The sequence below is a fragment of the Clytia hemisphaerica genome, unplaced genomic scaffold (genome assembly GCF_902728285.1).
Source record: "Clytia hemisphaerica strain Z4C2 unplaced genomic scaffold, Clytia hemisphaerica genome assembly, whole genome shotgun sequence".
Classification (NCBI taxonomy): domain Eukaryota; kingdom Metazoa; phylum Cnidaria; class Hydrozoa; order Leptothecata; family Clytiidae; genus Clytia; species Clytia hemisphaerica.
The window spans coordinates 3,634,351-3,777,294 of NW_027103286.1; the positions used below are offsets into that span (position 1 = coordinate 3,634,351).

General features: G+C 35.4%; 11 protein-coding genes across 14 annotated transcripts; 6 read left to right on the plus strand and 5 right to left on the minus strand.

The window, feature by feature from the left end:
• The first annotated feature begins 2,845 nt into the window (after window positions 1-2,845).
• On the plus strand, window positions 2,846-20,804 carry LOC136807780 (uncharacterized). Of its 4 annotated transcripts, XM_067064407.1 has the most exons (25): window positions 2,865-3,038; window positions 4,043-4,147; window positions 4,783-4,848; window positions 5,211-5,301; window positions 5,473-5,523; window positions 5,711-5,767; window positions 5,877-5,954; window positions 7,344-7,425; window positions 7,603-7,678; window positions 8,003-8,149; window positions 8,463-8,587; window positions 8,925-8,978; window positions 9,658-9,888; window positions 10,322-10,399; window positions 12,394-12,503; window positions 12,890-12,935; window positions 13,097-13,181; window positions 13,532-13,626; window positions 13,752-13,859; window positions 14,187-14,339; window positions 15,094-15,219; window positions 15,587-15,776; window positions 18,438-18,509; window positions 19,414-19,516; window positions 20,142-20,804. In XM_067064407.1, exons 1-25 carry the CDS (start codon window positions 2,996-2,998, stop codon window positions 20,164-20,166), a joined length of 2,397 nt encoding a protein of 798 aa, XP_066920508.1. In that variant the 5' UTR covers window positions 2,865-2,995; the 3' UTR covers window positions 20,167-20,804. The 4 variants fall into 4 exon arrangements, with proteins under 4 accessions (XP_066920515.1, XP_066920508.1, XP_066920522.1 ...); XM_067064414.1 differs by lacking the exons at window positions 4,043-4,147; window positions 4,783-4,848 and having other exon boundaries at window positions 2,846-3,038; XM_067064421.1 differs by lacking the exons at window positions 2,865-3,038; window positions 4,043-4,147; window positions 4,783-4,848 and adding an exon at window positions 5,081-5,129 and having other exon boundaries at window positions 20,142-20,250.
• Window positions 20,805-24,252: 3,448 nt separating this feature from the next.
• On the plus strand, window positions 24,253-27,734 carry LOC136807813 (uncharacterized). The gene is made up of 4 exons (XM_067064438.1): window positions 24,253-24,583; window positions 25,483-26,487; window positions 26,702-26,821; window positions 27,068-27,734. The coding sequence occupies exons 1-4, from the start codon at window positions 24,445-24,447 to the stop codon at window positions 27,442-27,444; spliced, it is 1,641 nt and encodes a 546-aa protein (XP_066920539.1). The 5' UTR covers window positions 24,253-24,444; the 3' UTR covers window positions 27,445-27,734.
• A 1,201-nt stretch (window positions 27,735-28,935) lies between these two features.
• Window positions 28,936-90,532, minus strand: LOC136807823 (exportin-7-like). Its single transcript, XM_067064448.1, has 34 exons — window positions 90,333-90,532; window positions 72,666-72,812; window positions 72,195-72,288; window positions 71,820-71,890; window positions 71,048-71,212; window positions 70,743-70,778; window positions 65,838-65,906; window positions 65,610-65,648; window positions 65,026-65,152; window positions 64,500-64,573; window positions 64,068-64,187; window positions 63,655-63,801; window positions 63,169-63,288; window positions 62,597-62,649; window positions 57,214-57,271; window positions 56,794-56,923; window positions 56,341-56,446; window positions 55,823-55,958; window positions 54,964-55,037; window positions 54,616-54,696; window positions 53,266-53,329; window positions 52,701-52,854; window positions 52,415-52,485; window positions 51,762-51,850; window positions 47,789-47,979; window positions 38,837-38,891; window positions 38,269-38,428; window positions 37,691-37,780; window positions 34,728-34,776; window positions 33,787-33,947; window positions 32,765-32,815; window positions 32,557-32,604; window positions 30,816-30,946; window positions 28,936-29,401 (listed from the first exon to the last, which is right to left on the minus strand). The coding sequence occupies exons 1-34, from the start codon at window positions 90,342-90,344 to the stop codon at window positions 29,296-29,298; spliced, it is 3,279 nt and encodes a 1,092-aa protein (XP_066920549.1). The 5' UTR covers window positions 90,345-90,532; the 3' UTR covers window positions 28,936-29,295.
• Window positions 35,446-37,095, minus strand: LOC136807843 (ficolin-2-like). Its single transcript, XM_067064467.1, has 2 exons — window positions 36,349-37,095; window positions 35,446-36,113 (listed from the first exon to the last, which is right to left on the minus strand). Exons 1-2 carry the CDS (start codon window positions 37,010-37,012, stop codon window positions 35,581-35,583), a joined length of 1,197 nt encoding a protein of 398 aa, XP_066920568.1. The 5' UTR covers window positions 37,013-37,095; the 3' UTR covers window positions 35,446-35,580.
• On the plus strand, window positions 44,518-45,639 carry LOC136807863 (angiopoietin-4-like). Its single transcript, XM_067064484.1, has one exon. It carries the CDS (start codon window positions 44,593-44,595, stop codon window positions 45,565-45,567), a length of 975 nt encoding a protein of 324 aa, XP_066920585.1. The 5' UTR covers window positions 44,518-44,592; the 3' UTR covers window positions 45,568-45,639.
• LOC136807873 (uncharacterized) lies at window positions 48,872-51,762 on the plus strand. The gene is made up of 4 exons (XM_067064493.1): window positions 48,872-49,864; window positions 50,117-50,396; window positions 50,660-50,850; window positions 51,178-51,762. The coding sequence occupies exons 1-4, from the start codon at window positions 48,959-48,961 to the stop codon at window positions 51,280-51,282; spliced, it is 1,482 nt and encodes a 493-aa protein (XP_066920594.1). The 5' UTR covers window positions 48,872-48,958; the 3' UTR covers window positions 51,283-51,762.
• LOC136807833 (L-gulono-1,4-lactone dehydrogenase-like) lies at window positions 59,483-62,019 on the plus strand. The gene is made up of 3 exons (XM_067064457.1): window positions 59,483-59,817; window positions 60,188-60,407; window positions 60,612-62,019. The coding sequence occupies exons 1-3, from the start codon at window positions 59,574-59,576 to the stop codon at window positions 61,915-61,917; spliced, it is 1,770 nt and encodes a 589-aa protein (XP_066920558.1). The 5' UTR covers window positions 59,483-59,573; the 3' UTR covers window positions 61,918-62,019.
• LOC136807853 (ficolin-1-like) lies at window positions 68,130-69,737 on the minus strand. Its single transcript, XM_067064475.1, has 2 exons — window positions 69,191-69,737; window positions 68,130-68,801 (listed from the first exon to the last, which is right to left on the minus strand). The coding sequence occupies exons 1-2, from the start codon at window positions 69,675-69,677 to the stop codon at window positions 68,212-68,214; spliced, it is 1,077 nt and encodes a 358-aa protein (XP_066920576.1). The 5' UTR covers window positions 69,678-69,737; the 3' UTR covers window positions 68,130-68,211.
• A 7,275-nt stretch (window positions 90,533-97,807) lies between the features above and the next one.
• LOC136807881 (ATPase family AAA domain-containing protein 5-like) lies at window positions 97,808-117,171 on the minus strand. The gene is made up of 15 exons (XM_067064502.1): window positions 117,082-117,171; window positions 116,327-116,627; window positions 115,923-116,078; window positions 115,556-115,620; window positions 115,153-115,294; window positions 112,044-114,689; window positions 111,114-111,297; window positions 110,109-110,280; window positions 109,418-109,633; window positions 108,809-108,905; window positions 107,572-108,251; window positions 106,888-106,954; window positions 105,603-105,876; window positions 104,404-104,568; window positions 97,808-98,279 (listed from the first exon to the last, which is right to left on the minus strand). The coding sequence occupies exons 1-15, from the start codon at window positions 117,106-117,108 to the stop codon at window positions 98,183-98,185; spliced, it is 5,289 nt and encodes a 1,762-aa protein (XP_066920603.1). The 5' UTR covers window positions 117,109-117,171; the 3' UTR covers window positions 97,808-98,182.
• Window positions 99,526-104,043, plus strand: LOC136807891 (TNF receptor-associated factor 6-like). Its single transcript, XM_067064512.1, has 5 exons — window positions 99,526-99,842; window positions 100,391-100,557; window positions 100,840-100,941; window positions 102,506-102,574; window positions 103,050-104,043. Exons 1-5 carry the CDS (start codon window positions 99,617-99,619, stop codon window positions 103,959-103,961), a joined length of 1,476 nt encoding a protein of 491 aa, XP_066920613.1. The 5' UTR covers window positions 99,526-99,616; the 3' UTR covers window positions 103,962-104,043.
• A 12,737-nt stretch (window positions 117,172-129,908) lies between the features above and the next one.
• On the minus strand, window positions 129,909-142,685 carry LOC136807902 (GTP-binding protein 1-like). Its single transcript, XM_067064524.1, has 11 exons — window positions 142,596-142,685; window positions 137,540-137,754; window positions 136,176-136,284; window positions 135,327-135,507; window positions 134,663-134,871; window positions 134,184-134,360; window positions 133,029-133,230; window positions 132,229-132,373; window positions 131,517-131,699; window positions 131,064-131,199; window positions 129,909-130,810 (listed from the first exon to the last, which is right to left on the minus strand). Exons 2-11 carry the CDS (start codon window positions 137,642-137,644, stop codon window positions 130,470-130,472), a joined length of 1,788 nt encoding a protein of 595 aa, XP_066920625.1. The 5' UTR covers window positions 137,645-137,754; window positions 142,596-142,685; the 3' UTR covers window positions 129,909-130,469.
• Between the last annotated feature and the right edge of the window lie 259 nt (window positions 142,686-142,944).

Genomic DNA, 142,944 nt, shown 5'->3' on the forward strand with positions numbered 1-142,944 from the left:
GTTATTTTTGATAATGAAATGATTTTTTTTCAAGAAATACAAATAAATAGCCGGTCTATTAAACATGTGGTAACCATGATACAATTCGACCGCGTGGTGTCATGATGCAATTTGCAATTTTTGAGGGGGTCCATATTGGGGTCCATAATGGGGTCCATAATGGGGTCCATATTGGGGTCCATATTGGGGGGACCAAGTTATGTCTTCTCCCCTACAAAAATTCCATGTCGTCCATTGGGGGATAACGAATAAAAACTGGAATGGCCCATTCTTTGAAAAGGTGGTTTTTTTGTGGTTTGAAAATGGAATAACTTTGGAACTACTTATAACCAATTTTAACAAATGACCCCTCATTTTTGCGAAGCGAATTTATGAGCGAAGCAGTTTTGCTATATTGTGCACGTACCTTTAACTTCTATCCCAAGCGAAAATTTTCTATAAAATTTGGTATATAAATCACATCTTCAAACCGATGATTTTATCAAAATGACCTTGAATGGTTTGGCTTGAAGCCACGAAAACTTTCTCGGTTTGGTAGCTAGGACTGCGAAAAATGCTGTTTTAAAATGGTGTACCCTAGCAGTGTACACCAACAAAATTACCGGAAGCCGAAACACGGACTTAGAATCTGAAGTTGATCAAATTGCCACGCGGGCGGCACGCATCTAATCAATCTAAGCAGTGGTTCTTCGGTTTTAAATGTTTTTTTGCTGTTAAATGGAAACAAATCAGTTTGAACGTTGACAGAAAGGATCTTCATCATCCCTTGACTTTAAACAGCAAGTATCAAGTATCAAATAAGGTCAATTAATGAGAGGTTTTTGCAAGTCGCGTGGGCGGGCGGGAGGAGTGCTATTTTAATGAACGAAACTTACCTTGCAAAACCAAGGGGATATTCTATGATGAAAAGAAGTACGGAGGTAATCAAATTTGTCAATTTGTCAAGAAATAAATCAAAACTGCCCAAGAACCAACAAGCCATCTTTGTACATTTTTGTTTTTGTTTTATTTTTATGTTTTGATGATTTCGACACACGATTCGTGATTCGAATAAAAATGTTCGATCGTTCGACTAATATCGTTCGATTTTATTAAGGCACCATTTACACTAGAATAACTAGAAGGAAAAAAAAGAGCGATGCGCGGCGGGCGGCAGCGGGTGGTGTTGTGCCTGCGTGGATTATGTGGTGTGTTTGGGGCATTAAGGCTCTTATCTTACGACCCTGTCTCCATAGCGGCTTTATTAGAGGGATTTTTAGAGTGTCTCTTATTTACGATGGCCCCTAAGGCTCACCACGCACTTCCAGTTATTATAAAATTTGTGAACTAGAACTGTCTAGGGTCATGGCCCAGAAGGCTCACAAGACAGCACTGTGCACTTCCGAGTTTTTTTGTGACAACACTACGCACTTCTAAAAATATTTTAGAGACGCAAAAGTCCCCTCGAAAGATAGCCGTTCTGGTCAGCAAAATTAATAAATGAGTTAATGATAATAGCAAAGAGGCTCGGAAATCCCGAGTTATTTTTCTCGAGTTAGAAAAACCGAGTTACGAAAAAACCGAGTTATGACGTCATTTTTCGGAAATTTTGACGTCATTTTGTACCTTCTATATGACGTCATTCTCAATTTTGTAGGGCGTTTTATTCCCGTGACTCAATCTCGTTCCCTGCGCATTATCAGCTTTTTGATGCTTACTGATAGCGCTAGATAATACCCTGGCATTGGCTGGTTTTCGAACGCGTAAGATTACGTAATTCAAAAACAAAACGTCAGATTTCATTCGTTCCTGGGTTTGAAACCATTGCATTGCAGTGTAACTTTGTAACGTCAGATTTTTTTATGACGTATTGTTTTGAGAAGTTCCCCCTCTGAGAGGGGGAACTCGCATCAGCCAACACCAGGGTATTCTCTGGCGTCAATCAGTAACGTAAATAAAGCCTGGGATACACGGGGACGAGGTTGCCCGTGACTTTAAAATCCTGAGTTATCTCTGATGGTATCTTAATTCATTTAAATTTTCGAATCATTTCTCGTTTTTTAACTCGGTTTCGTTTCTTTTAAATTTTCGAGTTATTTTCCTTCCTGTAGATTCTCAGATTCTCGAGTTATTTTGGCGTTCACAGCAGAAGACTGAAAACACACCCACTCCAATGGCGGAAAATGCTAGCAACGTGGAGGCAAAAAAACAGAGTTGATATTTGTTCACTTTTTAGCTTCCCCGATTTTTGCCGCTGGGGGGGGGGGGGGTTTGCTGACTAGCACTTAACTCAGAAATTTTAACCTGTAACTCTTGATATGAACAACTCGGAAATGTTAACTCATTTTGCGTAACTCGACATTCATTTTAAAGACCGAAAAAAAATTCATCGCGCGGGCCGCTCGCTTGGAAATTTTCCGCCCTGAAAAAAATCGTACTTATTTTGCTAGCAACTTGCGAACTGAGGTGGAGTCTGGATCGCTTCGCAACCCTTATACAATACGGCTAGTTCTCACAAAGGTAACGACTTTCAAATAAAATTAGTTTGGTTTTCAAAATTTGAGGGGAAAATTTGGCCTGACCACCCTACCCTTGTTGGAAATCCCATGTCGTCCGCCCGCCTGTTTGAAAACCAACAAGTTAAAAATATCTATTCTCACTTGTATGAGCAAAAAGGAATCGTGGTAAATATTTGCAGCAGAAAAACTGGAAAAAAGAGAAATACTTAAAACATAAACATAACAAACCTGAACCATTTAAAAAAAGCATGATTTCAAATTTCCTTACACAGCTCTATCTACCATTTTTAGATAATTTGGCGCTGGTGTCTAAATTACATGATTTGAAACCACATATTCGTGTAGCAATGACATGGAAACATCGTCTCCATAGCAGTGATGACAATTTCACTTGGTGATGCTCCAAGCATTTCCAGGTTGCCAAGGAGCAGGAACTAAATTTGGAATTTCCAGGAATTTTAACAAAGAAAACGAAAGTGCAAGCACGTGGTTTTGTGATGTCGGTTGAAAGTGCTCAAGTCATCAAAGCCAACAGCCTTGGTATTTTTTATACCTGTCTTTACCAAATTTCTGCTATTTTACCAAAATTTTTCATATTTGGTTTTAGAAAGAACACACAAAACTCACTTACATAGCTTTAGTAATAGATATGAATAAAGCTAAAAAATCTAGAGGAGGGGATAATATTGGGCTATTCCATTTTGAAAGCATACAGGGTATTGACAAACTTTTCCAGGGGGTTCTGATCCTTGATTTTCCAAAGATTGTTGTTAATTTTTCAGATTTTCCAAGGGGTTTTAAAGGTTTCCAGGGGGCTCATCCCTTCTAAACTGACATCAATAGTCATTTTCCAGGCTCTTTTTCACAAAATTTTACTTTCCAGCTACTAATTTCGAGGGGATATTTTGTCATCCAAGATTTCCAGGGGGGGTTAGTGAAAAAAGTTCGTCAATACCCCTGTATGTACAATTTATTTTTGGAATAGTGAATAGTCCAATCGCCAATGTTGAATAATTTTTAAAAACTCCAATGTTGCAAGTAACAGAACACTCTGATGTATGCACCTTAAGTGGATTAATTTTTTGCGTGGGCTTTTTTTTAAGAATCAAGAATCTAAAAATTTTGCAAGGACAAAATTTGGCAACTCTGCCCAAAAATTTATCCACATGAATTTAATCTACTTTAAGGTACAATGTGTTTACTACCATAAGTAGGTCTAATGTGACATACCTCTTCTAATTTCAACACCCTTCTAGAGATAGGAATAGGAAGGTTGGAATCGCTGATTGATTGAAAGTAATTTTCTTTGCTTACCCATCAGAGAGGAAAAAATCTTTTGTCTATCAGTGATTTCGACTTTCCTATTTTTCATATCTCCAAAGCAGGATGCCGTAATTAGAAGAAGGATGTCGACATTAGACCAACTTAAGGTAAACATTTTTGTGTCATTGTTTTGATGCTGGAGTTTCTCATTATTCAACATGATGACATCAGGATAAGAAAAGATCTTATTTGATTTTTATTACGTTATTTCACACTTTTAGCAAATGATTATCTGATCAAGTTGAAAGAAATTGAGCATGATGTCAATTCAAACACGACTAGTGATATATTGCTAAAAAAAACAAAACTTGCATTTCAAACGTTTGGTAAAGTATTGTATTGTGGCCCTACCACTTGCGTTCATGTCATCGTTCTTTCAAAGATTATGTATTTTGATAACTATAGGCTCTGAAAGAAGGTCTTTCCAAGCTAAATGCTTGTACAGACTTTTACACTTATGCATATAAATCCGTTTTTGAGATCTAAGAAACAAAATTACAAAGGGACTTTCTTTGTCGAAACAATGGCTTAGAAGTGGGGGTTTCACCTTTTTTTGGAGCAGAGTGGGGGAATTAGATATAAATTTCAGCAGAATTTTGAAAATTGTGTCCTCTTTCAGAGATGGAAAATTGGGCAATCGTGTAGATTAATGGGATTTAGCCAAAAATGTTGCGGAATTTCGAAATTGACAAAAAAATATTCAAAATTTGTTGTGGAAATCCTTGAATTTCAAAGAAGTTTTGGTGGTAGATTTTTGGTTCTTTTTCTGGATAGTTTTATGGAAATAAGGGGAAACATTGGCAAAATTGCATAATTGGCACCCCGTGACCCCCCCTAAGAAACAAAGTCTAAATATTAGCCCTCCCTATATTCCAATTTCCTTTTGTCAAGTAATGAAATTTGTTATGAATATGGAAGGATTGATTTATTTAATTATTATGAATTAAAATTTTATCTCTAGAAAAGTACATTCCTTGTTTTGGTGTTTGCAAGGGTGTTTTGCAGATGGTCAAAAATGATCTTTATGGTTTGTAAACAGCTTATTTATATTTTTCATGAAAAAAATCTGGAATGACTGAAAGATTTCCAAAAGAAAAATAATTTTACAATCTGTTAAAAATTATTTGGCCTTGAACTCGACCTAACTTTTATTCCTACCTTTGATTGTAACCTTAAAACTTTTTTTTACCCTTATGCCAATAATTTTTGTGTATTTTTTCACACTAAGGCTTTCACACTAGATTTCATCAAAAACACTCAAAAAGTATTATAAAATGTGGGAAAGAAAGGAACACGCTATTTTCAGAGGTGAACGAAAATAAAATGTGCAAAAAAATTAACAGAATTATGGTTTCTATCTTTTACATACAATCTCATTTATATTTTCAGATGGCATATACAGCAAGCAGAAAACTGCTAACGGAGAAAGCATTGAGGATGTCCCCTATTTCATTTTGAATCAATTTGTCAAGGACGCTAGGTATGTGAATACATAGAATTGGGTAAACGAATTTATACAGCCAGTGAAGTGCCTTATTTTATTTTGGCTAATCCATCCCATCCACTAAAACTTTGTCACTCCATAACTAAACTCGCCTGTGAAATGAATTTTTCCTGAACATAATTAATATAGCTTTAAATCAATCCATAGGAAAACAGAGCACGATGAATTTGTACAAAATCTACATGAAAGAGATCAAAGGTACTTTAATTATTTTCAGATTTGATACTATTAATAGTAAGATCGAGTTGGTCTGCCTGTTTGTTATAGAAAACTCACACAAAAAACTCACACACACACACACAAAACTCACACGAATTATTTTATTTTCAGGTCATTTTCATGCTATAAAATAATATGAATATAATGTGTTTTTCACTTGTCACAGTATAGAATGTATGGGGAAGGAGCTGAGCAAAAATTTAAAAGAAATTGAAAATCTGAGGTAGGTACTTGGAATTTTTTTTGAATGAATTAAACGTTTTATTATCAATGTTTTCAGTGTTTGTACCAGTTAAAAACTGTTAATTACAGCTAAGCAAACTTTTTATTAGGTTCGATATAAATCGCTTTCAAGTAAAGATGGAGGAACAAAACAAAACTATGAAAAACTTGACAGAAGAAAACGCAAGGTAGAATGACTATAATGCTTTTTGTCAATGCCATTAACCCTAAAAGGCACTTAACCTGATAATTTTCTGTTCAGTCTTAACCCTAGATTTTGAGGCTGGCTCTTTTAATATAAAGATTGTCTCATCTACATGATTAGAGGGTTCATCTCAACTTCTTAGCAAACAGAAAAATTGTCATACCTGCAAAGATATTTAGGACAGGCCAAGGTAAAACTCATCTGAAGGAATCTTTGTGCTAACTGTAATTCTCTCATAAAAAATTGTAATAAAGTCTGTCCAGATATAATTGGCAGTGGAAACAAAAATGCTTGTAACTTTTGATAGTCAAATATAATTATGGAAATTTTTTTTGTTTGTTTTAGAGAATCAAAAGCGCTATATTTGAATGTATTTTTGGTTGAAAAATTTGCGATTTTTAGCGGTTAAATTTGCGATTGTAAAAATTGAGCTTTTTTTCTACTTATGCTATAACGTTCATTTTTACACCAGTGGTAGTTCAACCTTAGGTTAAGAAGTTTGTTAAATTTCAAGGCGAACAGAAAAGTCCTGCGGAAGATATGGGACCCGAAATACCCCTTGGTAGCACTTTTCTGTGAAATATCAAATCTCCAACTTATTACTAAAAACGGGGGTTATGTTATCTTTTTTGAACAGTGCAATTAAAAGTTGGAAAGTGTTTTAAGTGTTGGTGCATTGGTATTATTGGTATCATTGATTATTTCGAAGCGAAGTGAAATCACAGTATAATTGTTTTTATTGAAAAGATAAGCATGAACTTATATTGCCTTTGTTATTTTTAAGTCATTAAAAGAACTTTGCTAATTCACAAAACACTAAACACTGTTTGGCTATGAGGTCATTAAAGAGATCGTAAAATGTGTTATGATCGAAAAACTGTTTTATCATATCACTACCCCCGTTTTTAGTAATAAGTTGGAGATTTGATATTTCCCAGAAAAGTGCTACCAAGGGGTATTTCGGGTCCCATATCTTCCGAAGGACTTTTCTGTTCGCCTTGAAATTTAACAAACTTCTTAACCTAAGGTTGAACTACCACTGGTGTAAAAATGAACGTTATAGTATAAGTAGAAAAAAAGCTCAATTTTTACAATCGCAAATTTAACCGCTAAAAATCGCGAATTTTTCAACCAAAAATACATTCAAATATAGCGCTTTTAATTCTCTAAAACAAGCAAAAAAAATTTCCATAATTATATTTGACTATCAAAAGTTACAGGCATTCTTGTTTCCACTGCCAATTATATCTGGACAGACTTTAATTGTGTTTCTAAAAATACAAAGTCAATCGTTTCGAGAAAGAAAGGCCAAATTAGCCTAGGGAAAAAAAGAAGATACAATACAATATTGTCTATATACCAACCATATCAGATTGATGAGAATGTTAAAAGAGTCATCAAATCAATTGAAGTCAGAAGAAGAGAAGAACAAAGAACTTTCAAGAAACTATAATGTAAATACGATAATTGTTTATTGTCATTGGTGTTTCCTTTCAAATATAGTTTATTTTCAAAGTATTCTTGACAGTGGCAGAGAAATTTCTAATGGAAAATTTATTAAAAACTTTCCCTGATCTTCAAATTCTAATATGACTACAAAATGACATTCATACCTAATTCTTTTATGATAGGCTGAATTGAAAGACGTTCATGAAAAAATGATCAATTTTGAAAAATATAAAAACGAATATGACCACTTAGACGTTGGTAAGTTTGACAACCTTATAATTTTCATCCAGATGATTAACTCTGTTGTGAATAATTTGATTTCTTTCTTAAACATTTTTTTCATTTTTACATAGAATTTTTCTGACTTTTTTCATTATCCTTCAAATAAGAGAGTATTGGGTCAAAGAACAATGTTCCAGTTAGCGTAGCAAAGAGGGGCGCAAAATTTTTGTAGGAGGGCAGATTTCTATGACACTGTAATTATCTATTCATGGTATTAACTGATGTTCTTTATGTAGATGGTAATTGTTGCTTTTTGCACATCTTTTACTGTCGCACTGATCGATCATTCTTTATCTTTAGACTTTCAAAATTTTCACATATCACCATCAACACGAAAGATTTCACATGTACCGAAAAACGTCAAAGTAGCTGAACGTAAAGACCAACTGAATTCCATCCATACACTTGAAAAACATCTCAATGAACTTCAAAACCGTTTCATAACTGGTTAGAATCAATTCCTTTCAGCTCTAATAATATATTGTGTCAAACTTTTAATGCTTCGAATACTTTGTCGAGCCCTTCAAGATAGATAAACGACAATTTCCATGGATTGAAATTAAAGTATTTTCGTAAACTGATTTCGTATTATAAATATATAATTACAGCATCATAAAAATCTGCTCTCCTACACAAATTTTGCGCCCCTCCTGTCTACGCTACTGTTCATGTAGTATAAGTTTGTATCTCTGAATCTTCTAATCTCAAGTCTTATCCTTCTTTTCTAAGATTGATGATTGGTTCTGATGTTCCATTTTAGAGTATGATCAACATCTAGCAAGTCGACGTCGTAATTTCCTTCACAGTGAGAAAAGGAAGTCCATCATCCCTCAAAATGATGCTCATGAAAAAGATGACCAGGAAGATGAAGAAGAAGTGAAAGGGGTAATTCTCGCTCATTTCTATACCCTTTATTAAGTACTCATATCAATAATTTATACAATAGAGTCTTAATGACAAAAATTTGTCCGAGTTAAGGAAATTTCGAGAAATGGAGTAAGGAACTATATAACTTATTCGAGTCAAGGAGATTTTCGAGCTACAGAGGTTCGAGTTAACTGAATTCACTTTATATTCATTGTGCAATGATATCATTTGCTATTGCTCAACACACGTTCCTGTAAATTGGCAAATCAAATTATTTCACACGTACTAGCCTTCATTGGTGAAATTTGTTTTCAACGAAAATTGTTTCTTTATTCATTCCGTTTTTATTCTACAGATGAAAGTGACCACGAAGAATTTCTTGGAATCCGTAAAAAATATCCAAAGAGAGGTTAGTTCCCACTAACAGTCAAGCATTTCATCCAATATTTGATCCAATATGTTGGATGAAATATTGGACCTGTTTTACCTAGCCTTTACACTGGTTAAGATTCGATGGGTTTGTATAGCAGTGGCAATTTTAATATTAACTTCAAGAAGCAAATAAATCAAAAACGAATTTTTATGGGAAGAGGGGGGATTATAATTGTCCTTGGACAACCTCCTTCGAGGGGTAATTGTTCTAAGAATCCATATGGCAGCCGTTTGATCATTTATTCACGGTAAGTGAATCCAGTAACACCTTCTAATCCAGGAAAAGGATGGGATATTAAACACAATATACGACTTTGACCATTATATCGTAAACCCCCTTCTCACAGACCTGGTAGGATTTTTTTCAGCCAGTGGGGGTAAAAATAACAGACTGGAACTCAGTGGGAATTGATATTCCATATTTTTTATGGATGGGAATTTAAATTCTTTTGTTTTCAAGTCAGAAAATCCAGTGGGGATGGGGAAAATAGCATAATAAATATTTTACAGTGAGGATTGGTCTATTTGATTACTTTCAATGGAGACAAAAATTGGAGTATAATTTTCCACCGGGGACGATATTTTGGCCAATTTTCCCAGTGAGAAGGGGTTACAGTGGGTCTTTAAGAAGGGGGTGTTTTCGTTTCTTTTGATAGATTGGGCTGCTCAAAGAGCAAGAGCAAGTCATTACAAAAGAGGTCTCGATAATTGAAGAGGATGAGGGAAAGGGCAAGGAACGTACCGCAAATAAATACAACAAAAGAAAACCATCTTTCAAAAAGAAAGAATCTGAAATGACTGGTGATTTAATGAAACTGATGGAGAAAGGAAATACAGAGAATCCATTCGTGCCAAATCAACAAGTTCTTAACAAGTTTTCTTTTATGGTAAGAAATTCATTTCATAACTAAGGCATTGCCATATACCCTATACACGCAGGGGAATATAATGGCTATAGCCTTCAGTTTTTAAATTCATTATTAAGGAACACATTTGCATGCCTTGAGAACCTTTTTATTTAAACCTTTATCAAGCTATGATATTCAGAATTATGTTGAAGTTGCATTGGCTACTAGTGATGATGTCATTAACAAATTTTAAAAAGTCTTTACTCTTTATAGAAAACTGAATACTGCCATCTTGGTCAAAGTGCACGTCCAACGAAAATATTTAGTCCATGCCGTAAACTCAATTGACGGCAGCATCAAGTCAAACTTTGGCCGTCAGTTTAGGATATTTTATGCTATGAGACTGAAGTAGTTAACGTAATTGTCCTGTTGTCTTGGCAGTAATATTCTTTTATTTCATCTTTCGTTTCAGTTAATGCAATCAACAAACAATGGCCAGTATTACACAGAGGTCCCAGGTTGTGATTTTTGTCAAAGCTGTCGCGAAAAGGTAAAACTAATTCTGACCATTCTTTTGACCAGCATTTTTTTAGGATAATTTCTGATTTTAAACGCCCTGTGAGATATTACTCCTGGTTGGCTTAGATAAATCCAAGATGATTAACGGATATGGGAGTCACAGACTCTTCGTCCCCGGTAGGAAAATACCCTGGAATTTTAGCCCCAATGGGAAATTGACCTATATTTCATCCCCACTGGACTTTTTAAACCTTTGAACAGTATAATTTCTATCCCCACTGGGATTTCAAATGAATCTTTATCCCCACCGAGGAAAAAAGTTCCACCGGGCTGTGAGACAGGGTTTATCTGAACGTAAGAACGAGAATTAGAATTCGATTATTTCAACGACGCTTATTTATGAAACAATGATTTAGTTGTTTTATATCAGGGGGGATCGGGTTTAATAATCCGAAATGATAAGCCGTCGTCGAACATAGAGGTCGTCGTCGCCGGGCATAGAGGCCGTGGTCGGACATCGAGGTTGTTGTAGAACATGGAAGTCGTAGCCGGACATAGAGGTCGTCGTTGCACATAGAAGCCGTGGCTGGAGGTAGAGGTCGTCGTCAAACATAGAGGTCGTGGCCCAATTTTATTTTGGTCTTTATTTTGTAAGTTCTGGTCTGGAAATTTGACAACACAGTCTTCAAAATACACCTTCATCGTATTTGAGTATAGCTAAGTCACGTCGTCACCGGACATAGAGGTCGTCGTCGAACATAGAAGCCGTAGCTGCCGGACATAGAAGTCGCCGTCGAACAACGGGGTAGTTGGTTAACTTTTCAAAAATATTTTTCTAGTAGCCGCAAGTTTTTTTCAAGATCAATCCGCTGTTTTTCCTGGGCTTACCAATAAGTTGATTTACAAAATTTTAGTTCAGCCACCTATTTCGTATTTGTTGAAATTCAGCACCCTGCAAATTCATTCTATTTGTCAAATTAAATTAAAGCAAAATATACCGAAAAACGGTTCTAGGTGGTATTTAGTACTAAACGGACCAGTTTGTAAAATTTCCGAAACTACTGTATCTTTTAATAAGTTTTAATTTTAATAAGTCAAAAGTAATTTTCAGTCCTGAGACGTAAAATCTAAGGCTAAGCAAATTAAGACCAGTTTGTAAAATACACGTGATATGACAGTTGACAGAAAACGACTTTCGCCCACAGAATATTTTTTGATTTAGGTTCACAAATATCTGTGAACTCCGAATAGCTAGATCGGCAGGTTTAACAAAGTAAAGCTAGTTTTTGTGGTTTTGGCGTTAAAACATTTTTTTCGAACGGTGAAGAGGGAGGACCACAAACTCTAGAGTTTGTGGTACTTTTGGGTGTTTTGGAGGTTTCTTCATCAAGTACACTAAGAGGAAATTCCCAGGAAATTTCAGCAGAAAAAGCATTTGTATATTTACAAAGGATTGTAAAGCAACAAGGCTTATTATTATATTTGTCCGGCCAAGACCTCTATGTTATCGATGACGACCTCTATGTCCGGCAGCTACGGCTTCTATGTTCGATGACGACCTCTATGTCCGGTGACGACGTGACTTAGCTATACTTAAATACGACGAAGGTGTATTTTGAAGACTGTGTTTTGAAGACTGTGTTGTCAAATTTCCAGACCAGAACTTACAAAATAAAGACCAAAATAAAATTGGGCCAAGAATTCTATGTGCGACGACGACCTCTATGTTCGACGACGACCTCTACCTCCAGCCACGGCTTCCATGTTCTACAACAACCTCGATGTCTGACCACGGCCTCTATGCCCGGCAACGACGACCTCTATGTTCGACGACGGCTTATCATTTCGGATTATTGAACCCGATCCCTCCTGATAGTTTTAATCTTTTCAATTGGAATTCTGTTTTTGAGTTTTTATTTTTATTATCGGCTATTAAACTCTTTGGGTATTCATTTTCCACGCTGTGTCAAGCTCCTATTTCAACGAATCAAATTGTCTCATCAGCTGTTTTTTATTTTATTTTAGACGTTCATCTGCTTACATAAATTGAATTGTCCAGAGCATATTCTAAATTTTACCACGCCCTGCACAGATTTGAAATTTATACGCCTAAAAGTTCCAGCACCTGCAAACAAGTAAGCGCTCTCTTTTTTTGATTTGACCTCATATTCTTTCAATATCACGTATCTGACGCCGTCGCCGTATATACAGTTGACGCTCTCTAAGTCGCCGTCAGCGATAAACTCTCATAAACGACATTCTAATATTCGATACGCTCTTATTCGATGAATATCCAATTCCCCTTCAAAATCGAATTAGAGAGCGTCAACTGTACAAAGAAGGATTTTATGCAAGTTAAGACACACGAAGTCGAAGTCAAAGCGGGGCTTCACTCTGGATAAAGAGTAAATCTAATCTTGAATTCGATGGAAATTCTCTTATTGTTAAAGAATAAAGGAATACTTTATGTCATTATATCTGTTCCCCTAGAATGAATAATTGGATACGATATTGTTTTTAGGTCAAAAGCAAAAGATGCCAAAAGAAAAATTACTTTTAGCAGCAAGGTAAATAATGGTTTATTTCTTTTATTGATCGAAACTTATATTATCAAGAGATATTTGAAAAATCGGAAGGATATGAATTTTTTCCTCAAGGAAGAACTGGTCAAAAAATGCTCCCTCGATAATCCTCAACTACGAAGTAAAAAGATGTTTCTTTTCAATAGGAGTTGTATTTCCATAAGAAAGTGTGGCCATGGTATCATGAACATTTCCCTGAAGATCCACCTTTAACACGATTACTTCAAAAAGGTTTGCTATTCGTTTCTTTGTTCGTCGAGGAAGCTGTAATATTCGAAGCTTGTTGTCTGTAGCCACTTTCAAACCTTTTTATGATATGATATTAAATAAACTAAGATATCGCAAAAATGGATACTAATGTGTCTCAAAGAAAAACTTGAAGCAGACAAACACTAAACCACTTGAACAATAGATTCTTTTTATAAACATTGCTTCGTCGTCAAATTTGTTGTTTTTTTAGCAAAGACTGCCTGTCCGATCGAATTAACTATTGAAAAATTGTACGTTAAATGCTAAGCAATCAAGAAAAAAGAGCAATTTTCGGAGGCTCTCTTCACTAAATTCAAATTCTTTTCTTGCAGGAGATTTGTTGGATTTGATTCATGAATTTTTCGCCTACATGTTGTGGATGGACAACGGAGGGGACGAAGACAACAACACTCCCCGTGCTTTCTTGGTAGATATGTTTTTTTTTGAAGATTAAGATGGTAGACATTTTTATAAAAAATTTTCCTGTAGAAAAGTGAGTATTGAGTAAAAGTCAATTCCCTGTATGATTGCTGAATCCATCGTTCGTTACAGGATTCTTTGAAGTCATTCATTGAATCACGTTACCATGACAATCAAGTTGTTGGTGTTGTTTTACATGAAATCCTCAGCCATACAGAAAAATTTCAAAAGGAAAATCAGGTATGTTCGAATCTTTTTATGTTACATTACCATGCTTCGCTTTGTTGACTCTTTTTTAAAGTCTCCTTTTGTTGAGAACCCTCGTTTTTCCTTTCTAATCTCCAATCAACACAGATATCTTACATAAAACACTAGACAGCTATTCTATCTTTACCAAGCCAAGACAGCTGAAGCAAAATAAAGCGCCATCTTTGCTAAAGTAGGTCACAGTAGAAATCTTGGTTTTCCCTGTTGAAATTTTTTGACACTACGATGACTTCAAAGTTTTAAGGATCGCGCAAGCTAATTTGCCCCGATGACCCTGACCCTAATTTGATACTTTTCAAGGAAATCAAACTGTTCGGCAAAATATGCAATGGATCAATGGACGCTGCATCATTCCGATATGTTTTGAATTATGCTGACATCATCAATAATAGACGGTGGAGGAGAGCTGAAGAAGTCGAAGTACTTTTTAAGACTCTTTACCATTTTGCGACAGTGAGTAATTTTTTGTTGATTCTGAATAATGGACAGTGTATTTTGTTTACGGAAATTAGCCTATTGATTTGGTTCAGAGATGAAAATAAACTTCTAGCAAATTCAAATTTACTTTATGATGCTTAAACGGTTAATTTCTATAAAATTTCGCCCTCGGTCAAAGTCAAATCAGACCAATTCCTGCAAGCTTGACTGTGGTTCTTTTTTGAGATTTTCAGGCTTAAATATGCGTTCAACACACTTAGTTTCTTTACTTAAAACATAAAATGGGTTTAAAATCTGTTAAAATCAGTCTAAAAACTGTCAATTTCTGAAATCTAAGGCTCAGATTGTTCTTAATTTTTTCTAAGGTTTTGGCCAATTTTAAGCCTCGTGTTCTTATGAAATTGTTCTTTAAAAAAACGTTTATGGCTTTGCTAGCAGGAATAAAATATTACGATTTACACGCTTTTCTCTTTATAAGAATATATTTTATAAGAATATTCATGATGAAATTGGACAAAAAAAAGATTATTCTAAGAATATCACCATCGTTTGGAAACTGAACCTTTTCTTTCAAAAAGCCATTTTTTTGCTTGAGGTATGTATTGCATGCTCATCAGTTGGGGTCCTTAACCTACCGTAAGAATATTTTAGGATGATTTTCTCCAAAAAAGTTAAGAATATCCATAATGAAAGGAAAAACACCATTCTCAAAAGTTTACTTACCCACGACTTACTGACTTACTTACCTTCTTTATCTCTCTGTCTGTAGGATGAAGAAGTTGATGTCATGAAAATTGGTTATATCTCTTTCAGTGAAAATAAAATCAACCCTACCTTACTTCAATCTTATGTTTTGTACATGCTTTTGCACGAGAAAGAACCAAGAATGATAGAGGTATATTTCTTCATACACTTACTTCTTTCTAATCAACGGACCTTTTAAAACAGGATTTCGGAATCTCTCTTTTTGACGAGGTGGAAGGCGGGGGGAAGCGAACAGTTAGTTTCAGACGTAAATGACTATGTTTTTATGGAATAAATTTCATGTGGCTTAATTTTTGCGATATATTCGTGTTTCGATATATTTTTTTTTAAGCGCCTAAAAAAAGAAATAAATCTATTGAAAAAGAGACTGCAATTCGCGAAATTTACACGAAATTGATGTGAACATCTTTCCCAAACGTATGTATTTCCCTAACGATCAAATTGGCATATGTTCCTTTAGGCTTGATGCTGAACTACTGTTACATTTTCGTTTACAGCTATCTGCAAGTCTGAGGTCTCACCCAGTCAGACGTCCTGGTTACTTCACCGATATTGAATTTGCTGAGGCAATCGAGACATTGATTACACCGTTATATTCTGACCACTTGAGACGAAGATTATTTGAATCAGCTATGTTATCGTCAAATAAACCGAAAAGTGGTTTGATCAAAGTCGACACTGCGGCTCGTATCTTTTCATATATTCTCGTGAATTTTTTGATGATGTCGTTGGGGAATGGTGACAAGGGATTTCTAGGATACGTTTCTCAGTTTCTCATACTTTCATTTTTTGAAGGGCAAGTAAAATGTTTCCACTAGGGGATTTTAAAAACACACCAAGTCTTCATCGGAGTGCTGGAGGGTTTTTAACTAGATTGGATTAAAATTCATGGTTCAAACTTTCGCCGGATGGCGGATTTATCCTTCTCTAAGGACTACTTGCCTAAAGGGGCCCGACAACCTTGAAACTTTGCAATTCATAGAAACATACTTTCCGGAAAATCCTGACCAAACTTTATGAGAATCGACCGAAGTTTAGTCAGATCTTCCTGAATGTCAAAACTTCTCTCACTAGGGTGGAATTCATATACTTGTCAATGCCTGCGTACCACTGCCAGTATCATTGTTGGTATTTCACCCTTTCTGTGCCGGTGTCAGCATACATGTCGACATGGAGTATGAAGTAGGGGTTGGCCCTTCTCTAAACGCAATTTTGATTTTGAAACCATATTTTTTGGTAAAAGTTCCAGAATTTGTGTAAGATTTTGGCCAAAAGAGTCAAAAAATTTCATAAAATTTTCGATCGGCTTTTAATCATGCTATGAATGAGATTCAAATTTGTTTAAAGTTGGATTAGCAATGCGTTCACTCCCACTTGTCACTGAGATAGGGATGTATTTTGGCCCAGGAATGGATTATGTACACAACTGGCGAGAAAAAAATGAGAGCGATCTGGAGTGAGACAAAACATTTTTCACACCTCTCGAAATTGAATTATCCACCCGTACAAGAAAAAAGTACAGTACAGAAAATGTAATTACTTCAAAAGGAAGCCGATTCATACTCCCTTTTAATAGTTTTCCTATGTGCCTCCAATCACCGCCTAATTAACAGTAATTGATCCCAAATAGACGTTTTTCAAACATTTAAATGACATCAGAGAGTTTTAATGTGAGAATTTCTATAATATAGCTTTGCATGTGCTCCGAACTCTGAAGTGAATCCTATTAAATCATCGCGATATCTGAACAAATGAATTTTCCCTTAATTTTGTTATCTTGACAGGGTGCAGTTTTAAATTTCCACTCCTTTCAAGAATTTCCTTATGGATTTGATTCGTTAAAAAGCTTGAAACTCACATTATTTTTGCTACAGTGACTTCACCTAAATCTTATTTGACTCGAATTTTGAGAGAGTCAAATTTAAATACTATTATCCAGAACGAAATTATATCCAGACAGTGGGTATGTTTGCAAAGTATTAGCCTGCTCCCAACCAAAAAGATCCTTTTGGGCAAGGAAATGTCTTAATTTTCTTACAAAGATTGATGCATATAAAAAAATGAGCGGGAAGAATTTTATTAAATATTGCAAAAACGCAATTTACCGTCCCTTGAAACATTATCCCCTTATTTCATCATAATGATATTACGCCATTCCTTTCAAATCAAATTCCCACGTCAAAATTTGAAGAGATCCACAAGTTAATAGTGTTAGAAAGTTTACAACATCTTAAGATGATTTTATAATTTGATCAGTCTTATTTTATATATTTTTTTCAAACTGCAACAATCTTCCCATAAAGGGTTTTCTGCACTGTATCCCAAATTTCAAGCTGTTCTTGCTCTATAAAAAACTGTGCATTTTGTATGGAGTTTTTTGAATTTGAATAAGTGAAACTGTTATGATTAACACCGTTTAGTTAATCTCTCAAAATGAGGGTGAATCTTCATTGAAAATCTTAGTCGGGGATTGTCTATACCCACAGTAGTTGATCAATTCTTTTAAATGAAAACTGTAAGATGATCAAGTCAAGCTAGGGTCTTTCAATTCCTTTATTTCAACTGGAGTTAATCCCTGTTAAACAGGTTGTGCCTCATCTCACACTAAATATTTCCAGGTCTTTAAAGTTGCATCATAACATCCCTACAAGCCTTCTTCAATCTCGTGTTCTTTGTCACACTGTATAATATAATGTTTTTGTAAAGCTTAGATTAATTTCGTTAATTAGTTTGTGAGTTGCTGTTTCGACTACCCACAATTTTAGGTGATGAGCTGAGAGAATTGAAAAAAGCGCTTTCCAACGAACCCAAACATTTTGCTTTAGACAACAGTGCCGTAGGAAGCATTTTCATATTGGGGGGCTGAAGTGACACCGCGAGGACCAAGCATGGTTTGGCCCGAGGGGGAAAATTTTGAAAATTTGAGCTCTAGATTGCTTGAAAATGCACTCAAAACATGCACTTAAAATACAATTACTAGTATGACAAATTAAAAAAGAAAAACTTTGCATTTTGCAAAATAACCATTTTTGAAAAAATTATTGGGGGAGGCATAGCATCCCCTTGCCCCCCCCCCAGTTGCTACGGCACTGGACAAAACTAAGAAAATCTCTTATGAAGTGATGCTTTAGTCTTGAAACCTCGAATTAGCACGGTGAGAGAGTTAAATCAAGGAGACAATTTTTGTAAATAAGTTATATATTGTTTCTGTTTGCTGCATAAATCCGCAAACAAACTCATTGATCGGCCAATGTAATAGAGGCTCTCACTTAGCGCTTTGGATTTTTTACCTTTTTCTTCTAGGATGTAACGAGCAATTTTTTCCTTGACAAAAATTACAAAATATAGAAATATGTGCGTATCTTGTCATGGCAAGTTCAAATTTCCAAAGAAAGATTTCTCAACATAAGGATACACTAGGTAAGAACCCCATCCTGCACACAAACGCCCAAACAACATGTCCATCGAACATTCAACTAAGTTGTAAACGTTGAAACTTCACGTTTTTTATAAGTACAAACTACATAAGAACATAATTCGATGGTCAAAATATTTTAAATATTTTCACAAAATGCTGAAAATAAGAACATGTTAAGAACATTTCTAGGCTTAAAACTCAAAAAGTTAAAAACATCCAAAGGTTTCAAAAAATTTGGATATTCTTATAAAAAACGTGTAAACTCTAAGCAGATCATCCATTCTGTGCACACCATACTCTGCTCTTAAAGGGATGTGGCAGCGATGACACGGGGATCGGCAAATTTTGCAGTTGTTTTAACACGTTTTCTTATAAGAACAAACTATATAAGAACATAAGGCTTCGGTGGCCCACATTTTTAGGTCTTGTGGGCTCTAAAACACCTGTTTTCTTACAAAAATGGACAAAAATACTTAAAGAATGCTGAAAACAAGAACATGTTAAGAACATCTGAAAGCTTAAAAAAAACAAATTTATCGTTCAGTTTTACATTTCCTAGGGGCACAACTGTGCTTGTGTGTTATTTTCACCAACCGCTGACCGCTCACACATTCAGCATAGTGATCAAACATATCACGCATCACGAAATGAAAATAAATTAAATTCTAATTTTAGAAATTTTATACTATGAAACGCTGTAAAATATACGACCTTAGCAGCTCCGTGCAGGGTGAATGTCCAAATGTTTTTCAATTTTGATTAACCTTTCCATTAATTTAAACAGGAAATTTTATTCCGAAATTGAATTTTCATGACCAGCGGTTTTGAGTCTCCAGCTCATTATTAAATTTTTATTCATGCACGACCTAGCCTCTTTTTTGAGACAATTTCCTTTTTTAATTACAGGGGATTCACTCCAAGTTTTCTCAGCTAAAATGAGCAAGGATGGAGAGAAAGAGCTGCTTCCAAGCACCTCGTCGCTGGGCTCTTTTAGCATCGAACTCCAGAGGTAATAATTGCACGCTTTAAATAAGAATACACTTAAAAGAATCTCCATGATGAATATTAGAATATTAACATCATAAAATTTTGCTGCTGAAGCTAAGAATGCCATTTTTAGAGCATTTTCAATTATAAGTCGCCAATTACCCCCAAGGCTCACTCCTTTCACAAAAATGCCATATGATTGAGGCGTATGTACTAAAATGTTATAATCTAGTCTGAATTAGGATCCTAACCTAAGAATGCTGTAAGAATATTTCAGGATGATTTTCCCAAAGAAGTTAAGAATATCCATGATGAAATGGATTTACACCACTCTTATAAAAAAAGAAGCGTGTATTCCATATTTTAACTTGGAATTATAGATTTAGGTGAATTTATTTACATATTGATTTAAAGAAGGATGATCAAAAGTAAAGCAAAAATTCATTACATAACATATTTTTTGGTACCCTATGTATTTCAGCCATTCCTCAAATTGCTCTTTTGGACACTTTTGAGCATTTATCAGCCTTTTTATTCTTATAAAATTGTCTCTCAAGAAAGATTGTATTTCGACAAAAACGTTCATCCATGTGCAGCTGTTTATTTATTTGAAATTTACGAAACGAAATTTCTATTTATTTTTTTAGAAGGAGATCATCATGCAAGCTATAAAAAAGTGCGAATGGTATCCATCAAGATTGTCGTATGACCCTAATTATGAGTTTGGGTGTGGCATTTATTATTTTTGAGTCAATTTGATTGGCTGTTTTTATTAGCATAAATTATGAAGAATAGGACCACCCACTCCATTCAAGGAATAAATAATACTGACGTACATTCATTTGGTTTGTTTACATAATAATTATTACGTGAAAAAATATGTGCTATTGTTTAAACCTATTCACCATGGTTGTTGATTGTCTCAAGCTATTGAGAAAGTTGATCTTGTATTTTCTCGTTTGTTAAATTTATAATGAAACATAGTCTGTATACATTTTAAGCTTTAAATAGGTATGGTTTTTTCTGTAGCGTGGGAAAATTTAATTTTAGAGTTTTTTTCTCTGACTTGGGATATTTTTCTACTTTTTTATATTTATTTTTTTTATATTTGAATGACTTTTTAATTTTCATGTAATTTATATAATTCTCATCAATACGCTGAACAATATAAAGCCACAAACTTAAAGTGACATAATATAAACTGTCAATTATCTTGAATTTAATCAAAATCATGACAGAATTTATTAAATTATAATTTTTATCATGTGATTTTTTTAAACATTCGTTGAAACAAAAATATTGCCAACAAACATTGTCGAAACAAAATTACATCTTTGTCTTAAACAACTTTTTCACACCCAACAAACTTTTTTCACAGTTGTTGATAAACATTTTGAGCATACTGGTATTTGGCGCAAATATTTCTCACATTTTTCTCACGCGCATCGAATACCTGCTCTTAAAAGAAAAGGCGAGAATGAAATTGTATCAAAAAGGTTTTTTATTTGCTTGGGAAATACTACAATAATTGACTTCTAACACCCTTGTCCCCAGTCTTTTCAAGTTCCTTATTGCCATATATTGTTCTTCTAGACTGGGCACTAAGTTCCTCATAAGTGGATCATTTCTTTCTTTTTCCACGTGGGAAATAATGAGCTTTCATTTTGACATTTGTGTGGAGAATTCAAAATTGCTTTTTTCACGCACATGTCACATTCTTGACCCAATTTGGAACTTTGTTTAAATCTCATTTGAAATTCGATATTGATTGAAGAATAATCCACCGCCGCAAGGAAATTCCGACTGCAAAAATATCAGTAATATGTTCGCCATTGATACAATTTATTAACAATAAAACTTCTCAATTTTCGGTAATAAATGTTTACCTCAATCAATAGTGCTAATAATTCTCGAATATTTCGATACTCGGCTATTTGTTGGTTTGGATGTGTTTACTCTAATGAAAATTTATTTAATTTTGATCATCCTTCTTTTAATCAACTTATATCAAATTCACCTAAAATTTCCCGATTGCCTGCTCATATGTCTCTGAAGATGCTTTTTCAAATGAGGGGTAGAATAATTTTTTTGCGGTTTTTATTTCTGACTTTGGGCATACAAATCATCTCTTTCGTCCTTTTCAATTCAGAAAATTGCACAGAAACCTTCAGCACAAAACATCAAAAACAATAAACTTATATAGCATTGGATGCACTGGGGACAAATCTCAAGGATACAGTAGCGTGATTATATACAGAAAACATAACTTGCTGAACCACCAATTGATTTTGATGGAGCACTTTCTCTAGATGATTTCATAATAATCGAATCTATCATTTACTTTCCCTTTCCTTTGCCAATTATGTGACTTTGATGGTCCTATTGAGATTATTTTTAGCTAGGGCACCTTGTAGGATGTAGGGTGGTTTTATTTACTGAGAAATCAAATAAAATACTTCTAACGTCATATCCCTTTAATATTTTCAAAATTCTCCCAAACAAATTTGAAAATTGTGTAACCATTATTTTGCGATGGGTTGTGTGAATTGATCATCCCTCGTGATCAAAGAACCTTTTATATTGACTTTAAAAATAGGTTGATTTTCAGGGAGTTTCTAAACATCGACCAGAAATGGCGACCACGACCAGCGACCACGACCGGCGACCAGATAAATTTGGGTTATCGAGTTTATCTGCTCTCTCCACCGTAGAGAACATCCAAATCGAGTCCTGATGTGGCTTTCAAATGAACCACTGAGCACGTGGCTGAGAATTACTCTAGCTTAGAATACTAAAAGTGACCTTTGACACTACCAGTCATTTTCTAGACAAAGTGACACTTTTTGACAAAAATATCGACAGGGCAATTAAGTGTGATGCCTGTAAACTTTATTACACCAAATATTTTAATTATGCTGAATGAGATGTCTTTAGTATGAATAGATAGAAATTGTCAGTAGGCAAAAGCTGGGAAGGGCAGTTTTAGAGATATCAATCTCATCAATTATTCTATTGTCCTTACATTGTCAAAATGACTTATTTTGAAAAAATAATGATCTGATGATCAAATATAAAGCTTCCTAAATGAATTTCAGCAAAAAATTTGCCACTGATTAATTTGATGCTGAAAATACAAAAGGATAGAAATTGACAACCCATTCAAGCTCCAAGAGCGTTAAAATGGCTGTTCTACACGTTTTGCACGTGGCTTTATAATTACTGTAGAAGAGACAGGGGTGAGTTTTTACTCTTCAATTCGATAAATAAATGATCATAGGAGAAAGACTCTAAGGTGGAGAAAGAGGAAAAACTCGATAACCCAAATTTATCTGGTCGCCGGTCGTGGTCGCTGGTCGTGGTCGCCATTTCTGGTCGATGTTTAGAAACTCCCTGATTTTCATGAAATTTTCAGTAATTATTTTTTATGTAAATAATTTTCATAATAGAGGGATTAATCTTTCTGGTAAATACCCACAATAATAAAAAGGTCATTTTTTGCAGCTAATTTCTGATGATAATAGTTTAGGGAAATTCTACTTTGACAATTCAGTTGTACTTAGAAAATGCAGATATAAAGTTTAGCTGTGGTCATCAAATGACTTTCGACCTTTTATCTTTTTATCTTGAGTTTGAGACAGCTATATAATCTGAAAAATCTGATCACAGCTATTGAGTACAATTCTGTATGAATTAAAAAATATAATGTAGAAATGAGCGCGAATTTTTTTCCTTTGTCCTTTGTTACGAGCTTCATCATGCTCAACTAAGGTTAATTAAAAATTTTGAAGGTCTCTGCAGAAAAACTGGCCGGATTAAAAATCTTCTTTTCTTTGTACAAAATTTTATCGTTTTCGCCAAAGTTTTTTTTCGCAACTGTTTTCAAAGAAATTTAGCGCGCTTTTTTTTGCGATGCCCTGTTTTTCACGTTTTTCAATAGAATTTTTAGCATGTAGGTAACATCAATCTTTGATCTGAATGCGCAACCAACCGCGAACAATTTTTTTTCACGAACAAACTTGAATTTATTTGTGTTTTATGTTTTCAAACAATTTTTGAAACAGTTATAAAAAAATATTTAGCGAAGTCTTTTTTTCTATAAACCTAGACACATTCCTCTAAACTACTTTGATTGAGTTTTGATACAAGAATTCCGGACTGTACAAATTCCAAAATAGCTTAATTAAGGATGAACAAAAATTGAATTGGATACAATTTCTGTCAAATTAAAGTCAACCTCAGCTGTACAGCCAAATCCACGCGCGCGCACGCTTCACAATTTTTCCCACATGAAAACAATTTTTTTAATGAAATCAATCTAAATTGTTATTTACTTTGATTAAAAGGATAATAATCCCAATTCACACCTGAAAAAATTAAATGGTTTTTTGACGGTTCATTTACAACATCCATGCAATATTTTTATAACAGCCTGAAATTTGCTTGCGAAAATTTGCCTCATCCAGCTGCCTCAGGTTATTGATCGTATGCGCATGGCCGAGTTATTTCTAGCGCCTTCACAAAAATTGAAAACAACAAACGGACGTCATTTGAATGTAAAGAAAACATGCAAGTGGAGTTCAGGTTTAAGAGAAAGAAACCATTGTTAGGTTGGTTTAAAACAATTGTTTTAAAGAAAAGTTTAAAAAAGGAGATTGGTGTCTAATCTATTGTTTACTTTTTTTTTGTCTTTTGTTCTGTGAGAAGAATAGTGGAGAGTTAGTTGTATTTATTATAAAATACGCATGTTCGGCCAAATGTACTTCACTCATATGCTTCATTACAGAGAGCACACTTTAGTTGTAGAAGATTTTTATGCTGAAGCAAAGCAAGCAAACGGCTTCTAATAAAGTTAATTCAGCATTTTTTCGTTTGTGCAAAACGAGTTGCTCACGTGGTTTCTTGACAGAAGACTTTTTTTATACTTAAATTTAATTTGATCAATTGGCCGTCATGCCTAAAGCATTTTTAGTAAAGAAGGATAAAGCTCTTGATGATGGAGGGCTCGGTGGAGATTTAGGCGGAGCCACAGATGTGGGTGTGGCACCAAACAATGTTCAAGTTTCACAGAATCCACTAAACCCAAATGGAGGTATGAACAGTTAATTTGTTTTTTAAAGCAGTCATTTTAGGGTTAAACTTTACAAGAGTATTCTATTTATACTGACATGGATTCTTTGGACACAAGAGGGAGAAAATTTTCGCAATCGAAACAAGAAAACTTTTTTGCCATTTCACAATATTTTTCCCTCAAGCTTTTCTTTGCAAAATTTTGTTGAGGCTTTTAATTTGTCGTTCTATTATTGTGAAGTTTGGTAAAGTACACATCGCTTTTGAGACTTTGCTTTGTTCAAAAATGTTTTTTTGCCTTTTCCGTTCAGAAGATTTTTTGCCCCTTATAAAACTTTTTCCGGAAAGAAAGTTCAAATCTTTCTTCTGTTCTAAAAGTTTGAAAGATTCTATAAAGGAATTCCTTGATTTGATCTTTCGCATAGGTTTTGAAATGCATAATTTATTACGATAATTCCCACGGTCACGTGGTCATATTTCTGAGGAATTAGCATGAAGCTATTGAACTGTGTGTCAATTTCTTTTCAATTTTTTGACCTGAAAATCGTCTCTTTTACCAAACCCTGCCTTTATGGAATATTTTTCTTTACCAAGGAGTTTGAATTTAATTGTTTTCAAATTGTTTGAAGTTTTTGTTCAAAAAATAAAGCATTTTAGGAAAGAATAACACTCAGACTGCTACATGTTTCCCAAATTTTAACCTAAACATTCTTATAAAGTGTGGGAAGTGTCTTGCAGTTTTTTATAAGAATTTTTGATGCCTTATCATATTTACATTGAGGATTTTCGGCTTGTAAAAATATTCTATGATTGTCCCTAAACTTGTGGGCTTCTGGGTCTTTCCTTCTTTAGAATGTTTAAAAAAAATCATTAAAATTCATGAAATTTTCTAATTTTCGCAATATTTTTTCATTTTTTCAGATCCAACAGGACTTCAAGATCAACAAGTACCAAACAATGGTAACTTCTTCTACCCTCCCACCTACGGTTTTTACCCTCAAGAATACTACTCTTCATACCTTCCCACCCTATGGACACGTCACTACCAACAAGACTTCAACAACACCAACCCAACAAACAACTGGTCCAATTTTCAACCAACCAATGATGATACACAGAAAAACAACTTTATGCAAAACCTCAACCTGCCAAACCAGATGAATCTTCAACCGCAACAAATGAACGCCAACAACTTTGGTAACTTTGGCAACCCTGTCAACAATATGAGCAACCAAGCCAACAATGCTGCCAACCTTTCCAATTTCTTCTCAAACTCGTCCACACAAGCAGATCAATTCCAACAACAATACGCACAATTTCTTCCACAACAAGCACAACAATTACAACAACAGCAACAAGTCATGAGCCAATTCGGTCTTGGAAACCCTCTCGCTGGACCCACCGGCCAATTCGACGTCGGCGATCCAAACGATAAAGTCAAACGTGATCTTTACAATGAATTCTTCGATCTCGATAACAACGCACGGAAAGAAACACAAATGCTTCTACCAAACGCTGTTGCAGCCGCTCTCGAAAACCAAGTTCAACAGCGGCCCCGTCGGCGTCGTCGACAAGATGGAGGGTCCGAGACCGACAGCATTTCATCCAACGATTCGAACCGTTCCGACCACAGTTCAGCAGCTGTCGTGGACAGTATCATTAACAGTGGGCTTGAAGCAATGCAACGTCCTGACAAAGGAGGTATGCAAGGAATGCCACGATTCACCGGAGACCTCTTATCACCGAAACTGGAAGATGGCGAAAAAATCTTCAAATGTGAATACTGCGACAAAAAGTTCACCAGAAGTTGGAACTATCAGCGCCACGTTCTCATCCACTCAGGAAGAAAACCTCATAAATGTGATGTCTGTCACAAAGCATTCGTTCTTGCAGCACACCTCAAAATACACATGCGAATTCATACAGGTATAAGAAGCCTTTCTTATAAATCTTTCTTCATTCAAAAATCGTTTCATGTCTTCATGTTCGAAAACCTGAAAGAATCTGTAATACTGAACCTCTAAGCATCCTTTTGAACACAGACAGCTTCAAATTAAAATCAATCACAATCAAGTTTAAACTAATCTTCGAGATTTTTTTTACAAATTCTGATCTTCGCATTTACCTTCTTTACCTTCAGGTGAAAAACCATACGTTTGTTCCGAATGTAAACGGGGCTTTGCACAACTCACAAATCTTCAACGCCACATCTTGACACACACTGGACAAAAACCACACAGATGCAAGCATTGCAATAAAGGTATGTCTACACTATACTACATTTCATTCACTCTACCATTTATTCAGCAAAGAGTTCTAACTGCGAATACTTTGATATTCTAATTTAAAAACGGTAAACATTTGAGTTTGATATTTATGAATTTCTCTGAGGAGATTTTTTCTAAGTCATACATACAGGAATTACCAAAGTTAAATTCTTAGCTGAGCTTTTGTAAACCAATTCCATTACTTCAATATAACCCTTTCCTTTGTTTCTCTCCTTCAGGATTTGTTTCATCCAGCGATCTCCGACGTCACATCCGTATTCACACTGGCGAAAAACCATATAAATGCCACGCATGCTCTAAAGCCTTCACCACAAGTGGAAATTTACAATCACACATCCTCACTCACACTGGTGTAAAACCATACTCTTGTTCAATCTGCAAATGGAAATTCATTTCATCATCCAATTTGAGGACTCATTTACGAACACATCACTGCAACGATCAAGACCAATCAAACGAGCAAATGGTCCCTGACGCCCCGGACGTCCACCAACATCAAGTTCATCATAACCTTGTGGGCGCCGCTACAAGCCAGGGCGTTCAACACCACGGCGATAACGTCTTTATACCTGTTCAACAGCAAGCTCATATGTAAATTATGCTGACAAAGCAATTTCTTGAACACTTTTTGCTGATCTTCAACAAATTTTGATCAACTTATCATGCTGATGTCAGCAGTTAATCCAAAACGTTTTGTCATATTGACATCCTCTTTTGTTCTTTGTGTGTTTTAGGTAGAATTTTTTATTTGAAAAAAATGTAAATTTTTTAAGAGATGTAATTAAAAGCGTCATGTATATGTATATAGCATCATTTTTTGATAAAAACGATTTTTAGGATAATTTTTTAAAAGATTTATGTCACTGTTGGGTGACAAAGCCCAAATTCTTTCAAAGTTTTGTTATAGTTGGTATACCTGTGTGTCACAGAAACGGTTGGACTCCCTACCTACTTAAAATTTGGCTAAAGTTTCGTCCCCGGTTGGAAAATTGAATTTGTTTTCATTCCCATTTGAAATTCACTAAAAACATTGCACTCCAAAACCATCCCCGCTGGATTAAGCTGGGAACAAAATAATTTCAATCCTCACTGGAATTTCCACCGGGACTGTGAGACGGGTGTAAATATCTCATATTATATCTTATTTCGAATCAATTTACATACTGACGAAGAATTCATCACTGTGACCTGATAGGATTGGTCCCTCCTTGGGATTTCGAAGTCAACTCTTACTTTCATAAGAAGCAGTAAATCTTTGATAAGGTTCGGCTGTTCTTATTTATTGGCACTTTGAGCCTCAAAATGAATGCGCAATTTTGTCCTCACCTATTTATCACGATGAGGCATTATGTTTTTTATAAACCACTCCAATTTCCGGGCCAGGACTGGGGTTGATTAGCATTCTGACTCATCTCCTGAAAAATTTGCCTTGACCACCCCTGATATTATACCATATTATGCTTATTGGGCCAAGGGCTATAGGTAAGATAGTAAGATTTCTAAAAAGCTTTTGCTCTTTTGTTTTACGAGATGGTAAATACAGCTTTATTGAGCCCTTGAGCCTTAGCAACCTGGTTGCTTATAAAAATACATCTAATAGTTAACCCTACCCACCTCTACCCTAAACAATTAAAAAATACCCCTCTAACACCCCCTTCTCACAGCCGGTGGGATTTTTTCAGCCAATGGGGGTAAAAGTAACGGACCAAAACTCGATGGGGATTCATATTCAAATGTCTTTTATTGCTGGGAATTCGAATTCCATTGTTTGTTTTTTTTTAAGCCAGAAAACTAGTCAAAAAAAGGGGATAGAAAAAATAACACAATATTTTGCAGTGAGGGTTTATTTGTCTGATTATTTCAGCGGGGACAAAAATAAGAGTATAATTTTCCACTGGGGATGAAATTTCTGCCAATTTTTTCATTAGAGGGAGGGGGTCTGCGAGAAAGGGGTGTCTGTCCTCTTCTTTGCCAGGTCAATATTTTAAGCTTAAACTTCTGCCCCCTCAACAAGAGAGTCACACCTTACAACAAAAAATTACAATGGGGATTAAAATTTCTGTTAAGGATATTGAAGCAATATGAATTGTATTTAAAAATTCTATTCTAAGGTTTTCTTTCACGCAGTCACACAGACTGGACAATGTATGATACACCAATATCTCTCTCAAAAAAAAACGTTCATACAAAAAATAAAAAAACAAGACATGTCAAGCACTCGAGCCCAGACTTCTGTGGACTTGTGTGACTATTTTTCTCATGGTAAAGCTTATAAAAATATAAAGTTCGTTTCATTTTTGTCGTTATCTATCGATCGTTTGCAGTAAAGTGAATTTTCTAGCGAATCAGAGAAACAATACGTCATAACGAACTTTTCACTTCGTATCACCGTGGTAATTGAAATCAACAATTTCTCCTCACCAACCTCCATTGAGTTTGCTTTTGGTTACACAGTGAAGCCCATCATCTCCAATACTGGTATACTATGTCCAGATAACACGCCTAACATGGCTTTCACGTTACTTCTGAAGGAAGATAGATTCTGTGTAAACCTGCACGAGAATATAAAGAATGAGAAATTTAGTCTTCAATATAAGTTACATTGTAATTCCTAATAGCATACCGCAGTGGTTCTAAAAATAGACATCAAAATTACTGTGTTGTCCGAGTTTTAATCCCATCATTCTTTGCATTAATTGCTTTTGTAAGTCAATTACACTTATCGACAATACAAACTTGCACGCTTTACGAATCAAGATGAAAAGTATTGTGGGATTGAATTTCGGTTAAATGTTAAAAGTAATAATTATGTTTAATAAATTGGCGTTTGCATAGCGGTACGCTATTTACATATCCTAATATTTATCTCATCAAACAACAAACTATACACTAGATGGTCAGAACACATAGACACAGGTTTTGCTGCCGGTGAATACTATAGGGCAACAGCTCGGTAGTATAGTGCTAGGGTGGCTGGCTCAAACACTGATAAAATTATTTCATCCGAACATTATCCGCTAATTATTATTTGTCATCCAGACGAAATATGAACATAATGAGCTTAGGCTGCATGCATCCCCTCTGATATGTTTGATATAGGGGATGCGTATCGAGTATAAAATTCCCGTCCTAAAGTTACCCTAGTCTGGAGATCCATACTCTCTAACCAAAACTTACACAGCCAAAGCATATCCCATCAGAAGCTACTCAGTGAGAGTATGGTATTTGTGACCCAGTTTGAATTTGTTACATTTGGTTTGAATTACAGTTGACGCTCTTTAATTCGACGTTCTACTATTCGATAGGCTCCCTTATCCGATGAAATTTTAAATCCCCGTCAACAAGAAACTCTCATAAACGACGCTCTATTATCCGATAAGCTCCCTTATTCGATGCAAATCCAATTCTCCTTGAAGATCGAATTAGAGAGCGTCAACTGTATGTGCCAAAAAAGCCGTTGATAAGGTAGCCAATCAGATTCGCGCATTTCCAATCAAAACAATAATATCATGTGATTTCAACTATTTTTTAACAGCCAATATAATTCTTCGCATGGATCCTGTATCTTCATTAATACTCGGCCTACTACTGTCTTTCCTCTGTTTTTTCCGTTAAGTCCGGTATACACGTTGAATTTTTTTACCCCCGGCTTTGTGTCTTTGAGTTTTAGAAACTTGTTAATGTTGATTAGTAGGTTTGATAGAAGAGATCTTTTGATTTCAATAAATTTGAAGTTCATTTTATTTTGTACATTTGAAAAGTGCAGTAGCACGAAACTCGGAGTAGTGTACTTTTTATTTTGTGATAAAAGCTATCTTTTAATATTTTAAATTTGAATTAAAAAATTGATTGGGTGGAGGTTAATAAAATCAATGGACACGATTAACATGACTGATTGTAATTAGGCTTTCAAGACAATAATGAAAGTTGTCCCATGTATTGCTGAAAAGAAATGGAGTTATATACCTGTCACGATTTTTAGCTGAGAGAGAACGTTCAACGCCGTCCATCAGATCCCTAAAATAGGTCGCCATCTTTTGTTGTTTTTCTGCGTTCTCTTGAACCTGTGTAATCCTTTCCTCTAATACTGTGAAAACCTGAAAACGAGATACGAGGAAATTTTCACAAATCTTATGAGAAGCATTTTGAGGAAATTTTCATATATTTCACACTTGTCATAGGGTCAGAAAAGGATTGTAATTATTGCGAGAGCCTCTATCACAGCAGCTGAGTACCTAATGAACCCTAATGAACAGGTAAAAACACAAATTAATTTAACGTCAGACATTTTTGCGGCCAGAAAATTTTGCGATTCTGGCCATCTTACTAGAATCTAATTTCGCGAACATGACTTATATTTCGTGAATCAGCAATATTGAAAATTCGCGAGATTTCTGGCGAGAAAAAATTAAAGGACATTAAAGGAGCTATATCTTAGTCTCCAAACCACGTATGAAATAATGTTTAGGATCAAAATAGCTTGAAATCGAAATGACATTTCGGTGGTTATTAAAGTCACTTCTGTTTCGTCACTTGCCAGCCTTTTAATATATGACTCGTTAAGTTAGCGAAGAAGAAGCATTTCTGATACCATGACTTTTTCCATCGCCCTACACCAAAAAGTATTTGACTACAAGTGAGAAATGAATTAGTTACAAACCAAATCAAAATACAATTTGACAATACAAAAGTCATAATTATCTATATGTCTAGAGCCATTCAAGGTGCAAGCCAGCGAATAAAGATAAACTCGTTCGTTTTCCAATCATGTTTGAAGAGTAGCCAGAGGGTAAATACGCCATTTTGTAAACGGACCATCCAAGGTTGTCGTTGCAGGTTGATGGACTTGCGGTCAAGAAATAATCATAGTCACTTGTTACCAATATTTGTCCAGTGATTGTAAAGTATCTGAGGTCTAGATGACCAAAGTAGTAAACCAAGCAGGAGAAAGGCTCGTTGATGTTGTGCACATTTTGACAGCATGAATCCAAAGTAACGTTTCCGCAAAATTCAAAGAAGACAGGAACTTTACTTAAGCTTGCTTCCCCATACACCACACCAAAGCCTTGCTTTCGTGCTCTACCATCTTCAGTTACACATTCCTTATCTCCAAGGTTTTGCCACAAGTTCGAGTTTTTCATCAGACTGTGTGGAATGTGAAGACAACCCATGTTATCATTCGGCATCACTCTCTGAGCGACATTTCCATTCATACAGAACTCAAATTCTAATGAACTTCCATTCTTGCTCAATTTGTAAATTTCTCCGCTGTTCGAGCAGGCCGTTGCATCGCACGATGAGAAAATCGCTAAGGAACACGCGAAGAAAAGCAACAAGAACATCGCTTCCAATCCCATCGCTAGAAAAACCTTTTTTCTTCAGAAAACTAGAAAAATCCTTTATATATATCTCAAAATATATTGGACAGAATTAGTAACACACGACATCTCCCATGAACATATTAAGTACAAACACGGTGTGAATATCTATTCTATCACCAGCTAATCGATATAAATTACCATGGGTGGAAAAGATGGCTTTCTTTCTCAAAAGAAAAAAAGGGTGTTAAAAAAAAAACCCTGCAATTGAATCAATACCACCATCTAAGATGCAGTTCACGAAAAAAGAAATGACTATACGCCCACAATAATTTGTAAAAAAAGTTTTGCTTAAAATGCATTATTAAACCCGGCATGAAATTACTCACTTTTTCGTTGAGGAGAATTAGCCCAAGCAACGGCCTTGACATCGACCACTGAAATAAAAAGGGGAAAATTACTCAGCTCTCCAAAAGTTATTTTGTGCGCTTTGAGATGAAGAGTAACAAAATCCCTCTCAAAGCGATTCAAGGTAAGAAAGTCAGAAAGCTACCCTTTTCAGGTATTAGGGATTAGGGTGTCAGATGAACAACTTACCATATTACGACATTCTTCAAACATCACAATATTGACAACGGTTGCCAGCATCTACAAACGGAAAACAATTCAGAAATCTTTTAACCCTTCGAGCATCTTCCTATTTTTTTACTAGGGGAAGCATTTTGGGGAGGGGGCTCGAACCCAGAATGTAAACTTTACCAAAATCATGTATTTGACTGATTGATTCGTTCGATTTGACTGAAATCTTTTCCTGAAGGCTGACTTTTCAAATAAAAGAGACTAGTAACAGAAAAAATTCGTTCCCAATAGTATTTGGTACTTGTAGACCGGTCTGTAAAATTAACGTTGACCACATGTCGGAAGTCAGGAACTACTGGAGCTTTTGACTTGGAATTTTCAAAAGTGATAGATATTGATCATTTAAGACGGTCTGCAAAATTTCAATTTAGTCACATGATTGGTTGGTATTTTACAAACGGTCCGTATTTTACCCGAAATGCTCACTTTCAGCATAGCCTCTCGTCCGATTTAGCTGCAAGCTTATATTATCAATACCTAAAACTTGTCAAAATCTCAAGTCAATAGCATTTTCCAATTACTAGAGTACCTAAGAGCTGATTTAGGCAAAAAGAGTAATTTTCGGCCGGTCTGTAAAATACCCGATACCAACAGATGAAGAAAAAATGATACTATGCCCAAATAATACAAAGTTAGAGAGGGGTCCTTTTTTCGGTATTTTCAAAGAATGATGACATCATCAGTTGACGAAGGTAAAGCATTACATCATAGTCCCATAGAAGAAACCATGTCCAATAATTGTAGGGATAACATAGTCTCTGAGGACGTACGGGGGTCGCCAGCACCGAAATATTGACGCATTTTTCTTGAACCACCAGAAGACTCGACAGAAAAAATCGCAAAAATTCTTATTTTGTCACCATATGGTACTTTTCACACCGACTGTCGTTTTTTTCTCCTAATCTGACCGAGATTTACGCACTTCACCTTCACAGAATGTATCAAATATAAGTAAGTTGTAGGTACGTAGCTCTACATACCTGTTGGAATATTTCTGAGCGCAATTCTAATATTTTGAGAGCAGGATGTTCAGCTAATTCATTCATTGGGTTGCCGCTTTTAGTGGCTTTCTGCCAGTTGGTGAAAAGAAAGGTAACGATGTGATCCAGAGCAGCACAACATCCTGTCGATATACTCAGATCTGAAACAAGATTCGAAAACGGTTATACAGCGGAGTCTCTTTAACTCGAACCTCTATTCATGATATCCACCATTGCAATGTCTTCCACGGACCCAACAGCTGATTGGTCGAAAGTGACATATTGACGGGTTTTACGTCACTTACAACCAATCACTTATTGGGTCAGTGATGTAATGTCAGAAGACATTGCAGTGCTGCATATCATGAATAACTCGATTGTCTCCTTAACTTTTTTTTTAATTATTATTATATATATTTTATTATTCTTTCAGTTAACAATGCCTTGCAATCCTTACTTCATAACTCGAATTTTCCTTTACTCGAACAAATTTGCGTTCCCCGTGCGTGTTCGAGTTATGGAGGCTTTACTGTACAAAGTATTCGGTAGAGTTTCCACTCAAAAGCCCACGGGGAACGCAAATTTGTTCAAGTTAAGGAAATTTCAAGCTATGGAGACTAGTTTATAAGCTGTTGTCAACTGAAAGGACCAGAAAACTTGTTCGAGCTGAAGAGACATTCGATTTATGGAGATTCCACTGTATTTATTTCTTATTTGAATCAGTCACAGTCAAGATTCAAGCTAGAATGTAATCAAGCAAACAGTAAATAGAAAAATCATGTATTCACTTTCTGGCTTAAATTCTTAAAAAGATTTTAAAGCTCCAAAAGATCTCTTACTTAAATGAAAATTTTAGAAATTTTTGATTTCGACTTGAAGTTGTTATCGAATTTCATTGGCGTTTAAAAGAGAATGAGGGGGAATTTCGGAGTTTATCTTACCGATTGCAACCAGACCTTCAGATAAAGTTGAGATAATGTGAAGAAACATCTAAAAGAAGATTGAAACGTGTTTCTATAAGAAAGTTATTAAACACATAAATATCTACCCGAAGGGGGTAAATTCGCAACTTTATGCTTTCAAGCAACAGTAGATCAAAAATATGAAATTTAGTCTTAGAGAGCTTTTACGTGTTTTCGAGATGAACAGTAAACGCTATTTCTCATCTATCAAAATGGTTCTAAACGTTTTGGTGAAATTCCTTTGTTGGTATTTGATCAAAAACATCATTCCCCACGCTAAGTAAGAACATCCTATATCCTTTGATATATTTAAATATTAGCATCATTTGGACTTATCGACCGCCGGAGGCGGTTTCTTTCATAGTGGTACGCTAATCTCGTTTTGCCTTGGCTCATTACTTTGTCTACCATTTACTTTCGGTTTTTTTAACTAGATTACCCAGGCGTTTCTCTTTTTTTTTCCTGAATGTCTTTTATTCGTAATTGAATAATCGAGACGTGAAAAATGACTATATTGTAATCTGTTTTCAATGAATAATCTAAAATGTACTGGAGATGACATGTAGGCGTTAACAATGTGCGCGCGCTCGCCGTGCGTGATGCGTGAAGGAAGGCGGTCGTTTCAGTGTGGTTTAGATCCACACTGTGATCTAGTAGTAATAACCAGTTGGGGAAAGAATCGATAACACTACATTGGTTGATATCATGATATCTAAATTCGTTCAAAAATATGATAAGATAAGAATTATAGCATACATAACGTGTTTTAGAAAAAGCACACATCTTATATTCTTTTCATAATAACAATACGAATTAATACTGATTAATATCGTCACTTTCGACGGACTTTCATTTCGGAGGATTGCAACCAAAAAGGATGCCAACTGAATGAATACAACACATCCGATGCTTGTTTGTAGTCGTCGTAAGCTCCATTGGGGTTAATCCAAGCACAACCGCCAAACCAAAACGCACCTCGCCTATCACGAGCACAATTACCCCCTGACCAATCATCATTATCAAAATCTGGAGTGGTGAATTTTCTCTTATTGTGATGAGCCAAGGATGGCTCTGTTCCACCAATATTCCCTGAATAACCTTTGATATGAAGCTGATAAGCATTCGATTCGCTATCAACATGAAAACTTGAATATTTTGCATAATTTTTATAGCTTCTGTCCTTTATTCCCAATTCGAAACGCATTTCAGAGCCGGTCAAAACAGCTTGTGTGGTGAGGAGATGGAGGTAGTCGTTTCCAAGCCAATGTTCATGTTGGAGTTGGCCAAAACCTTCTTTGTATGGTTTCCAGTTGCGATAGAAGTTGGTTGTACCATCAACACGTCTCTGGAACAATGTCCAGCCACCTAAAGTAAATATAAAAAAAACATGAGAAGCTTATACAACAAAATTATTTAATACAGCCTCGATTGACCATGGCTTAAGCAATCATAAAACGTTCGCAGTGTAAACTTCACGGGACACGAAAAGAATGGTAAAAATTCTCCTGAAGAATGTTTGCTAAAGGGACTGATTTTTGTTGTTTTGTGAACCTACCGAAGATTTTTGAAACTTTTTGAGATCAACCACACTTCAACTCACCTCCATCAGTAATTTGGTCACAATATACAGAGACAACCAAACCACGCGTATTCATATTGATTCGGTACAGCCCATTGGTGCGTTCACCTTGCACATGATGCTCCTTACAATCTCTCTTTACCGGCTTCGATCGACAATCACAAAAATACTTGTCCGCAATGTTGAAATCTTCAATGCAATAGCACGACCCACAAGCGTTTGGCTTTGAATTACAAAATCTGTTAAGTGTTTGCTCTTTGGTCTTTAACTTTAGTACCTCTTGACTTGTCTTGGTCAACTTCTGATTCATGGCTTGATTTGTTCTGGCAAAATGTTGTGTTAATTTTTGTTCCAGCACTTGGCTTGATTGTATAAGCTTACTACTCAGCTCGTTGTTCCCTCGAGTTAAATTTTGGTTGACGCCCTTTTCCAATTTGGTCAATTTTAGGTCAGTTTGTATTGCCATCTGATTAAGGAGTTTGTTACCATCGGTTAAGTTCTGGTTGGTTTCTTGTTTCAGTTTCGTCAGTCTCTGATTCGTGAGCACAAGTTTCTGGTTAGTTTCTGCTTGCAGCTTGACCAGCACTTTCATTTGAAGTTTTAAAATCTTGATGTCGTGAGCCGGATCGTTAGATGCCAGCAATGACGGTAAAAACATCGACAAAAAGATCAACAAAAACGTCATAGTCTTTGTTTAAGTTGTGTCGAAGAAAGAATGGTTAACAAAACTTTTCTATCTCCGTTTATACCAAGGTTCCACTTTCTACTAAAAACAGATTCACGCATGCGCCTAATAAACGCCATTGTTTGAAATAACGGACCTATCAGTGTTGACTTTTATGACTGATCACAAATCTAGAACTTTTAAAATCGCAAACACAAAAAAAGGGATTGCACAAAAACATAACAATACTTATCGAAAGCAAAGCTTTAAACAGGTGAAAAAACTTTCTCAAAGGATCATTTTCCTTCCTACGCACGCCTACTTCGAATAACCTTAAGTGTCCAACGTTTGCTATAGTTTTGAAAAACAATATTTTTCTTCCATCAATTGCGATTCTTCTGCAGTAAGAATCTTCAGAATCAGAATCAGTCTTTTTTTCTTTTTTGCGCGTGCACTGTTGCTATCAATTGTCCAAAAATGAGTCGATAGAAAACATTACTTTCTTTTGGCGGAAAATTAGTAGAATTAAAAGTACAATCTTTGTTCAGAATATTAATACTGAGCAAGTAATTCCAACAAGTTTTAGAATGACATTTTGTCCCCTTGAAAAATAAACATTTTCCTTAGACCCCCTGGAAAAGTTCGTTCAACCCTCTTGTATGGAGATAAAATGGAATGGCCCAATATATAAATCAATACCTGGGGATCCAGTTTACAGACTTGATCGATATGATGCTCAACTACGACTTCTATTAGTGTGTAATAACTTTTCCCCAGTTTTGGATATTCCTAAGAGAGAGGATAAAAATGTAACATAATATTAACTCCAGTTAGGGTTAGAAAAATTATCTTCTATAATCTATGATCGACACGATAGACCTTTTGAGGTTAATGCAATGACAATTGAGTTTAAAACCCAGAGAAGAATCTTTAACCTTTCTCAAGCAAGAAAAAGTGATTGAGATTTGGGCGACTTTTAGGATAACGGATTGAATCTAGCACTTTCTTTGTTTTCGCGTCGCGTCATATTTTTCAAAATCTGGCGATAGATTTTTCTTCCAATCTGGCGCTTGTGTGAAACCACGCGGGTAACGCGTTTTGGATGAGAAATAACTGGCTTTATTTCCCACGGAAGAGTTTCAACTCAGCCCCTTTGTGACTATGTTACATCGTACCGACATTAAAAAAACTCAGACCACCTCAAGAGCTTTGATGGTGTAATGACAGTTTATTCACCAGCCGTTTCATGATTTGAAAATCAGTCAACACCACCTTACCATAATATCTTTCTGTTCGATAGATCCTAACAATTTGATGAACATACCAAGGGCGTTTTCCAAGGCGTCATCTCCATACAACCGAAGAACGCCAAAGTTGACGTAACCACCCGCCAATGCAGCTCTCAACATTGAGAAGCATAACAGGATGGGTTTAATTCTAGAAGAGTTTGTTAAGGAACAGAATAATGACTTTCTTTACTATTCGTTCAGTTTAGGGCGTATTACAAAATACATGCATTATAGAAAATTTATCTTTCGAAGCTTAGCTAGTTTTTTTTAAATGCTTTAATTTGAGAATCCATTTAAAAATACTACACTAAAACGGAGCTAATTGAATTAAGCATTTTGAATTGTCATAAAAGATTAAATGACGATAAAAGCTTTGGTTAAATGTTTTTTTAGAAGGGGAAATTTTGTCAATAAACATAATATAGGATATCGACAAAAAGTGATCAATCGTGTAACAGAACAAACTTATTGCAAAGAGAACATAGAAAAGATAATACAAAGTTTTCCACGGCTTAATACAGAGACCACACGAAACATTGATTGTAGAAAAGGATACTTGACATCATATAATTGATCTGTTGGAACGTTCGTTAGCGTCACCAAGTAACTACCTATAGAACAAAGAAAAAATACTGTTCGAAATGATGGTCGCTTTTCAGCAAAACCTTCCTCCCTTTCAGTTATCTCTAGGTGGCAGATGGTACTCTAGTCCTATACAAAACAAAATATATCTGTCGGAATATGACGGAAACAACGTTTTTTGGGTGGATCCCTGGCCTGCATCTCCCCCCCCTAATTTAGAGAAATTAATTATGTGCAGGCAAATAAAGAAGTTTTGATTTAATTGATTTGATTTAAAATCACCATTCGGTCAAAACGAAAAATCGAGTGTATTATGCCGTGAAAAAGAAGCGTTTTCTAGAGGTGCAGTTACTCTAGTAACTAGTAATTAGTGTACTATCATGAATTTGAACTAAATATTTGAATAGTGTCTTGATCGGCTGGCTCGTTCTATGTGAAAAAGAAAATCAAAAGTAATAAACATCTTATCTTTTATATTATCTTGAATTTTATTTAAAAATGTCATCTCTTAGTACATTGACCAGTTAAGAACAAAACTTAGGCAAAATAGGCAAAGTAGCCCAGATTATGTAGGCAAATTAGCCGATAATGGAGAAAATTTGATTTTTGAGCGTAATATTGTCACATTCTATAACACCCCAGATTTATTCTAAATGATTCCAATCAGTAGGGAGGGGACTTAGAAAAAAACAATTAGTGACATATGTACAAAAGCTGCCAAATTATATAAAAAGAAGAAAAAAATCTAAAATTTTGACCGGGGACCCTTTCCAGGGCCCCCCCCCTCGGGCCCCATTTCTGCGGGGTACCCAGCGCAACCCCGGACCAATAATAGCCTAACACCAACTTTCTCAAAACATAGTCATGTGGCATATCAAATTATCAGAAATTTTATGCTGATTCCAAAAAACATTAGTAGTAGGGGTCAGAAATAAAGCTAAAAAAAGTTATGACCATATCAGATTTTGAGTAAATTGCATAATTCGCAAGAAATTTGAATAGAATCTTGATTATGACTAACTATCATGTAGTTAGTAGTTAAACTTCTGGTTTATTGAATGTAACTGTTTTCATGATATGAAGACATTTTCAGGTTTATTTAAGTTTTCTTTGGAGAGAAGGATTATGAATGTAGACAATGATGGTGAAGCTGAGGTACTTCAAACAAGAGCAAAAGATATTTTATCAAGCCAGAAATTGCCAAGTAAAAAATCAAAACAAACACAGAGGAATAAAAAGTTTTCAATTGCAAAGAGCATCACAAACTGCCACATGAGTGGACAGATAAATGTAAAGATTGTAATACCTGTTAATTTTGAGATGTTGGAATGTATCGAACACCGGAGCACGATATCAAAACATTATTAAATAATTATGAATTATTGAAAAAAAGAAGCACTTCAAAAAACAGATGATTTTAAGCAAATAGGTTAAAGAATTGTTTGACACTATTGGAAAGATTTCTCTTTGATTATTGAATAGTCCATTGCTAGGGCAAATTCTCTCCTAGGACTGACAGTGATATCCAATTCAATTCTTTGCAATTTTCGTTTAGGTATACAAATACAAGTTGAGTTCAATCCATAGACCATGATGGCACCTTTACAACTTTGTAACTTTAAAGGTGCCATAAATCATGGTCTATGGATTAAACTCGTATAACTAAACAAAAATTACAAAAAATTGAATTGGAATTCACTGTCAGTTCGGAGAGAATTTGCCCTAGCAATTGACAATTCAATAACCAAAAAGAAATCTTACCAATAATGTCAAACAATTCTTTAAGCTGTATTTCTCAAACTTCGGCCAGTAATCATCTGGTTTCTTCGAAGTGCTTCTTTTTTTTCAATGATTCATAACTATTTATATATTATTTTAATTATTTATAAAATTGTAATAAACATCTTTTGATATCGTGCTCCACTGTTCGATAGTTCTTTGGATAAACATTGCAAAAAATCCGCTGCAATACAACACCCTTTGCAACAGTTTTTTCAAAATTCTTATCCTTTCCTGTATTGACCATCTTAGTGGTGAATAGATATTCCAACGCTTTCTTGGCATTTGATAGAACATCCAAAGGTTATCTTTACATTCATTCTGTCCACTCATGTGGCAGTTTGTGATGCTCTTTACAATTGAAAAACTTTTTATTCCTTGATCTTTTACTTTGCAATTTCTGGCTTGATAAAATATATTTTGCTCTTGTTCAAAGTACCTCAGCTTCACCATCTTTGTCTACATTCATATACCTTCTCTCTAAAGAAAACTTAAATAAACCTGGAAATGTCTTCATATCATGAAAACAGTTACATTCAATAAACCAGAATTTTGTCAAAGTTTAACTACTAACTACATGAAATGTTAGTCATAATCAAGATTCTATTCGAATTTCTTCCAAATTATGCAATTTACTCAAAATCTGGTCCAAGATATGGTCATAACTTTTTTTAGATTTATTTCTGACCCCTACTACTAATGTTTTTGGAATCAGCATAGAATTTCTGATAATTTGATATGCCACATGACTATGTTTTAAGAAAGTTGGTGTTAGGCTATTTTTGGTCCGGGGTCGCGCTGAGTACCCCGCAGAAATGGGGCCCGGGGGGACCCTGAAAAGGGTCCCCGGTCAAAATTTTTGATTTCTTTCTTCTTTTTATACAATTTGGCAGCTTTTGTACATATGCCACTAAATTCTTTTTAATTTTCTTTTTTTAAGTCCCCTCCCTACAATCAGTGTTTATGACAAATATTAACCTTTGATTTCGCTCTAGAATGGGAGATATTTTCTAACTGCGCATGCAGTGCAAGCGGGGCGCGCCTCCTTTGTCCAAACGCGAGAAATAGTATAATAGACTTTCCACATCAAATTTGTGAGTGGCCAATCAGACGCGATTGGAAAATTATTATTATCGGTTATTTCGACCATTATTGATTATTTTGCCTATCAATTTTCTGGGAGCTGAAAAGGTAAGATTTTCAACCGGAGAATATTCTAGAAATATGCAAAATTTGCTTCTGATGAAAATACGAGTATTGATACTTCACTCAAAATTTTTTCCATTGCTGGCTATATAATCTGGCTAATTTGTTTATTTAGGGCTTAATAGACGATTTTCCGAGATGGTGGGCCAACTTGAAGTTGTTCCTGACTGCTGACACTCTTAAATAGAGTGAAATTGGTCATGAATTAACACCGTTTTCAGTCTATATATATAACGTATTTGTCCATTTAACGCCGGGCATTTTGAAGCTAGCCCTAGTTCCAACACAGGCCCAAAATAACACACACAAGGAGCAAAATAAAAAGGGTGAATAAGGTATTTGGTTGAGGATACTGATACATCAGGTACGGCAAATAATAATCTCTATTTTGAAAGAGACAGGTTATCCACAGCAGTTGCCTACAGTAATCAATAGTCAGTTAAATTTGGGTGTTTTAAGATTGATTTTCTAGGCCTAAGTCGAATCGAATTCACCATTTACTATAAAACATTAAGTATCATGGCAACATTTAGCTAACAACCTAAGAACAAATTAAGAACTATGAGCAACGGCTTAGAAATAGCTTACTGTAACCCCTATAAGCTGGTGTGGTTAAAGGTGATGTAATCAGGTTGAAAAATTAATAAAAGAAATGACTTAAACTTAATTTTTTGGGTAAATAATTTCAAAATACATTCAAATTGAAATCGTTTATTCAAAAGAGCATCGAACTTCCATGCCTTCCAACCACGAGTTCATGAATTATTTGATGAACATAATGACACTCATTCAAATTAGAGTAGCATGAGAAAAAATCTCAATGAGGAACGAATAGCAACAATGAAAATTGATGATTCTGAAAAAGAAGAAAACTGTGAAATTAGTTAAGGTGGTCGTTAACACTTCTGAGATAGGATCATCTTTTTTGGGTCGATTTTTCAATTTTTGGTTTAAATTAAAGTTTGAACCTTACTAAACAATATCCCGAAGTTTTATTTGATATAAAGAAGAGGAAAGTGGAAAAATTTAGATCTTTAGACACCAACCTGAGCAGATCTTGCGGTCCGCCCTAAACGCCCACCCCACCGCCCGTCACGAAAACTGAAATATTTGCTCTTCTGGTCCTTGGAGCGACTCTAAATTTTTACCGTCGCTACACGTAGAGCCACAAAGAACATTTCCGGAAAATTTTACACCGGTACTGTGAATAGTTCCGGATTTATGACAACCAAAACAAACCCGCCATCTTAAATCTTGTCAAATTTCAAGTGTGGTTTTTTGGTAAAGGGAATAACTGTTTCATGGCTTATTTTCTTGTAGTAAGTGATGGTTTAATGCTTCCATTTTATATAAAGAGCTTCTCAAAACTCCAAGGAACATTTTTACTTGATAATCTTTCTAATTTCCTCCCCATTGGGATCAAATTTCAGCGCCACAAATGTGTGACAGGTACGTGAAACGTTTCTTCTGTTTTCTCTCTCTTTTTAAGTTATTTAATTGGTAATTTACTTTTAAAAACGTCCATAATATATTCTTGAAACTATCCATACACCTTTAGTTGGGTTTTGATAGTGATATAGTTGATTTTGGTGCATTTCGGGGTTTTCGCAAAAGTGAAAGTGAAAGTGCTCTTTACTAGACTTGAGCGCAGCTTGTATTTCAAGTAACGGGGATGGAAATTTGCTTTTCTACAATAAAATGTGTTACTTTAACCAATGAAAAGGTTAGGGAATACTTTTCAATCACTTTTCACCAACTTTTAGCTTTTTCGCAGGCAAAAGTAAGGTTTACGCAACTTTTTTGCATGTTTGCGGTAAATCTCAGGGTTCCAGGCGAAGCCATGAATTTGCTGACACATGCAAAAAAAATGGCTTTACCTTCTTTCTTATATTGAAAATTGTATTAGTGCATCAAGTTCAACTGAAATATGTCAAAAATCCCATATTAAAAGCTTTTTTTTCCTCTTTTTACAGCAATAAATAGTTTTAAGGCCAGTTTACGCAAAACAGCAAAACCGGGGGTTTTTGATCTCTTGGCGGAAATATCTCAGGATTGGATGGTCTGATTGAGGTGATCTGAGTGAAACAGTTTAAAAAAAAATGTTTTGTTGATTTTATAATTATAAAAAAAACAGTTTTTTGGGTTTTTACCCCCTGATTTTATTTTTTTCAATTTTTTTTTTCACTCAGATCACAGAAGGTCACTAGGGTAACATAACTGCCAAGTATCAAAAGCTAACTCCTTCTGGTTGCTGAGATTTTTCGGCCAAGAGATTTTCGAATCTATTTTCATGACCCCCGTCTTTGAAATCTTTAATCATTTTTTCTATTTTCAGAACAACATAATAATGAAGTACCATCATACAAAGTTTCAACAATATATCATTTATACATTTTGACATATTTCAATTTGAATATTTTTTGACATTTTCAAAAAAGTTTGTTAACGACCACCTAAGGCAAATTTTATGACACCTGATATATAAGAAGTTGAATTTTTGAATTGGTAAAGAGTCTAGAAAACCAATCAACATCATGGGAAAAATGGGAAATCAGTGCAGTAGAGAACACAATCAGTGTCGACATTGATTAATAATTGACACAAATGGACTGGAACGAGTGAGGTGAATGACTGAAAACTAACATATATTGACATCGAAGTTCAGGTGGTCAAAGAAAGATAACAAAGTTTGTTTCGCTGATATTATCATCAAAAAATATTTTTAAAAACTGTCGTAAAGAAAAAATGTCGAAGTATTTTACTGCTTTATTTCACCTGCAACTCGTGCTGACGATTAGTGGCTACATAGCAAGGGAAGAGAAACAATTCAATTTAGTGTCAGTAGGCAAAGAGTATGAAGGATTAGATGCATTTAATGAATTTACTGCCCCAGACAAGCGTATGTGTATCAGTAGATGTGTTTACTCAAAGAAATGTCTTTCGTACGATGTAAACAAAGTGTCAGATAGAGTTATCGAGTGTCGTATGTTTAACATTACAATTGATTATTTCCTTTACCTTGGTAATCAATTATCTGACAGACCGGGTGTGGAAATACAATCAAAGATTTTCACCAAAACAAGTTGTTTGGCGTGGTATAAATCAGGCGCCCGTACAGACGGTGTATACAAGGTTCTTATTAATGGAAAATACGTCAAGCCAGTTTATTGCCTTATGCAAGAAGAGGGCGGAGGGTGGATGGCGTTTCAAAGGCGCTTCAATGGTTCGGTCATATTTAGCAACCGTCCATGGTCAGAATACAGAGACGGTTTCGGACCGATTTCAGGCGAACATTGGTTAGGGAACGAAGCAGTCCACCAAATGATCTCGTCGCAGCCTCAAGATATGATGTTCATCGGAGAAACTTTTAACGGTGTTTTCATCAAAAAAAGGTTTGCCAATTTTGTCGTCAATTCAGAAGCAGATGATTATTTCATGACATTTTCACACACATATCCTGGCTATCACTCATCTGGTGTAATGAGCGGAAATTACAAATTTACAACGGTCGATCGAGATAATGATAATCGAGGTGACAAAAATTGCGCCCAGATTCAAGGGGGTGGAGGTTGGTGGTACAATGCTTGTACCAACAATAACATCAATGGGCACTATTTGCTGCCAGGGGATTCAATACCTCCCCATAGGGGTGTCTACTGCAACGCTGTGAGTCAGAGTTTGAAATCAAGTATGTTACTAATCCGACCCATGCAGCAATGAATGAACAATACGGCATTAATTGAAGAAACTTTTTGAAATTGTATTTAATTAACTTGACAAGGTCTGTCGAAGATCGAGATGTCACAACTGTGATTCTAATATTAAACATGCTTTAACCATAGTCCTTATAAAAGACCATGGTCTGGAAGCTTATTGTTTTAACTTTTTGTTAGCTTTTCCCTTTGTTATTATCAAAAGATGAAAATCGATTTGCTCAGTTTTTGATCACGTTACCAAGTACTCCCCTTGGGACTCCCCTTGGGATTGGTTTAAGATTTAATCACATGATCAAAAGGTGAGCAAAACAAACTAATTTCTCAACGCAAGTTGAAGTAAGAAACAATGAAAATAAGCAAAAAAAAAGGACTATGCTTGAACAGAAAGAAATTTCAACTTTCCTACCAAGACCATGTACGCCATCTGAAGTTTGCCATTCATTTTTTTTTTTAATAACATGCATAATTATATGGTTGATTACATTTAGCTTAGATTTGTAAAGGACGAGCGGGGCGATAAACCCGTAATAGCCCCGTTTTTTTGTAATCGCCCTGATGTAAACAAAAATTTCTATTGGTTGAAAGAAAAGTATCGTACGATATTTTGATTAATTAACAAAATATCGTACGAAATTTTTAAGCCAATCAAAATAAGAGTGTCAGTGGAATGTTTTTTTATAGTTTCGACTGTTTTTATAAGTTTCGAAAAGAATAGCGATCGAGTGTTCTCCAATTCTTTTTTTGACCATATAATTAACGCGGAATAACATGGTATTCTCGGATGATTTTGGATTAATAACCCCTCGTTTCATTGAAAACACTTCAAAATAGCCCTCACTACGTTCGGGCTATTTTGAAATGTTTTCAATGAACCTCGGGGTTATTAATCCCAAATCACCCGCTAAACCATGTTATTACTAGTACTAACAACACTCTCTATTTATTTTAAATTCTTTTTCATTAAAAAATTGTATATTCAGTCTTAAAAAAATATATATTACTAACCTACTACTAATATAAGGCATTTATTCATTTATTTTTATTGAACGATTTTTTTTCGTTTTTAGGGTCCAAATTCACTTCTAACAGTTCACCTAAGCAATGAGCGACGCGTGAGTTAGGTGACAGATTTGATTTGAATTTGTCACTTCGGAATGACCGTAAGAAGGAAATGCAGTTAGTTTTTGAGTTGTCTTAATCCTAACTGACATTCTAACGTGCACAACGGGCTCAACTTCGGCAACTTCAATCTATTCGAATGTCCGATTGTAAAAAAGATATTTGTAATGTCAGAGGATCGAATGTGTGCTAAATTTCAGTCGAATCCCACCAATTTTCAAGTTTACAGGGCACCCCAAAAATTTGAGTCTCCTTTTAATAAAAAAACTCCTCCCCAGGTCCCCAAAATCAAACTTTTTGTAAAATATAAAAAGAAAACCCCCAAATATTCGCTAAGTGAACAAAATGTGCCGAACTTCAGGCATATACGAGAAAACCTTTTTGAAGTCTCCTGGTTGGATGAGGGTAAATTAGTAAGTGTAAATGTCAAAACTTTGAGTTGTTACTGCCCTTGTGCAATTGATTCATTCAATCAATCCAATCCAATCAATTCGCACCCAGCCTGCACTAAACCTAATCATCTCCAGTTAAATCCGACGGGTGTATTTAAAAGGCATTCCAGCTGCAAATGTCAAAGATCCATCGTATGGGGGGGGGGTTGCTGACCTTGATAAGCCAAAACATAGAATGAAAAGTAGTGGATGGAAAATGAACAATAGTCAACCTTGTCAAATAAATTTCAAAACTACTATTTGTGAATTTGCAACCCCATCAGTTATTTTCAGAGCTTGAAGAAGGAATCCTGACCATCGAGGACGATCGGCACGTCCCTGTTTCCTTTTTTTGCCTGAGTGACCTCCTGTGTAAGGTTGTAAGTAGCATGTGGGTAGCATTATCATGTACAATTGGCTTGCCCACCCCTTTGCTGGATAGATAGATATAATCGATATTTTACGTGGATAGCTTAGTAATCTAGGACTTTTAGACAATCTTTCGATTATTTTCCCGGGGTCCACGGCAAGCTGGCGCGGCTATCTAAGAACTGAACAGAACATTGGATAGAGCGGGGATTCGAACCACGAACCCCTGGTTTAGGACGCTGACGCCTTTGACCACTTGGCCATCGCTCCTTGAGCAGCTCAAATTGAAACGAATAATATTCTTACCAAATGTGACGAGAGTTTTGCTGATCAACCGGAATAGTAAAACTCCGTTCGGTACCATTACATCAAAGTTTAGCCTCTGCGAACGATTCTGAGTCAGCTCACGGGCCAGTTGTAAAACGGTTTGAGTGACTTGATAATTGCGACATGATATTTCTAACAGCCGCGGCATCAAGTGTGTATATTTGGGTTCTCTGTGAATATTTTGAAAACGGTTAAGGAACGTAGAAACATGGAACGTAGAAAAATGTAACATGACTGTAAAAAATTCACAAAACATGCGATACTTTTATGGACCTACCTGGTTATGCATTTAACACATATGTAATTGATATCTAAGTGAGAGTGACCGTTAAAACAATCATTCAGAACACAAACAATGACGATTCATTAAAATTTGTCGTTTCTCCATCATTGGTTGGGGTGGTATTAAGGTTTAGAAGGAAGAGAATATCCATCTCATCTAAAGTTTGAGTAATTTGGTTAGGAACATTGATCTAAGCTTATAAATAATGATTCTTATGGATAAAGATTTGTTTTTTGAATCGAAAATCTTATTTGTGAAAATCTGCTTTAGTCCTCTCTTACCAATGATGGTACCTTACTTTCATGCAAAAAATCGGAAAAAATTTTAATGATTCAAGTCCAAAAAATCTTATTTTAGCCGTTTTTTGACGGACATTTGGCCAAAAATAGTTTTTTTCGAAAATCGGGCTCCATCACATTCGAGGGTTAGTTATGCATCTTTGAGCAAAAAGTCGGAAAAATCGAATGAGCCAATCTCTGTACGGGAATTTTTTATCAAACAGAAAATGCGCACAGAGTGTACTACGAAGCGATAAACGTGAGATACACTCTGGTACAGAGTAGGTACAACTCGGTGGTTTTGATTTAATTGAAAAGAATTCAATGACGATTTCCAATTAGAAGCACGTTATTGTTCTAATTGACTACACCATGTGTTCATTAATTAGTATGCTATTGAAATCCCAATTAAAAACTGACAAACCTCGCTAATAACTGATATATAAACGAGGTAGATGTATCGTTTGTTATAATGTATAAAAGTTGCGAAGCGATTGAGGCAGGTCACTAAATTCGCAAGTTGCATGTCAAAAATGTCTTCGAGGCAGTTATCGCTTAAACATTACAACATGCTTCAAATGCAAACCAATGAAAATATCTCATTGGTATATGAGTAAGGGTGAGTTGACTAGTCTGGAGCGCTGTAATTGGTGTCCCTTTGGATCAATCCTCGCACCTGATAGAATGGCTTGTGAGAAGTGCCCAAAAGGGACTTTCCAAAACACTACCATAAAATGTGAAAAGTGTCGACGTGGTTACTATGCCGATAAAGAAGGCTCAACCAATTGCCAACCGTGTGTTTACGGCACAACAGACGGAATATCGTGTAATATATGCCCAATAGGAACTTTCTGGGTGAACGCAGGAGATGTCTGGCTTAATGAAACGTTTTGCCGAAATTGTCCCGTCGGTACATATAACTATGAGGAGGGGTCAACGAGTTGCGTCAAATGTTACGGAATCGAGTCGACAGACAAAAAGTCATGCACTTTGTGTCCGAAAGGTACTTTCAGTATCAATGGGACTAAGTGTGTGAATTGTCCTAAAGGGAGATATAACACTGAGGAAGGATCACCATCTTGCTACGGATGTCCTTACGATCAGATAGCCAATGAGACTGGAAGTACTTTCTGCATACAATGTCAAAAGGGGACTGCTAGTGTCAACGGTACTGAATGTGTACCCTGCCCCCCGGGAAGGTTTGAGATATTTAACAGTTGCAGTCGTTGCCCGTACAATACCATCTCTAATACAAGTGGAAGCACATCGTGTCGACCATGCCAGCAGAAAGGATGGGTTACAAACCCGGACCAGACAAAATGTATCAGAAACCAGTTTGTGTACAAGTACATGTACGCGAACAATGAATCTGTAGTGTATGATTTTTCTGACATTTCGAGATCAAGAGGGAGTATAAACATGCTTCACGGTAGGGGTCTTACCCTTTCGTTTTGCCATGCAAAGTATTATCGCAGATGCGACGAAGGAAAAGACGTGAGTAAAACTATTGGCTTCCATTTGATAAGGGTTGTCACTGAAAAGGCGTGTTTGAAAAACGAACAGTGAAGTACTTCACCAAAAGCTAAATTGGAAAATAATCTAAAAGCTGCCATTTCATGTGTCATTATGAGTTATTAGTAAACCAACCATTTGAAACTTTGAGTCTTTGATGTCAAAATTCATCCATTAATCAGTACAAAGATACCTATAGACTAGGGACTTTTAGAATGTTGTTTTCTATCGTAGGGTGCCGATATCAATTTTCAGATCCAAGTCTTGAAAAGTTTTCATACCAACCGTTCCAGCGACGATTGGTGGAGGTTCGAGAGAAAGGAAACTTACAACATGGGAGATCGTTTCACTATTGAGCAAGGAGATGATCCAAAGTTAGGATTCAATATAGTCTTAACAAATGGCATATGCGTGGATAACAAGGGTCAAACAATCGACCGTCCACAACAAACTGTCGTCAAGATGAAATGTGATGAAGATGGTGGTGGTTTATCAAGTCATTTCCTTGAAGAAGGTGAGAAAGAACCATGATTTGAGAATAGACTTGGAATATAAATTTCCCCCTTTTTTCCCAGACCTTTTAATGTCAATGATTAGCCTTTGTCGAACAACATGTAAAATTGATATTTGAGGGTAGGAAATAAAGAATTAAAGAAAATATTCGAGATAGAATTAATAACAAAAGACTAGCTTCCATACATATCTCTCATCGAACAACAGTCTTTTGAAGGGAAAAATTGCTGTGTTATTAAATTTGGTTCATTGTTTTCCCCATAGATAACAAAGGTTCCGACGATTGTCAATTGGAGATTGAATACAGACATCGTATGGCGTGCCCACAATGCACTTGTCACAATTACTTGGATGGTGAAACAAACGGAACATGTTGGACTAAGCGAGTAGGGGGTTGCAAGTTTTCGTGGTACGAACCCTTAAAGCAGGAAAGGAATTGCTCAATCACAAGAGGGGTAAGTGACATAGTTTGTAACATAAGATTAGCTCTATCTATCGGATGATGAATTATTGAGATAACAAAGAGCGAAGGGTGGATGCTCCAAAGCGTCAGTGTCTCAAAGCAGTTGTTTCTGGTTCGAATCCCGTTCCTTTCATTGTTACGTTCAGCTCATAGACAACCGAGCCGATTGGTCGATTGACCGTTGTCAAAATGAAAACAATCGAAAGACTGTCTACAACCTAGATTACTACGGGCTACCTCCATATCATCACCTTCTAGTTTCACCATCGAGTACAGCGCCAATTTTTAAAATCGAAAATTATTTCTCCTTTCTTTATAGTGTTATAAACCACCACCAAGATCCAGTAGTACAAGGGACCTCTACGTTGCTCAAAGCTTAACATTGTTCGTACTTTTGAAGATTGTTCACGACATGGTAAACTGAAAGCCCAGAAAACCTTGAATGAATTCAAGAATCTTGTAAAAAATTGTGACGCTTGAGTATTGTAGACATGAATATCAATTTCGAAATTTCATAAAAAAATAAACAAATTACAGAACTGTATAAAGACGACCATCGGATGTGTCTTTGGAATTAAATCAAAGAATATATACAGGAATAACACGCTACAGTCGGTAGTGAACATTTTGTGAAGAATTTTTATTATCATTATACGACAAATTCAACCTCAAATTTATGATTTAGAGGTTTTTGTATGTATTTTTCAGCTAGATAATTTTGCATTTCATGTTTTTCTATTTCTTAAACTTTATTATTTTTGAGATCAAATAGCATTGATTCTTTCGTCTACTGCAGCAGAAAAACTTTTACCTACAGTATTCAGGCAACAAATTACTCAAGGAAAAAAACTCACTAGAACTTAAAAAAACTAAAACTAAAAAGTCATGAGAGAAAAAGGATACATCCAGTCGAAGAACATTTGAAAACTGGTCCTTGAGTTGAATGCACTTGACAAGCCTTTTAAATCTTGAAACACACCAATTATCATACTCTGCGATGAAAAAAAAATATGTTGAAACAATTTAGTAGTAGTAAAGTAAAGGGTATTTTGAGCAATGACTTTTACACATGACAGCAATTTCTATAAACTACAATGAATGTAGATGCATTTGACCCTCGCTAATTAGAACTTATCATTATTATTCCAATATATCTTTAATTCAAACTAGCTTTCAGTTCCTATCGATGATCATATTCTGCAATGAAAAAGAAATTCATTGTTACATCCTGGTAAGGTTAGGGTATTTTGATATGGTAGCGATGATTTTTACAGGAACTTTATATATAAACTCTAATGAAATATTATGTAGAGGACTCTCGCTAATTCGAGCTTCTATTATTCGAATCTCTCTGTAATTCGAACTTTTCTTTCGAGTTTAATTAGCGAGAGTTCGCTGTATTTTTCTTTACTTATTCGTAAATTTCTTTTACATCTATCAAATATATTTCAAATTTCAGTTAGAACGGCTACAAAGTAGTAATTATAAAGATTTTCATACCACTTATAACCCAGAAGAAATTTAAATATTTTCATTTCGATTCAATTTAAACCTACCTCAGTTTCATCGGCAGGGTACGAATTTCCGTTGGTTGGATCCAAGCGTTGTGATATATTTTCTAATTGAACTTAAATAAAAAGGGAATGGACGCATGTCAGCGTAATTCATAGTTAAAATTGACATTTATTTCAAAACAAAACTCTCGACCGTAGTATTTCAAGTAGCCTTCGATTCAGGAGAAAACTCCTTTACCTCAGATTAAATACATGAGATGAGATAAGTTCTGCATGGTAAAAATATAAAATAATCTCGACAAGCTTTGTATGTTAGTGAAGCGCTTACCTGTTAGAGGGCGTACGAAAGCGAAAAATCTCTCTTCTTCATCACCGATGTCGACCAATAAGAAACGCCCAAGAGCAATGTAAAATTTCTCTCGACACTTCTTCGCTTTTCGTGAAACATTCGTTTGAGCACCAAGAAATGGAAAATGTTCCGGCTAAAATTGGCAAGGTAAAGAAAATAGATAGACAATGAAATGTAAAATGTTAAATTTTCAAAATCATTTTATTAAATCAATTACGGGAGGGTCAGAAGTAAATATCGATATATAGAGGCGGGTAAGAAGAAAATAACAGTAAATCGACTTGTATGAGCGTGGTTCAGGACAACAGGTCCTTTGTATTTGTTTAATTCCAAACATCTGAAAATTTTAATTCAAGCACGAATAATTTGAAAATAGGAATTTAAAACTCCGTTTTCATACTAGATATCGATTAATACGGTTTAAGCCCTTCCAGGAGACAATAAAACAGGAACTATCGAAAATGAGAATGTGTAGCGAACAGAAAACGTGTTTACGACGTTTATATCACATTTATATTAACATTTTGTTTTTTCTTCTTCTTACCGTGTGATTATTTAAAACGAATTGTATAGTTTCTAATTTGACAAGTTTACGGACACTGCTGTACCTAGAAAACAGAACAGAAGATTAAAAGGGGTGATTAAAATATACTTATTCGAGTTTCCCTGATTTTCAACTCACCCCTCCTCCACCCCCGTTGAATAGTTCCAGAAAAGAATATGATATGATTCTAAATAGAAAAATAATCTGCAGCCCATCCCAGTCATGCACCTCGCGGCAAAACCACTCAAAGTTTGAACGGGAAATGATTGCTCCAAAAATGTACCAGTCAAATTCAAAAAAAGTCAACAAGCTACATGCTGAATGGACCTACCCGAAGATTGATGTAATAAGACAATTGAAAAATGAGAACAATAGTATGAAAATGCAGAATAATACGAGAACAACTCGAGAAATTCATGGAATCCGGCGATTCTCGGCTGTTCTGGCGATTTTTAGAAAGTTCCTGTACCAAAATCAGTTTCATTGAAAATTGAACCATGCTTAATCGTGGACATTCTTATAAATGATGTTTTTGTTTGAAAAAAACAAAGACATGAAACGAAAAAATCGAACTCGGTCATGTTTTTTGAGCATTGCGAATACGCATCATTCTGCAAAAAAATCAGAGAAAAATAAGGATGAAAATGTCAAAAAACCCGGTTTTCCGGCATATTTCCGGCATTTTCGGCCGAAAAAAAATGTTTTTCGAAAATCGGGCTCCGTCACATTTTAGGTATTATCATTTTGCATCAGTGTGCAAAATTTCATAAAAAATATAAAGAACAGCTCGAGAAATTCAAGAAATACTGTCTTTCCGGCGAAAATAGGTTGTTCCGGCGATTTTTGAATAGTTCCGGCTTCAAAAATCAATTTTATTGAAAATTGAAACATGCTTGATGGTGGGCATTGCTATTAATAATGTTTTTGAATGAAAAAACAACCAATTATAAGGAAAAAGTCCAATGAAAATCCAGAAAAACGTCGATTTCCGGCATTTCTCAAAAATCGGACTTGGCCATGTTTTGGGCATTGTTAATACGCATCTTTGAGCAAAATATCAGAAAAAACTAATGATAAAATCTCGAGAAAGTGCCAAAAAACCAGTTTTTCCAGGATAGCCGAAAAATTTTTTTCCCGAAAATCGGGCTCCGTCACATTTCGGGCATTGCCATTTTGCATCATTGTGCAAAAAATCAAAGAAAACTAATGAGCCAATCCCGAGAAAAGCTGGCAACAGACGAACGGACGGACATGGGTTAATTTAAAGGACCTCCACCGGGGTACCCGGAGGTAGGTCCAAAAAACAAATAATCTCTTGTGTAAATAGAAAGAAAATGGACACAAGTATACCCGACGGATAAGTCACTCAGTAACGTCAAAGTCCGTTTGATGATCCTTTCACTGTGTGACCAGTACTTCATATTTGTGATACTGAAAATAGTGGAAAACAAAGAATCCATGAAAAGAGGAAATCAGTATGCTGATTTATTGCGCTAAAAAAACATAAATTTGTGAAAAATTATTTCGAACAAAGAAATGATTGAATAGGATCAGTAGTGCTCACAGCAAGAAGTTACAAATTTGGCCAGAAATGATGATTAAAAAAATTAAGATTGGTTGGTATTTTAGCAAAACCCCTCTCATTAACATGAAGACCAAATCTAAATTATAAATTAATTGAATTGAAGTGATGCTTACAGTTTTCTTGTGAACAATTCCAACATGGCAGATTCATCGTTGATACCAAGGCGTTCCCCTAACAACTGATATACCTGTGAAAAAAAGAGACGTGTTCAGTACATAGAAGACTAACAAGGCCTAAAAAGTTAGCTCGGAATCTCTCACTTTCAACCACAATCTTCCAACTTGACGCAATAAGGACAGCTAAACTCATGAAATAAGAAGATCACAAGCTTGATAGACAAAAAGTAAAAGTGGACCTCGAAGAAGGAGTATGCTCAAGATAACACTTTTATAATAATCAGCAAATTTTTGTTGAGACTGGGCTGTTATTATTCTTTTGACACTTAATAGCCTTAGTTTATACACCCCTGTGTCACAGACCCGCTGGGACCCCAGCCCCACTGGAAAATTTGGCAAAAATTTCGTCCCCGGTGGGAAAATATCCTGGAATTTCAGCCCCACTGGGAAATTTACTTTGATTTCATCCCCATTCGATATTCAATGTTTGAAAATGGCACTCCAAAACCATCCCAATGGATTTTTTAACCTTAGAACAATAGAATTTCTATCCACTGGGATTTCATTAGAAATTTTCATCCCCACTGAGGAAAAAAGTTCCACCGGGGCTGTGCGACAGGGATGTGTTTATTCTAATCCTGTATTATAAATTTTTAGTCCAAATTTGAGTTATTTCTGGTATGATACCTTTTTTTACTGTTTTTACTTTAATTTTCAAAAAAATTGAACTATTCCAAGCGTAGGGTGCTCTTACATTGTTCTTATTTTTTGGCATTTCTGAGCCTCATAAAATTGTTCTAATAAATGAAGAGTGTATGGTAAAACTTTGTGTGTTGTAGTAAAAAGTTTCGTTTACCTTGGTAGACTTGTTGACTTGTTCACCGATATAAATTTTCTTAAATTGATCCAAAAAACCGATAAATGCCCATTCCAATTTTTCTGAACCAATTTGAGGCAGTTTCATATCTGTTAGATTCATTAACTGTAATATCCTGAGAATGAAGAGAAAAAGCATGATTTTCTATACCACGTGTTTTACAGTACATGACCTTTATATAAACTCTAACAGCAGCTTCTCAATCCCGATCATCATAATGGTACAACTACTGATGTGATGTAACGTCGTTTGACGTCCGACAAATTTGTAGGCTTCGTTACAGGTACTCCTTTAAAGAAAAACTCCGACCAAAGCTAGCAGATATAGCTTAGATCAGGGTTATATTAAAGGCCAGTGAAAACAGTTTTTCAATAACGGTGAAGTTTCTAACGAAAAAAATCTTCATCTGTTTCCCTTTACACTGTCCACATTTTGCATAGATCCAGTTTAATTGAGTCAGGAGATTCATATTGTCAATTAAGACTAGATAAGCTTACCTAGCGGAGAGCTCTCCATCCATTCGATCATGGTCATCGGTCGAGGAGAAGGAAACACGACTTCCAATACAGTACGCTATAATGTACACTAACCACGTGATTTGCCCTAGAAAAGCCGAAAAGAATTTGAATCGTTTTTAGAAAACGAAAGCACAGTGTTAACCTTTGGAGGATCTTTCCAATTTTTGAGGAGCCTACAAGGCCCGTCCCAGTCACGTTATAACCATTAGAAAGTTTCCTAGTTAATCAATCTTCTAAATGCCAGTAGTCCCACATCGAATCACCCGACTTTTACAGTCATGAACTGTAGATTTAGATCTACTAGGAGCGCGGCGATGCATACCCCATGTTTTTGACACCTCTGGAATCGAAAACTAAGTCGAAAGCGACAAATTATCTTGGCTAGGGAGTACACACACACATGGAAAACCAACTTTCTTTAAATTGACATACCTTCTGCTATTTGGGCAGCTGGCGTCGTTGGATTAGAACGAGTTTCTTGAAAGCTTTGCACTGATTGGTCGAAAGCTTGCATCATTAAATTACACGACTTCAAATATTCACATCGTGCTATCGTAGAAATCTGTGGGTATGAAAAAAACAATACAGATCTGTTGATGAAAACCGAAATGCTCCTTTCGTAAAGAAATGTTTAACAATTGACCCCAAAAACTAGCGAAAACATCTTCGAATACTACCACTTCCCAAGCCTAGTAATGAAATACTTCCAATGTCAGCAAAATGGGAAGACATTAAAAAGTGAATACTCAGCTCAGGCTAGTTACAAAGATTATGGTGAAAGTTTTGTTGTTTTTCTCCTAAGGAGGTTGACCAGGCACCTCGTCTAAAAAAATTCATTGATTGGTATTTTACCTGGTCCAGTTGTTGATGTAAAAGTGAAGCGTCTTCCAGAGGGTCGTCTGCTCCATTTCTTAAAAAAAGAGAAAGATCTCTGCTAGGACAATTTTGACACACCTGCGTGCCAAACCAACACCTGTCTATAATTTTGATCACATACGCGCGTATACAAGTCTTATTCATCAGAAGAATATTGTTGAGGTAGAACTCTTGTTGTTTTATTCGTCACTTTAAGCAAGGTATTTTGGGCTTTCGACAAAATTTGCCTTCTTTCTTTATCGATCCTTTAACTTATCGAGCATCACGAGGGGCTTAAAAGCACCCCTAAATATCGCAGGATTGAGCGATCCGTTTTTTAAAAGTACATGTATACTTGATAAGTTGTAAAATAAACCTTGCACACTCATTTTATATGTTAACTAGAGCTTTTACACCAAATTAGAGCAAACATAAAATGCATATAAAAGTTTGAGGGAGCGAGAGTCCTATTCTTTGAAGTGTTCAAATTTGACGATGTTATCAGGTGACAATGCCATTATCATCCATAGTTTAGCAACATTGTCCAGATTGTAGAAAAAAAAGGCTAACAAAAATAGTTAAAAGACTTAGCCTAACGTGCGACGAGGGGTTAATTTTCTAAATATTCCGCCATTCTATTCCTAAATTCTTTTGAGATTTATTGCCAATTGCAATTCTGAGTCATCTAATTAGTTTGTCTACAAAAAATGAAGGAAATCTGCGCCGATATCCAACTGAGAGAGGAAGAATAATAAAATAAATATTCAACATTCCTGACTTCAAAAGGTCTTTAGGTCTGCTTGGCAGGACATTATATTTATAATGAAGACGTCTAACTTCAAAGTCGTTCAAGGAAGAGAAAATAGAGGAACTTATACTTCCTAGATGAAATGCATTATCATTCAATTATTTTTGAGTAATAGCTTTTGAACTTTCGTTTAAATGATTTATTTTAATGCGACTTTAGGTCTGAAAAACATCTCTCATAACAGATTAAACTCCACCTTTGCTGTCGCTAGCGATATTGCCCTCATGGAAGACACCATCAACAAGGCTGAGACATTCCTCCACAAAGTCGAGATCGCCACCCAAATTTATGCACATCAATCCATCAATAAACAACATCATCCATTCACTGAATGGAGATGTGATAAAAAAGGTTGACAATTTCCTCTACTTTTGGTGGATGCACACAACACAACACGCGACATCATCAAACGTATTGCCAAAGCTTGGGGAGCCCTGAACTAACTTGCAAGGGTTTGGTGTTCGCGTATTAAATCATTAACAAAGATACGCCTGTTGAAATCTACGGTTGAATCAATTTTGTTATACGGATGTGAATTCTGCCATGACAAAAGCCCTGATCAAGTCGATGAGACGTACACAGTTGCCTGAAAAGCATCTTGATTTTGACGCCCCCTATCATATTACATTTGGATATTTTCTGTCTTTATGCTCAAACTGCCAATTCTAAGGTGTAAAAAAGAACCGGGGCGCCGAAATTAGTAATCAGAGATGTCTTTTACGCCCTTTGTATTTCGGCGCGCCCCAAAAATCGGCATCTGCGGACTCTACCCAAACGAAAAGAAAACAGTTATGACAGACAGGCAGAGCCTAAAGACAAAATTCGTCGTGTCACCGAATTGAAGAATCAGATGTGACTATGGGATATAGGGCTGACGAAATTGCTAGGTAGCTCATTTTCCTTAGGGTAGCAGCTTTCGCAAATAATAATTTTGGAAATTGGCAATTGATTTTGGCCCAGTAGCAAAAGCAGAGATTCTTCAACATCAGTCAAATATTTCGGTAAGCATTAAAAAATGGTTGGCCTTTTTTATCAAATAGAAAAAAGCTAAAATTTATTAATAATTGATCTAGTATGATCGTGTAATTTTGGTACCGAAACCTCTGTTAAACTAACCTTACACACTAAAACAAAAGAGGATATATTGTATGAAGGAAGTGAAAGATAGATATAAACCAAACATTCCATAGTGGCTAAACGGATTACATAAATGCGTGCAAATATTTAAGGAAGTATAACGACATAATCTGATCAATCGTCAGCTCTAATTATCTTTTCTGGGAAATAAGACCATTTTTGTAAATTTTGTCAGCAAAATTCAAGCGATCAGAAGTGCGAAAGAAATACGTACAGGGAGGATTAGTAACGTCTTTTTTTAGCTCAATGCGGTATCTAATTTCCATTTAGACAGCTTTAATTGTTGGCGATTGTTCTAAACTTGAATTTGTTAAATTGGTCTACAAGACAAACTAAAAAAATATAAAAGGGAGGAGAATTTATCCAGTTGTTTATCAAATCAATTTGTATTGAATTGAGAAAGGTGGAAAAGATGGAGACATCAGTGCTCTCAACATTGGAAAATATTGAAGAGTTTGCAAGTGAGGATACACTCAAGCAAGTTGACGACGCAGTAAAACGTGTCATCGAGAACTACCGCAATTATCAAGGTCAAGAGAAGAACCTCCAAGATGACAAAGATGTTTTATATCTAGCGTCTCATCCAAGGGAATCGCTCATGAGCTTCTACAAGATTTTGAAGATAGCTGAAAAGGCAGATTCTGAGCATGATGACGGTAAGTTACCTGATTTTTTCACTATCATTTATAATAAGGCTACACATTCATCTGGTTCAATCTCTCGAAAAGAAATCTCGTTACCTTCCTTAATGGCCAACTAGGGTGTACAAAAAGATATATAACAAGGATTTTTTGGGGACTGAAATTCCAAAGTTCCCAATATTCTCAACAATCGTCTTTTTCTCTCCATGTTTATGTCAAAAAGATAACTTAGATGATGAACTAGATTTTGTCCATTCATGTTTTAGATACCCTGACAAGCGGCACAGTTTCACGTTTCTTTAATTATCCCAACCTGGGCTCCTAAACTAATCCTAATCTAACAGTGCCTATGACGAATGACTTGTTCATCGTTTTTCCATCATAGAGAGCCAGCCAGATTTGGTGCCAAAACAACCCTTCAACAATGTGAATCTATTCCATCGTATGCCAGCTGGCTTCGTTCGCAAGACACCAAAAAATAAGGATGATTTAATCAACATCATCCAAGAAGCTGCGGATCAAAAGAAAAACATTAAAGCAGTCGGTTCGTGTTACGCTTTCTCAAATATCTCGTTCACTGACGGAGTCATCATTGAAATGAATAAGTATGATTGGTTCCATTTTTACATTAATATAGTTATCAGATTCATTTAAAGTAAAAAGCTACACTAGCTTAACTTAGCTTTATGATAATCTCAATTTCTCACTTTCGATTTCGATTTCGATTTGTATTTCGAACCTTCAGGGGCCTGAAAGTTAGGTTGACGTAGGTTGAGGAAGAGACTCTACTGTAAATGTTTTCCATTTAGATACTTGCATAACATTCTTGAAATCGACCAAACTGTCTTAAGAAAGTCAACAAATGTGGACGAACTTTGCCAAATGGAAGCTGGCACATTGATAGAGTCAATCTTGGAACATCTGTGGCCCGAGAAAGAGAGAGACAAGGTGCAAGGCTATCGAACCATGATGAATCAAACTGGATATAATGGTCTTTCGATAGCTGGGACGACGGGAACGGGAGCTCACGGGTCTGGTATTGATAAACCACCGATACCAGACTGCATCGAATCCATGCACCTTATCACTTTGGATGAGAACTTCAAAGTAAAACAGTACAGGATCGAGCCGAGCAATGGAATCACGAGCCCCAAAAAATTTAAAGCTAAATATCCTGATGTCAAGCTGATCCAAGATGATATCCAATTCTACGCGACGACAGTTCATGTTGGTGCGTTAGGAGTCGTTTATTCGTACATCATCAAAGTTCAACCTGCCTTCTACCTTGAAGAAGATCGCAAGATCTTTAACTGGGACAACGTCAAAGCAATGATCCCAGACTTGGTGAAAAGAAACCTCAAGAAGCCGACAGACCCTGACTATATACATAGTTTCGAAGTTTGGATATCACCCTACCCTCCCCTATATGGAAACATGATATGGGCGGTGATCAGTACTTACAAGCTAGCGCCACCTAAGCGGAAGAATAAACGCCCGTTTTCGTTTTCAACATCGAATATTGAAAACGAGTTGATCAGAAAGCTGACGGTATGGTGTAGCAGGAATCTCCAAGAGCTACTACCGTTAGTTATGTTCATTGCACTGTGGACAACAGTGGAGAGAGAACCAGTGACCATGCCCTCTACTGAAGCCTTAAGCTTTGGATCCCCCAACGGTGTCAAAGTGTTGACTAGCGAGAACGGTATCGACGCCAGCAACCCTGAAACTCCGATTAAAGCTGTTGACGCCATGATTGCTGAATATCAAAATTCCCTACAAGAAGATAACAGATTCTTCACGACCGCACCTTTTTCAATGAGGTTCACAGCACCTTCGAAATCCTTCCTTGCCATGCAGTACAAGCGTCCCTCCTGTATGGTGGAGACCCCGATCCTCTTGGGTACCTTCGGACAACATTCCACCTTAAGCCGCACACGGAATTTGGTGCAGTCTGATTACAAGAGTCGTCCACACTGGGGTCAAATCAACAACATGACAGGGAAGAAGCTTAAAGAACTTTATCCCGATTCATACAAGAAATTTCTTACAGTGTATAAGAAATTTAATGTCTCCCAACTATTTTCCAATTATTTTACCAAAGACTTTGACGAGTAAACAAGAACGTAGAAAGTTGTTAACACATATAAAATTTACTATCATTATATTAATTAGAGAAGTAAGTCTAAGATTTTGAGGGATAAAGTTTTAAGCTTGGTTCTTCAACAACATCAATTATCTGTGAATGACAAAGTGCTCTATACCAAGGTAGAGCTGAATTAATTTAAAATGTATATTTCTTCAAAAAATCAAAACAACATTACAGCTTGTTTCACGCCTTATAGACGATCATCAGATGTGTGATGAATAAAAAATTTTGAACAAATTTCTGCTCTAAAAACATATAAAAGGATGATTAATTGAAAGGTTGTAAAAGCTTGGTTCTTTGAAATCGAATTCTCAATGTAGGGATCGATTAATGACGCAACATTCGACATACGCAAAGAATTTCTCGATTTACTAAACTAATTCTAGATACCAGAGATCCATTCATCACGAAAACGTTGCCTTTCTTGATCCTCCTGACGTAAACTTTTGCACTTTTAAAAAATATTTGGTAATTTTTACGTAAACTTTTGCACTTTCATGAAAAATATTTGGTAATTTTTACACAAACCTACAGTACAATATTGATTATTTGGAATTGATTTATAGCAATATAGTCACTCTATTTTTTTGGTATTTTTGTATAATAATTCATTGAGGGGGAAAGATAATTGATTTAAGAGCTACTTACTGTACTATAGCTTTGACGGATTCCAAACGTGACGTCACGTACGCTTCGGTTATCTATAAAAGAAAATGTATGCACAATAAATAAGGTAAAAAGTATTGGGCTTTTCCAGAAAAACATTTTACCCCCACTGTTGAGGATATTGATTTTTCGAAGTATCGAACCCCCTGGATATCCAATATCCTCTCTTAAAAATAATGCTCAACCCCATGACATCCTCTCTTATAAAGATGCTTACCCCTGGATATAGTATTTTTTACTTGAAAAGACACTTTACCCCCTGGATATCCACTCCCTTGTAGATATTTAACCCCCTGGGTATCCACTTTTGAACAAAAATCGTTAACCCCTGGATATCCAATATCCTCAACTGGAAAAGCCCATTGGGCGTCAGGTAACTTCAAAATTGGGACCCAGTAAGCCACTCAAGAGCTCAAAATAAAGCTTGAGTCGAGGAAATTCAAATTCATTTTTCTAAACGCATTTTGTTACTTAGGTTAGCATAATAGCAATAACAAAGATTTGTGACTCAAACCCAATCTTCTTTGACGAAGCTTTTAAAAAAGGATACATACTTGTGGGGTGAACTGTTCCAATAAATGGGCATCATTTTCTTTGACAAAGGGACACGACGCAACCATTTTCTGCCACATGTTTAATAAATAGTAAAGACTGTTCGGCGCGAAATTCAAAACCTGCAAATAAAAATAACATGTCAAAAGTTTTTCAAATAATATTATACAGAATATGAAATATGCCCGGGCAATTTCGAACAAAGCCCTGATCAAAGTTTGACGGGTCAATTTTGACGGGTCAATTTTGACGGCCGACACGATATGAAAAGAGTTCTAGCAAAATGCGGTCACCAACTTGTAAGCATATAGTTCATAGTAGTTCATAGTAGTCTTTATGATTGAACCACACAAAAGAAATTAAAACCCTTAAAATATGCAGCTTTAAAAGATCCCAAATGCTTGCAAGTACCACAAATTTTGTCGGGGTAACTTTCCAGAGTTTCAATTTACTTGATGGTTGAATAGAATCTAGCAAAACAAGCTTACACTTAGACTGGTGACGGTAAATTTGGTGATCATCTGTATGCTTTCTTTATATTCACTCGTCTTTAGAATCTCGCCCAGTTGATGGTTAGCTTTGATTCGTGAAAGCAGACGACAAAATTCGTGATAGTTGTCTGTGTTTTCAAGTCTCTGTAGGTGGATAAAGAATTAACAAGAAGTGAAGGCGCCATTTCTTCCAAAATGAACTTGAGTGCTACTTCTTCAAAAACGGACAGCGACATGCTAATGAAAGGCCCGATGCTGGGTCAAAAATGCTGACTGCAAAAATAATCGACAATAAAAAACCTAAAATCTTTTCAGAAATATTACAGGGGAATAACGTTCTCTTGAGAAGGTTCTTTGAAAAAAAGAGATTGGGACACATCAGTTGATATTTAAGACTTAAATTCTCTTACTTGCGGTGCATCGAGGAATTTTTTGACACCGTTCATCAGTTCTTGCAGATATTTTGGTCGCTCTGAACTGTCGAATAAAGAGCGTCTGATTGATGCCCATTGAACGAAACATCCGATAGCCTACGGAAAATATGACGTGATGATTATTATGAAGTGAATGAAATCCAAATAGATAAAAAGTAAAACGGAAAACTCCCAGGTACTAAGCTCTGAGGGCGGAGCAGAGTTCTCGACAACATTGTTAAGCGTTAGAAGTTGGAAACTTGCAAAAAATATTACGAGAGAAACCCTTCTGAGGCCAATATTGAACTAAACGGGGTGATCTTTAATTAATTGACACATTTAATAATGACAAAGTCAAAATTGTTTAAATTTTAGAAAAAATTGTAGATTTTTTATACAAGGTCAAATTGGTAATTGAAATTTACTCACCAAAGGAGAGATTTCGATCGGAACCACGAGATATAAGTCAATAAATAAATGTAGGTTTGTGAAGTCCAAGAAAGCTGTAAAAAGGAAGAAGTTATACTTTCAAAATGACGAATTGTAAAATATGCCAGGGAAGGAAAGCGAGGATCTTGCAATCAATGAGCAAGAAATCAAATGAAAAACTTCGGAACTTAAAACTAAAACGGATAGATCAGCTTGCATTCCAGGAGAAAAGATATTATCAAAAGTAGAACATTATTTTAAAGATAATTTCAAGGTTATTGGTTCAAGCCTTAAATGATTTATATAAAGATTTGAAAATTTTGTTGGAAATTTCTAGCATCTAATGGTATTTTTGTCTCATTGTCAATTCACAATCTTTCTATCAAAAGCTAACAGCCCTCCAAGAAGGTTCGGATCGCCTTTCTTAGCGACTCAACGTCGATTCTGACCTTTTTTATCTAACCAGATATTGTATATCTCCATTTTCCCGTTTATGCAAACATTGTAACGATTCCCATTTACTCACTTTCTTTCCACTGTGTAGGAACATGTATGGTTCCGAAATCGTCCGCCGATTCCTCGAACGACGTGCCGATAAAATCATAATTCAAGCAATGTTTTAGTAACGTCAATAGTCCACCAAGCATGTTTGTCTAGAGATGAATGAAAGAAATTTATTAAGGCCAGTCTCCACTTTCACGCGACATGAGCGAAAACTTTTTGACGTTTTTGTAAGGTCATTGGTCGGTTGAAAAATGAAGCAATTCCATTGGTCGAAATTGACGTAACGGATGAAAAAAGTAGAACTTCCTTCAACTTCCGGTGACGGGGGCCATGAAGAAGAAACAACCCCGAACTGATAAAACTTCGGTTTATAGGTTTTGTCTTACAGGTAGTGGACTTAGCTGTGCTTTATTTTATTAAAGCGAGCAGCTCCGAGGAATGTTTTTTTTTAATTTAATAAAGTTTAACGAGGTTTTACTGGTTTAAGGTTAAACCTTGATACACCATCACTTCTCAACGGGACTCAACGGGAGATATTTGTACGCAATAAAATTATTCACGTGTAGAAATAGCCAAAAGGTTAACGGCTTAATCATGGATCAATACCTGTTGTTGGTTTTGTAAGTCCATCTTCTCTGAAGTCATCTAAAAGCAAAAGAAATCAAATTGTCAATCATGAACAAAATTCTTTTCAACGCACAGATTTAAGCCAGTTTCAGTGCGGCATCAAATTCTTGACTACTTAAAGTTTAAGTAATATCTAGAAATACAGACGGTTGGATACAAGAAGCACAATTAAGAGTTTCCGTGCAAAGAAAATGCGAATATTCTTACTTGTTTTAAAAGGTTTAGTGCAGTTGTGTATATGCCATATAAATAGGAGTCGCGAAAAAGTCCGGAGATCTAAAAGATAGACAGAAAGGATTTACATGCTTTTAAAACAAATAAATATAGTAGATATAGAGAGACCCTAGATCTAGCTCCATATTTCTTTTCCTCAAATAAACGGAAATTTACTTGATAGGCAGTGCGCAACGCACTGGGCTTTAACTTCAGTGACCTCAAATTATTTAAAGGCCCAATTATGGTCCAATGGCAAAACAAAGAAAGTAGTGCCCAGGCCCCAAAAATCAAAATTATGAAAAAATGAAAAAACACCCCTAGATAATCACCCGAAGAAATTTCAGCCAAATCCGAATATTTTCGAAGTCTCCAGCCTAACCCAAAGTTCTAGCCTCGTTGTTTTGGCAAAAAACTAGTGCCCAGGCCTGAAAAATTTTCGAATAATGAAAGAAAAACACTCCCAGATATTCACCCAAGGAACAAGTGTGTCAAATTTTAGCCAAAATGCGACCATTTTGAAGTATCCAGGCTAAAGCTTTTGTGACAGACAGACAGACAGATTCTAGCTGTGGTAGTTGAGAATTTTGATCTTCCTTTGTTCTAGTATGTAATAACTTGGGGGGGGGAGTCCTTGAAATTTCGACCAGTGGTAGATATGAAAGATTTTGAATTGTTGAATTGTGTGGTTGGTATTTTATAGAACAGAATGTAAACTGTTTACAGTCACGCGTTGGCTCGTACGATTTGACTGAAGGCTGATTTATCAAATAAGAGAATTAATTTGTAACAGAAAAATAAGTCCCCTGCTTTATACTATATAAAGTAGTATAAAATACTACTTTGCAGACCGGTCAGTAAAATGACCCCCTGTCGGAACACGGGTACTGCTTGAGCTTTTTACTGGAGATCAATATTGATCATCTTAGTCCGTGTGTATAATCAAGGAACTTGGTATAATTTAAGGTTAGTCACATGCATGGTTAGTATTTTTAACAGACTGGTCCATGGTCCGTGCTAAATTTAGATCGCCATGGTCCGGTGCGTTTCTATACCCAAAATGTTCACTTTCCATAACCGCTGATACGATTTTACTGTATTTAGTTTGTACAAAATTCTAAGTCAATATCATTCTCCATTCCTAGGATGCAGTAACCTAGGGCTGATGATTGGGCTTTCCCAGAAAAAATTTTTACCCCCCACTGTTGAGAATATTGATTGTTCGAAGTATCGAACCCCTGGATATCCTACTTTATTAATAAAGAGCCCCTGGATATCCACTCTTAAAAATATGCTCAAACCCCCGGATATCGTATTTTTTTACCTGAAAAGACACTTTACCCCCTGGATATCCGCTCCCTTGTAGATATTTAACCCCCTGGATATCCACTTTTGAACAAAAATTGTTAACCCCCTGGATAAAAGATATCCTCAACAGGGGGTCACGGACTATTTCTGGAAAAGCCCATTTAGGGAAAAAGGGCAATTTCGGTCAGTTATGTAAAATGCACGCTACCAGCAGGCGTCAAGAGATTATATCACGTGGAGTTGTTTCAAAAAGTTTAAAATGTAAAAAATGTAAGTGAAAAAAAATTGTTGGGGATCCTATTTTCGGCATTTTTAGAAAATGATGACGTCATCAGGTTGAAATCGTCAAGATGCACGAAGGTTTAAGAGATTTTAAAGTTAGCGTTGAATACAAAGTACGTGGTCTTCCTTATATAATCATTTATATTTACATCAATAGTTTACAAGATTTATACAGAAAACCTTATTTACATCTTCTTTAATATAATCCTCATGAATAAAAAAAAGTATTCGTAAAAGAGCTATTCTCTTTGAAGTTATCCGAGATTGCAAGCACCATTTGTTCACTTCAATATATTCATTCAATATACAACTGAGAAAAATAAGTGGAAAACAAGATTTCCCGTGTAAAAATACCAATAAGTATGAAGAATACTTAATTTTCGATCCTATTGCTGAGCGTTAAACAAAAGTTCAAGATATTGGCCGTTTTTTAAGGCCGTTCAATCAAGGTTTTTTAGCTACCCTGATAAGACATATTACTTACATATTTATTATACGTGATCAATTATACATTCTATACCCAGAGAATAAAACTATCATTAGATTTTCCTTTTTTTTTTAAACTGCTTTGTACGGTGAAAGGACTTAAAGAACCTTTTAGGCCCCACCTACAATTCGATTCATCTCTGGTCCCTGTACAACAAGGCTACTGATAAATAGATTCAAGGCACTATAAATACACAAAAAAAAAACAAGTAACAAGAAACATTGAGAATCATGCTGTCGATGATTTATGATAAAAGAATATCTTTGTTCAAAGATACTGATGTAACGTCTGTCAATCATTTCGTCTGACCAACATTCGGGTTTTGATGAATGGATGTTGAACTCTACTGCCACCGCTAAAAGGAGCAATAAAAGTGACTTTATCCCAAACGATCCCTCCATCGCTGCCTTGAAGTCCATATATTCCATTCAAATGGATCTTGTAACAGTTGGCAAACCACCAACCTGAGCCTTTGTGTTCTTCTGAACAATGTCTGCTCCCTGAAGAGTCATTATCCATGTCCAACGTGCTGAAATATTGACCGTTCTGGTGGTCGAATCCTTTATTCTCGCCTGGTGGCACCGCCCCGCCACCTGGTATTTGTGGGTCGAAGACAGAGCCAACGTGAAGCTGATACTTATTAGATTCATCATCAATGTTAAAGTCTTTGTACGCTGTGTAAACTTTTGTTCCGTCATGCTTTGTAAGATCGAACAGAATCTCACTGCTTTCGCCATAATGGGTTGTGAGATTGTGTATGCGATCATTACCAAACCAGAAGTTTGTGGAGAAATCACCAAAGCCAAGTTTGTAAGAATTCCATGTATGATTGAAAGGGATGGAACCATCCACACGTTGCTGAATCACTGTCCAACCGCCACCTGGTGGAAGAGAAACTGTCATTTATCAATGCGAAGAAGGGTTACAATAATAGCAATGTATTGAAAGCTTTAATTTTAATCTTTTAGCGGCAAGGTAGAACCACGGCATGTTGAGAACGAATTAAAGAGTGTAAGTATCACTAAAAGAGACAGTTCACATACTTCTAAGAATCGTTAAAAAGTCAAAACGTTACAATGTAGCGAGCTTTGGTTTCTTGGATGATTAAAAAAAACACCGACAAAACTGAAGTATGAAAAGCGCCCTTATTATATAATAAGCATGCTTTGTATAGATAAAGAGCGTCATAGCTCATAAAACAGATAAGTTGATGAAAAAATATATACTCTAGTCACCCTTATTATAAAGAAACGAAGATACTTTTACATACTTGCCGTTTCCATGTCGCAGAGGATTGGAACGTATTGTTGGTTATCACTTGAAACCATGTAAACACCACTTATTCTGTGGCCTTGATCCATGACATCTTTACAATCGTTGGCATTTTCGACTGTTTTTACGGAAACCGAAGCAACAGGTGCGGTTAACTTGTCGAAATACTTGATGCCAGCTTCCCTGACGAACTTAGTGCTTGGTGTAAGGCGATTGACATCTTTGAATTTACATGTGTTGCTTGTGGTATAAAAGGCTGCTGAACGACATCGAGTTAAAAGATGACATTTTGACCTACATTGAGGTTCACCAGATACTGGCACAATTTCTTCCCAAGGGGAAAAATCAGTGTTAATTATTTCACCTTCGATTCTTGAATTTACAAAAAAAGAGTCACCGGGTGCCACTAACGAAAGGTCGATTAAAAAACAAACACCAAAAGTACACGACAAAATGAGAATAGTACGAATCTGCCTGTCAACCATCTTACATGAGAGAAAAACATGATAAAAATCGAATGAAAAAAATTCAATATTATAGCAGCTCAAATTTTATTTCAAAAACAATTCCCGGTGTCTTATGTGAGCACCATGGTGATTCAAATTCCTACCCCGTCACTATTCTTATAAATATAGTAAATTTCGCAAATTTTTATACACTTTCTTTTTACTTTCAGTCAAATTTAATAAATCTAAAGCCAAATATAATTTTCATGACATCTTTCAGTTTATAAATTTATATCTCATTAATGATTAAAAGTATATTAAAATCAAACCTTAAACTGAAAGTCATATTCAAGATCGCTTACTATTGCGTACAGTATATTCATTCTTTCAAGCATGCTCCCCTATTTTGTGACTAAAGAATATTTTTCATGCATGATTATTCTTTTCCCCTAGATAAATGTTTGAAAATTTGTTTTAATTGGTTTGCCATTTTTCTTCAGAAAGGGAAGGCACATCACATGCTGCCTTGTAAGTAAACATCTCTCTTGTGGTGAAGATGAATATGAAAATGAAAAATTCGTTTGTTATTTTTCTAATAGCAAGGGGTCTTCCTTAGATAGAACCCGTGATGATATCGCAATATTTTGGATTGACCCGAAGGCATTCAGTCAACTTCGTCAAACTTCTTGAACTTACTCTCGAATGATTTGCTACTATTAATACTTCCCAACCCTGTCATAAAATACTTTCTATAATTTGAATCTGTCTCTCTCCAATCCGAACAATTTTGTACCCCATTTGATTTCGAACTAAAGAGCTTTCGTTGTGGCAGAAATATCTTTTTGCATGTTTTCTTGGGTCAAAGAGTACCTAGAGTATATCTGTTTTGGAGTCCCTTTCAATTTTTGGACGTTACTCTAAAATTTCTAAACTGCTGTTGTAGCGAAAGAGGGGTTGACGCCAAAACGACTTCAAATGACTTCAAAAGTTACGTAGAAACCCGGTACAGCTTTCACTTCGGATCGGGCTCCATTCATCGCATATGCAGTATAAACTACAGGAAAAAAAACGTGAGAGATAAAAAAGAAATTTAGTTTAACAAACCTTCCGATTTTTCGCCATTGAGAGATTGTCTTCGCTCTGTGGAAAAAAAAAATATTGGTAAGAAATTTACACGAAACGTATCTGTCAAATCTTTACAAACGTTTTGAATGTCGCCCCAAAATCGAACCTCTTAAGATGTAAAAAGCTAGGTGTACAAAATTTCACTTTATCAATTGAAATCAGTCATAAATTACACATACATCATTATAGCCTTTTTTTACCTTTATTTATAAGCCTATTTACAATTGCAAAACATCGAAATATAAAGATTAACGTAATCGAAAGAATGGTGTAGAATCTCAAACCTGGTTCATGGTGGACACCAATTCTGATAAAAGTTTCAATCCAATGATACAATGATCGATAGAACCTCCTTGTAAGAACTGTTTGATATCATTGGCAATGGTTCGGAACACAAAGTTGTCATCCTTTGATTCAAACCATCCATACTTGGTAAGTTTCACTAAAAGCTGTAGATAAGGAAATGCTAGGTTAGTTCTTCATTAAAAAAGAAAAATAATTGACTGGTGAATTGTTTTGTATAATATAATTAAAAACAATATCAAGCGCAATGCTGCAAATAGGGAAATTTCAGTTAGCCGGTAATTTTTCGAGTGTAACGAGCAGGGGGTCTGGCGGAAACATCTTTGTAGTTTGACTTTGTAGTACAGATTGACTTATTGGATTATTAGATTGGCTAAACACCTATTTTAATTTAAAAACTGTTTCTCTTTTAATTTCCAATTTTAGAAGCGCTACTAAGTATTTAACTAAGCCCTGCTAAGCCTCTAATCTTCAAATTTTAACCGGACAAAATGAAAAACTGTGCTTCATAATGGCTGGTAGAAACTACAAAATGACCGGTAATTACCGGTCACCGGCTGTTATTTGCAGCACTGAAGCGACAGATACCTATCAGGTAGAAATCTGGAGTAATTAGAAAAGTAACTAAATGATATAAATAACAAAATTAATCTTTGGTTACAGTGATGAAAGAGAATCTAGAACTTGATTTAAGGGGTACAATGACCTTTTACAATCTGCTACAAGAATGGGATTCTAGAAAATCATGCTTACTTGTGATAGTGCTTGTATAACAAAGGGTGCAAGTTTCGAGCGTGTAGCAAAATAGTTGAGAAGGTAGTTTTCTGAAAAGAAAATGGGAATTGGGTTGCTAAGATTGTTTCTTGTTTCTAAAGGAAATTTAGACTAAGTAGTTAGAAAACTTTTTCGAATGATTTCAATTTGTCTTTTATCTGACATTTGAAAAGGTCTTTTTTTTCTATCTAACACACAATCTATAAGGTCAACAAGGTAACAAGAGTTAGAAGTGTGCCTCTCGCCTTTAATAATATAAACCTATAAATATAAACTTTAAGGTAATAACAGATGGTGATTTTGTGCATAGAATTTCGAACAGGTCATACACATACTGCTTGAAAAAGCTCTTACTGATGTCGATTCGTTGATCAAGAGCTAAGGAGTTGGAGCCTCTGGAAACAAGTTTGGTCAATGTGGTTGCTGCCAGAAGTATCGAGTAGGAAGACTAAAAATGAGAAAGAGAGGTTCATCATTATAACTCTCAGTTGATCGAGAGCGACTGTACCATCGTGTAAGGAAAAATGGTGAAATGATAATTTTCATTCTATTATCTTTGAAAACTCTTTTGAATATACTCACCTTAAAACAAGGGGGGGGTCGGTGAAGACTTGAAATTGCAAGGGCAATCTTCTTAAGCAATAAGTTTGAATAGCTCCCTCAAATATATACATTCTACATACCAAAATATGGTTTAACTCAAAAGTGTAGCGCATTCATAATAAATTTAGTGAGGAATTTTGTCCTGTTGGGAAAGAGAACTCCAACTTTATCGTAGGAATTAAAAGAAAAAATGACCTTCAAACAAAGGAGTAAACAACTTACTGTGGCTCTCTCTAGAAGAACTTGACATTTTTGTAAACAGTCTGGTGAATTTGAGAAGACAACTAAAGACTTCTCAGCTTCTGTTCGGATGGCAGGATCTGTTGCTTCATATAGGCGTTCACAGAACAGTTCTAATTCAACAATCTCCTGAAAGTAAAGGGCAATAAAATTTGTTGTTTAACAATCAATCAGATTTACACTAAGTGTCTTCAAAGTATTTTTGAGCAAAGCTTCCACGATATTGGTCAAAAGAAAAATTAAATAATTCCATTGGCGCGATCTGACGTAGCAATTGAAAAAAGTTGAAATGTATTAACAACTTTTTCGAGCGCACACTATATTTTTATGACGTAATCTTTTTTCCAAGCAAAAAGGATTGACGACAAAAGATGCGATCGTAGCGCGTACAAGTGGAGACCGGCCTTTAAGGAAAAAAAAACAAAAAGAATTAGTCTTAACATTCTTTTAAAAACAAACGATGAATCAGTATATCTCAAAAAGTGCTAACTTTAAATAGCTCACCAAAACCCTTTAGAAAATAATTTGTGCGAGCTTCAACTGACTCAAGTCTTTTTTATTTACCTGCAGAAGAGGCTTTTTTTAAATAACTGCACCATTGAGGCAAACAATGCTTTTCGTGATTTATTTAGGAAACCACACTTCAATGCATAGTGTGGAAAGGGGTCTGATCCCCCCTTCTTGGCATCCCCCAACATTTAAAAATGCCTATCCCCCAAGGGTTTCGGGCTGAAAATTTTATGGTAAAAAGGGAAGGGAAACAGTAAGGAAAAATTAGGTCTGGCAAATATAATACCACTTTTTAGTGAAAATAAAGAACTTCCTTTCATGCAGACCAAATTTCATAACAGTGCTGGAAAATAATCTACAATATATCTAAACCCCCTTCTTAAACGATCCCCCTCCTTGTTACCCCCCCCCCCCTTTTTAGTGAAAATTTCTGACCCCCCTTCTTCACTTTTTTGGAAGGTGTCATCCCCCCCTTAAGAAAAGGGGGGGGTCCGAACTATGCAATGCATGCAAAATAATTTCGAAAGTCTGCCTCAAAAGTATGTGGAAACTTCAGTTTTTGAACTTTTCTCAGCACCCATTCATTCTATGCTAGAAAGTTATACTCTGTTGGAAAGATAATTTTAAGGAGAATAATCTAAAGGATTAAAGGTTTTTGAAAAATTGAAAGTGAATAAGAAAGATGAAGTTGACAAAATAGAATATTCCTTCTACTGTTCAAAGAAACATGGCATCAGGCCATTTAGAAAATTTAAAACTTGCCGATTCCAAATTTGTGTTTAGATTTTGCGTATCTTTCTTGGGAAAAAAGATAAAGCCCTTTGAAGTAGGCCTAAAATGGCCAAAAATGACCAAAAACAGCAAAAATGACCAACTTCACAGTGCTGTAACTTTTTATCCAGGAAAAATATGTATAGGAAAAATCCGAACACAAATTTTTTCATCTAATTTTCTCCTTATTTTCAATTCTCAAAAATGATTTATCATTTAGATTATTTCCCTTGGAAATATCTTTCCAATGGTGTATATAACCTTTTAACATAGCATGAGTGTGTGCTGAGAAAAGGTAAACAAGCAACATGCTGAATAGACCTACCTGAAGATTGATGTAATAAGACAAATGAAAAATGACAACAATAGTATGAAAATGCAGAATAATACAATAACAACTCGAGAAATAAAAAAATCCAGCGATTCTTGGCTGTTTTTGGCGATTTTTAGAAAGTTCCTGCACCAAAATCAGTTGCATTGAAAATTGAACTATGCTTAATCGTGGACATTCTTATAAATAATGTTTTTGTTTGAAGAAAAAAACAAAGACATAAAACGAAAAAATCCAATGAAAATCTGCAAAAACGGCAATATCCGGAAAAAAATGTTTTTCGAAAATCGGGCTCCGTCACATTTTGGGCATTGCCATTTTGCATCATTGTGCCAAAAATCATAAAAAACTAATGAGCCAATCCTGAGAAAAGCTGTTAACGAACGAACGAACGAACGAACGAACGAACGAACGAACGAACGAACGAACGAACGAACGAACGAACGAACGAACGAACGAACGAACGAACGAACGAACGAACGAACGAACGAACGAACGAACGAACGAACGAACGAACGAACGAACGAACGAACGAACGAACGAACGAACGAACGAACGAACGAACGAACGAACGAACGAACGAACGAACGAACGGACATCGGTTAATTTATAGGACCTCCGAGGTAGGTCCAAAAAAACTAAAGTGTCCACATACGTTTGAAAAAGATTTTTAAAAGTACATAATTTTGCTGCTTTTCTAAAATCAAAAGATCACCTTAAGAGGATCCCTATTAGAAAAACGGAGTCTAACATTGACAAAATCATAATAAAGTTTTTTTTGACCTCAGATGCGACCAGCTAGCACTGTGGCTAAAAAACGAGGATATAGTGACAAACTAGTTCGTCGAAGATTCTGAAGGCCAGAGAACCGAAGCGAGATGATTTACTCTTCAGAGAGCAGAACAATAAAAAAGCTCGTGGACGTAAACTGGTTTTCAACTTAACTTATCATCCTGCCTTTGCCAACATTAAGAATGTCTTGCGAGACATTCATGTACTCCTCACAGTGGCGAATGAAGAACATCGCAAGGTGTTTTCTGACGTGCCTATCGTTGGCTTTAAAAGAGACAAAAGCCTCAAAGACCTTCTTGTTTGATCCAAACTCTCTAAACCTAAGAAGACAGGAGGTCAATCTGAAGCATGTCAGAAAAAATGCTGCTTGATATGTCCTTCTATCACTAAAACAAAATCTTTTAGGAGCTCAATAACATCGGAGGAGAACGAAATCAGGTGTCATTTGAACAGTGATTCTGAACATGTTGTTGTCTACCAGGTGACATGCAAATCATGTCAAAAACAATATGTAGGCAGCACCGTAAAATTTAGAAACAGGTTTAACAACTATAAATCTTGTTTCCGGAAATGCAGTTCAGGTGAAACAGCGCCTCAAATGTCATTTCACTCTCATTTTTGTCAGGAGGGTCATAATGGTATGGAGGACTGGGATTTTACTTGTTGTCTTCTTGTCAGGCGGGAATTTAAAAACCTTTGAGAAAAAACTGCTTTACTTTATCATATTTTATTACCCTATTTTATTACACCGTCATTTTAGGCCCTTTTTAACTTTTATTCACAGATGAACTTTTTAATTGTCAATAGACCTATATTTTTTTCCCTTGTGTATATAGAATTAGTATATAAACCTTGTCAAATAAATCCATTTTTATGTTGAAAAAGGCCAGTTGGCCGAAATATTCATTAAAAAGATGATGTGTTATCTCTGACTACGTACTAAAGTAATTTAGTGCAACTGAAGGTCTCCTAACCTGTTATCAATGATTTTAGTTTGATGGCTAGCTGCAATCATGGTCGAAATATATTGAGACTTTAGTGTATTTGATTTGAATTTTTCAAATGCTTTTTATATAGCTATGCCTTGATTAAGTTGCATTTTTATACCGGAATCCCTTTAAAAGCACGAGAAGTTGATCTACTAGGCTATTGTGTGGAGTCATTGCGTTTTCACCCCTAATTATAACTGAATTTGAAATGGTATCGCGTCTAGCAAGAGGTTATTGGACAGCGCCTGCTGCCAAACCACCTACTGCCCCAATATAATGAACAAATTTCGATTGTGTGTAATTTGCCACAAGGGTGACGTCATAATGATACCGCCAATTTCTTCTTCTTCATTTTCAAGGCAGGAAAGTTGGGGAAAAGTTGAAAATGGTACCAAGATATAGCTCATGAAAGCTGCCATCTATATTTACAAACTTTGAAAGCCCTAGTCTAGCAAGCTAGACGACTAATTTATACATAGTAGAAATAAAGCAAAAAGTAATGAATGGAACAATTTTAGTCGTCTAGAAACCTTTGTGCACTAACTCCAAACAAAAGAAAAGTGTCAATATTGCAATTATAATTGTTTCCTGCTCAAAATAGTTCTTGAGAAAAAAAACATGTGTGGATTTGTGTATTGAAAGTTTTTCATTTGAGTTGATTTCGTTTTGAGAGTTTTGTTGTTGCTTGATAAATTGTTTTCTCGCTACGCAAGTTTCTGCGTAGCTAGCCCCTGTATCTATAAGGCTTGAACACCGGATTCTTCCAGTCGTTTATACAAACTAAATCCCGTATTATTGTTATTAGTATTGGTATTATTAGTATTACACGCATTATAAACGACTCCAGTCTATGAAAGCCCCACAATCTCACTATTAATTGGAATTGAAGTTAATGGTAATGGTAAATTTCTTTGATTTTTGACTATTTTCATTTTTTTACAAAAAAATGAGCTCAAAATTGCAGAGTGTACTAGCCTGATCAGGTTATTCTGTCACTAAGAATATGTAATGTTTTTGGAGTGATTATGTAATAAGTTTTCTGAAGTTTTCGCTGCTAATTTTTTATGGGTCTATAGACTTTTTGCTAAATTTGATGTCATGTTGGATAATCCATTGGCCTTTTTTCTGCCGTGAATATGTTTTGGATTTTTTCAGCTTGTGAGTACTTGAATTGAGATATCAGCCCGAACATGAAAATAAGAGATTTTTTCTGTATGAAATTGTGAATTCAGATTTTTAACATCAATGTGAGAAGTAAATTATTATCTAGAACACAAAAAAAATTAATAAATAAACGATCTAAATCTTTAAAATTCTCTTGCTTGCATCGCTGGCATAGACTTGTCGACCATATTGACTCATTGTCTCTGCAATATTATAGGGACGTGTAAGTTTTCATTTTGACCTGTTTTAACAACTACTTTTGTGGTGTAAATACTGGATCCAACCCGAGCACTTTTAGTCCAAGCAAATGAGAAAATCTAAATTGTAAATGAGGAAATTTTCTCCCCCAGTACAATAGTACGTACGGACTAAGGGTGGGGGAGGTGGGTCTTCTCAAAAGCGTAGGCTTGCGTACAGGGGGAGGGGAGGGGTCAAAGGAAAATGTACGTACGCAGAGAAAATTTTGTTTTTTGTTGACTTTTACGCTTGTGTATAACAAGCAAGGGGGGTGAATGAAAAGTACATACTTACCAGAGGGGGTATAGCCATTTGCGTACGCTTGCTTACAGAGGGGAGGGGTACTTGATTTTTGACATTTTAGTGTGTACGTACTATGTGGACAGCCCCTAGCTTGTACAATAAAAGATTTTGATTTTTTGAAAAAAATATTTTGAGTTTTTGAAATATTATTGTTTTTCAAAAATCTTAAAAATTCTAAATTTCAAAAAAATTCTCTTGGGTCAGGATTGGGTCAAACCATGATTGGTCCTTGATTTGAAAATTAACCTAAATGTAAAAGACTTCTAAAGGGTCTGCGAGGAAGGGAATTTTTAGCACTAGGGCTTATTTAGGGTTTTATTTGCTACCCCTTAACCAACAAGCAGGGAACAGGGTTGTTTAAAAAATTTCACTCAACAAAAACTTCACACAAAAAATAATAATCTTAAAAGAGGCTCTCATAAAAGATCGAAATTAGCTCTTTTGGTCAGTATCATTATGGTTGGTGTGTGGATCACATGGGTGGGCTTCCAAGCTGCTAGTATTCCGGTATAGGACCTTTTTCATCTCTGGTATTCGAATCGTAAGAAAAATTACTGTTATTCCGTTATCTGGGACGTCTTCCGGTATCGATCTTTACACAGTAATCTATCAGTATTTTGATAAAGCAAGTATTTTTTTAAACAGACCGGTACAGTAATTTGGTATCGTTGTTAAAATAAAACCATGTACAATTTTAAAACGCTACAATTTTATACACGTTCAGTCAGCCTGTAATAAAATGCAAACAGTGAGGCGGCGTCCCCCTAGGGTGGATCTGATTGATTGCAGTGTTTCCGTATTGCAAGGGTAGATAGATATTTAGAGATAATTCACTTTTAAGGTTGGTAAATATGCTGACTAAGCAAAACACATTGATAATTTTCAATATATAAACCAAAATATCTTGAAATCTAGACATCGAAAGTTAACAAACCATACCATTTTTGGATACTACTAATTCAGGGCTATCCAGCTGTGGGAATGGTTTTTTCTGAAAATGCTTCTAGAATAGAAAAATGCTGACGTCATCGGAAAACGTCCGAAACTTCAATTTTTCGCCTTAAAAATGCAATTTCTTGGCAGTGGGTGGTTGAAACTTAACAAATAACCCCATTTTCTTTATCTATTTTTCATGCTGAATCCGTTTGTAGCCTCAGATATTTGATTTTCAGACTTTGAAAAAACCCTTGATAAGTTATATTGATTAACTAAAAATCGATTCACTCGAAAACTGCAGGAGATTCGAAGGGCAAATTTTTTTGTCAATTCTACACCCAATTAGGACAGGGGGTCAGGGTCCAGGATACCAACCCAGGGCCCGAAAACCTGACTTTTCAAGATTTGAAAGTAGTAGACACCACCACCCTCTAAATTGGTATCAATACCAACTTGCAAAACCCCAATTTTCTAAAAAAGGGGGGACCCACCCCCCTGAATTGGTACAGATACCAACATGAAAATCCTGATTTTCTAAAAAGGGGGGACCCACCCCCCTAAATTGGTATCGGTACGAACTAGAAAATCCCAATTTTTCTGAAAAAGGGGGACCCACCCCACCCCCTAAATTGGCAATCAGTAAAAATGCAAGAAGTTATATGCATAGGATACTGTATACAAGGGACGCTAGACAAAATCTGTGGTCAGCCCCGATGACCCTTCAAATCCCTTTTTTCCAGCCACCGCAACTTAAGAGTTTGTTTTTTTTATTCCGATTTCTAAAGTTTTTATCCGATCGGGATAAGTTTGGTCTCCCGATATGTGTATTTACTCTCCAGCTTTTTTAGGGCAACGTTCCGGTTGGGATACGCTTTCAATTCATCCAATCGGGCTCAGTTTGGTTTCCCGATATGTGACAAAAACAATTCAATATGGCTGCCAAGGCGGTGCTTTTTCGTTCGTTCGTTGTTTTCTCTTGCCAGCTTTTATTTATACAATCATTATATTTTGTTGAAGTGGCTTTTAAACTTATAACTAAGGAAGATACAACACTGGAGTTAGATTATTAGGATGTTCTTTTCTTTAAAGTATGAAGATTTTAACTTATTTGCTCAAGTTTTTTCCTGAACTGTGAGTTATTTTTTTACCTGCTAGACCTGCTCATTGTTTTGTAGCATGAAAACATATTTTTTCATTTTGGACTTGAATATAGAATAACCACCAACAATTACTGGAATTTGATGGAGTGTATATATATATAAATAAAATCTTTAATTATAAAGAAACTGTAAATTCCATCAATACAGCAGATTTAGAAACTTTTGGCACCAACCTTCCATCTTGTGAGTGTCACGATTCTCCTTTTATTGATCTAGACCATGGTCATATCATGACCGGAGATTTAAGTTTCATTAAAAATAATCATTTGCGAAAATTGATATCCAAGGGACCAAATTATCGTGAACCTCGAAATATCAATTGGAATAAATGCAGAGATGTTATTTCTAGTGGTCTGGATAGTTTTGTGAATAAAACTTCAGCCAAAATTAATGAGACTGACGAAAACTTTCTTCAATGGAAAGTTGAAGTGTTAAAACAGGTTGATAAAAAGATAAAAATTTTGAAAAAGAAGATCAGGTACAATAAAGTGAGCTCTGTGCTCAAAAAACAAGATGTTATTGATTATTTGAATGTTTTACACACTAATTTTGTTATTGTACCCATTGATAAAGCTGCTAATAACGTTGCATTTATTTGTAAACGTTTCTATGTTGAAGTAATTTTGAAGGAGATTGGGATTTTGGGTGCAGGAAATGAAACATACATTAGAGTTAATCAGAATAAAGCAGAAATGGTGAATGAAAATGTTCGTTTTTCTAAACGTTTTGGTCTTGCTGTTTCTGAGAAGGACTTGGATCTTCCATGTATCTATTGGACTCCAAAGAAACACAAGACTCCTACTGGTAAACGTTTCATTATCGCTTCAAAACATTGTTCCACCAAACTGATTTCTAGATCTGTCAGTCTAGTTTTTAAGCTTGTTTACAGACAAGTTGAAAATTTCCATACAAAAGCAAAGTTTTTGAGCAATTATAATAAATTTTGGGTACTTCAAAATTGTGATCCAGTACTAGATTCACTCAACCGAATCAATAAAAAGAAAAACGCCAAATCTATTTCCACCTTTGACTTTAGTACATTGTACACAAAGATTCCTCATGACAAACTGATTAAAGAACTATCAGAGGTCATTGATTTTGTATTTGATGCAGGTAACTGCAAGTTTATCGCTATTTCTAAAAATGATAAAGTGTATTGGTCAAAAATAAAACCCAAATCTTCTGTCTTTTACACAGAATTCTTTGAAAACTGCTATGAAACATCTGATAAAAAATTGTTTTTTCAATGCAGGTGATATTGTTATGTGTCAAGTGATCGGGATTCCCATGGGAATCGATCCGGCGCCATTTTGGGCTAATCTTTTCCTCTACCAATACGAACAAAGGTATATGAGCAGGGTCATTGAGGAAAATAAGGTTAAGGCTCGCCATTTTCATTCGACTAAAAGATTCATTGATGATTTGTGTGCTATCAATGACGGTAACTTGTTTCAGTCTGTGTATAGAGATATCTATCCAGATGAGCTTGAACTCAAAATTGAGCACTCTGGTAATCATGCTTCTTTTTTAAACCTGGATATTACCATCAAAGACGGGATATTTATTTATAAGTTGTTTGATAAACGGGATGCATTTCCTTTTTCCATAGTCCGAATGCCACATAAAGATAGCAACTTGCCAGAATCGATTTTTTATTCTTCTTTTGTTGGTGAACTTCTCAGGATTGCTCGTTCTACGTTACTTTTCGAGGACTTGAAAGTTAAAGCCAAAGTTTTTATACAAAGAATGCGATGTCAAGGTGCTGAAAACGCAAAGTTAGATTGCAGTCTTCGATGGGTTATAGTTCGTCATTTTTCAGAATTTTCAAGATTTCAGCTCTCTCAAGATTCACTCGTTCGCCAGCTCTTGCGGTGAGCGGTCACGGTGTACGGGGCTTCGAACCGGGTTATAGTCCGATTTTTTAAATTCTCATTCTTTCCCCACTCTTTCCATCTTATTCTTTGAACTGTAAAATGTGTGTGAGAGCCACAGGGTTGGATAGTGGCAATCCAATCCCAGTTCCTTCTCTTCTAGTATGCTTTCTTCAACGTTGTGGCAGAAACGTGTCAAAGGTGTGGCAACTTTGTCTAGTAGAAAGTATACTTCTTTTCTCATTGTAACTTTAGTTTCTTTGGCTGGTACCGTGGTTTTTACGTTTTAGTTTATTTTATATTATTGCGCGCGTTTTATACTTTCAATAAACACATCTTTTTACTATCTTTTATCTGTGGTGGTGTTTAATTAACACTGCTTGGCCTACCTACACAACCCTATTTCCATCATATAGGAGGATATTTTCGTAAAAGGCCGAAATCCTGTGTAGGTCGAAAACTGAGGAACAGATAATGTGTTTTCTTGAAATATTTTTTGACTCATATTGAGTTACTTCATTCCATCTTAACTCATATTGAGTTACTTTCTTCCTTAAAGTCATTTTAGATCACTAGTTTTACATTGACGGATTTCTATGTCATCATATTTTCCTTTTCTACTCCAACCTGATTGATTTTCTGTGAATGTTCATTCTAGATTTTTGTTGTATTTGTATTGTCTTTTTGTTTTGTGGGTTTTTGTCTTTATTGTTTCCATTTTGAGTAGTTGAAGGTTTTATACTTCTAGACTATATATATTACAGTTCACAGCTTAATTATCTGATTATTCACAAAAATAATGTTTTCTCGAACTTGAGTGTTTTTTTTTTGATTTGATATATATAGACATTTTATATGCTAGGCTTGTTCTTCTGATAAAGCTTAAATGGAAATTGTTCAAGTATATTAAAGTACTGCTCCTATGTGAATTTGAGAAAGACCAAAGTTTCTTCATCAAATTATTGATAATGCAAAAATGGTTTTTTCTAGACTTGCGTTTTTCACTGGCAGTTAGCTACGTTTGTTTTTTTGGACCGACTTGGAGATAATTATGATAAAGAGTAAATGGAAATTGATCAAGTATATTAAAGTACAGCTCCTATGTGAATTTGAGAAAGACCAAAGTTCCTTCATCAAATTATTGATGCAAAAATGATTTTTTCCTAGACTTGCGTTTTTCACTGGCAGTTACGTTTGTTTTATTGGACCGACTTGGAGATAATTATGATAAAGCGTAAATGGAAATTGATCAAGTATATTAAAGTACAGCTCCTATGTGAATTTGAGAAAGACCAAAGTTCCTTCATCAAATTATTGACGCAAAAATGATTTTTTTCTAGACTTGCGTTTTTCACTGGCAGTTACGTTTGTTTTTTTGGACCGACTTGGAGATAATTATGATAAAGCGTAAATGGAAATTGATCAAGTATATTAAAGTACCGCTCCTATGTGAATTTGAGAAAGACCGAAGTTCTTCATCAAATTATTGACGTAAAAATGATTTATTCTAGACTTAAGTTTTCACTGCGATTTGAAAGCAGACACTTGCATTTGTTCTTTTTGACTTGGAGATAATTATGATCAAGCGTAAATGGAAATTAATCAAGTATATATATTTAAAGTGCAGCTCCTATGTAAATTTCAGAAAGGCTGAAATATTCTTCATCAAATTATTGACAAAATTATGTTTTTCTAGACTTGCATTTTTTCACTGTGATTTGATGGCGGACACTTATACATTCTGGACTAATAATGATAAATAATAAATGTATATAAATGGATTAAATATTTTTTAATAGATAAATATTGCACTTTTAAGCATATTTAGGCTCAGGTTAGGGAAAATACAGTACAATAATTACAGTCTTTCTGGGTCGACACCGGGTATGCTAAACAAAAAACTTTAAATTTGAATAAATTTTAGATGTCAGTGTAAACCTTATTTTTAATTTTTCATTGCTTATTATAAAAATATGTAGTTTTAAGCTAAACTATTTCTCTGCAGTTAAGATGAATAAGAATGACACCATTTTAACTTTTACTGATTTACAGCATCTTTGTTTTTGAAACTTTTTTGATTTTTTGTCCAGCTTGAGCTTGATATAATTATAAGTCTAAGCTTAGTAAAAAATGAAAAGTGTATAAATTGTTTGTGATTTTTGATAAGTACAGTATGCCTTGCATTTAACTTCCTTGCAAGGATTTTTATTTTCTTGAATCTGTTTTTGATGTAGCCTTTTGTTGCTGTTCATCTGTATATCTAGTTAGCAGTTACGTTTGTTTTTTTGGACCGACTTGGAGATAATTATTATAAAGCGTAAATGGAAATTGATCAAGTATATTAAAGTACAACTCTTATGTAAATTTAAGAAGGAAGGAAGTTCTTCATCAAATTATATTGACGCAAAAATGATTTTTTTCTAGACTTGCGTTTTTCACTGGCAGTTACGTTTGTTTTTTTGGACCGACTTGGAGATAATTATGATAAAGCGTAAATGGAAATTGATCAAGTATATTAAAGTACCGCTCCTATGTGAATTTGAGAAAGACCGAAGTTCTTCATCAAATTATTGACGTAAAAATGATTTATTCTAGACTTAAGTTTTCACTGCGATTTGAAAGCAGACACTTGCATTTGTTCTTTTTGACTTGGAGATAATTATGATCAAGCGTAAATGGAAATTAATCAAGTATATATATTTAAAGTGCAGCTCCTATGTAAATTTCAGAAAGGCTGAAATATTCTTCATCAAATTATTGACAAAAATTATGTTTTTCTAGACTTGCATTTTTTCACTGTGATTTGATGGCGGACACTTATACATTCTGGACTAATAATGATAAATAATAAATGTATATAAATGGATTAAATATTTTTTAATAGATAATAGGCACTTTTAAGCATATTTAGGCTCAGGTTAGGGAAAATACAGTACAATAATTACAGTCTTCTGGTCGACAAACCGGGTATGCTAACAAAAAACTTTAAATTTGAATAAATTTTAGATGTCAGTGTAAACCTTATTTTTAATTTTTCATTGCTTATTATAAAAATATGTAGTTTTAAGCTAAACTATTTCTCTGCAGTTAAGATGAATAAGAATGACACCTTTTAACTTTTACTGATTACAGCATCTTTGTTTTTGAACTTTTTTGATTTTTTGTCCAGCTTGAGCTTGATATAATTATAAGTCTAAGCTTAGTAAAAATGAAAAGTGTATAAATTGTTTGTGATTTTTGATAAGTACAGTATGCCTTGCATTTAACTTCCTTGCAAGGATTTTTATTTTCTTGAATCTGTTTTTGATGTAGCCTTTTGTTGCTGTTCATCTGTATATCTAATTTTTATTATCTAAATATCTATCCTAATTATATTGTGTACAAACGTAAATTTGATGATTTTTTTACTCTCGTTTTAGTAAATCATATCAATTTTTAACAACATATCTTTCTAATCATATTAAGCAATTTAGGCTGACCTTCCAGCGCAGCTGGTTTATTAAAATCAATTATATTATGTACCACACTTCAGACTCCTGAAAATGAAAACAAGTTTTTCTCATTCTAACACAACGTAAATTAAGTTTTTTAAACTAAATTGGCAAAATGTATCAAATTCATAAAACTAGTTGATAAACTGGATTAGATAACACACTCATTGTATTCGGCACACCTAGAGTCTTTGTAATATAGCCTATATGATAAACGTTATACTATGTACATAAAATTTTATCACAACTAAAAAAGTTCTAAGATCTGTTAAGACTGGTTAAGACTTGATTCAGATTGTTCAACTTTCGTTTTGAATGAATTCTGGTTGATTTAAAGGATTGAGGGCAGCAAAGGTTAAATAAAAATTTAATTTCAGTTATAAAATGAAGAATGCTTTTATATGGAATCAGGGTAGTGTAAACGATTCAAATAAGTTTTTATATTTACATTATACAACATTTTAAAGTCAGATACAGTACCAATTTCAAATTCAGCAAAAATTTTTGTATCGATACCAACTTGACTTTTTTGAATTTGAAAAAAAAAATTGACACCACCCCCGGCCCTGGGTTTGGTATCTGGATCCTGACCCCCCTGATCAAAAATTTGCCCTGATCTAAGGAGTGCCCTGCGAAGTGACACAATTTACTACCTCAGCCGCTGGTCTATCAGTGTAAACTGATTTAGAAATCTTGCACGGAAATGGTTGAAAGGTGAGAAAAGGGTAATTACCCCGGTAAAAGATTTACGACAGGCTAAGATTGCTAGATAATATCAAAACGCTGCAGAGAGAGGGAAGTCGGAAGAAATTGAGTGCCCCCCTCGGACTAAAACCTAAAAAGAAACACTACACTCATGTAACATTAAATAAAGTGTTTAAACAAAAAATGCAGTAAATTCTCAAACCTTTTCTTATGAATATTTAATGATTATGCAATTCAACAATTTCATAATCTTGAAAGCAAAGGATTTTTGGCTTTTGGTACTCTCTTAAGGCTTGATAGGAATCATTATTTCCAGAATAGGAATACCGTCAACTGCTCCAACTTGGGACTATCTTACGCAACATGGGACGGCCATTCCACCACCATTTCACCGAACCTCCAAAGTCATTAGATTTGAGTTTAATGAACCGCGTATTAAAAAATACACAATTTCTCTTTTGATTTTACAGTAAGAGAAAATACAGACCAGATATCAACAAGTCCCATTTTGCGTACACTCGTCCCAAGTTGGAGCAGTTGACGGTACTCTCCTTCGGTATGAAAATTGAATCGAAAGTTGAATGATGCTCAAATTTCTGAAAGTGGTACTGGAGCGAAAACGAAAGTGCCGAATGTGGTGCTGCGAGGGTGGTGCTGCGAGGGTGGTGTTGAATCTGGTGCCAAATGTGGTGCTGGCTTGCTTTTGGTTCAGGTATTCATCCAATCAGAATTCAAGCTCAGAAACTTTCAACCACTCAAAATTCAACCGTGGCGTGGGAAATAATCCAATCAGAATCCCGAAGCTAAAGACTTACAGCCAATCAGAATTTGTTAGAGAGCAGTATTCATCCAATCAGATTTGCGTAACACGAAAGCGAAAGTGAAAGTAAAGGCAGAAATATATTCGTTTTTCGATGTGATTTGCATATATTAGAACAGAAAGAAACGTCAATTTGTCAAAGATTTTTTTAAATTCACCTAATTTTTTGTTGAGTATCGCCTAAATTTATCGAAAAAAATATGCTTTTCAACATTTAATATTTTATTGTTAAGTATCCCCGGGGCGCTCAATGGCGAAAGAAAAATAAGCGATCCCGGGGTTGAAAAAACCTGGATAAAATCTTTTCCGTACATATAATGTAGCTAAGGAATTTTAAAACACGGCATTTAAAGTGAAACAAGATGGCAGAGAAGTAGTGATTGGATGTCTTTGTAATTAGACAGCATGACAAAGGTTTGTTATATTTTAGCATAACAAAGACAAACTCAGGAGGTAAGGCAAATTGCGTTTTAACTGCTTTTATCTGTTTTTCTAATAAAGAATATCTTCAAACTTGACTTCACTGATGTTTAAAAGAATCTTGACAGAAAATCCTTTGTTTTATTGTCAATGATGACAGTGTCGTTATTAATTGTGTTAGATCTGACATATTGATGTTTGTAAGGGAAAGCTCTAGTTTCAATCACCAATTCCGCCCTTCTCCTCTTTTTCTCTATTTCCTATCTCTAACTCTGTTTTTCTGATTTCTGGACTTAGTCTTTCTGAATTTGACTATTTTGAAGCTGTTTTGCTAATACTGAAACTATACTCCCACACCTCGGTTCAAACCACCAAATGCAAGCAACCTTGGTTTCCAAACCCAGCGCCTTACACTTGCACTATCGTCGCACAGCAAAATCACGCAATTCATAACATATTATATTGAACTGGCAAAAGACGGGGGTAAATGTTAGTATAATAGACCTTTTTTCAAAGAGGACGTCCTGTTGAATAATTATGTAGTCCAGCCATAAAAACAATGAAAGAGCAATGCATAATTACTGTATCATGCATATTGGGCCATATCAGAATTTGTCTGTAACAGGGGGCGGACAACACAGGATTTCCGAGGGCAAAAGATTTCACCAAAATTCGAAATTTCCAAGGCGAGAGAAGAAAATGTATGTTTTCCAAGGCAATTGAATTAAAAAAGGAAAAAAAGAGTGGAATTTCCGAAGCATTTTGCAAAATACATGGATTTTCATCGGAATTTCCAACCACCACTGGAATTTAAGAAAAATTATTTCCGAGGCTAGAAAAAAATTAAAAATGCACGTCGTCCGACGGGGGGTAGCGAAAATTTTCTGGAATGGCCCATTGTAATAATTATGCATGGTTTTATCATTATTTTTCTGCTGGACTACATACATAATTATTCAACAGGGTGGCCTCTTTGAAAAAAGGTCTATATGGGTAAAAGTACCCCTTTTTTAACCTGACTGAAATTGGAGCCGTTACTAGTCAGTGTAGACCTAAAGCTCTAAAACAGCATCTAATAACATGAAAACCAGAATATGATTCTTCAATGGGAATCAAAACTATAAAGTGCACTTAAAAACATCAATTTGTCAGATCTAACAAAATTAATAACCACACTGTCATCATTGACAATGAAACAAACGATTTTCTGTCAAGAGCCTTGTAAACATTCCAACAACTTCCATCGAAATGATCTATCACAGCTCAGTTTACCATTTTTAGCGCGGTCCGAGGATTGAGCTGAGAACTCTCGCATAGCGCCCGAGCTCCCGCGCGGCACGCGCCGCGGGGATGAAAAACTTCAATCTGTCAATCATTTTCTCAAGCGAAGTGTACGCGAAGTGATTCTAGCTTTACGATAGTGCCGCGGATCATCAATGGATAGTATTCAATTATCATTATCCCTTTATTTTCATTCCTAGAACTTTTGCAAAAAAAAGGAAAAATAGAAAAGTTGTATTTTTTACTGCTCTATTCACATACTGAATTTGAAAGATCTTCTATGTGGCGTTTTTTTGCAATCTTCAAAAAACTGATTTTTGTCACGACCCTGCCTATGCCCCGGACAGTCCGGGGTTTTTTTGATGCGTGTCCGGGGTTTTTTTGATGCGTGCCCGGGGTCCGTATTATTTGTTTTTGAGAGACTACCCCGGACGCCCCAGACAGCCCGCGCGGTCGCTTTTTATAGAATCGCTGACCGCGCGGGCTTTTTTCTAATTCATTGAAATATTCTTCCGTGGACAAACGCCGTCTTCCAAAAGATCTTGTAATGTTCTGATTTTGGCGTTTCGTGTGTGAGGCCTGTATTTGAACCTTAAATCTCAAGCGTGGTTTGTTCAGCAATCAAATTCTAAAATCTAACCGAAAGCTGAAAAATGGATCCTGATCAGACAGAGAAAGGTAAGTAAAGTTAGTTTTTTTATTTAATTAATTAATTTATTAACCTTGCCTAGTTTATAAAAAAAATCTCTCACTTTTTTTGAATTTCACTGTATTTGTGTCTCTATGTTGACTCAATTTTGTGAAAAAACTGTCCGGGGGTTTAAAGTGTGCTCGGCGATATACGTCCGGGGTAAATTTATGGCGCAAAAATTGGAGCCCCGGACGTAGGTCCGGGGAAAAAGTTATTTTTTTCAGACCCCAAACATTTGCCCCGGACTGTCCGGGGCATAGGCAGGGTCGTTTTTTGTCCCGCCTTTGCGGGATTTTGGCTCAAGTGCTTGAGTGCAGCATAGGGTACAAAGTCCAAATATGCGTTTCCCGTAATTTTTGTATGAAGAGTTAGGTCTACACTGCTAGTAACCCTGCGGGGCCCAAGGCGGCAAGTATGCACCCGGCACAGTGACAAGCCGTTACTAGCAACCCTGATGACCCTGACCCTAACTGACAATAATCGAATCCTGACCCCCGGAAAATTACCACGGACAATGAAAGAACGAAAAAAATTGAAGGGGCGGAATTGCTGATTGAAACTAGTTTTCACCGTTTTTTAAGTGCACTTTAAAATTACATTTTTGATTCCTCTTGAAGAATCATATTCTTGTTTTTATACGTTTTTATATTATTAGATGCTGATCTAGAGCTTTAGAGCTATCCTGTTTGTGTGTGAATAGATGAATTGATGGTCGATTGGGGCTACCTCTTAAGGGGGTCATAATTTATAAAAATTTGGACCTAAATGACCAGGCGGTGTCAATCGAACTGTTCGATTATCGAACTAATCGAACTTAATCGAACTTATCAAGAAATTTTCGTAAAGTTCGATAGCTGTTCGATCGGGTTCGGTAATCGAACAGCTATCGTTCGATTTTGTTCGATAAAGTTCGATGGTTCGATAACGAAAATCGGTTCGATAGGGTTCGGTTGACACCGCCTGGAAATGAGCTATAAAAATCAATGAACATTTTGGGAAAAGTCCAGAAAATGTCAATTTTTTTCTCTCTCTAAGGATCAATTTTCCATTTTTGGCCTGGACATACCTGTCACTTTAAACATAGTACCCCCAGAGTGGCATATCTTACAATATTAAATTTTCATACAAAACGGGGATCAAAACATAACAAGAAGCTCTATAAAAAAATCACATATACCTGATCATTCATTATTGTAACTTTATGATTGCAAGAAGTTTCTTCAACAGTAATACATTCTGGACAAGTGATTTTATATCAATTTCTAAACAACTAAAAAACAAAACACAACAAGGTTTATAAACTTTTCAATTATACAAAAATATTCAAAAAATCCAGTGTCATGATCTCTGACTTCTGAAAAATTCCCATGCGCAACTAAATTTTGGATAATATGTAAGCTTGCTGGCGGTCTTTTTCTTTTCAGTCTTTTAAAAAGAGAAACTCTTCACAGTAATATGACTGCGGTCGTTTGAATAAATTTTGTAAAAATATCTCAATGACGGATATGATTCAGATTTTCATTCGAGCTCTTTTGCATTCTAGCTGATGCTTGCTGTTTAGCAGGCATCTTGTTTTGATTTCCGCGTTTTTTTCGAGGAAGATCCTAACTACTTCGCGCATTGCACGTGTTTCTGGTATTTACTGCATACCTTATTAATTAGAAACCTGCCCGCCTGGTTTTTACACAAAATGACAGATTGAAACTAATATTTACACCTAAATTTCGAAAAAAGATATCACTCGAAAACAAAGGAATCCTAGATTCAATCCGTCGTCAAAAAATACGACCAAAATGAAGTTAGCGGCAGAAACAGATTCAGATTGGAGATACAGATTCAGATTCCAGCCACCGATTCAAAAAATTTTTTACGCGTCCGAATAAAATTGATCACATCTCATTCGGACAGCATCAAATGGACTCCAAAATTAGAGTGGACATTAGATAAGCCCTTCAGTGACAATTTCCAAAAAAAATTGAGTTCATAACTATTTTTCCCTAAAACTAGTTTACGGCAACGTCATCAAAGTTGACATTTCAAAAAAATTGAAAATTGCTTTTTAGGTGTAATGGACAACTTGGATCGAATTCAATGGACTCCAAAAATAGAGTGGACATTAGATAAACCCTTTTGTGACACTTTCCAAAAAAAATTGACTTCATATCTCTTTTTCCCTAAAACTAGTTTACGGCAACGTCATCAAAGTTGACATTTCCGAAAAAATTGAAAATTGCGTTTTAGGTGTAATGGACAACTTGGATCGAATTCAATGGACTCCAAAAATAGAGTGGACATTAGATAAACCCTTTTTTGACATTTTCCAAAAGAAATTGACTTCATACCTCTTTTTCCCTAAAACTAGTTTACGGCAACGTCATCAAAGTTGACATTTCCGGAAAAATTGAAAATTGCGTTTTAGGTGTAATGGACAACTTGGATCGAATTCAATGGACTCCAAAAATAGAGTGGACATTAGATAAACCCTTTTCTGACACTTTCCAAAAAAAATTGACTACATACCTCTTTTTCATTAAAACTAGTTTACGGCAACGTCATCAAAGTTGACATTTCCGGAAAAATTGAAAATTGCGTTTTAGGTGTAATGGACAACTTGGATCGAATTCAATGGACTCCAAAAATAAAGTGGACATTAGATAAACCCTTTTCTGACACTTTCCAAAAAAAATTGACTACATACCTCTTTTTCATTAAAACTAGTTTACGGCAACGTCATCAAAGTTGACATTTCCGGAAAAATTGAAAATTGCGTTTTAGGTGTAATGGACAACTTGGATCCAATTCAATGGACTCCAAAAATAAAATGGACATTAGATAAACCCTTTTCTGACATTTTCCAAAAGAAATTGACTTCATACCTCTTTTTCCTAAAACTAGTTTACGGCAACGTCATCAAAGTTGACATTTCCGGAAAAATTGAAAATTGCGTTTTAGGTGTAATGGACAACTTGGATCGAATTCAATGGACTCCAAAAATACAGTGGACATTAGATAAACTCTTTTCTGACACTTTCCAAAAAAAATTGACTACATACCTCTTTTTCATTAAAACTAGTTTACGGCAACGTCATCAAAGTTGACATTTCCGGAAAAATTGAAAATTGCGTTTTAGGTGTAATGGACAACTTGGATCCAATTCAATGGACTCCAAAAATAGAGTGGACATTAGATAAACCCTTTTGTGACAATTTCTAAAAAAAATTGACTTCATACCTCTTTTTCCCTAAAACTAGTTTACGGCAACGTCATCAAAGTTTACATTTCCGGAAAAATTGAAAATTGCGTTTTAGGTGTAATGGACAACTTGGATCGAATTCAATGGACTCCAAAAATAAAGTGGACATTAGATAAACCCTTTTCTGACATTTTCCAAAAGAAATTGACTTCATACCTCTTTTTCCCTAAAACTAGTTTACGGCAACGTCATCAAAGTTGACATTTCCGGAAAAATTGAAAATTGCGTTTTAGGTGTAATGGACAACTTGGATCGAATTCAATGGACCCCAAAAATAGAGTGGACATTAGATAAACCCTTTTCTGACACTTTCCAAAAAAAATTGACTACATACACCTTTTTCATTAAACTAGTTTACGGCGGCACGTCATCAAAGTTGACATTTCCGGAAAAATTGAAAATTGCGTTTTAGGTGTAATGGACAACTTGGATCCAATTCAATGGACTCCAAAAATAGAGTGGACATTAGATAAACCCTTTTCTGACACTTTCCAAAAAAAATTGACTACATACCTCTTTTTCATTAAAACTAGTTTACGGCAACGTTATCAAAGTTGACATTTCCGGAAAAATTGAAAATTGCGTTTTAGGTGTAATAGACAACTTGGATCCAATTCAATGGACTCCAAAAATAAAATGGACATTAGATAAACCCTTTTGTGACAATTTCCAAAAAAAATTGACTTCATACCTCTTTTTCCCTAAAACTAGTTTACGGCAACGTCATCAAAGTTGACATTTCCGGAAAAATTGAAAATTGCGTTTTAGGTGTAATGGACAACTTGGATCGAATTCAATGGACTCCAAAGATAAAGTGGACATTAGATAAACCCTTTTCTGACACTTTCCAAAAAAAATTGACTACATACCTCTTTTTCATTAAAACTAGTTTACGGCAACGTCATCAAAGTTGATATTTCCGGAAAAATTGAAAATTGCGTTTTAGGTGTAATGGACAACTTGGATCCAATTCAATGGACTCCAAAAATAGAGTGGACATTAGATAAACCCTTTTGTGACAATTTCTAAAAAAAATTGACTTCATACCTCTTTTTCCCTAAAACTAGTTTACGGCAACGTCATCAAAGTTTACATTTCCGGAAAAATTGAAAATTGCGTTTTAGGTGTAATGGACAACTTGGATCGAATTCAATGGACCCCAAAAATAGAGTGGACATTAGATAAACCCTTTTCTGACATTTTCCAATAAAAATTGACTTCATACCTCTTTTTCCCTAAAACTAGTTTACGGCAACGTCATCAAAGTTGACATTTCCGAAAAAATTGAAAATTGCGTTTTAGGTGTAATGGACAACTTGGATCGAATTCAATGGACTCCAAAAATAGAGTGGACATTAGATAAACCCTTTTCTGACATTTTCCAAATAAAATTGAGTTCATAACTATTTTTCCCTAAAACTAGTTTACGGCAACGTCATCAAAGTTGACATTTCCGAAAAAATTGAAAATTGCGTTTTAGGTGTAATGGACAACTGGGATCGATCACTGAAATTTTGTGAAGGCATTTCGAGGCACTATTTTATTTTTGAATTCTTTCAGCCGAACCATTTTGTGCATGTTATGTTCTAAGTTACAATTTATCATTGAATCTTTTATACATTTGTTAGTTGTAATTTGATTGGTTCAGCCTTCGTCAAAGATTATTGATGATTGCCTTTTTTTTCGTTAAATTTGCCCTGAAAAGAATCGTCATTTTTGGTCAGCGTGTGATATTCATACACCGGGATACTCACGGTATTAGTTTTGAACTAAATTTGAGTATTTCATAAGAACAGTTTGAGGCTTGAATTTTCAAAAAAAAAAATCTTTAGAAAATATTAACTGGTTCTAATTAAAAAGTAGAAATATCGGAAAAGTGCCTTGAAAGTTTTTCTGGAAATAAAACAAAAGTTTAGTTATTACAAGGCATAACAAAAAGATAAGCGGCCATCATATTACCCTATTTTTGATATGTTCCAAATAAAACTCTACCTCCCTTCTTTTAACCTCTTTTCCCCACCGGTATTTTTCCCTCTGTAAAATTGACATTTTGTTAATCTTATCATCAAAATTAAAGATATTAGATCGCATTCACCCAACCCAGACAAGTAAAGGGGTACGGGGTCGGTAAGGGTATGTCCCTGTAAGGGTCGGAAACATCAAAAAATAAAATCTCTGTCTTTTTGCTTCTTTAAAGATCGAATTTTTGTGAAATTCGGTTAAATTAGTCCTATTAAGAGGCCCCCAGTCGACCCTCAATTCACGTATTCACGTGCAAATTTTTGCCAATACACGTATTCACGCACGAAAAAAAACCATTTTCATGTTCATGCGGTTATTTTGTTTTTAATTCTTTTGTTAAACGATTGTGAACTTATTGGGCTAAATATGACCTTTTACGGCCTCTTTTAAAGCTGTTTTACCTATTCTTATGCCAACAATTTTCATCAAAATGAAGTTTTCTGCAGTTTTGTGATTTTATTCTCGATAGCGTCGACCCTTTAGAGAAATGTTTAGGTCTGTCACGCCAAAGTTACAAAGAACTACCTCTCTGGCGTACAGTGATATAGAACCTGTCTGAATTTACTTGTAAGGGAGGCAATCAATGTAAGGCTTAGCTTTAAGGATTTCCCCTCCGATTTTCTCCGTCGCAGACCCGTATTAAAATCTATTAAGGATAAATTTTAAATCGAGGGTTGACCTAAAATCATGGACTGGAAAGTCTCAGGCTTCAAAGAGGTGGTGCGACCAGTGGCGTGGTGGCAGGGGGGCTAGGGGGGGCAGGCACCCCAAGCGGAGCCCTTTTGAGAAGGGGCGCCCAAAAATAAGGGACGCCAAGAAGGATTTTTCAGGCGTCCATATCGAAAGATTGACAAATGAAAAAACAAAAATGGCGCCCCTCATCACCTCAAAAACTCAAAATTTTCTGGCTCGCTTCGCTCGCACACTCCCTTTTTTGTGTTCATAATGAGCGTATAGAGAGGGGCGCAAAAACAAAAAATCTTTAAAAAGGGCGCCATATTTGCCTTGGCCACCCCAGAGAAATTTTCCCACCACGCCACTGGGTGCAACTAAAGGTCGTCTAGTTTGACCTTTATCTTCTAGAAGGAATAATTTTTGGAAAAGAAGCAGGGGGGAGAAAAATTTTCTAAATTCTAATAAGCGGGAGGGGGGTGGAATAAGAGGGGGGGTAATTTGAAGACAGAATTTTTTTAAACTGATATCAATTTCAACAACAAAAAAGAAACTTTAACAAATAAACACGTAAATAAAAACCAATACTAACAATAGAAAAATTTTTTAACAAGTTTACGGTCTATCTAAACTGTAATAAAATTTTGAATTATTCGAATTTAATTAGCGGGAGGATGGTTTTTTTTTTCTGTTAGCAATTAGCGGGAGGGGGGGACGTCTATTCGGGAGACAAGAGTATTCAATTAAAAAAATGGAACAGGAATTAGTGGATATTTATTTCATTTTTTTTTATAAAAGGTTTATTCTAGGAGATTTTGACGCTGGATTTATTTTTGGAGTCCATTGAATTGATCCAAGTTTTCATTACACCAAAAACGCAATTTTCAATTTTTTCGGAAATGTCAACTTTGATGACGTTGCCGTAAACTAGTTTTAGGGAAAGAGGTATGAAGTCAATTTTTTGGAAAATGTCAGAAAAGTTTTCTATGTCCACTCTTTTTTGGAGGCCCTGAATTCGAGCCAATTGTCCATTACACCTAAAAAGCAATTTTCAATTTTTCGGATGTCAACTTTGATGACGTTTGCCGTAAACTAGTTTTAGGGAAAAAGAGGTAGAAGTCAATTTTTTTGGAAAGTGCCAGAAAAAGGGTTTTATCTATGTCCACCTCTTTTTGGAGTCCTTGAATTCGATCCAAGTTGTCCATTACACCTAAAACGTAATTTTCATTTTTTTCGGAAATGTCAACTTTGATAACGTTGCCGTAAACTAGTTTTAGGGAAAAAGAGGTATTAAGTAAATTTTTTTTGGAAAATGTCAGAAAAGGGTTTATCTAATGTCCACTTTATTTTTGGAGTCCATTGAATTCGATCCAAGTTGTCCATTACACCTAAAACGCAATTTTCAATTTTTTCGAAATGTCAACTTTGATGACGTTGCCGTAAACTAGTTTTCAGGAAAAAGAGGTATGAAGTCAATTTTTTTGGAAGTGTCAGATAGGGTTTATAATGTCCACTTAGTTTTGGAGCCATTGAATCGATCCAAGTTGTCTAAACCTAAACGCAATTTTCAATTTTTTTGAAATGGCAACTTTGATGAAAGTTGCCTGAACTAGTTAGGGAAAAAGTTAGGAGCAAGTTTTTTGGAAATGTCACGGAAGGGGGTATCTAAGTCCCTCTAATTTTGGAGTCCATTTGATGCTGTCCGAAAGAGATGTGATCAATTTTATTCGGACGCGTAAAAATTTTTTGAATCGGTGGCTGGAATCCGAATCTGTATCTCCAATCTGAATCTGTACCTGCCGCTAACTTCATTTTGGTAAATGTTTTTTGTCGGGGATAAAAAAATCGGGTACAAGTTTTGGTCGGGTGATAAAATGTCGCGGTAATAATTCGTCCGGGAATGATTTCGTCATCCCCTCAAAATTTTCGTCACTTTCCCCCGACATTCCCCCCCCCCCCCCGATGAGGTATAGAGTTAATTTCTTTAAAATCATTTCACATTAATATATTTTCATTAGATAAAATCCAAGCATATTTCAAGCGGATTATTTTTCGCGAAATTTCACAAAATTTCCTATTCTGCTAAATGTGATTTCTGACCCATGTAGCTAGTTTTGAGAGAAAATCCAAATAAAAAAATAGTAAAATCGCAAAATTCATTAAATTTATGACGTGACGTTTTCTACCACGGAAAGACCCAGTTTTTGCAAGAAGTAGAAAATATTATATACGAGGGAAAATTTTGTAGAATTTTCCACTACTAAATCTAATATCTCGCGAAAGTTAATCTGAATAAAATAGCTTGCAGGTCAACAAAAATGGATTATAACAAAATGAACTAAAAGTAAAAACTAATAACAAAGAAATAAATTCCTAATTATTTGAACAAAAATGATAACTGGTAGACTCAATGAAAAATTCTAAATAATAGTCGAGAAGAAACAAAATTTCCGAAAAGCAACTGTTTCAAGATACGCATTTTTCATTTAAAAGATGGTACCAAAACCATAATAAGGGGGGGGGGTTGTACTTTTACGGTGTGATGGGATTGGCCCTTTTTTAGTACAGTATTACGGGATTTGACGAAAAAAAGACGGGAAAACGGTATTTCAAAATCAGACTGTGACGGTATTTGGCCTTATTTTTCGTCATTATGCCGGTATTTGAGCCTGCACAAACCGGTGTTATTATTTTTTTTTCAATTCTCGGGATTCCGTGATTCAGCAAAAATTATGACGGGAAAACGGTATTTCGAACCCCTACAAACCCCCCCTAATAAAATATGTCTAATATAAACTATGGATTGATTGAAGCTAAAATATTCAAAATTCATTGTACATAAAGTGTATCCGATAAGAACGACCATCGACAAAAATATGGATATGGATTGACATGAAGTTTTTCAACAAAAATGCTCAACTTTCCAATGTAAAAGTTCAGTTTCAACCCAAGTCATGCATCCATAGATTTCGTGTAAAGATAGCAAACGTTTCATAAATAAATGATCCAATACAAAAGTAGCCAATCTAAACACATGGTCAAGTTTATTATAAGTCTCTCTTTACACATACGCATATTTCTCACGTGGCAATGGAGTCATTAAACGAATGACTTTGAAGCATCAGTAAGGTTTCGTCCTCCATGATGATATTGTTGCTCACCAAGTAATGTAAAAACCTAGAAATAAATAAAAGAAGACATGAGAAAAGGCAGTTGTCTGTACACAGACCCATATCTACGGCTAATTTAAAAATTCATTGCCATAGAGGTACTAACAAAGCGATAAACGTGAGATACACTCTGGTACAGAGTAGACGGGTAGCGGCCATACGGAGCAAGGTATAGCGTTCGATCAGTTGGTGTGCAATGTCAATGTTTCGATCCTCAACTGGGTCATACCAGAACAAAACATGGTACTTGAAGAAGAATACTCAGTAACCAGAGAGACGGATCAAGGTTAAGTAGAGAGGCCCACCTCTTCCTCAGGGTACACAGCTATAAGAGGAGGAAGCCTTAGAAGTGCCCTCGACTCCGATTACAAAACATTATTACATTAGTTATTATTAGTCTTCACAACTCGAAAATGCACGGGGAAAGCAAATTTGATCGAGCTAAGGAGTAAGGTTTATAGGGCATTGTTAACTGAAGGGTCCTTAAAACTTGTTCGAGTTAAGGAGGCATTCGAGGTATAGAGGTTCGAGTTAAAGAGACTCCAATGTTTTTTTCTCTAATTTTATCGTGGGTCTTAAAGGGCCCCGTCGGTTTTGATGGACGATTTTAAACTAAGTACTTCTGATGTTAAACCCTTCAATCCTAATCCCAGAGATTTGGCAGTTTAATGAAAAAAGAAAATATCCGAAGTGTCGTCCAAAACATAGTCTATATACATTGCTTATGATTTACTAGAACTCCACAAGACCCTTGGTAGTGTAAGAAGCACGAACCCGTTAGAGGATTAAAACAGCCAAACACCTCCTCTTAAATACACGCTTTTTCTTTTATAAGAATAACTTTTATAAGAATATCAGGGTGAGATTTCGGGTTTAAAACAATAGGCCTATTGTTTAGAACAATAGAAAAATAAGAATAATGCTCACCCTCAAACAAAGTACACTATTCTTATAAAAAAAAAAGCGTGTAAACAGTTAAATAAAGGAAAGTCACCTTGCCAACGTTATTTGTAATTTGAGGTTTATAAATGAGATTTCAAAAATGCAAACACAGCGGGTAAAACCAAACCTACAAATACGGGGGTTAGATAAAATGCTCGATCAAAGAATAATATCATTAAAATACTGTATTGCTGCAAAGAATCCTTTTCAGTTCTGACCCCCGTGAACATTTAAGGTACTTTAAAAGCCACGTCTAGAACACTAGAAAGAACGTTTTTTATGTTTTAGTCGAAACTTTTGTTCGCATGCAAGAGAGAAGAGAGAGAGTGGAAAAAAAGGAGACGGCGGCATAGAGACTATTTTGTATAATTATACAAAACATTAGAATAGCTTTTCATTAATATGAGTTCAAATAAGCAAGATATACTACAAGGAGAGCGTTGTACTACACTAGGTGCGTGCGCAGTGGATAACACTAAATGTTCAATATGCCTAGCACAAATTGACCGAGGTTCAAAGTCCAATAAATGTTCACACTGTATCAAAAAGATGAATTCGATACCGACTGGTTTTCAATTCGAAACTGACGGAGAAGAGAAGAAGGAATTTGAATGCCCGATTTGTTTGGGTAAGTAGAAAGTTGAACATTATTTAAGAGAATATTCGATATTGTGTACAGTGAATTCATTAACTCATACATATATCTAGTTTAAAGTAGAGATCGAATCGCGGGCTCCCTTTTTGCGATCAGTTTGCTAACCTTTCCAAAAGGTGTGAGTCACTTCTTTCGTTTGAAAAACTTAGCTCCTGAATCGTTATTAACAAACGATTTCTCACTGAATAATATCATCCTGTACACATTTTTTTATAAGCAACTTCAATTTCAGGGTCTGGGCTGGGGTTGCAAAGCATTCTATCTTATTTTCTGAAAAAATATCGATGCATAGGTTCAAAGGCTTCTATTTTACGAGAGGCTCAAGCCTTAGCAACCTGGTTGCTTATAAAAAATGTGTTTGGTATGAAAGTTTGAGTATGCAACTTACTTTAACTTGTTTTCTTCACTCAAACAAGTACATTAATTAGTCAGATAAGCAAGAGTGAGGTTGAGCCAATAACCTTACAAACAGAAAGCAACCACTAATCTTGACATCCAACGAATTTTATCATTTTATTCAGGTATCATAAGAGATGCAACCGAACTACCATGTCACCATTTGATGTGTTTGGCCTGTCTTGAACATTACGAAAACGAAGAAAAAGAGAAAGTCAAAGGAAATGGAGAAGACGAGAAGACAGCGGTGTATTTATGCAGTATTTGTCAGAAACCATATCAGCCGAAAGATGTAAGACATCAAAAAAAGATTTTTTAAATCACACTTTTAATATAAGAATGGTGTAACAAAAATTCTAGGGCTCAGTTGCCAAATTCTATGATCGTGGTTTTCTTAAGTAACTTTTTGGCTGAGTTTCTAAAGGAATATTCATGATATTCCTTTAGAGTACATTCTTATAAGAAAAATTGTGTAATTCGTGTTCTTATAAAATGCGTGTATCATTTGATCACAATATTTCAGAAAATAACTCGGCAAAAGTCATCAAGTTATACTCTATTAATCTTGATCTAGAAATATCAAGTCAAGTCCATTGACAGGATTATTCAGACATCGATTCGTGTGAAATGCCATCAGAAACAATGCACCTGGGTTGGATGTATCATGGACTACCAGGTGAGAAATTTCAAATTCGAGAAGCTCAATTCAAGATTCAAATTTACAATTTTACTGATAACTAAAAAGAATATATTTTTTTCTCCAAATGAACCACCCGACTTGACAATCAAGTCAATTAAACGCAATTGGATTTTTCCAGAAAAAAAACCGTGCACCCCCTGTTGAGGAGTCCATTTCCATTCCAAGGGGGTATGGTTTGAAATGCAGTGGAATTCCAGAGCAGTAGACAAAAATCCGTCAAAAATAAGTGGATTTCCATGGGTGTAATGATTGAAAATCTGTAAAAATTCGGAATTCCAGAGGGGAATGATCCTAAATTTGCCTGGAATTCCAAGGGGCTAGTTCAAAAAAGGTTGGAGCTCCTCAACAGGGGGTGTACGGTTTTTTTCTGGAAAAGCCCATTAGTAGATAGGCTGCTGGCATCCACTAACGGATTCGTGCTCCTTATAGAGGATGCTTAATAAGCTATATTTCCTTTGTCCAGAGATTTGCCGCCTTTAGCCGATATACGGCTAAAGACATTGTTAGCTGGTGAGTGTGAGTGAAAATTTTATGTGAGGCACCAAATCATAGATTGGAAAATATATTTGGATTTAGAAAAAAAAGTAGGCGGAAGGAAGTTTGCTTGTTTTTCTTCCTCCTTTCTTGTTCAATGTGGAGATTTTGTAAAAGATGAGAAGTTAGATTTATTGAATTTATGTACCCTGATGTATCTTCTGTGTGCACCAACAAAATTTTGCTTCATAAAACTACATTTTGATGCTTGAATTTGGACTTGTATGGAGTGTATAATTTTTTTACCACACTGGATTCGTTGATAACTTTTGCTCCAGATAATTGTTTTGTCAGTTCTACAGATATGTTGCAGATTATTTCAAGGTATTCTAGTTATGTATATACAGTACATTTTTGGGGTCATACTGAATATTTCTGACATTAGTTCTTTATGATTCTACAAAAGGGAGTGTTGTTGTTCCTTCAACAAGGAGCTTTAAATATTAAAACAAACAAAGAACTTTTCTTCAGCTTTGGCATTTCACTTTTTAATACTGTGTGCCTTTGTATCTTTTCAGGTACTTAGCTTCAATTCTTTGAAGAGATTGGAGTGTTTCTGGTTGTTTTCTTTCACTTTTGTGTTCATATTTGTATTTTTTTGAGCTTCGACCGAAGAGCTGATGGAAAAGTTTTGATAAATTTACAGACCAGATATCGTATAAAAGCAAACGTCGAAAATAAATCTACAGACTGTACATAATGCGCCCATAAAATTGTTTTTTATCTTTTTTCTGTTTTGTTTTTTCTGGTCTGGGATTCGAATTTTGAATGCAAACATTCCATTGAAAACGTTTGAAACGATCGTTTTTGCGTACACATCAATGTCAATCAAATTATTAACTCGCAAAGATCTCCTTTGCGAACCGGAAAGCGGTTGGTAGATCATTAAGCAGACCTATACTACCAGGGGTTTTGTAGAGGTCTGCGATTCAGACTAATTAGTAGACGGAATTAAAGACTGAAATTTCTTCCCTTTTAAAAGTTTTCATTTTTCCTTCTTTTACAGCAACATGACAAGATTTGCAACTGTGTATTGGAACCTTGTCCCTACTTCGAACTTGGATGCGACGTCATGGTAAGAAGTTCTTTTTCCAAGTCAAAGATTCGAATTCTAACAGAGCTTTCAAGACGTTCTCTACAATAAAAACAAGGATCTTTATACACGTTTTTTTTTTAAACATCCAAAATTTTTGAAGCCTTCGGATTTTCAGTTTTAAGCCTAAAAATGTTCTTTACATGTTCTTATTTTTATAATTTTGTGACCATTCTTACTTTCCTAAGAAATTGCGTGTTTTCGAGTCCTTAAAGCCTTAAAATGTTCTTAACAATTTTGCCATCGAGCCCTTATGTTCTTATTTTTTAGTTTGTTCTTATAAAAAAAACGTGTACTAAACCTTTTTCTTAAATTTCACTGGCTGTTCTAATAAAAATGTTTTAGTGAAGAAGAATATCAGAAAATATCCTTTTTTTAAGCATTTGGGCCTGTTCCTACAGGAAAAAATAATCTACACTATATTTGAAATTGCTTGTGCTAACATTCTTCTTTTTAGATCGAGAGAGGGCAGATACAAACACACAGCCGATCCAATAGTATCATCCACGAAACACTGTTACTGAAAAGCGTCAAAATGTTTTCACAAGAACGAAAACAATATCAACAACAAATCAATGATCAAAACAAGAAAATCGAGAGTTTAGAAGCGACTGTGACAACACTGAAAAAACATGTTGAAAAAATCGAAAAAGACACCGCGCAAAATATTTTGACAACAAAAAGTGAGGCAGCAAAGGCTCAGAAAATGCGAGAAAACATTGTAAACATTGAAAAGGATTTCGACCAGCGAAAAGCCGAAGTACAGAATTTGAAAGTTCACGCAGAGCAACTAAGTGAATTACATTTAACATTAAGCCTGCCAGATATAAGAAATCAAAGGTCTGTCAGTAAATTTCTACACAAGAAGGATTACGACACCATGAAAGAAGTTAAGAGCTGGAACGCCTTCGTGAAAATAGCAAATCGAAACAAAAATTGTAGCTATTTGAACACTTTAAAGGATGCAATTAACAATTATAGCGAGACAGTATTTAGCAAAAAATGGCACACCAGACTTTCACAAAAAACCCGTTCCCAAACAGAAGGTTGTATGGTATACGGATATCTCAAATTAAGAACGTACATCCAAATTGAAAAGATCAGCGTAAAAAAATGCAATGATCGAAAAGAATTTCAGGAGGCAACTCGAGATGAGAAATGGTGCAGACATTCAGCCTTCACGGCAAGCTTTGTAGACTTTCCTAATGAAGCTTTACACGTAATGATACAGTTTGATTTCAAAACAGTTTCTCTTTTCCATTGGGAAGATGAAGAAAAAAACAGAACAATTCCATTAAACGGAGTACCCGTAATCTTGGGTGATAGAAAATTTAGTCTCCATGCAGGAGTCTTGCTCCGTTTTAATTGAAAATCTCAGCTAGAAAATCATATGAATATCTTAAATTTGGCGAATAATTTATTTTGACGAGGCGGCAATTAATTTCAACTTAGGCGAGAACCAATCATGGCGAATCTGGCAAATTTTGCCAAAATAGGCAACTTTACCGGGCTATATCTCCGGAACTAAGAGGTTTCAAGAATTCTCGGAAAGAAAATAAAGTTTTTAGGAAAATAGGTTGGTTTTGAGGCGCCCCTTAACCGACGCAAGACGTCGTTGCAAGACTTTTGAATTTTTCTTTTTCAAAAAGTGCAAAGCCTTGGGATTGATAGGGTTAATTAAAAATTTCGCAATTTCAGAAATATTTTCCTAAAACCTTCCTTTTTCGTAAAGTCAGAGGACCTCGAATGTCACACATTCAACTTGGAAAATCAAGGAAGAATATCATTTTAGCAAGAAATTTTCCCCATACCTTCTTTGTCCACGTTTGTTTTGAGTGTTCTTCCGAACTTCTTCCGAATGCGTGATATTTTTCAAATATGGTAGAGTGAGCAGTGCGTGATTGTCAGGGTCTAATAGAGTGCACGTTGGAAGACGGTCCTCAACACGTGAGTATAAATCGTGATATCTCTCCGACCTGACATGAGAAAAAATGATTGGTTTAATTTAACTGATATGTCGATAGAAAACTGTTCAATTTTGTAAGTAATGTTTTAATTGAATGGAATTTTTTTTTTCGTATTTTAGAATTTCTTTACTTTGAATGTCAAATATATTACACGCTTTTTTTATAAGAATGGTTTAAATCCATTTCATCATGGATATTTTTAACTTTTTTTGGGAAAATCATCCTAAAATATTCTTACAGCATTTTTAGGTTAGGATCCTAATTCAGACTAGATTTAACATTTAGTACATACGTCTCAAGCATAAAATTATATTTTGTGAAAGGAGTAAGCCTTACTTGGGGGGTAATTGACAATTTATAATTAAAAATGCTCTAAAAATGGCATTCTTAGCTTGAGTAGCAAAATCCCATGATGACGTGATATTCTTAGCATTATTCTTAATTCTTTGGCCATTTTCATCATGTTCATGGACATTCTTATAAAGTGTATTCTTATAAAAAAAAGCGTGTACTGATTAGAAAACTTTTTGATTTGAAACTTTCAATACAATTTTATTATCAACCTTAGGATTTTGTACAAATCGCAGAGAATCACCTTTGAAGACATTTCTTTTTCTTGTATGAAATATAAAAGACAATCAAAATTTATTTTCAATTCATTATATCTATTACATAATTTTTTCTACGGAGACACCCCGGTTTTTACCAATAAAGGCAGCTTTTAGAAACTTTTTCTCTAAATACACCTTTTTCCTATTAGCAGATTCATGCAAAAGTCACGAAAAAACGTCGAGTAAACAAACTTTTGATTGGCGGAGGCATGCAAAGATTACCTCATACTCTGGACATTTTAAAAAATATGCTTGTATATGCAATATTTCAGCCAATCAGAGACTTTCTCGACGTTTTTCGTGACTTTTTTACATGAATCCGCTAATAGGAAATACGTGTATTAATTCCTTTCAAATTTGCCACTACTATCAAAAACCAGAGTGTCTTTCCGTAGAAAATATTACATAACGAATATCAAGAAAAAAGTTTACCTTAATTTCTCTTTTTTATCCATTACAAAGTCTTTCTTTATTACGTCGCCATAACAACTAGATATCGTGCCATGTAAACTATCACGAACTATTGGTTCTGGATAATCGAAAATACGTTCCCTTTCTTTCCACAAGGAGTCCGATAAACTATCCACCATGGACATACGAGGAATTGAAAATTCACTGCTACATGGTTTCCTGGGTGGGTTTAGAAGCGAGTCCACTTTTGATAAGTGTTCTGAGATGATACTCACGGTCTCTAGATCTGTCACATCTATAAGAGAAGTATAACGTGTTTCGAAATATATTTTCACTCCTGAGAATATTCATACTCAAAATACATGTTTTATTTTGGTACCAAATGGCTCTATGTTTAAGAAGAAATATAATCCTAAGCATAATGCGAGCCTGATATATAGGTAGGGTGTATTCACAGTGTCAGTTTCAAGCTAATGGCCTTAACGTGTCTAAATCATAAAGATTTTTTGTTGATAGAATGATGAAAGTCTAGAAAAGTGAAGAAATTTTTAATACTTTATGCTGGTGTACGTGAAACAGTCAAGCTAATTGCCTTTTTTGGGGGGAGTAGCTTCGAAGCAGCTTAAAATGTTGTAACAATAAACTTAAATTACCAAACGGTTCAAAATACAACGAATTCACATTGATATTCACACTTTCAGGATAAAAATGTTGTATTACCATCAACACAAATTCATGGTTTTGGCTTGAAGTTTGCTTGAACTACAATCACGCGATCGTGCATGGACATTCGCGTCCATCGTGCACGCGATCATGGACATTCTTATAAAGTGTATTCTTATAAAAAGAAGCGTGTAGATAATAAGAGACAAAGGAGAAGATCATGCACTTCTTTGTTCCCACATTTCCAAGCAACTTACAAGCAACAGTGTGAACCAGCAGACACTTGCTCATAAAAAAAAACAGAAAAAACATGTATTCAACTTTCTTGACTCGAATACTGTAATACGTCATTCTTTGATAGAAACACTCAGGGAGAAAGAATTGATTGCATACTTCTTTTTAATAGAGCTTGCTAATAAATCTTGGGTGAAGCGCAGTTTTTCTCATATTTTGGTAATTTTTAGGCTTAAATCCTAATACTATTTCTTAATATGCTTATTGACTTTAAAAAGGGGGCTAGGATTGCTTGATTTGTTCTTAGGTTTAGGTCAAAATTGAGCGTTATATTTTTATAAAAAAGGTTATTATAAAAAAGCGTGTACCACCAACTTTATTACTAAGATAATCGTTGAGAGTCCTGTACCTTTTGTTTTTCGTGGCTTTACAAACGTATGGCATCCACATTTTGCTTGAAACTGTGTGCTTTGGATCTGTAACGAGAATCAAATGATGTGAAATAACTTATCGGCCGTTTTTACGCTGGGCCCTTTTTACGCCCCTTTTACGTCACGAGCCCAAAAATAACGCCAATAAGGGCCGGTGTAAAAAGGGCCGATAAGGTAGTTATCATGTTGCGGTCGCGCACCCTCATCATTAGACTATGCTAAAGTCTAAGACAAATCACTATCTCTAAGAAAATAGCCCAAAGCCGAAGAAAATTCGCAGACAGGGGTTGTTATTTTTTTTGCCGAAAAGAGTTAACAACCGGTAGAGTTTGAGAGTCTTCGAGACAACCGTCGATTTTTCCCCGTTCATACCGATGTGGTGGCTATAAACTCATCTATATTTTCCCGCCTTTACTATCCTTGTAACAGAGGATAGCCTCGTCTATCTCATCATAACCTGATTGTTCTGTAGATTGGACAATAAAGATATAATGGCCATCTTAAAAGAACATATCAGAGTAAAGAGTTTGAGTAAAGAAAACGATTTAAGTTAATTTCATACCCAAAGTTTCATGCCATCCAGGATGGCAATCCTCATCTAGGTTAATTTTTTTGGAGGCCAAAAATAAGAGAAGTAATACGAATTTACAAAAATTGCATACCTTATGATTTTGGAATAAGACTTGCTCTTTAAAGACTGGATAACATTGAATAGACGTCTGTCTTGCCAGGGGAGATGTCTTCTGTTTATCTGTCGAATTTGGGTTATGAATATTAGAATCGACCGCGTTTACTGTATCATTCGACATTCTATTGGTTGCCATAGCCTCGGCACCATTATTGTTTATTACGTCACCTTTTTGTGAGTCGTCAGAGAGTTCGATTATTTCCATCGGTTCTACGCAACCATTTTCCACGGTAGAATGTTCGTTTTGGTTGATAGCTATTTCAGTTGTTTTTGAACCAACTGCTGACTCATCACTTTTATCTGTTTTCTCGTTGCTACTTTTGGTTGATTTCTTGTTCTTCCTTTGTTTTGGAGTATCCACATCAACAACTTCGATGATATCTGTATTTTCAGAGTTCTCTTCTTTCTTCCAGTCCTTGAAAAGTGGATCACGTCCTTGGTCAAACCAAAAATGTAATTGCATTACTATCTTTCTTATATCGTGTTGATATTGCTCAATGATTGACGTTAAAAGGGATGTGGGAACGAACACGCCTTCCACGAGGCACATCAGTTGCATGTTGGGTAATATTTGTTCGATGGTTGTGTATGAGAGTTCGATGAGTTCTGTGTGTTGATCTTCATCAGTTTGGAGGTATGATAGAATACGGTTATCTAGAAATAATGACTGTTTATTTTAGTCACTTTTCAGTCGAATAATATCAATGTGCCTTATCATGGTCCCGCTCTTTTTAAACTCTCCCCCGGACCTTATCAACCTATCCCCCGTGTATTGATTTTTGAAAGTGTTTTTTTTTATCGAAAGAAAAGTACCTTGTTTTTCTCTAATTTGCCTGGATGTATTGTCAGAAGCATTATTTCCCTTGTTTATTAGGCAACTGAGGGTAAAAGAATCAAGTAAATATCCAACACGAAATTTAAAGTGCGATTTAACTTGAATCTTGAACTAAAGCAGGTTGACATCCTCCACCGGACGATAGTTTGTCCCCAGTAGAATTTTAGCCTTTTCAACCCCTCGAAATATCATTCCCACTAAAATTTTATTCCCACTAAAATTGAATGAAAAAAGTGCACTTCAAAACCATTCCCACTACAGTTATTGAGCTCGAAACAATGGATCTTCATTAGGATTTCGATTGAAGCTTTCATCACTAACGTAAAAGTTCCACCGAGGTTAGAGAGTTTTATAGGCAGAAACATGACGATCTTACCGTTAGCTGTTAAAACCATGGGTCGCTTAGCTAATCGACGCAAATCTGCAATGCCTTGCCAAAAACCTTTGTCTAATTCCTCATAAATTACGTCAGCCTACAAGAAAAGAAACAAAAGTTCTTATAGACTTAGGTATCATAGCCATTCAGTTTTAAAAACTTAATGTATGAAGATTTAAACCCTATAATAATTGGTTGAGACATTGCTATTCAGCTCTAAAGGAGCGGGCCAATTTCCCATCAGAGAGGAATGATAGTCGGCCTTTTATGTGCCCCAGTCGGGTTTAACTAGCCTTTCGCATAAAACTAAGAATATTTCGGTTGGACCCGCCAATCCCCAAAAACAAGGGCTGGGTTACACCAGTCCTCCCACTGCAAAATTCTTAACACGGTCTTGAAAAATTCCGTAATGTAAACCTTGCAGATGTTGAAAACTTTTCCGACCTTCAGAGCTTTAGCGTGTCAGATGAAATTTCTGCATCTGGGTGTCGTATAAGAAAAGTCCACAATCATTGTCAAAGTATTTGGGTCACACGGTAGAACTATAAAAACATTTAAACATTGAACCCCTGGGACGGACTTGATAATCATTAACATGGCATAGCATACCTGTTCCACAAGAATGAGAGACATGGTGTCTTGATGAGAAATCGGCTTCTTCTCTAGTTTTCGGTCTTTATTGAAGAAGTTGCCGAAAGAGCCTGTCGATTCCAGGGCGGATGACTTCTTTCGACTTTTTTGTATTTGATGTGATGCCACAGCTTCAGAAACAAGGTCGAATACATTTTTACCAGTACGGTATATGGAAGGATTCAATTCTAAAATCTAAAAACGAAATATATATTGTATTTCAAACTTTTGAGATGGAGCGTTATGCCTACTCTCAACTACAAGCTACTGATCGATGAGGTCAAATAGCCCTAAATCTACTCATTCGCTCTGAGCAGACATTGACGACCGGTGATCGAATCTTACATCGGGCCCAGTTTCAAAAATCTCCCAAAGTATGGAAACTAGTTCAAACTTTTCAAGAACTTTCAGCAGCATACACGTTTTTTTATGAGAAAAAATCATATAAGAACATAAGGCTTCGATGGTAAAAATTTTAAGAACAAGTTAAGAACATTTTGAGGCTTTGCAGACTCGAAAACACCCGATTTCATAGGAAAATGGGAAAAAATACTCACTAAATGGTGAAAATAAAAACATGTTATGGACATTTTTAGGCTTAAAACTAAAAAAGTTAAGAACATCCGTAGGCTTTAGAAATTTTGGATCCTCTTATAAATAAAACGTGTACCTTAAAATCCATTTGTTTAGCACAGGCAACAACTGCACTAGTGGTGCCACACCCAACAGGACCCGTCAACAACATCGTGTTTGAGAGTAGTTCTTCCTCGTCAGATTCTTCAGTACTGCTATCATCGAAATCGCTGTAATCACTATCCACCCGTCCTTTACGTTTCGTTGACCTACAATGAAAAAAAATTATTGCTCAGTGTTCTGAAATGACAACTCCATAATGGTCAATTTAACTGTAATAATCATACCCTATTTTCCTTTTCCTTTTCTTTGACTTCTACTGACTAACAAGGAGAAAATCCATTATGAGCTTTTGAAAGAAAGTCAAACTCCGTGTAACCGTAGCCGCAGTAAAAGTCGTCAAAATAACCAGACGGTGTCACTCGAAAAACTTCGAACAAAAATTGCAATCGAACGTTATCGAATATGATCAATCAATCGAACGTGATCGACTTAATCGAATACAATCGAACTTAAATTTTCTGTAATATTGAATTTATTCGATGATATTCGACAATCGAACGGCAAATATTAAGTATTAGCGTTCGACAATCGTTGTTATTCAATAGCATTCGATTACGTTCAATTGTTTCGGCGTTCGATTGACACCGTCCAGAAATAACATTAGAGAGGTTAAGTAAATCGGAAAAATGACGACGACGAACGAAAATTTAACAGGCTATTGAGTTTAAATCAATCAAATTTCGTATTTTCACTAGCCTATTATATTATTCGTCCGTCGTCATGATTATCCTGGTATGCTTAAGTATGTGTGTATTTCTGTGGCGGAAACGGTAACGTTCTAATTTGACTAGATCCTGACCAGCTGAGGACGAAATCAGCACTTTTACCGTCCTTGATTTTGCAGGTCAGAAGTGCGGGTTATTCCAAATCGCTTCAGTCACTCTACCGTCTTCAAAAGAGCAAATACATAAACTCGCTATTGAAAATACAAAGGGTGTTAAAGTGCTTTAAAAAGCACTTCTTAAGAGTTTGAACTCACTTTCGATTGACCCTTGCTGCTAATTTCTTGACAATGGACTCGTGTTTTTCTTTCCACAAACAAAGCCAATTGAAAACTTCTTTTGTTTTGATTCGATCACCAATGACGTGACGCGCCTTGATTGGTTGATATTTTTCCGTCCAGCTGAGAAACGAGTTCATGGTTGGCTCATCAAGTACTAGATCTGTTCAAAGATAAATGGAACAGAGTTATCATTGACATTGTAGTAGATAATATCAAAACTTTGTGAATAGAATTTTGAATTCGACATCTCTGGCCCTTTAAAAACTCATTTAGATCCATTTAGAAACTGTCCTCCCTATCACCTGTAAAACAGTTGGTAATAGAGATCACGCTATCTGATTGAACCTTGTCCAACAAAACACTAGCTTTAATGTCCAGATCAGTGGATTCTTAGAAAGCTCCTAAAAAAACGAAGACTAGGATCTTGAAATACTCCAAGATAAGGGATCATCAACTTCGTCCCCGTGTATTCCAGGCTTTACTTACGTTACTGATAGACGCGAAAGAATTATCTAGCGCTATCAGCAAGCACCACTATGCATCATGGCATCTGTGTATCGCGTGCACAGACCCAACGGTGTCTGGACAATGCTATGCATTCCTACTTGAAAAGGAAGGATTTCCCACTTCGCAATGGGGAGGGCTCATTATCATCAGTAAGCATAAAAAGTCTGAAAATAGATTTTTTATCAGAGTTTTTGATTTTTCTAAAAAAGCCATGCATTGTGGGATTGTTTCGGGAGTATTACAATAGAAATCACTTGGGAATTCCTCGAGAGAGTTCTATTGTAATACCCCCGAAACAATCCTACTGGTGTTTTAGAAAATTCAAAAACTCTGATAAGGTCTATACGCAGGGAACGAGATAGAGAAATATAAGGCAAAGGAAAGAAAATGAAATCTCACCAATCACTGGTCTTGTTTTCTTTGGCGATTCAGGGAAGATCAAAGGTGGTTTCGCACAAATCACTGCACTCTTGGTCGTTGCTTTCGATATCTTGGAAACTTCTTTGACTTCGACAACAGAATCATCTAACTCCATTTTCTCGACAACACTTTCACTTTCGATTTCAGTTGCGTCTTTCTTAGAATTGCGTTTGGATTTCTTGGAATTTTCCAGAGTCGTTTCACCGAAAATCAATTCGTCGTTATAGTTGACTTTTTTACGAGCACGAGAAGACCGCCGTAGGCTTGGCTCTGGCGATTCCGTGTCTGGGTTTTGGGGAATTTGTTTAGAGGTTGTTTCCGACTCAAAATCTTTTGGTGACTCGGAACTATTCTTGCTTGTTATAGGTTTGCCTTTGGAAGATTTACGTTTGGATTTGGATTCTGAGTTTAAAGTATCAGTTGTAATGTCTTTTGGATACGAGATTTCTTTGGGTATTTCTATTGAAGATGAGTCGACTTTGGATGATTTTGGTTCTTTCGGCATTTTATTTGAGTTCGGTGTTTGTTTTGTTAATTTTGTCTTTTTATTAGACGAATTTTCTGGGGTTTTAGGGATGATACTTTGAGCAGATTCTGTATCATCAGAAACTTCCATATCAGGGTCTGGGTCATCTTCTAGATTTGTTTTCGTCAATTCTACAGATGTTTTTGGTTTTTCACGGTTTCTTAAGGATCGCTTACGTGCAGGTTCCTCTAGCTTTTCATTTTGTTTTTGTTTCTTGTTAGATGTGTCCACAGTACTGTTGGTACGTTTTCTTTTGGAAGGTTTACTTTTCTCATTATTATTCGAGCATTCAAACGATGGCTCTTGTTGAGTTTGTTCAATTTGAGGAACTTCTACTTTTTCGATAGATACTGTGCAAGGTTTTGTTTCATTCTTAAAGTCATTATTTTCGATGGTGTTAGGTACTTTATCATTAATACTGTCAATATTTTCGATCTTATTCTCAGAAATGATTTCTTTCTTACCAGTCTCATGATTGGAAGCTTTCTCAGTAAGATTTTCGTCTTTAGAAATAGTTTCATTAGTTTTCAAGACTACGTTATCAGCAACTTTCACATCTTGAACAAGTTCAGTTTTGACATTTTTAATGGATTGCAAGTTCGTGAAATAATTTGTAATATCACTCTTGCTGGATTTCGATTTTCCAAGTTTCTTGTACTCAATCTTTTCGATCTCGTCTCTGGCAATATCCTCACCTTTAACAATAATTTCAGATTTCACAGCATCAATCGAATCTTTTCTCTTGTCGTGTTCAACCTTGATTTCAATTTCCATTTCAGTATTTCCAAGTACTTCTCTAACATCCTTTAAAGTCTCCCTAGAATCAAGTTCCTCAGTGATAAAATTCATCTTCTCAACAGGGCTTTTGATTTTGACAAGTTGGACTGTCTCTTGTTTAACTTGAGAAAACATAGATCTAATGTCTTTAGATACAACTTTGGTCTGCTTAAGATCTTCCTCTTTATTTTCGTTGTTGTTTCCAACATACTTGATTTTAAGAAAGTCTAATCCTTTTTTACTTTTACGTTTTCTTCGTGTTTGAGAAGGACTTTCATCAAGTTCTGCATTTTCATTAGCATTTTCAACGTCTAGTTTCGAAGTTTCAACGTCTAGTTTCGAAGTTTCAACGTCTAGTTTCGAAGTTTCAACGTCTAGTTTCGCAGTTTCAACGTCTAGTTTCGAAGTTTCAACGTCTAGTTTCGAAGTTTCAACGTCTAGTTTCGAAGTTTCAACGTCTAGTTTCGAACTTTCAACGTTTACTTTCGAAGCTTTTATTTCTTTATCGACGACAACAACATCCAAATCTTCATTGATGTTTTTAGGATCAGGTTGAGAATCAAACTTGACATTTTTACCAGGTGTAGTCTTCTCAGGAATATCAGTCTCATTAAAATTCTTCTTTTCAGATTTCTTTGACGTTTTGCGTTGTTTTAAAAACATGTGCTTGATATTTTTACAATCCCTTTTCACAGGTTGAAGTTTCTCCTCAGGAACTTCTTCATCAATAATAGGAACAATCTCATCATATTTTGAAACATTCTCATCATTTACACGAGATATCTCGACATCTATCGGAGCAGCCTCATCATCCTGAATTTTATTGGCTCTTCTACTAGAGCGTCTAGTCCCTCTGGTCAAAACTTCATCATTTTCATCCTCTATTTCACAGGAGTGTTCTTTCTCCTCCTTTTCCATCTCTCTATCGCTTTTATTCTTTTTCCGCCTTGATCCACTACCAAACAATCCAGACGAGAGTTTCAATCCTCCATTTGCACTCTTTTTCCCCTTATCTTTCTTCTTTCCACTGGAAGGCTCTTCAAAGTCATCCTCACTTATTATACTCTCCTCGGCTTTTGACTTTTCTGGATCAGCTTTTTTCCTCAGTGCTTTCTTTTTAGATGATTTCCCTGCAAACATTTTCCGAATGTCCTTTCCCTCCTTCCGCCTCTCTAGTTCTTCTTCTTTCAACCTTTGTTCTTCCTTCAGTTTTTCTTCTCGTTCTTTTTGTTCCTTGGCTAAACGTTGCGCTGCATCGTCTTTTACTTGTTTATTCCATATCGATTCCACAGCTAATTTTGAAGCTTTCAATTTCTTCAAATCTGAGAATAAATCGAGGAAAATTAAAATCTATACATGTTGTCTGAAACGAGTATGACTATGAGATAGCATTTTTACTAGAGTACCTCTTTTTAAATTTCAATTACAGAATCGAGGCGTGAAAGGAAATAGAGGTCTAATATTGTCATCCTTCATGTTAAACACAACAACAAAAAAACTGGAAAAAATATCCAGTAAAAACAAAAGACCTTTATTGGCTATTTTTCAAGGTTCAAAATCAGGGTGGAAATGTTGGAAATACACCTGTTTAGTGAAAAAAGTAAAATAAAATATGAGAAAACTTAAATTTGTCGGGAATTTAATTTAGTGGATGGCGGAAAAAATTAATTTTGACAGGAACTTAATTTCTGCCAAATTTTCTTTCTGCCTAAATTGCCTTTAAAGGTAGTTTTTGAGCATTATTTCCCTGTATTGAATTGTGCTTATAATTAATATAAACCATACCAGTGAGTATAACTTTCTTTTGACAAACCAGAAACTGCTGAAACATTTTCTTCACATCCAAATCAGGATACATCTCTTCAAGCTCTTCCAACCAATCTGCAATGGGCTTCTCTATGACGTCATCATTGTTTTTCTTTTCAGTCTGTAGAAAAATATAATCATGAATGAAATAAAATAATAATGTAATTAAAGCTTTCTTCCAAAATTGATATTCTCGATTTAAAAAGTATCCTAAAAACAATGGCTAGGATCTTATCTTAGGGTATTTACATAACGTCTACATCTTAACGTCTTTCTAGGATAAGCATCTTAAGTAATAATCTTAAGGAGTTTCATTAGTGTAAAATAGTAAACAAAAACGGTTAAGGCACTTCTGCTTTGTTTCTGCTTCTGCTTTTGTTACCTTGAGGACATCCAAGTTAAGAAGCTCTTTGTAGCAGAGTGAACCGATCTTGAAATCAACATTTTCTAGAAAAGAATAAGTGGAGAAAATAAAGTGAAACACCAACTGATTAGGGGCAAAAATAAAAAGCTAAACACTGGTCGGCTGACTTCACATAAAAAAAGGCTGATTGGCGGCTTCCTTTTGAGTGACAGTAATAAACATTAATTTTTGGCTCTAATAAAAAAAATTATGGACATGAAAAACCTAAATTGACAAAACCTTTTCTGTTAACAATAGTCACAAAATTTAATTTGCACTAAAATGAGAAAAAGACAAAAGCAAACTTCCATTTCTTGACAAGAAGTTTTTAATTAATGTTCCTAACCTCCTTCATCCCCAGTTTGAAGTAACGGAAGCTTTGAAGACACTTCATAACTTCCTTGCTGTATGTGATTAGTAACAGGAAATGGGGTTGGAATGTCACATTTCGCCATCTCAGTTGACAGTGGAGTACACAGTGTTTTTTTTTCTTCCGAAGGTCCTAACAAAAAATTTTGAATTTTATTAAAGACATAATAATAAAATTAAAATTGCTCAGTTTTATCAATTCAGTAGGGAAACACAAAACAAGAGATATTTATGGTGTAAGACGTTAGCAAGGTTGGCATTATAAATTTCATCAAAACAATAAAAAAGAAGATTTTTGTTTTGCTTTCAATTTAAAATGATAGAAGTAGAAAAATGAGCTGCAACAAGAGCTAAATTATTTTTCCAATTTGTTCAACTTACTACTTTGAAGTATTTTATTGTGTAAATTTGATTCTTTTCCTTTTGATTCATCTTCTTTTGAACTTTCATTAACTTCGTCTGAATCAGTATCATCCACAATACGTCTTTTACGTTTTGACTTATGATTGTGTGGCTTCAGAGGACTCTGTTCTTCTGTACAATTTTCATCTTCATTATCCGATTTTGATACTGGCTTCTTTTTTGGTTTTGATACAGTTTTTAATCCATTTTTTGTTTTGGATTTTGCACCAAAGAAAGCAAACAAATTTTTTTGTGGCTTCAGTGGTGGTAATTCAATCTCCTATAAAAATTTTTTTAGAACAGTAATAATATTATTTCTACCCATCCATATATCTAGATACAAGTGAAAAAGACGCACATTAGCATCTGTATGCGATTTACTGTGGTAAGAAAGCTGACTTTTAATTTACAAACATCAATCTTGTCTTTACAAAGTAAGTCCGAAAGGAATTGGGGAAAAACCATCAAACAGACATAGCAAACCTTGCATAAACCTCCAACGAAATCTGTGGGCAGGCCATTTTTCATGCCCTTTTAGCGTCCGGTCATCGGACGCTACCCCTCCTGAAATCTCTAAAATTTTGGTAAAAACTAACGGACGCTACCCTGATTTTGTGGGCGTGAACAAACATTGTCTTTTTTGGAGATATAATATCAATTATTGTAATTTCAAGGCGGTTAAACTAATCTTTAGGTGAATCAGCTAAAATGATTGAAATTGAAAAAGTTCTTACATCTTCTGAGTTCTCAGTGTCCGCCATTCCAATTAGTTAATTTCAGATTCCAATTTTCGTTTGATGAATTATCTTTTTATTTTATGCAGCTAAAACAAAAGAAAAATCAAAGGGACTGAAAAACAACTATTGATGTTAGCATATGAGGAGAGAGCCCCTGCTCTAGACCCGATCCGTCAAACTAATTGAACTAGTTTTTAACTAAACTTGATTGAACTCCATGAAATAATTTAAGCTCTATTTAAAAATTTAATGGGACTGGCCAGTCAGGGTATTTAAAAACTCACTCAGAAATTCTTTTGTTATATAGTCAAACGATTAGTGTCACTCAAGCCCCACTATCAATTTTGTTCCAACTGAATCAATATTTTTGTTGGCTGCTTCCATAATCTTCTGAAAAACTAACTTCCAGTTGTAATTGGCTCTGGATAAAAGGCACTGACAGTATAGCCCTACCTCTGCATACAAAATTTACAGGAAACACATATTATTTGAACTTTGTACCCAATGCTGCATGCAGCCACTTAAGCACAATCACAAGTCCCGCAAAAGTGGGACATCAGATCAGTTTTTGAAGTTTTCAAAAAAACACCACAAAGAAGATCTTTCAAATTCAGTTTTTTTGCAAAAGTTCCAATATTGGAAATAAAAGGATAATGATATTAGAACCATGCTATCCAGTGATGATCCGCAGTACCATCGTAAAGCTGGAATCACTTCCCACAGTCTTTGCTTGAGAAAATGATTGCAAGACTGTGCGTTACAAGGATGGCTTTTTTCAACTTGGCCATATCCCTCAAACCTCAAACGTCGTTTTTAAAGTTTTTAAGATGGTAGAACTTGGCTGCCGTAGTTTGTGAGTGCACTTCAAGGTTTTGATTCCCATTGAAGAATCATATTCTGGTTTTCATGTTACTAGATGCTTAGTTAGAGCTTTAGAGCAGGTTCTGTGTAGACCTTCAAACAATACAGGTAAACATCAATAAAAATTCTAGAGGTATACGATAGGTTTGATCAAAGCCATTTTGTGGAAGTACCTCGATTTGTGAAGCATCTTTACTTCACATAGAACAAAAGTAAATAGTAAAAGAACAAAGGAATTACCCATAGCCACCATTTCGCAACCATGGTGAATCGCGATTTTACGGAAATGGGAATCCTCATATCGATTAAAGCATCTTCTGAAAATTTCGTTTTTTTAATCTGCCATGAAGTGTTATAAAATTCTTTATAGAAAGACACATTCTCCTATGAAGAGGCTTCAAAAAAATGACGGAGTAGAAAGTTGTTAAAAAGTATGTCATTTTTGTCTTAACAATTTTGTATATAAGGACATGTTTTTTAATTCTTACCAAAATGACATTTTAAAAAATTCAAAATTTTGAAAAAAGCAATTTAGGGGTTTTTAATATTAAAAAAGTGATTTGTTATGATCACAGGACCTCAAAAATACTTTTTTCGAAATTCTAAACCGTTGTAGTGACCCAATATGAGCTAATTTTTAGCATTTGACACTATATTCTAAATTGCTAATTTTGTGCATATGAGCATGAATTTTCTTAATCTGACTGAAAAAATTGGTATTTGGATAGTTATTTTGAATGCAAATTGTTAAAGGGCCCAGATTTTTCCGTTCTATGGTCCTGTTTTGAGCTTTTAATTAGCAACCCTATTTGAAAGAAAAGCTAATAATTTGCTCTAATTAAGGACCTTGGAACTTCAAAAGTGGTATATTTGAGTTTTCTAAACACATGCTAATAGACAATGAAGATAAAACCAAGAATAAAAACCCCATATGGTTAAAAAAGAGCAAAAAATTAGCTTTATGGAAGAAATGCTAAATAATTGCTCATTTTGGGTCCATAATACAGTAGTTTTATTCTAAATTCATTAGAAGTTAGTTCCTGTAAACATTATAGAATAGAATTTCACTTAACAAAATGTAAGAAATCATAAACGTTTCCAAATTTAATGACTAAAATGAGATATCATAGTTTCCAGAGTTCGAAAATAGACTAAAGCTAAATTCTTGCTCGAAATTAGGCCTTGTAATGACTCTATAATCACAAATTTAGCTTTTTATCAATAACTAAGAGTTTAATAAACATAATTGATCAAAATTAAAGCCATACTGCAGTTATTTTTAGCACAGTGAGAGGTTTTCAAAAAGCAACAACCAGTGCTAATTATCTGCTCACAATTAGGCCCTACAACCATTTTAGATGCTAATTCATACGGGAAATTATTTATAAAAGGTGTATGGATGTCCCTGCAAAATTTCAGCTGCATAGCATCAGAACTGATAGAGTTATGTAGAGTTGAAGTTCAATGCTAATTTTTTGCTCATGCTAAAATGCTAAGTTTTAGCTCATTTTTGAGCCACACTTTGAAAGAGGATTACTTTAAGTGGAATTAGAATTGGAACTAGATTTTTCAGTATGTTGTTCTTTGACTATTTAAGATAACCAACATTATAAGATTGTAAAATACAACTGGATACAAAAGCCATACAAGGTTTTTTCCCAAAATGTCCATTTTGGTAAGAATTAAAAAACATGTCCATAAGCTACGTCACAACCACGGAGCGCTGACTTTTAGTTTTATGACTTGTTCTCACTCGTTTGGTTTCTGTAATAAAAAGAAAGTTGTTATTGTGAACTTTGAACATGCTTTGACCCTTCGCTTGTTTGTGATCTTTAGGAAATCAAACTATATATTGGTCCAAAAACCCCTAACAGCATATTCAAAGAACATCCCAGTCTTCGAAAAATTTGAGGTGAGCTATAGCTGCACTCAAAACATTGGCTCAATAATCAAATCTCACAACAAAAAACTTTTATCGCGGATTAACAACACAGACGAGTCGTGTAATTGTACAATAAAAGATGATTGCCCCCTCGAAGGAAATTGCCAGATCTCATCGGTCATTCATAGTTTCTTCCCCCCCCCTCCTTTATAAAGGGGGGGGGAACCAATTTTCCAATTTTGAATGGGTGAGGGGGGAAAATGAAAATTTGAATAGTAAAGGGGGGAAAAAAGAGGGGAGAAAACATCGATAGTTGGCAAATTTGGTTGGGGGAAGTGTGAAATCACTTCAATTTTATCTCAGCAACCAAGGTCAGTCCACATGATATCATGTGATTAGATCATAATCGAAAAATTAACCAATTTTCGTTCTATTTTGTCTAGTATTCCTTTTGCAGCTAAATTTTACATTTGTGTCAGGTTGAAATTTGAGAAATTTATACGGGTATATGGGGGGAAAATGATATTTTCAGAATTTTCTGGGGGGAAAGCAAAAAAGAGGGGGGAAACTAAAAAACTGAAAAGTCATGGATAGTTTTATAAAACATTTTTAAAGCCACTCTGTGAAAATTTTTCAAAAATATGACTGTAAAGAATTTTAGATCTTACCTTATTTTTTGGATGTCAAAATGGTTAGATTTTCGATTTTCAATACTTTCAGAGCTTAATCTTTTACAGTTTCACGGCTATGATGGGACGCACTAGAAAACTACCAAGCTTTTTTCAAAAAAGTGTCCATTAGGAAATTTTTTCTTCAAGGTAAAGTATTGAACATTGCTAGTTGATTTTACCTTTTAGTTCAAGCCAGTAAATGAGACTACAGGATTTCAACAAGAAAAGTCCTCTCTGAAATCTTTTTCCTCAAAAAATTGAAATAATATTAGGAATTTTCTAAATAATCAAAATCTCAACAACTTTCAACTCATATAAAAAGAACTCAGTTACAGCTTTAACTAAAATAATACTATGGAATAAAAGTCCTTACTATAATAATATTTCATACCAAAAATCTTTTTGTTTGAAGCAATAGTGGCAAAGATAGAAAATGTAGCTTGGGGGGGTTTCGGAGATAACTTTTCTCGTTAAAGAGTGAAATTGCATCAAGTTGCATTTGAATTGCTTTAAATTTATAGCCACTACATAGTAAGTCCAAATTTTGAAGCACTTTTACTTGAAAAACTTTTTAGACACCTTTTACAAGAGATAATTAAAGCTTGGAATGAAAATTGTTCTTTTTTAAGCCCTCGTTTCTCAAAAAGACTATTTTTTGAAGTATATTAGTACTTTCTGAGCCGAGATAACTTGAAGAAAACCCCTTTTAAAAAGTTTTGAAACATAATAGAGTGAATATAAACTGATTTAGACTTTCTAGTTTCCAAAAAGCTTATCATTCAGAATAAGAGGTCTAAATGTTTCGGAGATAACTCTTATGAGTTATCTCCGATACATATGACAATTAGCTAAATATTCTACTAAATTTGAACAAATTGAACTTTTATAAACTAAGAAAATGAATAAAATTTTATTGTCTGAACAAGTCAACTAATTTAAGTTCTTCTCTCTACTTTCAGGTTGTTGAAGGCTGATCAGTTTCAGAGATAACTTTTAGTCGAGAAGTTAATGTGGAAAACGTGGTATATTAGGCAAGAAATATCAAACAAAAGTGTTAAATGAAGTAATGAAGTTGAAGATCTAGAAACTGGAATGTGTATTTTGTTATAATATAATACTAGATAATAACCAGGAGGTTTTTCTACTTAGTATATAACATAAGTGAATGTTTGACTGAAACAATATAAAGAATATATACAATGAAGGTGATATATCTCTATCTCCCCCCCTAGGTTCAAAATGTCCAACATAAAGATAAAATATAGGATCATCTTATCAGTCCCTTCTGTTATGATCCATCGAAAAAGAAAAAAAAAAACAAATAAAACAGGGCTGGATCACTCTTTCAGTCCCTTTTTATTATGATCCAGCAGACGACGTAGGACCAGAGGTAACTTCTGAGCTGTTGTGGGTGAAGACAGTTCTCTGGCTGAACTAACGTCTCCAGGGTTGTCGGACGTCTTTTTAGCGCGGAAAAAGCTAAGTTTGTCGCGCGCACCACGGAAATGCACGCCACATGCATACAGCCCCTGGTAAAATAATATCGAGATATGACCAAGAAGAAAAATCAGTTCCGATCAGAAAACTAGATTTCACTTGAAGAAAGGGTCTTTGTATTTTTTATTTACTAAAAGGGTTGGGGTGGTTCAGCTGAACCATTTGAACCCCCTCAGATCCGCCGCTGCCAGGGTCTGGGCCCTAAGTGACGGTGGGATGATAATCCTGTGGTTGTATAACACGATACCATCAACGTAATGGAGATCACTTCTGTATTGATGGTATTGTTGGATGTCTGGTGGAAGGTCCTCTTTCTTGTTTGGGAATCCATCTTCCAGTGCTATGAGATACATCATGGATACACTGCTTTATGTAGCAACCTTCACCATGTTCCATGTAATTGCTTGAAAGGCGGATACAATGGACAAGATTTTGTCAAAATCGTCATCCCCAGTGTCTTTAGGTGCTTCACTAACTGGGTATCTAGAGAATGCGTTTGGGATGATGTTCTTCAGGCCAGGGATGTGAATGATAGTGAATTTGAATGGAAGGGTCTTTTCTTTGAGTCCCTCAGACGAGTGTTTGGGATGTCATTCAGAGATCTGTCGCTGAAGATTTTGAGAAGGGGTTTATGGTCGGTGTTCACAATCAGATTTGAGCAGCCAAGGGTGAAGTATCTTGTCTTTTCCAGTGCGTCAGCAACCGCTAATGCTTCGTCGACTATGGGGTAGTAATTGGATTCAGATTTGTTTGTGAATCTACTGCCAGTCAGTGTGATCTTCCATCCATCATGACAGCAACCAGGTTTTGAGCCTTCGCATTGGCATTGCTTCTGCAGGAGCCAGTAACCGACGCCTTTCTTTGACCAATCAGTAGCTAAACATGTTGACTTGTCCTTGTCAAAAATGGTGATACCCTCTGCAATTTGGTTGACGATGAGCTGTTTGGATAGTTTGAACGTCTCGTCCAATTGCTTGTTCCATATGAAAGGTGTGTTTGGACGAAGGAGGTGTCTGAATGGTTGGAGTATTTCAGCAGATGGGAAGGCATAAGACACTTGATTGATCAAGCCAAACCATGATCGGATATCGTGGATGTTGCGAGGGGTCGGGAAGTCCTCAATTGCTTCGAAGAATCTTCTACACGGTTTGACGTTGTCCAGAGTTATTTCAAAGCCAGCAAACGTGACACGATCCTGGGCGAATTGGACTTTCTCAGGATTGAGTGTGACACCATTTCTCCCCAATAACTCTAAGTAGTCAACAGCTTGAAAGAAACTAGCTTCAATGTCATTTGCCCAGAGTAGTGAGTCATCGATGCATTTGGTCTTGTCTGGGACATTCGAGACTATTTCATCCAGTCTTCTGGTATATCCGTCACCAGAAGCGATGTAGCCTTGGGGTGCAACCTTGTATCTGTATGTGATGAAGGTGGTCAGATGACGATCGTCTGGTTCAAGTGGGATGCTGTGGTAGCCATTCCAGCAATCAAAGACAGTCTTCTTCTTTCCGGGGGGAACTAGACAGGCCTGGTGAAATGGTGACATCGTGCGATGGGTCTCCCTGGTGGCATTTGCATTAAGCGCCTGGAAGATTTTCACTTTCAGCCAATCCTTTTTAAGGTTTCCCCATTTCTCATGCAATTTTAATAAAACTCTAAAAAGGAAGCTAGAAATGTTTTCATTAGGATTGAGAGCCAGAATAACAGAAGCCAATGGTTTGGGTTCAATTGAACACTACAACGAAATACAGTTATCTCCGAAACATTATCATAGAATTCAAGTTGAGGTGGGTTATGGATGCTAAACTTAACATAGACTAGACAAAATCAGTTTTAAACATTAACCAGGCTTCCTTTAGATTTGAAAGAAACAATTGAACCATATTTACTAGCTAACTTTACTAATTTTGAAGTCAAAGAAGCATCAAATTTTTTTTAAATCTTGAATTTTACCATCCTGAAGCCTAAATATCAAAATTAAACATTCAAATTAGAACAAAAACATGATGATTACACGTTTTTTTTATTTTAAGAAACACACTTTTAAGAAACATGAGGCTCACAATGCCTAAAAACTAAGAAACATACAAGAAACATGTTGAGGCTGAGAATGAGAAAATAACATTTTTTAATTCGTTTTTTTTAAGAACCTTCCAATCCAGCCTTCCATAAGGCTGATTATGTCGAAAAGTTTAGAAACATGTAAGAAACATTTATTAAGGCTGAAAAGGCAGATTTCTTAAGAAACATTGAGGCTGCTTGGTAAAACTAGTTTCTTAAAAAATAAAAAACGTGTATGACTTTAAACAAACTAAATAACTTTTCAGCAGTTGGAAAACTTTGAGGTTATCTTTATTTCTTCTGCCTTCATCCGAAAACAAAAATCTTGAAAATATGTTATCTCCGAAACAAGAAAATCACTATTTTCAATCATAAAACCACCAAAGTACAATTATGTGAAATAAAAACAGGCTCCTTCCCAAGTTATAGATGTCTGGTACCTAGCTTATTGAGAAAAAAATGCTGAGAGTTGTTATATCAACTTACATTCATGAAAGTATGTAATTTTTGGTTTCGGAGATAACTTTTGTTTCGGAATAACTCACTCTCTCACTCACTCTAAAAAGTGGTTTCAGAACCAAGTATGACTTTACAGAAAATCATTTCTTTCCCTTATAGTTCACCATAGTAGTGCCTTTCAAAATGTAGAGATGAAGATATATATATAGGGGCTGCCAGGTCATTGTTAAATCTAAAAAAAAAAAGGTTTCGGAGATAACTTCTTGTCCTACGGAAAGTATACCTTCTGCAGCATAATATCTTGATTTTTTTTGTAAAGCTTGAGTAACCTAATCTCCTGGTTGATTTTCTGAAAGCCCTTTAGTTTTGCTACAAAAAACTTGCTAAGTTGATTATTTTCCTTATTCTGCTTTGAATCCAGGGCTGAGTCAAATTTTCCACAAAAGTCCTACGGAAAAGTTATTCCGAAACATTAAAATTTTCAAAACCGCATAACCCTGGCAAAAATCAAGCTTTGGTCTTAAAATTTGGTACAGAGTAACTTCAAGGTACTATAAACAATATGGACAAACAATAGAATATAAGAATGGAAGGTCATTTAGAAATTTCATTTAGAAAAAGGGGTATTTTTCTCAAATTTCAATTACCGCAGCAATTTTAGCGAAAAAATGACCCTTGAATTCAAATTTTGACAAATCCGGTCATTTTTTTGAAACTTTTTCACTTGTTTAAGCTTAACCTACATCTGAGTGACTATTAAGGTCAATAAAAACACCCATACCATCCAACAAGCTCACACAATATACCAAAATGTTAAGAATTCAAAATGGCTATAATGTTTTATAAAAGTATCCATAGGGGGAAAAAAAAGAGGGGGAAGATTTAAAAAAATCAAGAATTTGGTGGGGGGAACAAACACTGGAGGACAATGCCATTTACAAATGTGAAGTTACCGGGGAAAACGTACCCAAAAAGGTTTACTTAGGATTAACAGAAAGGACATTCAAAGAAGGTTACAATGGACACAAATCATCATTTAATAATGAGCGCTACAAAAATAGCACCACACTCTCGACACACATCTGGGATATGAAATCAAAAGGCGTGATTCCCACATTAAAATGGTCAATTGTTTTCCAAGGGAAGGCATACAATAACATTTCCAAAACATGCCAATTATGTCTGAATGAAAAACTAGAAATTTTAAGCTATAAAAACAAAAAGGAACTTTTAAACAAAAGATCAGAAATTATTGCGAAGTGCCCCCATATTAACAAATATGTATTGGCAAATTATAAATCAAAAGATTAACTTTTTATTTCCCAATACAATTTCTTTTTCAAATTTTACGACACGTATTGATTCCCTTGTTAATTACTCTAATTATTGTACGATGTATGAATAGGAAGAGAATTTTGTTCAACATTTAGTTTACAACTGACGATTGGAAACATGAAACTTTAAAGTATATATTGTAAAAAGCAAGTTTGGTTATTTTTCTTTTCTTGATATTCAAAGAACATAAAACTTACTGCTACCGTGAGAAAGGGTAACTTGCATCAGTGGAGGCTAACATGCATAGCCCTCAAATGAATGACCTGGCTGGTCATTAAAATACACATACGCAGCTCCGCTCGCAGCTCTACTCTACCATTTTTGTTTCGATTTATTTTCATATTTTAATGACCAGCCGGGCCTTTCATTTGAGGGCTATGCATGTTAGCCTCCACTGATGCAAGTTACCCTTTTTCACGGTAGTTCCTGTAAGATATCGAAAAATTCCTCTGAAAACAGTATGGCGTCTCCGTCTGACTGAAACCAACACAACCGGGGCTCATTGGCAGTTCTGCTGAAGCTGATACCGATTCTCGATAAACCCACAACTCGACTCCAAGCAAAGGGTTTTTCTTAGGAGAAGAGCGCGGATTATAGACTGTTCGAACCAGAGCTGGCCTCTACACTCGTACTGTAATTTTCCAGTGCATTTCATTTGTGTCGACAACTAAAACTTGGTGCGACAAGACAAGACCAGACAGTTGTCAATAGACCTTTTTTCAAAGAGGACGTCCTGTTGAATAATTATGTACTCCAGCCATAAAAACAATGATAGAGCCATGCATAATTACTGTATCATGCATATTGTAATAATTATGCATGGTTTTATCATTGTTTTTCTGCTGGACTACATAATTATTCAACAGGGTGGCCTCTTTGAAAAAAGGTCTATCGAACAACTTCGAACAAAAATCGCAATCGAACCAATTGAACGTAATCAAACGTGATCGAATAATTGTGATTTGATTGTTGAACGCAATCGAATCTCAATCAAACGGCCGAGTCCTGGGTAATATTCGATTGTGTTCGATTGCGTTCGAGTAAGGTTAGATTGGTTCAATTGATAGTTGACTATGTTCGATTGGTTCGATTGATTGTCATAATCTTCAATTTTGTTCGATTACGATTATGTTCGATGAGTTTGATTGCAATTAAATTAAATTGGATCCCTCTTTTGAGCGTGGGCGGTCGAGTGCTTGAAGTACCATACCAAAGCGAATAAAATCTAATACAATTGAATCAATCAAACGTAATCAAATACAATCGAACGTAATCGAATACAATCGAACGTAATCGAATACAATCGAACGTAAGGGGCCGTCGACATTCGACTTTCGAATTTTTTAACGGCATTTGGCCATTATGGTTCTGACCCCCTCCCCCCTCTACGTTAACGGCCATCAAATTCTCTAAAGTTAAAAAATTGTCAAAAATCGATGAAACTCCTCCATTTTCTCCTTCACTTTCATCGTTGTTTCGTCAGCCATCTTTAATATCGCTACGGCTTCGCTCAGTTTACATTTTAAAAATAACGGAGATAATTTCTAAACTTTTTTCCGAAAGTTGCGCAAATTAATTATCTCCGTAATCATAATCAAAAGAATAGTGGCATTTCAAAGAAAAAAAACCGACCGTCTGCGAAATTTAAGGGCCGCGCGGACCGTCTAAACAAATGGAACACGAGACATAAACATCGGGTCGTTTGTTTGTGACTTTAGCAGATCTTAGTTGATAAAAGGAGGAAAAGAAATATGGAAAGTAACATTTGTATGGAATAAACGTCTCAAAAATCAATATTTTCTGGTGAAAAGAATTGATATGTGGTGAGTTGACCCCTAAAGAGATTTTCGACCTTCCCTTAACGGCACATGGTCGGCATATAATCATTAGAACAATAAAAGATGGAATTTCTTAATCCAAAAGGAAATATTTACAGAACAACAAAAGCCTTTTAGGAATTTGTTCTTAAAGACATTGCATATTCTGTTTTCATGCCATAAAAAAATTCCACAAAGACGGAGTACACACATCAAACTTTCAAAACACGCAAACTGAAAGCAGTAATTATGACGTCACACTTTCTCAATGTTTTGATTTGATCATTTGGCGGCTCTATTCCCAGGAGAATAATTTGCCGTCAGCCGAATAAGGATTGTTTTTTACCTTCCCGGGTGATTTTTCAGTTTGAGTTTCTGTCTAATGTTATGGTCTTTTGAAGTGCTTGTTCTAAGAGATGAGGGAATATAATTGTTTTTAGTTTTCAAGAGAAGCAAATTTAATCTTTCTTCTACAAGATTACACTTTAATATAATGCAAATTATGCATGTAAGTTTTTAATTCATACTTTCTTTTTGCATATGTTTTGCATACTTTCTAAGGGAATTTCACCACGGCAATTCGGCCACCATAATTTTTGCATACAATTCAATATGGCGGACGCAAAGGCGAAAAGGTCTATTGCCTTCGCTTCGTTCGATTGACACCGTCTGGACAAGACGCGAGAAAATTCGAAGGCCTTCAGAAGCCTTTTGAAATTTCTGAAAGTTGAGTGAACATCAAAATTTATAATTTGTAAGCAAGCGAAGAAAGAGTTTTGCGTGCTAATACTTTGGGAAGTTGCTTTTCATATGATTATGAAGTGAGTGTCTTGAGGACCCTGCCGACGCACCGGACTGTCCGGTGTATTTGTCCGGTGGCAAATAGTATCTTTTCCCTACACCGGACGTAATAAGTCCGGTGTCAGTCCGGTGTTGCATACAGGGAATTTTGGACGCCGGACATTTATGAAACAAAAAATTAAGAAACACCGGATGCACTGGACTGGTCATGTCCGGTGTTTTGATTGTTCGGTGGAAAAAAATTTCCTTCTCCGACACTGGACATCCGACTTCCTTAAGTCCGGTGTAGAAATTGTCCGGTGGTAAAAAAAATTCTCTTTTACACCGGATTTTCGCGTGTCCGGTGTTCGTTAAGTCCGGTGCGTCGGCAGGGTCCTGTGTCTTGTTATCATTTTTAAGCGAGGAGGGTCCCTTTAAAATCGAGGTATATACTTCCACTAAAAGCTAGAATTTTGAATTGTAATATGAACCATCTTTTGCCTAGATAGATCTATTGTTGATCATTAGGAAAAAGTCAAATGTTTTAAGAATAATACCTATCTGGCTGCTCTCAAAGAGAGGTTTCTGGTGGATGGTGTTTTGGTGTTTCGCGCCCATTCTTTGCTTTGGTTTCCTCGTTCCCTGTTCCCGCGTAAAATAGCCCCGATATTTCGTTAGCCTGTAAAAGTCTAAAGAAAGTCCGGGCGGCGGAAAACCTAAACCTGCATAAAAAAGGTTGCGGAACAGGCAGAATCCGGTTATATGGTCACCAGACACCACCCTTTTTCTTTTGCCTTTTGGACCACAGAGCTACTAATGAAATAGAATTTCGAAAGATATCGTATTCCTTCGAATGAACACTTACTTTTATATCATATTTTTTCAACCCATTAGAGTCCAGATCCCCCCCCCCAGCGCGGAGCGCAAGCCCATTTATTGCTATGCTATACTTAGTTTTTTTCCACTTCCCGCCGTGTGGAGGGTATCACAGCCATAGTCCATCAGTGACATCAATATTTCTCTGAAAACTTACCTAAAGTAAGCTTAACTGAACTACGGTATATAGTACGGCACCAAAAACCGAGATCTTTCATTCCCTTTTCTTGATAATAGCGCTTCGCAACGCATACGTCATAATAATTACTTTTCACTTTTTTTGACATTTGTACGAGTTGCAATCCCACAATTCAACACGGCTCAATTAAAGATACGTGCAAGCTGTTATATATCTTTCGTCAAACGATGTAATTAACGTGCAATAGAGATTAGCGCAAAAGTTGATGGGATTTGAACTCGTACAAATACATCGAGAGTAATGATTATGTCAAAAATAAAATATATTTTTAGATACGGCACGGTGCGCTATTAAAAAAAAATCCTGCCTTTTCGGGAATTTTCAGTAAATGGTAACAAAAAGGCCTTGTTCTTTGATGGGAAAATTGATTTTTTCACTACTAAGAGTGTAGTTTCAGTTTTTAGTAGTCTTTTTGTTTCATAAAACAACAAAAATCACAAAAATACCTTAATTAAAAATACCACAAGTTATTATGATATAAAATATCTACATAATAAAACACAAGATAATCAAAAACAAATTTTCATATTCAACCTTTTTGTGTAGGGGTTAACTTTTAGTTGTAATTAGCTCTGAATAAAAGGTACTGACCTTCGAACAATACAGATAAACAATCATAGAAAGTTCTAGATCCGGCAAATGTGACCCCAGAGCTATATTTTTAGGAACGACCTAAAAAACCGTACCTAGATCACTTGTTAAAAATTCGATTTTCAATGCCTTTAAGTGAGTTTTAAGATGACATATCAAGTCATGAATATCAAAAATCAACACCTAGTAAGTAAATAAAACACCTACAAGCCACACTTATGACTATGAGCAAGAAAATACCTAAAAAATAATCTACTCTTCACAAAAAAAAAAATATAAAAGCTTAGCAAATATAATATAAAATATTTTAAAAAGATACTAAAAAGGAGCAAGAGTGTAAAATAAAATCAGAACAGCTATTTCGCAGACGCCGTAGCTGCAGCTGCGGCTGCTTGTGGCGGCTTATTCTGCGCCGGAGTTTTACGATTACCGCCCTTTCCACGCTGGTGCATGAGAGCTTTGAATTGTTTATTTTGGCGTGTATTATGGGTGCTACGCCCTGCAACTTCCTCGTGTAATTTTGTTATAGTGCCTACCGCTTTGGTCCGCCCTTCTCTGAATATCATCTTTGTTCCGATAGTTATGTACTCCGCAGATTTCATGAACCGGAAACGGCATGAGGCTTTGTCACCTGTCCGCAGATGTTCCTTATCCATTCGGACGATGGTCGCTGTCTGGCGTAAGCTTCCACAATGAACTGTATCAAAAGGAGGAGAATAAAATTCGAGAAACAGGAAAGATGTATATACTAGAAGTGAACGTTACCCCATCTCTATGAATCAAAAACCTTAGCTTTTATCCTTATACATTATACATTTTGAACTATTTTTTGGTTTCTATCCGAATTCTACTTCAAACTTCTGAGCTAAAAAATCATGTTGCTCAAGTATAGTAAATGAGTATCCATAAATGGATTATCTGAAGTGGATAAAGTAATGAATGTCTCGTACCCATAGCTTGATATTTCGCACTGATGGTGGTTGGATGATGTAGTACTAACACGTCCGCATCGAATTCCCACGTGGCACGTGGTTCAAGATCTTGGCCCGCTAGTACCATTCCTTTTCGAATGTCTTGTCGTTTGATCTGAAAATGATGAAAAACAAAAACAGTAAAAAGTGTCATTCTTTACAAGCTATTTCAAAACAGCAAGTTAGGTAAAGTTACAAAATGAACTGAAATTCAAGTGGACGTCAGAGTACGGGGGCAATTTGATCAGAAAATGTAATAATTTCGAACTACTCGGTGCAATGCTATATACCTACTAGTGTGTTACAAAAATATCTTCGCGTAAGATGCTCAACTATAAGGACTCAAAGCATGGTTCGATAAAACTTAATATATAACTCTCAAAACGTAGACCGATTCAAGAATTCTGGATACGTGTTCAGAATAAAAAATACCTTTTTCATTGAAAACGAAGCTGTTTGCCCTGCTCGAACTTCTTTGACCGGTAAACGTTTTCGATGTATACTTTTGATCGGTACAGGTTGAAAAGCTCCCGTGCTGTCCGGGCCCAATAGCAAGATGTCGTTTAAACGGATGACGCCTTGCATGGTGGTCCCTGAGACGACCGTACCTACACCCTGTGGCGAGAAGAAAGAAGAGATTTTTTGAAGGATTCTTAAGACCACTATACTGACAAAAGAATATATGGTCTATACTATACAGTCATTTGTATAACCGGCCAAAATATTTGTAGACGATGATGTATGTACCAGATGTATTGTTTAAAGAGAAACAGTTTTTGCAAGCAGTAAGAAGTTAGATATTGACTTTCGGACCGAGTATCGGAATACCAAATACCATCTAGCGTTAAACTTTGAGCAGTGATTAGTAATGTCTAAGTTATTTTGATGCTTGGATACACGTTTTTTCATAAGAACAAACTATATAAGAACATAAGACTTCGCTGGCCAAAATATTAAGAACAAGTTAAGAACAATTAAAGGCTTTGTGGACTCTAAAAACGCGATTTCTTAGGAAAATGGGTAAAAAGATAATAAGTGTTAATAAGAACATGTTAAGAACATTTTCAAGCTTAAAACTCAAAAGAATAAGAACATCCAAAGGCTTCATTAATTTAGGATAATCTTATAAAAAACGTGTACTTACCGATACAGAGTATGTGTCATCGATTTGAAACAGAGGCGGTTTGGACGAAACGTATTGACCACGTACGCTCAACAGGTTGAGAAAACCTTTCAACAAATCCAAGTTTTCTCCGGTCACGTTGGAGATTTGAAAGATCGGACATATCCTAAGAAAGTGGCAAATACATAGGCGTAGCGAGATACTCTGCAAAATTTATGGATGAGAGCGGTTTTTACGACATTGTAATTATTGTCTTTGTTTTATCAAAAGATAATGAATATGTCATAAACGTCTGCACTCCCTCATAAATTTTGCAGGGTATCTCGCTTCGCCTATGAAATATATCACACAATTATGAAAACTCAAAGCATATCTATTCTGTTTCCTTGATCAACAATCTCTGTCAGATTTAAAGTCTTTATCAGTATTTGCAACTTAGCAATCCACGCCACTACCCTAAAGAATCTAAACGATTTAGCGAGTGGTAATTTTTACATTACTGTCAAAGTCAGCCAATAGGGTAAACTCCTTTCTTTATAAGAGTAACTTTATAAGAGCAATGAGTTTCATAATCATCAAAAATTTAGAACAATTTAAGAGCAATGTCGAGCCTATAATTTCTGGATTTGAAGTAATTTAAGGGTCAAGGTAGCAAAAGACTGTATATAAAGCCTAAAATAATTTTGCCCAATATCTAAGAACAGACTAAGAACAAAATGACGAACAAATAATAAACAACAGCCGCGCCTCAATAAAAAAATTACTGGTTTTTATAAAAAAGAAATGTAGATGAAGAATTTGTGATATACAACACCACCCACCTTTCAGAAGAGAAATTAGTAGCTGAAACGATGACGTCATCTTTATTGGAAACGATGACAGGGATTTTACGACAACCAGGAGATTTGAGGATACGACATAACAATTTCATGGTTTCTTGTAGAACATTAGGAGGACACATATCAATTTTTGTTACAGCAACAAAAACAGGAACGTTGAGTGCCAGTGCCAATCCCAAATGCTCTATAAAAAAGGTGTCAAAGACATTGTTTACCAAAAAGAATTAAAGTCAAAACGACCAGAAACAACGCCGATTTGAGGTCAACAACGCCACCATAATCCCACATTTTTAAACTGTAGGTAAACACAGGGACGAGTAATGTTTGGTATTGGTGGGTTATTGTTATGGGATGAATTTAAATTTTCCATCACCTGTTAGAATATCATTCTTTAATGAAACATTACTTTTGGCTCATGGCTCGCCCCCCCCCCACTTATTTGGGGGGGGGGGGTGTAAATCTAAAATCGGCCTAAAAGTGGGTGGGAGCTGTCTCTTTTTTTAAACTCAGGGGGGGGGGGCTAAAAAAGTGGGGGGACCTGAAGGGCTGTACAAAAGTTCTGGGGGCTAATTGCAATAATTAAGAACTCGTAGAAATATTTTTTTGTTTGGTTTTAATGTTCTGTTGTGAAATATTTTACAGTTTTATTTTTATCTGCGTGCGAGAGGGGGTGGTAAACGACATTCCATTTTTGCGAAGCGATTCGAATGTTTTGCTTTGTTGAATTGCCGAATTATTTTTCTTTGATGGGACCTGCTGAACCTTGAAAGTACTTTTTGTAGGGACCTGAACCTTTAGATTTCAACTGGGACCTGAACCTTACTGAAAAGTGGGGGGACCTAAAACTTAGGGGGGACCTAAATTTGTCGGGGGGGACCTAGAACCCCATTCGGAGCCATGATATTAGATGGCAATATTTTTCGGGAAATACCATGTCGCGCAAAACGGTTCTGCTCTGCTCCAAAACAAAAACAAGCCGATCTATTGGTTAAAACATCGATGAATTCCAAGAATAAACTAAAAGAATTGTTCAATTTCGTTTGGGAAAGAACGGAACCGTCATTATGCAAACATCCTCATGGAACATTCAAGAAATTGAATTATCTAATGTATCAGAAAAATGTCTGTTTTGAATACCTTTAGTCATACCAACAATCCCAGCATTGGAACCGACCATCAACATTGCAAAATCAGGGGCGTGTCCAGTCATACCAAATACAGTTGTCTTCAAGTATTTTTCGTGACCAGCCAAATCAATGAACGTGACCACTTTGGAAGATTCTTTGCAAATCTGTGTCCAATCTAACGCACCACCTGTGTGGAATCAAAGAAAAAAATCATTATATTTCCAGTTTTCTTCCCCGTTTGTTTTCTCTATTTGACACTGTTTGACATGAGAATTTATTTCATACTGAAAGACTACAATTTATGACTCATCTGAATCAGAGAGTATGGAAATATAAAAATATTATAATTAATGGACAATAAAAGATCAGAAAAGGTATCTAAAAACGCTGCATTGACATATAGTCTTAATGTTAGCAGGCCTTCGATGTGATTTATGAAAATGCATTCTATTACTATAATTATATTGAGCAAGGATTGTGTCTCCTTACTGTGCTTATCTGGTTTATTTACAATGTCTCCTTTCGAATCGAATCCAAGAATATCATTTCCAACGCTGCTTGTCCGGCCTGTTTCCGCTTCGTGTTTGTGCCGGAACAATTTCAAACGAGCCGTTCCCCTACCATCGTCTAATGAGCCGTGTGTCAAAACACCCAACAGTGTACTTTTTCCTGCATCAACGTTTCCTACAACTGCAACTCTGAAGTGAAAAAAAATATAAGCAAGATATTTGAATGAAAAATACTACTTAGAACAGGGATACTTCAGACTGTCAGACATCATACAAAATATCAAAGAAATTTTGCATGGAAATTCTCTATAAATCTTTTCAAGAGGGTTAAAACCTTCGCCACAGCATAGATTCTTAACATAATTTAAAATTTATGTTACCTATCATCTCTGCCCCCAGTTCTATTACACAACACTCAGCCCTCCCCTAGCAAGCTAGCCCCAAGTACTTTTTGAAAAATTCCGCCCTCAATCAAGCAAAAATGGTTTAGCCCCCCCCCCCTAAGCTCAGGGGGGTGCATTCTAGGATCGTAAGGCGAATGCCCTACCAACTGAGCTACCCAGCCACTAATGGGACAGCTAAATAGTAAAATAAGTCCATTACAGGTTTACGAACGAAAAATTAAATTCAAGTTCATAATTTACCTAACTTCAGAGAAATCTTCTTCCACCAAATTTCCTCGTATTAGAAATTCAGCCGTTTTGCGTGTTTCAATGTCTTTTTCGCGTAACATATTGATTTGGCAATTCAGTTGTTCAGCAATACTTTGTAGTGTGGCGATCGAAGCCTTGAAATCTTCATCGTTCAAGCCAGACTCTCCTTTTTCTATGAAAGAAATAATACAGTAATAATACAATAATGAACGGTTAGTGAGGGCTGCACTGAGAAATATTGCCCGAGGTCAAGTAACGACCGAGCTTGGGAGGTTGTTGCATTGACCGAGGGCTATATTTTCAGTACAGCCCGAAAAAACCGGTCATTATTGTATTTGTTAATCATTTCCTTCAGCTTCGATTGATTTTTAGCGATATATCTAGGGAAAATAGTGCAATAAAGCGAAAAAAACAAGTGAAAAGAGATCAAAAATTCTTATAATTTCTGACGTCAGAAATAAAAAATGAGAGAAATGATGTCAACCCATTGTTCATTTTCCTTTGAAAAAGTGACATCACAATGAATTTTCCTAACGACGGGCAACTCTGGACAATGTAGGCCCGTCGTCATGCGAAAAGAACCAATTGCATTGCGCAAAAAGTCGTGTAGCCCTCTTCGAAAAAGTAACCGGTTAACAAGACCTCATACTAAAAAACACAAAAGCCTAAAAGTCAAGTTGTTTAATAAATACTCTTTTCCAAAAATTATGATTTTTCTATTATTAACCCATAAAAAGTCGAAAGAAATAATACCATAATAATTGAAGCGAATTCTGTCAAAAGCGACAGGCCCTCGATTTGATATAAAAAAGTACTAAAAAGTAAACTGCTGGTTTTTACCATCAACACCGATTTCATAGATTGTTTCCCCTTGACCTTCTTCAATCAAATCTTGAACTTTCTTGACAAGACATGTGTATTCTGATGCATTAGGACTTACCAAAGCAAACTAAAATGTTAAGATAAAATAAGATAATTCTTTAAAATAGTCGAACGTGGGCAACGCACTGGGCTCAACTTCAGTAGCTTAAAGATATTCCTAGGCTCAATTGTAACAAAACAAATAAAAAAAACTCGGCCTAGGGCCCCAAAATCAAAATTTCTGTAAAATGAAAAAAAAAGAAATGCCAGATATTCAAAACAACCCATGGAACCTGTGTGCCAAGTTTAAGCCGAGTTTCTTTTGAAAATCTTCCTAAAACCACTGTTAACTCAAACATGTTGTGTTATATAAATGGAATATCACTGGAGAACTACATTAATAATATTTAGTTACACGGTCTTCTCAAGGTGGGATACAGGATATACAGGGTCAGTAAAAACCGTATTGGTGGCGAGGCTTGCCTAGTCTTGCTCAATCCATATCCGCCGAAGAAAAGTAAAAATCAAAATAACTTAAAGATTTTCTGCATCCTATTGACACAAACATTCTCAATCGCTACAATTTATGTATTTTCCCCTTGTTTTATTTTTTCTGTCTTTTCAAAACAAAACATTCGAATTTTGAGCAAAACATTTGAAAGCGCATTCGTCAATATGCAATTTTCTCAATCGAATGCGAGGAAGACAGATACGGTTTATATCCCACCTCCACGTGAGATGGAATGGAATGATGGAATCGCTAGAACCTTACTGATGCAGGATAAAGGATTTTATTTTATATATTTCATAATAATATTATTTATTTCAAGTGAAATAAAAGTTAAAGGGAATCAGGAATTTTCAAGTTTTTTGTACGGTCTTTGCCTCAATTCATCAACTGTCGTGTCCCTGATAAACTGAGGAATTAGAAAAAAAGGAAGTCGAGTGTAAAAGTCTCAAAACCTTAAAATTTTGTGGGATTTGGTATGAATTTGGAAAAAAATTTCAGTGAACTACTGATAAAAGCAGTGAGGCGGGAACCTTTAAGGTTCATGTATACAAACAAACCATCAGATATCTTATCTAAAACACTAGATAGAGCTAGTCTATCTTTCCCAAGCAAAAACAGGTTAAGCCATCTTTGCTGAAAGTAGACTGCAGTAGAAACCATGGTTTTCACTGTCAGTTTTTTTGACACTGTAATAACTTCAATATTTCAAGGATCACGCAAGCTAAATTGTGGCGCCACTTCATTCAAGATGGATTATTTTGCTTCATCTAGGGGCGAAGTAGCCAATAATTAGTGTTTTAAATATAAGATATCTGTGAACCAAACCACCTACCTTTGAATTTATGTTGATCTGGTCATGACCACTATCTCCGTTTTCAAAGTCGTCTTCATCTCCATCCGGAGCAAATAGGTTGACATCAACTTCTTCTTCATTCATTATGTTGCAGTCTTTAGTTTAGGTTCAGTTTCTTTAAGGAATACAGTTTCTCCAATTTCTTCTTGAATTTTCTTGTTATCACGTTTCTTGCCTTCTTTTTGTTGGTTAGGCTAAAAGAAATATGTATGAAAATCATCTATATTTGAAATATAAAACATGATTTGGACTCTTTCAATACCTCATAACATTTATGCTGAAATGAAAACTACATGATCAATAATTTCGTTTCGTTTGACCCAGGGGAAGGTAACTTTCATACATAATCCTCTTAGGTTTTGCCTACACAGAAAAATTCAAGATTTAATTTCAAGATGTTAAGATTATTTCTGGTAGCAAAACTATTTAAAAACTGAATCTGATTTCCTGAAAACAGATTTTATAGTTTATGATGTATATTTATCAATGTGAATATTTTTAAATTACGCTACATTTTCATTAGTTAACTTTAGCCTGGATAATTTGAAATATATTTTCATTTTAACAGTTTAAAAACAAGGATGACTACTCTGTTTGTTTAACAATCCTGAAAAATGAATAAGGTTATGTTCAAAAAATAAATGCTATGTAATATCCAAACAAATTTTCAAATTTAGAATCTATGATGATGATGATGATGATTTGTCTCTTGAGTCGTTTCTATCGTCTTGCCTCCTATTCAGGCCTCTTTGTTCTAGCCTTTCTTTTTTCCAATGGGATTTTGACTAATTATGTTCTTGTGTCTTATATTTTTCTATTGTTTACTATTCAACACATTTTATTGATTAATTGTTTTATCCTCTAGTGAACATTTTCTAATTTTAATTGTTTTAATTAGCAAGATTTTTACATAAAACTCATCGACAAGTTTGTAAGAGAACTTTTACCTGAATGATGTACTAGTTTTGAGTACGAAATATTGTAATTTAAAAAAACTCACTTTGTTGTTTTTCATGTAATGAAAAGTCAAAATGAACATTTTCCGACTTTCTTTTATATTATATTATTTGAAATTGTCACCTGGATCTGGATTATGAATTGAACATTTGGTATTTTTTATCCCGTATAAATTTTTCACTTTAAATTGTTTGTTGGCGCTGTAGTGGTTGTTTGTGTATTGACATAAACAAAGAATTTTTGTATTTTTCACCGTATTTCTAGTCTATTAGGCTAAAAAGGCAACAAAATATGGGGAAATGGAGAATCTCAAATTAGTTTGAGACAAGTCTATTTTCACCATTTTTTTAAATTAAGAAATCACAGTAAAATTCATAAAGTGAAACTTGAAACCCCTTTGAATTCTCAAAGTTAACTTCAAGAATCATGTAGTAGTTAGAATATATTTTCATCTGACGAATCATTATAAAATATGGAATACACTTATGGATTAGCATATTTCTTGAGAAGCACCATGTAAGATTGGTACAAACCAACTAAAAGTGAAGTTAACTGTCACCCTTATTTGTGGGAGAGATTGGAAATCAAGCCAGAAATCTACGTAATTATAAAAGGACTGAAGTAGTCCTTTTTTTCAATGAATGGCACCCAATTGGTATTAATTTTAAAGAAAACATCTTCTCATTCATCCTGATTCATCATCAACTCTATATTTGAATCTGATTTTAAAAGCTTTATTCACTTATTCACTTTAACCCTTTTTCCCTAGAGTGGCTGCTGTTCTTTTAAGTGTACATCTATGTCAGGGAAGAATTTTTAAAACAATTTGAAACTTATTGACAATAAAATTTTATTAGGAGTGCAAAATTTTGGCGTCCTAGACATTGTCTAGATTGACTTTTATAGTGTAAGATGGTACACAAAACTCAACTAAATTTGCTTAAAAACTTGTGACAGGTATGGCGAGACCAATTTGATTAGTTGTTTTATGGGCCCGACCTACCCTGAAATCTCAAAAATTGAAATAAAAATAAAATAGATTTTGGTAGTACATTTTTGTTTTGATTGCTTAACAGATTGAAAAATTTGCTAAATTTTGAAATTTTGGTAGTTTTTTCAAGGTTCTGAGAATTTTATGTTCAATTTTTTATTTCATCCATGAATTTGAGTTTTTGTGTCTTTTTATTTTCTATTTTATGTTTCTATTCATTATTTGTAAATTAAGAATAATAATGAAAACAATAATTCAAAACTCAAATTGTGATATATATTATCACTCTCAATAGTACAACCTTATTTATTAATGATTTTAAATTATTATAAAATTTGAAATATTGTCAAATTATTTTGGAGCAAATCTTGATGATTAAATTATTTTGGTTTTAAATTGTTACATTAGAATACAGAGCAGTATTTTCAAGTCCAAGATCTCAGCATTTAAAAACAAAAATGAGGTGACATCGCTGCAACAAAGTCCATGACAAATGAATTTTCAATGTTGATGTTTTTCAGTTGTTTTTAGCTTTAATATATATATCAACTAATATCAAACTAACTTCAACTTAGCTACCGTCAATTGCTCTAACTTGGGACGATCTGGTAGAAACATGGGACTGTTGATATCTGGCCTGTATTTTCACTTACTGTTTTAAATCTCTTTGACAACAAATTTGTTTTGATAACTCCACCAAGTTTATCAATCATACTTTCTGTCACAACATGTCACGATAACTTGCACTGATCATATGGGCCCTATTTAACTTTTTTGTTTTCATTCAAAATGATTGGACATCAATTGGAGAATTGGAGAACGCTGCCGCCTAATCGCCTATCGCCAGATGGGATTAACAAATAACGAGTGTGTAACTTGCCGCGCGAGTGACGTCAAATGTCCATCATTTTACCACTAATTTGGTCTTCTTCTTTCCAGACATTCGGGTGTCAAAGATTTAAAAGCCTTTCGGTGCGAAAGAGAAATTGTGTATTTTTTAATACGCCATGTTCATTAACTTAAACCAAATAACTTTGGAGGTTTGGTGAAATTGTGGCCAAATTGCCATCCCATATTTTGTCAGATAGTCCCACGTTAGTTGAGAGGCGACGACGTCCATATTCAAAGTCGCCACGTGTAATGGGAAATGACCGTTACTTTCAAAACATAACCACCCACCTCCTTAACGGTCTTCATGATTTGACCAAAATTTTACCAAAGCTTTCATTCCCGCTAAAATCAAAACAAACGGCCCGCTACAAAGGTTGCCATTTTCGGAGGTTTACAACGGCAGAATTTCATCACAATTTTTAAATGGCCTTTGCTTTTAAAACTCCCAAGGCAAGAATGTTATACTCTGAAACCACCCCTAAATTGCTCAGGGAAAGGATTTTGGATAGCATACTAAAGGAAAAAGCGAAGATAGAAGTGAGCGCTACGATAAGCGGTCTTTAATTTTTTCTTGGAATTTTTAGTGGAATTTCATTTTGGTCATCAATGCCACAACTAACTCTCAATATTTTGATATACCTACCCACTAACGGTGTCTTTTCCTGTTAGACATTACGCGTGGCGACTTTGAATATGGATGTTGCCCCTAAGGCGATGGGAATTTGATGTTATGTTTACCGTCGACCGCCCGCATGCTCTTGAGCCGCCGCTCAAAAAAGTTCATGAATTACTTCTTAAAAAAACTCATTATTTTCTTCTGTTTCCTGTGCCAAGCTATCCAAAACACTCAAAGTGAATCAAAAATAACATCTTCACTAACAAAATGTGCGCCTCAAGTAAAAAACATGGTTCCAATCACGTCCGCGAATGGGGCAGGCATTTTTTTAAGCAGTGGGCGGCATCAAGGGCGTTTTAGAAATTTGCGTTTTAGACGCATCTCAAACGCGTTTGAATTTTCGCGCATGTCATTTTGATTCCGAAAGTGAAAGCAGCTCGATTTTACGGTGGAATTCAACTTCGTTGGAGATTGGAAGCACCAGGACCAGGTAGGAATAATGAATAATGAATAATGAAATTTTGCCGCATCAAATATTTTTTGAAACGCGACGGTAAACAGAACATCAAATTCCCATCGCCTAATGATGTCACCTGTGTTGTTTGTTGTAACCAGGGGATGTCAATCGATCGATCGAACGCCAATCAAATTCTAATCGAAACCTAAAAACATGTGAAATTCGATTGGTTTTGATTGAGTTTGACGTATTTCAATTAACGTTCGATCAACTTAGATTTTACTTTAAAAAGTTTAAATTTTGCGGGGCTAAATTCGAAAAGTATATGCAATCGAAGCTAATCGAAACTAATTGAACGTCAATCAAACACCAATCGAACGGTAATCGAATCCAATCAAAAAAAAGATGTGAAAATCGATTGGCGTTCAATCAATTCGGCTAATCGAAAATCAATTATTCGATTGGCTTCGATTAAGTTCGATTGTTTTTGATTCGGTATTAAATCAAATTTTTCGATTGACATCCCCTGGTTGTAATGACTTGTAATGTTAGTTAAAAACAGTTAAAACCTAGCATAACAATATTTTTGGAAATCCAGTATTAAAAACGAATGAAAACCTTTGGAGCGTTCGATCCTCCGCCAAAGAAGCTAGTAATTTGTATTCTTTATTACTCTTAGGTTCCAAATAAACGGGCCCCCCCGCTTGTTAATTTTTCGAAAATTTTCCAACCCCCCCGGACCTTATTAGGACCCCCCCCGTTTATTAATCTCTAAGAATATTTTCAGCTGTCAAAGAGAAGGCCCCTTATTTTGCTCTAAATAGCCTGATTTTAGCCTATTTTTACCTTATTTTTGGGTTTCAGAAGTACAATTTCCAACCCCCCCGGCAATTAGGTCCCCCCCGTTTATTAAAATCTAGAAAATTTTCCAACCCCCCCGTTTATTCGAACCCCCCCGTTTATTTGGAACCTAAGAGTAAACCAGCCAGCTGGGGTGCAAACAAGTGTCAAGCCTTTTTTAGAACTCACCACTAAGAATTTAGCTTCAAAACGTTTATAAATACTGCTTCACATATCAAAGATTCTGATGAAATTGAATGACACAAACGAACAGAAAGCTTACCTTTGATGGTGCAATTCAAAACTATAGTTTTGGTTTCAATTGATTTTCATCAGCCAGCTGTGTGCGAGTGCTGAATTTTGCACATTTTACATATTTTTGTCTCGATGACGACAAGCGGGAACTTTCAAACCCGAATAACAAAGTATGGGCAAACGAGACTCTCACAACATTGAGGTTAGGATTTATATCTTTTAGCCCTTTGAGGATTTGTCAAATCAAACTTGATAAAAATCCACCCGCCTTTACTCTTCTCTTTCAGATATTATGGAACCCTTTCATCCATCTCTATCTTTATGCTTCTCTTAACTCGTCTACACATGTACATAAAGTCACTAAAAAGCGAACAATT

Coding starts and splice junctions, on each gene's coding strand:
- LOC136807780 (XM_067064407.1), top strand. CDS start 2,996: ATGTCGGTTGAAAGTGCTCAAGTCATCAAAGCCAACAGCCTTG. Junction 12,504..12,889: donor GTTCCAGCACCTGCAAACAA/GTAAGCGCTCTC, acceptor TATTGTTTTTAG/GTCAAAAGCAAAAGATGCCA. Junction 18,510..19,413: donor TCAACATAAGGATACACTAG/GTAAGAACCCCA, acceptor TTTTAATTACAG/GGGATTCACTCCAAGTTTTC.
- LOC136807813 (XM_067064438.1), top strand. CDS start 24,445: ATGCCTAAAGCATTTTTAGTAAAGAAGGATAAAGCTCTTGATGATGGA. Junction 24,584..25,482: donor TCCACTAAACCCAAATGGAG/GTATGAACAGTT, acceptor TCATTTTTTCAG/ATCCAACAGGACTTCAAGAT. Junction 26,822..27,067: donor ATGCAAGCATTGCAATAAAG/GTATGTCTACAC, acceptor TCTCTCCTTCAG/GATTTGTTTCATCCAGCGAT.
- LOC136807843 (XM_067064467.1), bottom strand. CDS start 37,012: ATGACGTTTTTGTTGATCTTTTTGTCGATGTTTTTACCGTCATTGCTG. Junction 36,114..36,348: donor TGACCAAATTACTGATGGAG/GTGAGTTGAAGT, acceptor TATTTACTTTAG/GTGGCTGGACATTGTTCCAG.
- LOC136807863 (XM_067064484.1), top strand. CDS start 44,593: ATGTCGAAGTATTTTACTGCTTTATTTCACCTGCAACTCGTGCTGACG.
- LOC136807873 (XM_067064493.1), top strand. CDS start 48,959: ATGAAAATATCTCATTGGTATATGAGTAAGGGTGAGTTGACTAGTCTG. Junction 50,397..50,659: donor AAGTCATTTCCTTGAAGAAG/GTGAGAAAGAAC, acceptor TTTTCCCCATAG/ATAACAAAGGTTCCGACGAT. Junction 50,851..51,177: donor ATTGCTCAATCACAAGAGGG/GTAAGTGACATA, acceptor CTTTCTTTATAG/TGTTATAAACCACCACCAAG.
- LOC136807833 (XM_067064457.1), top strand. CDS start 59,574: ATGGAGACATCAGTGCTCTCAACATTGGAAAATATTGAAGAGTTTGCA. Junction 59,818..60,187: donor AGATTCTGAGCATGATGACG/GTAAGTTACCTG, acceptor TTTCCATCATAG/AGAGCCAGCCAGATTTGGTG. Junction 60,408..60,611: donor GTCATCATTGAAATGAATAA/GTATGATTGGTT, acceptor TTTTCCATTTAG/ATACTTGCATAACATTCTTG.
- LOC136807853 (XM_067064475.1), bottom strand. CDS start 69,677: ATGGTTGACAGGCAGATTCGTACTATTCTCATTTTGTCGTGTACTTTT. Junction 68,802..69,190: donor CTGCGACATGGAAACGGCAA/GTATGTAAAAGT, acceptor CTCTTCCACCAG/GTGGCGGTTGGACAGTGATT.
- LOC136807823 (XM_067064448.1), bottom strand. Junction 70,779..71,047: donor TGGTGTCCACCATGAACCAG/GTTTGAGATTCT, acceptor TTTTTTCCACAG/AGCGAAGACAATCTCTCAAT. Junction 63,802..64,067: donor AATTCCTCGATGCACCGCAA/GTAAGAGAATTT, acceptor ATCCACCTACAG/AGACTTGAAAACACAGACAA.
- LOC136807891 (XM_067064512.1), top strand. CDS start 99,617: ATGAGTTCAAATAAGCAAGATATACTACAAGGAGAGCGTTGTACTACA. Junction 100,942..102,505: donor GATGTATCATGGACTACCAG/GTGAGAAATTTC, acceptor CTTCTTTTACAG/CAACATGACAAGATTTGCAA. Junction 102,575..103,049: donor AACTTGGATGCGACGTCATG/GTAAGAAGTTCT, acceptor TCTTCTTTTTAG/ATCGAGAGAGGGCAGATACA.
- LOC136807881 (XM_067064502.1), bottom strand. CDS start 117,108: ATGGCGGACACTGAGAACTCAGAAGAT. Junction 116,628..117,081: donor ACACTGAGAACTCAGAAGAT/GTAAGAACTTTT, acceptor AAATTTTTATAG/GAGATTGAATTACCACCACT. Junction 111,298..112,043: donor GAAAACAAGACCAGTGATTG/GTGAGATTTCAT, acceptor ATCTTTGAACAG/ATCTAGTACTTGATGAGCCA.
- LOC136807902 (XM_067064524.1), bottom strand. CDS start 137,644: ATGAATGAAGAAGAAGTTGATGTCAACCTATTTGCTCCGGATGGAGAT. Junction 134,872..135,326: donor GAAGATTTCTCTGAAGTTAG/GTAAATTATGAA, acceptor TTTTCACTTCAG/AGTTGCAGTTGTAGGAAACG. Junction 130,811..131,063: donor TGCGAAATATCAAGCTATGG/GTACGAGACATT, acceptor CTTTTGATACAG/TTCATTGTGGAAGCTTACGC.